General features: G+C 38.8%; 3 protein-coding genes and 1 long non-coding RNA gene across 5 annotated transcripts in view; 3 read left to right on the top strand and 1 right to left on the bottom strand.

Annotated features, from left to right (window-relative positions):
• The window catches only part of Klhdc10 (kelch domain containing 10), a 62,853-nt gene extending 34,896 nt beyond the window's left edge, over positions 1-27,957 (top strand). The window contains exons 3-10 of the mRNA XM_048786650.1: positions 12,345-12,566; positions 13,982-14,136; positions 16,292-16,440; positions 17,883-17,967; positions 19,625-19,691; positions 20,219-20,266; positions 22,234-22,373; positions 23,286-27,957. Coding sequence (XP_048642607.1) covers positions 12,345-12,566; positions 13,982-14,136; positions 16,292-16,440; positions 17,883-17,967; positions 19,625-19,691; positions 20,219-20,266; positions 22,234-22,373; positions 23,286-23,495 — 1,076 coding nt within the window. The 3' untranslated portion in view covers positions 23,496-27,957. The remainder of the gene's footprint in view (positions 1-12,344; positions 12,567-13,981; positions 14,137-16,291; positions 16,441-17,882; positions 17,968-19,624; positions 19,692-20,218; positions 20,267-22,233; positions 22,374-23,285) is intronic.
• Positions 27,958-33,694: 5,737 nt separating this feature from the next.
• On the top strand, positions 33,695-46,321 carry LOC125611651. The gene is made up of 4 exons (XR_007341887.1): positions 33,695-34,160; positions 39,000-39,115; positions 39,968-40,029; positions 43,361-46,321. It is a non-coding gene; the product is annotated as an uncharacterized LOC125611651 (long non-coding RNA).
• Positions 46,322-52,589: 6,268 nt separating this feature from the next.
• On the bottom strand, positions 52,590-85,642 carry Tmem209 (transmembrane protein 209). Of its 2 annotated transcripts, none has more exons than XM_015493828.2 (15): positions 85,527-85,642; positions 84,418-84,554; positions 84,232-84,290; positions 82,705-82,836; positions 81,929-82,170; positions 76,191-76,392; positions 70,395-70,570; positions 69,701-69,772; positions 68,583-68,679; positions 65,124-65,249; positions 62,125-62,222; positions 60,349-60,463; positions 60,162-60,259; positions 58,456-58,529; positions 52,590-53,850 (listed from the first exon to the last, which is right to left on the bottom strand). In XM_015493828.2, exons 1-15 carry the CDS (start codon positions 85,527-85,529, stop codon positions 53,796-53,798), a joined length of 1,686 nt encoding a protein of 561 aa, XP_015349314.1. In that variant the 5' UTR covers positions 85,530-85,642; the 3' UTR covers positions 52,590-53,795. The 2 variants fall into 2 exon arrangements, with proteins under 2 accessions (XP_015349314.1, XP_048642888.1); XM_048786931.1 differs by lacking the exon at positions 85,527-85,642 and adding an exon at positions 85,372-85,508.
• A 2,278-nt stretch (positions 85,643-87,920) lies between these two features.
• On the top strand, positions 87,921-94,765 carry Ssmem1 (serine rich single-pass membrane protein 1). The gene is made up of 3 exons (XM_015493953.2): positions 87,921-88,103; positions 92,131-92,185; positions 93,947-94,765. Exons 1-3 carry the CDS (start codon positions 87,921-87,923, stop codon positions 94,441-94,443), a joined length of 735 nt encoding a protein of 244 aa, XP_015349439.2. The 3' UTR covers positions 94,444-94,765.
• Positions 94,766-102,577: the final 7,812 nt, after the last annotated feature.

Below are 102,577 nucleotides of genomic sequence, written 5' to 3'. Positions count from 1 at the left end.
TATATATATATATATATATATATATATATATATATATATATATATATATATATATATATATATCAACTGCCATAGATAAGAAGTAAAAGCTGGATGCACTGGTATGTGTGCCTGTGGTCCTAACTACTTGGAAGCCTGAGGCAGGAGGATCACTTGAGCCCCAGAGTTCAAGGCCAGACTGGGCAATGTAGTAAGATCCCATCTCAAACAAAATAGAACAGTTCTATTAGTTCTGTATTGAAAAACTGAAATATTTTATTGCTGAAATAAAAATTAGAGGTTAAATAATAGTCATGCTTAAATCCAGTCACTTTCATGAAATTAAAATAAAAGAAATATGCAGACCATGAAGTAAGAAAACCAATAGAAACTACATGAGGAAAATTCATGCTTTAAGGATAGATCTAAATGATAAAAATCCATTTCATAGGAAATTGAAAGTAAAGATCAGACTCTTGAAGGAAGAAAATACAGAAAAAATATTTTCCGATACTAAAGAAAGATTGAGTTTTCAAGTATGAAGGTTGTACCAAGGTCCAAGCTGGAAAATACAAGAACAAACCAACAAAAAGCACCGTTCTGTATGTTACTGAACTGCTTATGATTCCAGAGGTAGAAAACAAGTTACATAGAAAGATAATCAGACTGGCATTGGTTTTCTTACCTACAGTATCAACTGCTAAAAGATAAATATGTTAAGTGTTCTAAGTGGAAATTATTTAGGAGATCAATTTTTTACCTAGCCTCACTAATATTTTAGTGCAGGTCAGATCAAAGTAAATAAGAACTCTGAAAGTTTATGACATATACACATTTTGGGAAAAAAATATTTGAAGAGATACAGTAAAGTGAAAAAAAAAAAGATTTGGATATAAGTAGCACTAGTGGGCATTAAAACAGTACAATTTAGAATTGCATCTGAATAAAGATACCATGAAGCCTAGTACAATAGTTAAAGAGATATCTAAGAATATAGCAGAATAATACGAGTGTGTGTGTGTGTGAGAGAGAGAGAGAGAGAGAGACAGAGAGTGAGTATATATATGATATTTTGTAACTAAAACAGATTTGGAGTATTAATATTAAAGATCTTATACTTGGGGCTGGGGTTGTGGCTCAGCAGTAGAGTGTTTGCCTCACACGTGTAAGGCACTGGGTTCAATCCTCAGCACCACATAAAAATAAATAAGGTAAAAGTATTTTGTCCATCTACAACTAAAAGAATATTTTTTAAAAAAAGATCTTAGACTTTTGGTTTTAAAATATACAAATGGGGATGGGGTTGTAGCTTGGTGGTAAAGCGCTTGCCTAGCACATGTAAGGCACTGGGTTTGATCTTCAGCACTACATAAAAATATATAAATAAAGGAATTGTGTCCATCTATAACTTAAAAAATTTTTAAATAAATAGATAAATATACAAGTGTAATATCTACTTATTAAAATTTCAAATAATATGGAAAGAGGGTAAAAGCAAGCATCCTTATTGCAAGTATGCACACACACACACACACACACAATGAATTTGTACAAATCAGTGAAAAAAACAAAACTATCTTTTTTTTTTTTTTTTAAAGAGAGAGTGGGAGAGAGAGAGAATTTTTTTAATATTTATTTTTTAGTTCTCGGCGGACACAACATCTTTGTTTGTATGTGGTGCTGAGGATCGAACCCGGGCCGCACGTATGCCAGGCGAGCGTGCTACCGCTTGAGCCACATCCCCAGCCCCAAAACTATCTTAATAGAAGAATACCGAAGAGATTTGAGCAGACAGTTGCCCAAAAGGAAAAATCTAAAAGGCCAATAAAAAGACTGCCATGACAATAGCAGGTATTGGCATGGGTGTAGAACAGCAGGAGTAGAACAGCAGGAATTCTCACATGCTACTGGTGGATGTATAAATTCATACAACCATGTTGACCTTATCAAGTAAAATACAGATTTCCATTAAGATTCAATTCTATTTCTAGGTTAATAGGTAAGAGAAATGTGGGCCTATGTACCTGAAAATATGTACAAAAATGTTTATAGCAACATTATAAGCCACAAACTTAAAATTATCCAAATGTCCATTCACAAAACTTAAACTGAAAAAGTAAATTGTAATAGATATTCATATAAAGAAATAATATTTGCAATGGAAAAACATTGATGAATCTCAAAAAATTGTGGACCATGCATAGTGGTGCTCACCTACAATTTCAGCAACTCAGGAGGCTGAGGCAGGAGGATTGAAAATTTCAGGCCAGCCTCAGCAACTTAGTAAGACCCTGTTTCAAAACAAGAAATAAAAGATCTAGGGATATATTCAGTAACGCATCCCTGGGTTCAATCCCTGGTACCCAAATCCCCAAACTCCATAATCACAAATTTAAAAACCCAAAAGAATACATATTCTATCATTCCATTCAAATACACTTCAAAACAAGGCCAAAATAAAAAGTATTATTTAGGGATGCATATCTATGTTGAATAAAGCTATAAGAAGCTTGACACAGTGATATATGCCTGTAATTCCAGCTACTCAGAAGGCTGAGGCACGAAGATAAAGGGCCAGTCATGGCAATTTAGAAAGATCCTGTATCAAAATGAAAGAGAAAAGGGGTTGAGGATGCAGTTCAGTGGTAGAATCACCAGCACCCCCCCACACACACACACACACAAAGTTTTATGATAAAAATCTCCTTTAAAAGTTACCTCTAGGGCTGGGGATGTGGCTCAAGCGGTAATGTGCTCGCCTGGCATGCGCGGGGCACTGGGTTCGATCCTCAGCACCACATAAAATAAAAAATAAAAGATGTTGTGTCCACCGAAAACTGAAAAATAAATATTAAAAAATTCTCTCTCTTCTCTCTCTCTCTTAAAAAAAAAAAAAAGTTACCTTTAGTAGTGAAGGGGGTGAGTCAGTGAGTGTTCATATCAAGAAGGGCAGGCAAGGGGTTCCAGGTGCTGTCAATAGTCTGTTTCTTGATCTCAAGAAACACGTTCCCGTTTTAGTGATTTATTAAACTCGACATTTATGTGTTTTTCTATTTCTTGACCTAAGTGATGATTACATGTTCCTTTTTAAATAATATGTAAAATTCTACGTTTATATATACGTACATTTCTATGCATGTGTTAAATTTCACAGTAAAAAGGAACTAAATAATAAAAGCAAGGTCTTTTTCCTGTGTGCACAACTTACTCCCCTTTTCAGAGGTAACCACCATTAATAGGCCTGTTTCTTTGCAGACATGGTTTATTCTAAACGTTAATAGAAAATAAAACTTTTGTTTTCCAGAATGCATTAAGATACATATAAGATGTCAAGGATACATTTAAATAAAAAATAAATAAATAAAAATCAAATGGAGTTTATCTGTGGATTATATTTAAAGGAAAAAGTGTGATTTTTCTGATATCAAAAAAGCATTTAATTAAGTTTGATATTCTGTGTTCATTGTTGAAATAAAGGTAGGCCCTTATATATGCACTCTTCAAAACAAATTTTATTTTTATTTTATATATATATGTATGTGTATATATATATATGCATACATTATATATGATACAATACCTTTATTTTATTTATTTACTTTTATGTGGTGCTGAGAATCGAACCCAGAGTGTCACATGTGCTAGGCAAGTGCTGTACCACTGAGCTACAACCACAGCACCAAATTTTATTTTATTTATTTTTATTTTTAAATATTTTTTAGTTGTAGATGGACACAATACCTTTCTTTTCTTTTCTTTTCTTTCCTCCTTCCCTCCCTCCCTCCCTCCCTGAGGATGGAACCCTGTGCCTCACACATGCTAGGCAAGTGCTCTACCACTGAGCCACAACCCCAGCAAAATTTTATTTTTTAAATAACCATACCCTTGGTCTGGCATGGTGGCACACACCTATAATCTAGCTACTGGGGAGCCTAAGGGGGGAGGACCACAAGTTTAAGACCAGCCTCAGCAATGTAAGATCCTGTCTCAAAATAAAAAGAACGGGGGATGTAGCTTAGTGGTAAAGTGCCTCTGGATTTAATCCCGTGTATGTGTGTGTGTATAAATTAATTATAAATTGATAATTTAAAATCAGTTTATAGGGCTGGGGATGTGGCTCAAGCGGTAGCGCGCTCGCCTGGCATGCGTGCGGCCTGGGTTCGATCCTCAGCACCACATACAAAGATGTTGTGTCTGCCGAAAACTAAAAAATAAATATTAAAATTCCCCCCCCCTCTATCTTTAAAAATAAATAAATAAATAAAATCAGTTTATACATATATTTGTAAATTGATAAAAATGCTGGGGATGTAGTTCAGTGGTAGACCATTTGCCCTAGCATACGTGAGACCCTGGGTTCAATCCTTAGTTCTGCAGACAATAACAACAACAACAAAACAAACATACCTTTTCTGGTAAGGAAAAAAATTCATAGTCATCTAGGTATTGAAAAAAATTATTGTATTGTTAACATGTTTATAAGAAACCAATAGCCAACATCATATCTAACAGTGAAACATGCAAATATCTATCCTCATTTGAAAAAAGAGACAGAAATGCTCATTGTCATCTCCACTATTCAGCTAGAGGTTTCAGCTAAAATAACAGAAAAAAACCAAAAGGGGAAAAAAAGTAAAAAGGTCCATATATTGGAGAGAAAGGGCTGAAAATCATGATTAATAGTAATCTGATTTGATTTTCTACCTATAAAATTTGAGATAATTAATGATTGCCACTAGAGTTCAGAAAATAAAACATTTTTAATTTAATTTTTATTCCATAAATTGTAATAAAAATTACAATTTCAAAATGGAAGAAATATCAGTGGAGTAGAGAAAAAGGTGGTTGAGGGGGAGGGAGGATGGATGGGATATGGAAGAAGAGTGGAATGAATCTGACCTAACTTGCCTGTGTACATATATGAATATACCACTGTGAATCTCACCATTATGTATATCACTAAATTTTTAAAAAGTAAATAGCAGAAGGATCCGTAGAGTAGAGGGAAGGGGATGGAGTGGGAGGAGGGAAGTAGTACTAAGGACTGAATTAGAGCAAATTATATTCCATGCTTTTATAATTTATGTCAAAATGAATTCTAATGTTATATATAACTAAAAAGAACCAATAAAAAAACTGCAAGAATCATAAAAAAATTTCTGTACCCTTCATCCAGACTTCCCAAATGTTAACATTTTATCTCATTTGCTTTATCCTGTTCCTTCTTTCCCCTTATGCATAACTCATAGGAACATAAACAGGCATATATGTATTGTTTTTCTGCTTAAGCTATTTGGGAGTGAGTTGCAGTTTCTTAGGCTTTGCCTTCGTGTGTGTGTGTTTGTATGTGTGTCTGTGTGTGTATGATTGGGGGTTGAACCCAGGGTCTCAAGCATGCTAGGCAAGCACTCTACCACTGAGCTGTATCTCCAGCCTTTTCTTTCTTCCTTCCTATTTTTTCCTCTCTCCTTCTCTTCCTTCATCTCTCCCTTTTTCTCTCTCTCCCTCTCTCTCTCTCTTCTCTTTTCTTCCTTCCTTCCTCCCTCCCTTCCTCCCACTCTCCCTCTTTCCCTTTCTTTCTTTCTCTTGATAAGTTACCTAGCTGGCCTCAAACTTGCCATAGAACTGCCTCAGCCAATTGAGGAGCTGGGATTACAGATGTGGACAATGCATTGAACTCTGACTTAGTCTTTTTTGACATTGATATTTTTGAACAATTATAGAATAGTCTATATACTGGTTATAGACTGTTCCTTAGTTTGGGCTTGTCTGATGTTTTATCATGATTACATTCTCCTCATGCATTTTGGGCAGGACTACCCCTGAAGTAATGCTGTGCTCATCTTATTGAAGTGATGTTGACTGATTTGTCCCATTACTGGGGATGTTAACTTTGATCACCTGGATAAGATGCTGTCTGCCCAAGGCACTTTTTATAGATTTAACAAACTGAAATTCATTGCAAGAGTAAATGGAAAAAAATAGCCAAGAAGTTTTTGAAAAAAGTAATAGGAAATTTTGTCCTACTCAATATTGAAAGATACTTCAAAGCTATAATAATTAGAACGGTCGTTTAATGCTATAGAAATAGGTGAATGGACAGTGAAACTGAATAGAGCCCAGAAGCCAATGTATATATATATATGCATCATTTTAGTAAAGGTGCACCTAGAGCATGACAGCTATCTCAAGGATGCTTTGCTCAGCACTTGAAACTAATTTATGCTAACACTACAGTTTGTGATAGCAAGTTTCTTTTATTGCTGCTGTCATAGACAATAAGATAACCGTATCCTAAGAAGCTAAGAGCTCTTTGTATATGCATCTCATACTGGATGTGGAGCTCCTGTGGTAGGAGACGCTTACATAACCAATAAGTAATATTGTGGGCTAGCATGAATGGATTGCTTTGGTCTTGAGCTGCCTGGGCTCTGGGAGCAGTAAAAAATTCTGCCCACTGATTGAGGGCAGGAGTCCGCTGAACCAGGCTTCCTTGGCTTTCCTGTCCAGGCTTCCAGGGGCACAACTGAAGACGTGTCTTTTATTGGAGAGATAATGGTGTATTTGGAAATAAGTGACCAATTATATATCTTTAAGCCATTTTGTATTTATTTATTTATTTATTTTTAATTAGTTGTTGATGGACCTTTATTTTATTTACTTGTAGGTGGTGCTGAGAATCGAACCCAGTGCCTCACACATTCTAGGCAAGCGTGCTACACTGAGCCACAACCCCAACCCAATATTTTGTATTTATAATTAGTACTTTTAGCAACAAAAGTTTTTTTATTTTTATTTTTTTAAATGGCCTCAGCACAAACGGTGAATGGCACATTTGGAGGTGGCTATATCTTTTAAGTAACAGACTTATTAAGCAATAAGTGTTATGTGCTACTTTATCTGTAAGCTTCTACATTTAAGATTGTGATGTGGCTTTATACTTATTATATATATATGTGTGTGTATTTATATATAATTTAGATTATATATACATGTACATTCTTTAAGAGCAGTGAATTTTGTGCCCATGCTGATTAGACTTGAATATTAGGAGTTTCCTAATCCTACTTTAGAACCGTGAATTTATATGGAATAGGGATGGCATTTCAAGTGAGTGTAGTAGAGATGGCTATCCTTAAGTGGTTTGAGGACAATAGCCTATCCATTTTTTTGGATAGGGCCCTACCTCATGTAATACTAAAAAAAAGTTTTGAGTGTAAATTTAAATTCTGAATATAAAATCAAAACTATGAAATAACTGGAAATAAATAACTATTTTATAATGGTACATATATAAATAAAATATTAAAGCAAGGGAGCTATAAAAAATTGAGGGATTCAATTACATAAAACCTCTGTATGCTAAAAAATACCATAAACAAAATTAAAAGACAAGAAGTAAGCTGGAAGAAAAAAAATAATTTCTTAAAATCTGTGAGAAGATAACCTAATAAAAAAAGTGGGCGAAAGATATGATAAGGCAATTCCTAAAAGAAAAAATATAAATGGGCCAGTAAACATGTGAACTAGTAAAATCAGGGAAACGCAAATTAACCTGGCATCAATTTGTGCTCATCAGATTGGCACAAATGAAAAGGGTTAAAGAGGGCGTGAATAAATAGATATTTCCATACACATTGCTGGGAGTATAAATTGGTCATCTTTTTGGAGAGCAGTGTAGCTCTATAACAATATTGTGTCTGTAATAATTTCAAATGGGTATTCCCTTAACCCAGAAATTCGACTTCCAGGAACACTCATACATTTGCATATGAATATGTAGAGAAAGCTTTGTAATAATGAAAACATTGAGAACAACCTAATCATCTGTCATATTATCTCAGACAGCTAGTTTCATTCTGCCTCTGGGCTAGAAATTAAAACCTATTTCCCTGGTTACCATAAGTTCCTGCTTACTCCCTGGGGTTAAGAACAGTGCCTGCGAATGGAAAGAGAATGTGACTCAGAGAACCCAGGTACACAACCCTGCAACTGCCTGGTCTCCTCTAGCTAGTGAGTTTACCTCTGACCCTGGTGTGGTGTCACATGCCTGTAATCCCAGCAACTCAGGAGGCTGAGGCAGGAGGATAGATAGTTCCAGGCCAGCTTCAGCAACTTAATGAGACTCTGTTTCAAAATAAAAAAGGCTAGGGATGTAGCTCAGTGGTAAAGCATCCCTATGTTCAATCCCCAGTAATCCTCCCAACTAAAAAAAATGTTTATCTCTGTGTATAGATAATTTTTCTTTTCATTTTGTTGGTGCTGGGTTTGGAACCCAGGGTCTCACACATTCCAGCCAAGTACTCAACCACTAAACCATATCCCGGCACACACATACTCCCCAGCCTCTGATGATTGAACTCAGGGGTGCTCTACTACTGAGCTACTTTCCTATCCTTTTTCCTGTTTTTTTATTTAAAACAGGATCTAAGTTGGTAAGGCTGGCTTTAAACTTGTGATCCTCCTGCCTCAGATTCCTGTGTCACTGGGATTCCTGGTATGTGCCACCATACAGGGCTCTAACCCCATTTTTTTTTTACTTCTGTTTTTTTTTTTTTTTAGGTGTAGTTGTACACAATAACTTTATTTTATTTATTTATTTTTGTGTGGTGCTGAGGATTGAACCCAGGTCCACACATGTGCTAGGTGAGTGCTCTACCGCTAAGCCACAACCCCAGCCCCTACTTCTGCATTTTTTAATAGGCATTCCCAAACCAAGTAACCCAATTCTATGGGTGATTTTATTAACAGCAAGGTAGTTTTTAAGAAAGGGATTTGTACATGGAGAATTTGGGAGAGCATTCGGAGACCTACTTTAGACTCTAAAACCCAGTTTCATTTTTGTCAATGTTGAGGAGCATATGCTGTATTCCATATAATGAAAATTAATGCTTAATATCCATGGTATTCACCCTGACAAATACCTCTGATTTATTAAAAATGAAGTGGCTCTCTAATATGTTAATCACTCTTGGCTATAAATATGAGAAAGAAATCTAGTTTCTGACTAGAAAAAGAGGAATGAGTCACCTGTGTACTCCCAGCTGTGAAACTCCTTGACAGGATGGTTAACATTTATCAAACATAGATCAGATGCTCTTTACTCAGTAGTTTAATTTGCATAGATCATGAAATTATTAACAGAGGCCAATAATAATTGGGTTAGACTTGCACTGTCCAATAGAAATATTATGTGGGCAAAAAGTTTTGTAAGTAGCCACATGAACAGTAAAAAAAAAAAGTGATGTATATTTGAGATATTATTTCAACATGCAATCAACATAAAGACTAGAATTTCATTTTCTTTTTGGAGGTCTTTGAAATCCAGTGGGTTTAACGTAGTCTCAGTTGGACTAGCCACATTTCAAGTGTCTAATAGCCATATGTGGCTAGTGCCTGGCTATGGCATTGACCAACGAAGGGCCAGACTGTAAGCTCTAGAGGACATAGATAGTAATTGGTTTATCATTGTATACCAGGAGCTGGTATACCATAGTACGTAGCTGCTGTCCAATAACATTTTTTAAATTATTTTTTATTTGTAGTTGGACACATACCTTTATTTTATTTATTTTTATGTGGTGCTGAGGATCGAACCCAGGGCTTCACACATGCTAGATAAGTGCTCTACCTCTGAACCACAACCCCAGCCCCCAATAACATTTTTGACTCAATGAGTGGATGAATGAACAAACATAAAATCATTATCTCATTGACTCAACTGTAATCCATGTGACTGAGTCATGTTTGTTACAGAAATAATTGGTAGTAAACGTATAATACCTTTCTTGCTGTATGGTCATTTAGAGAAAAATCTAGAATATGTTGTATTTCTTTTCATATTTGCTCAAAAATAGCTTTAAAAATTATCTACTGGCTGCAGATAATAGAACAAATAACAGAATTCTTTGAGTTCCTTTGAGTGTAATTGTGATTGTCTTGATATTAGTTCTTGGAAGCATTGCTGTCTTTTTTTCCCTGCGAGACTGAGGATTGAACTCGGGGCTTTATACATGTTAGGCAAGCACTTCATCACTGAGCTACATCCCTAGCCCATTATAAAATTTTATTTTGAGACAGGGTCTCACTAAATTGGCAAGACTGGCCTCAAACTTGCCCATTCTCTTGCCCCAGCCTCCCAAGTAGCTGGGATTATGGGCATGAGCTACTACACCTGATTTGCGTTGTGTCTTGAGAAGACCATTTCATAATCTAATACCTATCCCCTAGATCATATCTTTCTCTCCCTTCCCCCTTCTCACCTTCTCTTTCTCCCTCTCTTCTTTTTTGGTTTGGTGGGGGAGATTGACCCTATGGCCTCACACAAACTAAGCACATACTCTACCACTGAGCCCCATCATCTGTCTCTTAAGCGTAATAATATCAAAGTCCACAGAGAGTGGGACACTGTTTTGATGATCCCTGTCACTGTTGACTTTTACCAGAATTGAAGTCAACCAAACTTTGGACCTGTTAATATATCTCCAACTATTTTAGGTGTTGTGGGTGATATAGGATAATTATTACACATGATCTTTGTCTTTGAGCTTATTCTCTATTTGGAGAGGAAAACAAGCTGATTAAATGAGTAGAGTAGAATTAAATGCAAATTAGCTGGTTCCTAACTTTGATCAGTGTTTTTCTTTGTGCCTAGGCTTGGTTATAGGAAGGTGAATACAAATACTTTCCTCTTCCCTCAAATAGTTCACAGCCTTCTGGAAAGATGCATATTTAAACCAATACACATTTTAACATAAATAAATCTGTAAAGTACAGTAATAATATCCCCACATATAGATGAGGAGGCTGAGGCTCAGTAAAGGTCAGTGACTTGCTCAAGGTAGCAGACAGAAAGAACCTGGATTCAGACCTGGATATGAGAAGGGTACTTGGCTCTTTCTTCCATACCACACTCTTCTGTTTTCAGAGCCCTAGAAAGAGAAACTGAATTCTTCATTTAAGGTAAATTGTGGCTCATTGGTAATTACACCAACTGATTTTAGTTTACTGCATGTTATATTCATGTATTTACATGGTTATCTTTTTAATTGTATACATCTACCTTAGAATATGAGGAGTATGGTCCCAAATCAGAAGGGCCCTAGGTCCTTAATGAGAAAGGGCTGCAAGGGATATTTGGAGGCATTTTATCTACTAGGGACTGAAGGGCCAGGCCAAGAATAAGGGAAGGACTCTGGGTTTCCCAAAAAGAGGGGCAAGAGAGAGAAAATAGGCCTTAAAATCCTGGGCCAAGGTCTTGGTCTTTGAGCAGTAAGGAACCATCAAATTTTTAGTTGCTCTAGATCTGTGCAAAATTTCTTTTCAGTTCTTATTTAAAAGCATACCCTAGAAAGTGGGATTTTGATTTTTAAAAAATAATGTAAGGCCTATATTAGGTTGGTGATGTTTATCAAATGTCTAACAGTACCCTACATATTAATTAATATTATACTAGAATCTATTACTAACATGTGAAAGTAGGTTAATCTTTAGGATAATAGACAGCTACAGTAGTGTATTGTTCTATCCCATATATATTTAAGGATCTTTGTTCTATAGTTCTTTAAGGGTTTATGTGGATTAATATAAAAATTTGTAAGGATAATAGAAATAATATAAAGTTTTGGGGTTTTTTTTAACTCTAAAATAAACTTAAAGTATATTTTAGTGAACTAGTTGATATAATTTAAACCTCAGAGGGCTTTCAAATATAAATTATAGAAATATCTTTTCTTAGTCTTACTTTTAATAGAATGAAAAATATTATTTGAGATACATGTAAGGATATTCTTTGTTAAATATCTGGAACTGTATTTAAATTTAAAATTTTTCTTTGACCCCTTGAAAGCCAGTTTTCTTTTAAAGTATATAAGTATATATTGTGGAAAAATCATAGATTTATGTGTGTGTATTTTTATTTATACATGACTCATTCACATTTGTGGTTATATTTATGTAGTTCTCTAATATTCACAGTTTAGTTTGCCTGTGTTTTTTTCTCTAAGGAAATAAGAAATTTATCCTGTTAGTTTTTAGATTACCAAGCCTCATTTCTTTCTTTTCTTGAAAATTCCAAGTTGTCAGCCATTTTCTTGAGTTTATCATGCTATGCAACCTTCCTTGGGAAATATCTTTTTACAGTTACTAAAATTTAAAAGTAGTCATATGAAATAAAAATGGAGACTAGCTCCTTAAATCTTAAGTAGTATGTGCGAATGTATAAAATAACCTAAACAAATGAAAAGTACATCCATGTTATAAATCTTACCTGATTCCCTTTTAAAGCTCAAATGGTTGTTATCCAGTTTTGTTTGTGCTTTCTATCTGGTGGGCCACTTGTGGAAAACGGTCTTCTTCTCTCCTAGGCCACAGACCTCCACCAGCACGCAGTGGACATCGTTGTGTGGCAGATAATACCAATCTGTATGTGTTTGGAGGTTATAACCCAGACTATGATGAATCGGGAGGGCCAGATAATGAAGACTATCCTCTCTTCAGGGAGCTTTGGAGGTATCATTTTGCAACAGGAGTATGGCACCAGATGGGCACAGATGGCTACATGCCCCGGGAATTGGCATCTATGTCACGTGAGTGCAAACAGTTTTGAATTTTTTATTTTATGAAATATCTGAGAGTCCAGGTTCACTATCTACATGTTCCTTGTTAATAATTTATAACATTGTAATATGTTAAACCTTTTAAATATGCATTTTACTCTGGTAATAATATAGCGTGGTGATTTAGAATTAAGTCCTGAGTTTGAATCCATTTATATATCATTTTACTGCCAGATGTTTTAGCTTTAATTTCCTTACCTATAAAGTTGGATTAATAATATCTCAGAGGTTTTAATAAAAAGCATCATAATATGCAAGGCAAAATGTATTCAGAGATCAATAAATGGGGTTATAATGATGAGAGTAAATAGCTATTGAAATACTTAACACACATTATCTGTTTAATCCTTACAGCATCCCTGTGATGCAGTTACTACAGTGATTGCCATTTGTACAAATGAAGAAACTGAGACTTTTAGAGAGTCCCTAAGGTTAATGGTTAAGAGTGAAGGTTCTGGAGCCAAACCGCCTGGGATTAAATCCCAGCTTGGCAAGGTTCTTTTTAGGAAATCCTCAGCAAGTTATTTGAACTGCTCTCCACCTCTGTTTAATCATCTATAAAAATGGGAGAGATAATAATAGTTCCTGCCTCGTAAAGTTGCTGTGAAAATAAAGTTAAGTTAGGGAAGTTAAATATCTTCTGAAGGTCACAGCCAACTCTTGCTGGCTCTAGAGCCCAGCTGTTGACCACTATAGTGTATCAGTTTAAAATATGTTTTTTTAAAAAAGCCACTGAAATAATTCAGTGGTATTATTTTGAGAGATGGAGAAAACAGGCATGAGAGAGAGAAAGAAAAGGGGGAGAGAGAAAGGAGAACGTGTGTGTTGGTGGGGTGGCAGGAACAGAAGAGAGAGTGTTCCCTACAGGATATTAGTATGCAGTATATTAGTATAGTAGTATTTGATAAGGGATTAAGATGTCAGAAACCACAATTTAAATGTGGAGATCATTTCTCTGACACACACTGAATGATCCTGTACTCTCTTCATCCTGAGTCCCCTGGGGTTTATGATATTTTTGGTTTTCCTCTACTTTATCACATACTTGAACTGTCTTGAGCAACAGTGGCATATTATAGTTCATAGAACTCAGCATTGCTGTATACATGGCATTTAATAGATTTCATAGATACATACTGACTGTGTTATCATACTCCTAATGGTGAAACTATATGATATAGTCCACACAGTATGAATTATACCTTTTTCTGCAGAACTTTATAGTAGTTAGATGTTGGGTTGCTAATTAGATAAAATAGCCAATGGTTGGGCTAGCTTACAAGATCACTAGACATTTTTTAGTTTTTCAGCTATTCTGAGTTTGTGTGGGAACACATTCCAGGTAGCCAGCCAATACATAAATGGAATTTGTGCTTCCTTCTCAGTTGTGCTGCATGGAAACAACCTGTTAGTGTTTGGAGGTACGGGCATTCCATTTGGTGAGAGCAACGGCAATGATGTCCATGTCTGTAATGTGAAGTACAAGAGATGGGCTTTACTCAGCTGTCGGGGGAAGAAACCCAGTCGTATATATGGACAGGTAACAGTCTGGCCAGTTATTGTGGTTGTATGTTCATATTTTTCTAGCGGTGTCAGGATATTTATATTGCCACTTTTTTAAGGGGGATGGTTACTGAGGATTGAACCTGGGTTGCTCTACCACTGAGCTACATACATCCCTAGTCCTTTTTTGTTTTGTTTTTAATTTCCAATTTTGAGACAGGATCATGCTAAATTATTGAGGCTGGCCTTGAACTTGCAATCCTTCTGCTCCAGACTCCCGAGTTTATAGGATTACAGGCATGCTACATGCTGCTGGTCTTTTTTAAAAATGGAGAATGAATTCAGTATGATTAATATTTGATTTTTCAGTTCTGATGTGAAACTTTAATTTTGCCATTTCTCTCCTTTTTCCTTCACTCTTTGTTTCTAATCCAGTTTAGGGCCATCATCTAGGCCTGTTTGGAAGTTTCTTTAAATGTTAGAACCTCACCTCATCTCCACACCAAATGAGAGACTGGGCTCTAGGACGGTCTGCAACCTGTCATTTTTAGAATGATGGGCGAGAAGGCTCTTCATAGAATCCTAAGTAGTACAGTAGATGATCCCTATACTTGGTTAAGAGGCTTTTACATGAGCTTAAACATTGTGCAGGTTAGTTTAGGTTCCAGTGCTTCAACCTTAGATTTGCAAAGTTTTATCCAGGAAGATAGGGAGCTGCCCACTCTAGAGATTCTTTGAAAATAATGGACTAAGTCAAAATACCACGGTTTGATTTCTTTATTGACTAACTGGCACTGGTACTGATAAACAGCTTGTGAACTTTAACTTTGAAAGGGGCACATACTGGACCATACTCTCTATCCGACCACAGTGATAACTATAGCTGAATTTATATTGAAGAAGAGATTGATGGACGCTATTGTGTTCCTGAGACTGCCAACTCTAGCCTTCCTATCTACAGAATTCTCATGGCTTATTTTCATCTCTGCTTTTGCTTCTTGAGAACATTTTTCTTCAGATTGCTTAGAAAGAGAAGTAGCTTTCAGTGGAAATGTTCATGTCATGATCTATACATTCTTGACTAGGACTCTAAGAATCATTTCTCCTTGCCTTTCTAGGTAGAATTCACAAAACTTTACCATTCTAAAGGGAATCTCCAGGTTCTAAAAATATTACCTAGATTCCTCAAAATCTTTACTCCTTTGAGAGTCTGATATTTATTTTTTATTATTCTGAGACAAGGTGTCTTGCTGTATTGCCCAGATTGGCCTCTGTTTCTTGGGCTTCAGCAATTGTCCTGCCTCAGCTCTCTAAGTAACTGGGACTACAGGCATGTACCACTGACCCAGCTTTAGGGTCTGTTTTTTTTTTTTTTTTAATATATTTTTGTTGTAGATGAGCACAATACCTTTATTTATTTTTATGTGGTGCTGAGGATCGAACACAGTGCCTCATAACTGTGAGGTAAGTGCTCTACCCCTGAGCCACAATCCCAGCCCTGGGTCTGGTATTTTTAATGGTTAAAAAGTAAAAGAGATCTGGGTGCAGCAGCGCACACCTATAATCCCAGGCGCTCCGGAAGCTGAGGCAGGAGGATTGCAAGTTCAAAACCAGCCTCAGCAACTTAAAGCTGAGCAACTTAGCGAGACCCTGTCTCTAAATAAAAAACAAAACAAACAAACAAACAAAAAAGGGTTGGAGATATAGCTCAGTGGTTGAGTGCCCCTGGGTTCAATCCCCAGTAAACAAACAAACAAAGTTCAAGAGAATTTCATAAAACCTGATTTGGGGCATTTAACAAGTTTACATTTTGTAATCAAATGTTAAGTCATTCTTGGGCTGGGGTTGTGGCTCAGTGGTAGAGCACTTGCCTCACATGCATGAGGCACTGGGTTCCATCCTCAGCACCACATAAAAATAAAAAAAGAGGGGCTGGGGATGTGGCTCAAGCAGTAGCGCGCTCGCCTGGCATGCGTGCGGCCCGGGTTCGATCCTCAGCACCACATACAAACAAAAATGTTGTATCTGCCGAAAACTAAAAAATAAATATTAAAAAATTCTCACTCTCTCTCTCTCACTCTCACTCTCTCTTTAAAAAAAAAAGATATTGTGTCCATCTATAACTAAAAAGATATATATATTTTTAAAAAGTGTTAACAAGTCATTCTTGTCTACTTTTCCTTGTTACCCAGGCAATGGCTATCATCAATGGCTCCCTTTATGTCTTTGGAGGGACAACTGGCTATATTTACAGCACAGACCTGCACAAGTTAGATCTCAATACCAGAGAGTGGACACAACTGAAACCAAACAACCTATCCTGTGACCTGCCGGAAGAGAGGTAAGCTTCTAATATTAAAGCATACTAAGATTGGATCTCTTTAGAATATTGGTAATGTGAAGAAAATCCAATGCCCTGATTACAATAGCTAATTGGCTGTGAGATCTCAGGTCAGCAGTAAAGAAAGGTATTCTAGTGAGAAAATGACATTTTCCCCTGAACTGTAAAGTGTTTTCATGTTATTTCCTTTTACACTTTTTAACTTTCTGTAATACTTTGAAGAAGAAACCAATAGTAGCAAAAGTTCGTATTGGTGATCAATGAATGTTGATTGGATGGGTGGATGGGTGAAAAAGATTATTTGTTTTAAATGCTCTGTTAAACATTCCAGTGTCACATAGTTCTCTCTAGTGGCTTTCTACTAGTAGTCCTAGACCTTTCACTTTCCTTTCCTAATAATAGTTGCCTCTTAGAATTCCTTAAAAAACTTGAAATCATTTCCCCTCAAGTTTAAATTTTTTTTATTCATTGTTTAGACTATCCAGTGTCTCTTCTTTGCCTTTAAACAAAATGGCTATGGATGCTAAGGAAGCACCTATAATATTTATCTTTTGTATGGTATATTAGTGGTCTGATTATCGCAAAACTCCCATGAGAAGACTTGGGAGACAGCCTGATACTGGAATGATTTCAATGAAATTTATTTTATCCGCACTAGATTTTTTAGGGAAAGAAGGAAGTAGATTTCAAAGTAGTTTCACCTGGTTGCCTTCTTTGAATCATTTTATGGACATATTATAAATTATTTCAGCTTTTAGCTAGACTAGACTGCCTGGATAAAAATCCTGGTAGATATTTCATATCACAGTTCTATATAGCATAGTTTTCTGCAAAATAAGGGTTCTAATTTGAAAACTCACAGTATAGGGTCTCTAATTAAGATCACTTTTTAAAACTCCATAAAAAGACTGAGCTCAGGGGTGAGTGCTTGCCTAGCATATATGAGCCCCTGAGTTCAGTCCCCAGCACTGCAAAAATAAAACTGTAACCATTTCCCCCTTATGCAAAGTTATCACAAAAAGATGTTAGAAAATACAAATAAGCAAAAATGAAAAAAATTTAAAAATTAAATTTAGAGATTACTAGGATTAACATTTTAGGTTATATCTTATAGTCATTTTCTATGTGTATTGCATATCTATACATTTTTAATGAGATTATGGCCTGTCTACTTTGATGTAACTGTTTGGTTTTTCAGTAAATATCATGAAAAGAGGTTCTCAATATATTAATCTCCTTGGTGCCTACATTCTCATTGATTGTATATTAACCCATTTATGTGTATTCTGTAATTCATTTAACCAGTTTTCACTGTGGTTAAACACTTAGGTTATTCCCAGTAATTTTTATTATAAATAATGATGAAATAAAAATATTATAGCTAAACCTTAGTTAGATCATTTTTAACTTAATTAAAAATATTTTGGGGGGTATATTTTCAGGTACAGACATGAAATTGCTCATGATGGGCAGAGGATTTACATCTTGGGAGGTGGTACTTCCTGGACAGCTTATTCCTTAAACAAGGTACATTTAAAAAAAAAAGAAAAAGAAAAAGAAAAGGATAGGGAGAAGAATAGACAGAGGCATATATCTTACTAAGTGAAATAATTCTATTGCTTTAGGTATTTTAATTTTCAAGCATCTTCCTCATCAACACCTGCTTTGTGGTAGATGCTTTTTATAATATAAGGCTGAATTCTGCTCCCGATACTCTTCAGTTGACAGTTGCATTTATCACACACTGAGAGTATATTATGAAAATTATCCCTTTATGCTGGATGAGGAAAATGACTAGAAGGGAAGTATAGTAGCTTGAATGGGGCAATGAATTAGAATCAGAATCAGGATCCTCACAATGTCACATCCCTCTCATTGTCGATGCTAAAAAGAATAGACATTTTTAGGAATACACATGACTAATTTTAGAAAGCTGAGTTCTGAAGAGCTTTTATTCACCCATCCTTGTGGCATTTCTGAAATGTCATGGTTACATATCCCAAGGGAAATCTCAATTAGGCAACAGAGTTCTTGGTGTGCTTTGAAACATTATTGAACTTTTCAAGTTTTGTCAAAGCTATATTCCCATATTTCCTTACCAAAGCTTGCTTTAAAATGATACATATTCACTGTAGAAAATGTGGAAGTTACAGAGCAGATAGCACACAGAAGAAAATCAAGTGTCATGTGCACTTCTACTTTTTATTCCATTTTTTTTTTCCTGTGAATTTAAAAAATTGTTTTCATATATGTGCTTAATTTTCAACTGCCCTATTTTATTTAATATGGAAAGATCAGAAGCTGGGTGTGGTGGTACATGCTAGTAATCCTAGCTGCTAGAAAAACTGAGTCAGGAGGATCCCAAGTTCAAGGCTAGTCTGGGCAGTTTATCAAGACGTTATCTTAAAATAAAAAATAAGGGCTGGGGCTGTAGCTCAGTGGTAGAGTGCTTGCCTAGCGTGCATGAGGCACTGGGTTCCATCCTCAGCACCACATAAAAAAAATTAAATAAAGATATTGTGTCCACCTAAAACTAAAAAATAAATATTAAAAAAAAAAAAAAAACGCAAAATAAAAGGTGGTGGGAATGTAGTTCAGTGGTAAAGTAGCCCAGGTTTAATCTTCGGTATTATGGGGTGGGGTGGGGTGAGGAGGGAAAAAAAAAAAAAAAAAAGGAAAGACCAGAGAAAAGCAAAGGAAAAGAATTTTTTTCAACCCAGAATATTTGCGTAGGCTGTTGTTAAAAATTCAGTTTTCTTGGGGCTGGGGATGTGGCTCAAGCGGTAGCGCACTCACCTGGCATGCATGCGGCCCGGGTTCGATCCTCAGCACCACATACAAACAAAGATGTTGTGTCCGCCGAAAACTAAAATAAATAAATAAATAAATATTTAAAAAAAAAAAATTCAGTTTTCTGGGGCTGGAGATTAAATAAAGATATTGTGTCTACCTATTGGTAGAGTGTTTGCCTAGCATGCACAAGGTCCTGGGTTCAATCCTCAGCACCACAAAAAAAAAGAAAAAAAAAATAAGTTATTCTATATGGGAAATCTCTGTTCCTTGTGCTCAGTTTTTTTAAAAACTGCTCTAAAAAATATGTCTATTTAAAAAAAAAAAACATTTTCAGGCTAATTAAAATTGCAAGTTATTTATCTGTATATATGTTCTTTTTTTCCCGCCCAAGATACATGCATACAACCTTGAAACCAATGCATGGGAGGAAATTGCAACAAAACCTCATGAAAAAATAGGTAAATTAAAAGTATTAATTCATTTAACAAATTTATTTTATACTTTTACTTGTGTTTTTTTTTTGGGGGGGGGTAATTTTCTTGAGTTACATGGCAAGTAAAATATCTGTTTAACTGATATTAGAAATCACTTCTTCCTTAGCACAATTATTCTTTCTTAGCAATTGAGCAAAGAATTTTACCAGGGATTATTGAATTCTGTGGCAGAAGTGGGGAAATGTGGGTGGGAAGAGAAATCAAGATCTCCCTAACTCTTCATGAGTAAAAGGGTTGGGGAAAGCCACTAGTAACCCCTGTCCCTGCACCCCACTTTGTTCCCCGGCATCTTAGCATTGTCTGCTATAAAGAGAGAAGTTTTGATGGCTTTTGAAATAAGGAAGGATTGGAAGGACTAGTCAATGTTTGCTTAATACAAAAAAGGGATTGTTTTGAGTTATTTACAAATATGTCTTTCACTGTGTCATATCAACATCATTCCTTATCTTTCTGGGAATAATGGAATTTCTGTTTTTATGTGTGTTTGGCAGGTTTTCCTGCAGCCCGAAGATGTCACAGTTGTGTTCAAATAAAAAATGGTAAGGATTCTAAATAATATTTTGATCCATTTCTGTAATTGTATCTGCTGAGAATGACTTATTTCTTAATGATAATTTCTCAAAAGAGGTTCATAACTTTGGGAAGAATCTATTTCTGATAGTTTAAACTTAAAGGGAAAACTATAGAGTCATGCCTCTCTTAGCAATTGTTATGATGTAAACTAGTGTCTGGATTCCTTCAGTTATCAGAGAACTCAAAAATTGGCAATAAATAAGCTTTTATTGTACACCTAATCTTTCAGCATCTGACCTCAATAGATATCTGTGGTTACGTTTATAACACGGTGATTGCTTATATAGTGGAAACCTTGGTAGATATTGTATTAAAATGATAGTAACTCCTTCAGAGTATTAGTTCATAAAGTTTATCCTGTTCTCTGACTAATGTCAAATAGAACTCAGTTCATTCTTTGGCCATATTATAACAAAGGCATTGTATGGCTTCAGAAAGCAGTAGCAGCTCCTTTATCTGAGTGTGATAATGACTCTTTTTGGGATACTTCCTGTCTTTTCATTTACAGTTTATTTTATTCTTTGATATACTTCCTCAAGTGCTTCCCCCACTCCAGGAAGGTGTATATAAATGAGCCGGATAGACTGTATCTTTTCAACAGCTTAGTTCATATTTAACCAGAATTATTCTACCATTTCTAGTACAGAGGGGCTTTTTGTTATGCTCTGCTTTGGGGATAGGATATATAGATACTGTCATTTTTCAGCTTTGCCTCTCTGAGAATGGAGCTGTTCTTAAAAGGTTTCCTTGAATCCTAACCAAAAAAATTGTGATGTATTTTATAGTTTAATTAATTATTGGCTTAAACTTGATTTAGACCTGAATTAAGATATTTATTCATTTGATTCTTTGAAGCCAAGCACCATACAAATGGAATTCAGCCTTGATTCTGGGCATTTAGTTAGACTGTTCACATAGTCTTTATTACAAGTTGACTAACTAGTTAGAACTAAATGGTTTTACAAAAACAAAATTAAAATTCCACCTTTCCTTTGGGGAAAATTGTGTTTCTGACAAAGAGCTGTACAGATCAAATAGAGCTTCAGAATATCTTCTTTCAACTAAAGAAAGCCTAGAAGAACTTCTTTTGTGTCCCCAAGCTTCACATTGCACTGAGTGCTTCTCAGGTTAAATGTCTACAGGGAAAGTGAGCGCAGCAGTGTACACCTGTAATCCCAGTGATTACAGAAGCTGAGGGAGGAAGATTGCAAGTTCCAGGCCAGACTCAGCAACTTAGAGAGACCCTCAACAACTTTACGAGACCCTGTTTCAAAAAATAAAAAGGACTGGAGATGTGGCTCAGAAGTAAACAGCTCCTGGGTTCAATCCCCAGTATGAGAAAGGGGGAATCCATATGGAGGTCATTAGTCTCTGTGGGCAAATAAATGTATGTACTTTCCAGAACATTATTTAAAAGAAGAACTTGCAACTGGAGATCTATAGATGTGTTTTGTTTGGCTCCTACGTGCATTAAATTTCTTTTGAATTAGTGGCCAATACTTATAATTAAAATACTTCATTAGAAAAAAAAAATCCAGATTTTCATCTTCTCTTGAAAAATGGAAGATCTGGTAGTTACTAATCATAGCCAGCTCTCTTTTAGAACATGAGTACTCCTATATATTGTACTGAGACTTCCTGTCATTTATTTCCCCTCAACCCCTTGCCTGGAACCTAGAGGTATTTGAATTTGAAAGGCTTGATATGAAAACTTCCTAAAAAGCTTTAGCCCCTGCCCCCCAAAGACTCTTCCAACACAGTATCCCAATTCTGTTGAAGGACAAGCCAGTAGCATGATGGACCACACAGCTGAAGTCCTCTCTCTTATGGGGCAATCCCCTTAACTGTCAGCCAGCCTTGTGATCTGTTGTAAATCATGCTGTAGCTTTGGCCCTTTTCCTTTGTGTGATCTTGGCCTTCTCTTTTTTGATAGATGTATTCATTTGTGGGGGCTATAATGGAGAAGTGATCCTGGGAGATATCTGGAAGTTGAATCTGCAGACATTTCAATGGGTGAAGCTTCCTGCTACCATGCCAGAGCCAGTTTATTTTCACTGTGCAGCTGTTACACCAGTAAGTTCTTATTTTTGTATCTTCCTTATGTAGTTGTAGATGATAAGAAAATCTTTTAGAAAAAAAATGCCGATATTGGCAAACCTTGAATTAAGAATTGTTTTTAAAAGTTCCTTTTGAAGCTAGCCTTTCCTCTGAGAAAAGAGGAGGAAAATACCAACATACCCAAGTTTAAACAAACAACATAAATGTAAAAGAAACACTACATATGGCATTTAGGTCCTGGCAGTGATATCAAAGGTGTTTCCTGAAAGGGTAAAATAACTTTATTCTCCTGTACCATATTATTGAATATGTCACTGCAGAGACCTTTATTTTCAATTTTGTATTCCCAACATTTAGCATTTGGGGTACTTAGAATAGTGAAAATTTAATGGTTGGGGTTGTGGCTTAGTGGTAGAGCGCTTGCCTAGCATGTGTGAGGCACTGGGTTCAATTCTCAACACTGCGTGTAAATAAATGAATAAAATAAAGGTCCATCAACATCTAAAAAAAAAAGTTTTTAAAAATTTAATGTTAGTTAATAGTGAAGTTTTTTGTTGTTGAAGTAAAACACACACACACACACACACATACACACACCTATAGTTTTTTTCTTAGTAACCCATTCATTTTTTTAAACTCTGTTGATTTCTGTATATGTTGGGATCAGTGAAAACTTCTTTTCTTTTTTTTAATTTTTTTATTTTTTCTTAGACCTGGGATCCAGCCCAGGGCCTTTTACATGCTAGGCAAGTACTCTACCATTGAGCTAGCTACATGCACAGCCTGAGAAATTCTGTTTCAACTCATTGGATTTAATTTGCTATGGTTTATTTGTTTGGTTAATTTTTTTCTTGCTGAGTCTTCAGCACTGGTGTCTATTTCTCTTCCGTTTGAATTTGTCCTCTTTTGATTGCCATTTGTTCATAGGCTGGTTGCATGTACATTCATGGAGGAGTGGTGAACATCCACGAAAACAAGCGGACTGGGTCTTTGTTTAAGATCTGGCTGGTGGTACCTAGCTTGCTGGAACTGGCATGGGAGAAGCTGCTCGCGGCCTTCCCCAACCTAGCAAACCTCTCCCAAATACAGCTTCTGCACCTTGGACTAACACAGGGACTCATCGAGCGCTTGAAATGAGGATATCTGGACTGTTCATTGATGCTGGAAATGTTAATTTAAAGAGACTCCTTTATTTATGGGCAGTGTAGGATGTGCTACAAAGAGAATTGGTTACCCTGATCAAGGCCTTATTCAGAAAATACATCAGATGCCTTTCTGTAAATTGGTTTTTAAGTTTATGGACATCTCACTTTTCCATGTGCTTTCTTCTTTGCTTCTCTTCCTCCTGCCTCAATACATACCCACATACTCACATACTTTCTCTTTCTTGATGGAGTTGAGGGAAAGTTTAAAAGTACTTTAATAATGTCATTGATCAAGATAAGATAAAGAAATTTTTTTAAAGGAATTCTGGGCATAATGACCATGTCAACCAATGCTCTACAGATTAAAACATCATCAACAAAAACAAAAATAAAAACGTAGTAACAGCTACAAGTAGTTTGGGGGATAGATTGAGAAAACTAACCTTGAGAATCTTGCAGGTTATTCTTAAAAACCAGGATGTTTAACTTGGTATTTTCAAGGTGTGTCTGAGTAGTTGGATTGCATGGCAGCAGTGATTGACATCTTGCTGCATGTATACCTAAGCTTAACCTTTGACTTTGGAGGAAAGTTAAGCAGCGCAGTAACTCCTGGTTAATGATATCTTTTCTCTTCCTTACGGTGCCAGCAGTTGTTAGAGTTGGTTTGTCCAGGAGACTTCTATGTGAGTTGTGGTCTTTGTTGTTGCTCTTAGAAATTATGGCACCAAGAATATTTTAAATTGAGAAATTTAATGTTGTTCAAGTTCTTCTTTCTGGGCAGTTTTGAAATTCTCCTGTGCTTATCTCTCTGACTTCTTCATGGGGAAGAAATGTGTGGTGTAAATGGCCACAGAACAGGAGAGCAGGCAAAGAGCGCCTTCAGATTTGATAACTTGGCTTCTGTTCGGAATGATGGCCTTTGACTGTCACACTGGCCATTTCCTTTTCAAATCTTGCTTCTTTTCTAATCTGTGGACCATGTACCTGCCATTTCCTTAGGCAGTTGGTCCTCAATTTTCCCCGAAGCTTGCTCTGTCTCCTTTTCTGTCTGCATTAATGCGCATGGTGCTGAAATTGTGTAATAATTGGATAAGTGGTCTTGAGGGAAAAGCCACAGGTCATCCTTCCTGAAACCCAAGTATCAGATACTTAGCGCAAGGAAGGAATTTGCTTTCTCGTGTGTGAAATTTTTGTTCTGATTTGTTAGTTTTAAAAAGAAAAATGACATGAGTTTTCACTTGTTTTGCCAGCAGGCTGCTAGAGAGGTTGAGCAGTCGCTTGCCATGAGCATTTAGATGTGCACAGGTGTTCTCAAAGGTGCTGAAGCATGCAAGAAGGCACAGTGCTGACCCTCCCGCCATCCCCTCACAGAGGGAGATTCATGTGAGAGATGTGGGACACATTTTTCTTTAAGTGCCTCTTTTTCACTTAGCTTTTAAAGTGATTCTTTTTTTTTCCCCCCATTACCCCAGAAGGGATCTCTTTAGCTTATGTGTGGATTTAAAAATCACCTTTGACTTATTATGGCTAAAAAGATACCATCTAGTGTTCAGTTCTGGGGAAGAGAAACTGCGGCCTATAGACTTGGACTCTTAACTTCTAGGCCTTATTATATCCCATTCTTGTTGGGTTGTGTCAGAGGAACCTGTATTCTGCAGAGTCTTGTAATAGGCACTTGTCTGTGAATCTGGGTCCTTCCTGGGGAGTGAGGAATGTGAGGGAGAAGCAGGAAAAGGACAGCTCCTCTAGGGGTCCCCTGCCCCCACCTCTTGCCATTCCCAATCAGTGAGGCATTTAACCTCTTACCACCCACTGCTAGGCTTGTTCCTCAGAGGAGCTCTCTCCAGAGCTTTGATGCATGATGTCAGCCTGCCTCTGGGCATTTGTTGGGATTACATCCGAAACCAACCAAGTCATGCTGTCTAGGGTGGCAAAAGGATTTTTTCCATTGATTTTTGCAGGGACCAAAGACTGAATGCTTAGCTTCTATGCCTAGACTTCCCTGGTCCTTGGAACATTAGCAGGTCTCTGGCTCTGCTGCACCAGAAAGCTGGAGAGAGAGGGGATCTGAAACAGTCCACACTTGCCAGCATCCTTTTTAAGCCTTCCGAGGGCAGTTTTCTTTGAGATAGATCTTGGAGGCCTGACATTGAAGACCTTGCATGTGACATTTTCATGAAAGTGCACATCCTTGGTCTACGGTGTCTTCTTTGAATATAACACTTGTGAAAATTATGTAGTATGACCAGCTCTGAGTGCTATTCACATGCACAAGTTCTGAATGCCAAATGAGACTGTGTGTATGGTGATTTAAATGAAGATGACTGGACTTTTATGTAACAGTCACCAGGCATTTTAGTATACCTATAACCAGCACTTGGAATTCCCGACACCATTACTTGATGTGGGAAAGCTTGTGCCTGATGCTCCTCTGCCTCTTTGAGGTATTCCCAGTCATCTTCCTACAGTCTGGAAATTGAAGTGCAATATATAGAAACACATATGGATATATACAGATTATATAGAGGATGTGACTATAAAGCAGCTACACTACTTTTTTGTATCTGTGTTGGTGAAGCCAGCTCATTGCTTTAGAGTAAAATTATGCCTAGAATTTTTGATGTGATCAGCTGGCTTAAGCTAAATCTTGGTAAAGCTGGATTTTCAAGTCCATATTTTCTTACTCCAGGTCATAGAGACTTATTGTTCCCTGGGTTTGTTAGAGTTGAGAATTTTTTCCCCCAGTCACCTCTTTATACTATCTCATGTTTGTGTGTTTTGCCCAGGAACAAGGAAGTGTTTCCTACATGGGGAATCAAAACCTAATATTTGGCACTATCAGTTTTTTCACGTATACACTATTTATCTGGGAATGTAATACCTTATTAAATGATGAAAATGATGCTTTTTTTTCATTTAATAAGGTATTTTCCACACCCTGGAGAAACTACAGACTGATAAAGGTTAGAATAAAATGTTAACTGTTCTTCAGGAGCCAAATAAAATCCTTTCCATTGGCAGATTCTTCTTTTTTCAGGGTCTTAATGACATGATGTAAAAATTTGCTCTATACCATTCCTGTCCATTACATAACTAGATTTAAAAGTATAATAATAAACATATTAACATTTCTAAGCAAAAGGTACATTGACAGTGACCTTTGGTTACCCACAGTAGCAAGAGTAAAGCACAGATAATTGAAATCCATAGATAATAGTCAATGTTTCAACTTTTCTATCAAACAATTAATTCCTTTGTATTTCTTCTCCCTCCCGTCCCTGTGCCAAACGCACCTCCTTTTCAATGGAATGAGTAGTTAGAAAAGGGAAAGGAAGACCCCCAGAGGGGCTGGCAAGCAGCGTACACAAGAGCAGCCTGGTTAGCTACACTTGGTCCACCTGGCACTGCTGAACACTGAGTGGAGGAGCCACAGGTGCAGTCCCGAGTTTAGCTGTCACTCTTCAGCATCATCTCCTGCCCTGAGTTCTAGGCTGTCGCTCTTCAATTACCAAAGAACTCAGCACCTGTGGGAAGAAAAAAGCTGTGTATGACACAGGAAATTCCATCATTTGAACACATTGCTTTGACTCTTGACGAGTCCTTGCTTTTTTTTGTTGTTGTTGTTTTTTGTTTTCCTTTGGAGATACCTTCTCCAGTTATATCTCCCGATTGCCTGGCATATAGGAAAGGTTGGTCTGTCCTTTCCGACTATGTTGGTCTTTATATCCTATAATACCAGTTTATTTTTATGTGGTCTTACAGATGTTTAGAAAGTAGCACAGGTTACCGAATTGTTTATCTGCCAGCATTCTGATGTAGCACAAAAAGCCATTTTTGCTTCCTTTTTTTTTTTTCGTCCCATTTTTCTGGCATTGAGCTCCGGGGTAGATGAGGGTTTATGGTCTTATGACCATAAGTTCCAAAAACTGGTCACCGTTGGTTTAAATTGCTTTGGTTCCTCAAATACCTTGGGACTCTAGGAGCTTTGGCAGGGCCTGAGGTAGGCTCAGTAGAGTTCTGGAACCTCCATATGTCGCCACCAGATTATATCCAGCAATGAAATTTCCCTTCTATCGTCGTGAAATTTGGTGGAAAGTGACCTCTTCCCTTGTCTGGTGTTATAAACAGAAGTTCTGAGTTGTGCTTCAAAAGTGGTACCATCTTTTGGTGTAATTTTTATGTTTTCAATTTTTAATTTTTACTTTTTGAGATGTTTTTTAAAGGCCCTGCTTAGTCAATGTACAGGGTGAGTCAAAGACAGTTTTCAGAGAAATAGCAAGTTCACCAGGTAGTAGTAATTGCTATTTTACTAGTTACACGTATAGAATACAAAGGAAGCGTCAGGAGACACACTGACTCTCTAAAGCCACTTCCTGGTGCAGAGTCTATGCAGGGAGAGCCCAGGCACCTCCCAGTAAAGATACTTGCCAGTGACAAGTCACTGACTGGAAGAATCCAGACAAGAAAGGGAACCCTGTCTCTGAAACTGTCTCTGAGGGGTGAGCCTAGGCTGAGCTCTTCTGCAGGGTATGCTTAGGCCACACACAATGCTTGCCTTACTTTAAAGCTTTTGCCACAGTCTTGTTAAATAGTGTGAAAGTCCTTTTGCAGTCTGGTGTGCATGCCTTATGACCAGGACAGCTTTTCCACCTTCCCTGGTTTCCTACAATCAAGTGGGAAATGTAGTGAATTTACCCTGAAATGTCCAATCTGTATTTATGTACCTTGTCAGTGTTTTGCTGTTGGTTTTCTAAAACAATCTGATCAATAAATCTTATCCAAATCTATTTGGTTCAAGTCCACCTTGATTGTCTGACAGTCATTTGTATGTATATGGACTCACCTGTTTGACATAAGCATCAATCCCACCATCTCCATCAATCCCTTTACCATCTCCCTGTGGGTTAGCTTTTTTCTGTAATATCTGAGAGTCATCTGCCTCCTGGGGGTCCTTCCGTCTGCTCACCATCTGGAACTCCTGGACATGTAGTAGTTCGCTCAGGAGAAAGCTACTCCCTCCACAAGGACCTCAGCAAGGAAGCAGCTGCCCATCCTGTATTCCCCAAACAACTGCTGGGCAAGTTTGTATGGGTACATCAAGAGTTTTTTGAAGGGTTGGGGGAGATTCAGAGAATTTGAAAGGAAAATGGAAATCTCTACATAGAGAGTCATAGGACTTTATAGTCCAAGGGAAAAGCCATCACAGGAGGAGAGCCCCGTGCAGGGGGCTTTTCAGGGGATGAAACCATAGTTCCTGCCTCTGGCCTTAGTCTTCCAGATGCTGCTTCTCCAAAACTTGTCACCCCAAATCCACTAAGTCCAGAGTAGGCAAGGACATTCCAAGTCTGGTCACTTTTAAGGTCTCCCTTCCAGAATTGCAAATATACCTCTTAATTTTCAGTGTTTCTATTTTGGCTAATTATGGATCAAACATACCTTCCAAGGATAAGTAAGCTTAGATACTACAATGTAAATCTACAAGGAAAAAGAAACAATTTCTTCCTATTTACCCACCTTACAGTTAATACTTGACATGTATCACAAGTTGTCTTCTCCCCCACCACCTCTTCAAAAATGTACTCCCTTCAGATCTACCAGAATTAAGAAGTAAGCCCCCCTGTACCTTTAGATTTCAATGAGTCAGAGCTTTGAAATGGACTCTTATTTGCTTCTGACTGGGTTCTTAGACATTTAGCCCCATCTTGGCCTAGAGGAAGAGGTTTCAGTGGGGTGGTTTTTTTCTTCCAGTTACATTTATGATTCTAGTTTGTCAGGCTGCTGTTACTGAGCTATCATGATTGAACAGTACAACACATTCCCTTGCAGGTAATCTTCCTCAGTTGTTGCTTGAAGGGAGAGGACACTGGCAAAACCACCCAGTTTCTGTAGTGCTTTCAGATGAAAGGCCTAGGTTCTGAACCAGTAGTGCTTTCTGCAGTGATGGAAATGTTCAGTATCTGCACCATCCACTGGGGTGGTGGCCACTAGCCATGTGTAACTATTGTGGCTGAGGAACTGAATTTTGAATTTGGTAATTTAAATTTTTTTAAATGTAAATAACCACATGTGGTTACCTATTAGGACAATTCTAGAAAGAGATGACCCAGGGATTGGGACACCAGGGCTCTGCTCTTGGCCCAGTTCATAATAATCCTGTTTTGAATGCAACTCATTTTACTTTGGGCCTTGGTTAACTCATTGGTCAAAGAGGAGGTTTGCTAGATAATCCCCCACATCCCTTTCAGATTCAACATTTTGCCATTAGGATGCTTGGCCAAAGGCCTGGAGCATCCATCTATACAGCGCTAGGCCTGGAATAGAGTTACTTCTGCACCTTGATTTGATACTAAGATAGTTGGTCCCACTGTGGTGCTTGGTGGCCTGCAGCACAGGCCAGGCAGTTCCTTCATGAGTGCCACAGTCTGGATCCCTACTTGTGAGGTGCAGGCTCTGAGTATGAGTGCTGTGGATAGAGTAGGAAATAGAACAAGGCCAGCTGCCAGGCCCACCCGTGACCCACTGTTTCCAAAATGTGGTGCATGGTTGTTAAAAATACAGATTCCTGGTCTGGGGATGTGGCTCAAGCGGTAGCGTGCTCGCCTGGCATGCGTGTGGTCCGGGTTCGATCCTCAGCACCACATACAAACAAAGATGTTGTATCCGCCGAAAACTAAAAAATAAATATTAAAAAAAAATACAGATTCCTGGGTCCAAATCACAGAGATTCAGTATAGTAGATGTGTTGTTTTAACAAACTCAGTTGATTTGGATTTAGCTGGCTTAAGACATTTGGGAATCCTGTCATAATTGTCCAGCATGGAACTCTAGAGCCAAGAGTGAATATCACCAGCCCTTGCCCTGTCAGAACTCAGTGTCAAGATGACACACTGGCCACACATATTTATCTCTTCCCCTTCTTGGAGAGCCAATGAAATGGCTTTAGTTTCCTCCTAAAATGGAACTAATAATAATAATATCCTATCTCTTGACATTCTTGTGGGGCTTAAATGAGTAGCTGTGTACACATTACATGGTTATTGACCTACTGCTGCTCTTGGTAGCTGATGAAAGTGAAATATTTACTATAAAGTAGAAAATTAACCAATAAGGAAACTAAACATAAGATGAGGAGGAGAGGTGGGGATATAAAGGAGTCAAGTCCTCCATTCCACAGCAAAACAGGGGATACCTGGAATGTCTCAAATTGAAGCAATGAGCAGGACATGGTTGTACAAGTCTGTGTTCCTAGAGATTTGGGAGACAAAGGCAGGAGGATAGCAAGTTTGAGATCACTGTAGGCAACTTAGTCCCTGTCTGAAAATTTTTTTAAGAATGTTAAAAGGGGCTGGGAGTGTAGTTTGGTAGAAGAGTGTCTCTAGGTTAAGTCACTGGTACTATGAAAAGGGGGGGGGATTGGGGGCGGGGGTAGAAGGAGAGAGAAAGAATGAAAGAAAGAAATGAGCTGTATGTAATACTATGAATGTGGGTTTCTTCTAAGTGAGACTTTCAGATTGGGTGACTCAAAGAGTATTAGTCTCTCATTATTCAGATTCAGCTCCACTGGCATTTGAAAATTTTTAACTTAATAACCAATCCTAGAGGTTAGTGAGAAGAAAAAACAGAGCAAGGGAGGGGCTTTTTAAAAATACACGGTTAGGGGCACCATGGCACAAGCCTGTAATTCCAGTGCTTGGGAGGCTGAGGCAGGAGAATCACAAGTTTGAGGCCAGCCCCAGCAACTTAGCAAAATCCTGTCTCAAAATAAAAAATAAAATGCCTGGAGATATAGCTCCAATACAGGAAGCCTGGGTTAAATCCCCAGTACCTAACAAAACATAAACAAAAATCACAAACTGGCTGGGTGCCGAGGCAGCTCAGGAGCCTGAGGCAGGAGGATCGTGAGTTGAAAGCCAGCCTCAGCAATTTAGTGAGGCCCTAAGCAACTCAATGAGACTGTCTCTAAATAAAGTATAAAAAGAGTGGGGATGTTGCTCAGTGGTTAAGCACTCTGGATTCAATCCCTGNGCTCTGGCATGGTAGCAGGAAGCTTCACCCATTGAAATGTCTGCAGATTCAACTTCCAGATATCTCCCAGGATCACTTCTCCATTATAGCCCCCACAAATGAATACATCTATCAAAAAAGAGAAAAATCACAATTTGTCAGTTTAAGTGTGGTCCTATCCTGTTGCCCAGTCTGTTCCTTACCATCGTTTATTCAAGAACAAGGGCAGAGTTTTTTTTGTTCTTTGATACACTCCATAGCCAGATAAGAGGAGGACCCTGGGGGTTTCTTAGTGGCATACCAAGCATACCCAGTGATTTGCTCATTTTGCCCAGGGTCCTGCCAATGCAACCTTGAATGCAAAAAGTGAGACAGATCAACTGGAAGGCGCAGGCAGCCTGGCAGGAAGGAACGGCAAGACCTGAGTCAAGGGGCAACAAGCCCTGCAGCCCAGCTCCAATCCCAGGAAAGAGAAGACTAGAGATGACTGGGAGCGCTGGCCATTTACTGTTTGGGGACTCCACACTAGGCGGGGATCTTTAGAACAGTATTTATTGCAAATGGCATCTGTGAGAAGAGAAAACAGCTGTCATTCAGTTTGTCACCTCAGAGGCCCACAGACAGATCAGTTTATCCTTCTTATACTAAAGCTGCTTGGCTTCTGGAGCTGAGGAGGCTCTTACCATGACTGCCAAGGGTGTGTCCCCAAATCTTCTCCACCCCTTGTAAGGAAGCAAACTTACCTAGCGCACAACCCCAAAGAAATCTGCTGCACCTGGAGTTTGTTTTTTGTGTTTGTGTTTTTTGGTACTGGGGATTGATCCCTGGGGCGCTTATCCACTCAATCCCCAAACCTTTTTTACAAAATTTGAGACGGGTCTCAAGCTCAATTGCTCAGGCTGGCCTCGAACTTGCAAATCTCCTGCCTCAGGCTTCTGAGTCGCTGGGATTACAGGTGGTCAGCACCACACCCAGCATGCATCTGGCTCTTATTTATCACCAGAACCAGGTCATCCTGAAGACAACCAAGATCAGAATATGGTTCAGGGTGTCAGCATCTGTCCCTTGCTCATCCTGCGCTACCCACAAAGACATGATCCCTAAGAACGATGACCATGGAGGTTGCTCAGAGCTACTTGCACAATGGGACGTTCAGGCCTAGATCGCCCGCTTTCCATCTGCTTCTGCACCCCACCACACCCGCAAGCTGTGCCTTGGTAGCCCAGCATTCTCTTCTCAGCCAATCTGTAGAGGAACGTATGCCTGGAAATCCTAGCCCCATTTCACTGATTGGTAGGCCAAAGCTAGCCATGGTAAGTGGTTTGCCAAGGGAGTTCCCTGGCCCTCAAAGCCCAGAGAAAGGATGAGCAGCCTCTGATCCTAAGAAGGCACATGCTTAAGAACTCGCATCCTTCCTGCACCCTCCCCGCCCGGTTGCCGATTAACCTGCATCGCCACCAACAGGGCTCTCAAAAAGGGACACTTCCCGGGGTGGGCGGAGCTCACGGCGGAGCAGCCTAGCAGCACCGTGAAGCCCGGGACTGGTCGGTGAAGCTGTGCTGCTAGCGGTGCGCGGGGAGTCCCCAAAGCGCCACCTTGCCCGCAGCCGCCCACCTGCCCCCGATCCCTGCCAGCTGGGGCAGGATGCCCGCCGCACACATAGCTGGAGAGCAAAAGTCGCGGTTTTCAGGTCGCAACAAGATGGCCTCGTGCTCGCGCCAAGTCGTCTCCAAAAAGCCTTGCGGGGTGGCTTCTCTGCCGCCCCCTAGCGAGCAGCGGAGCCCGGCGGTGCTCCGCCAGGAGGTGGCCACCGCTTCGGGGAGGCTAAGCGGTGGCCCTTGGTTGGGCCGCTGCTAACTGAGCACACGATACTGCGGGCGGGGCTGGATGCACCCGGGACACGGCGCTGCCTTCAGGGAGCTTCCATGGGAGGAGGGGAGGAGGCTGACCAGGAGCTGTGCGGAAAGTTCTCGAAAGCCTCCGAGGACCGAGCCAGCGTACTCGAGGGTGCTGGAAAGTGGCACACTCCATCTGTTTCCAGACACAATACCCAGCTCTAGGTGCCTCCAGGTGCCACGTCCCAGGGGAAGCCCAGGAAGGGGCGTGGGAAGTGAGGAAGGAGAGGCAGCGGGCAGCTGTGGCATCGCTGGTCACTTAGCCTAACAGCACGGGAAGCTTTCAGCCCAACAGCCACACCCAAGGGCCCCTCTGGCGCCACAGGGAGCGTGCCAGCAGGAGGCAAGCCCCTGGTCCCGGCCACTTTAGGCCTGGGCACCCGGGGTGCTCAGTCACCCACCCTGAGCACGGACTCTTGCATAGTGACATCCTTCAGGACAAACAGCCCACAACTTGGGGCAGCTCCTGTAGAGGCTACCCAGAGCCAGGCCCTGGCAGGAAGGGAGACAAGGACCCTGTGTGGAACTGGGGGCAGGGGCTTGGCACGGAAGTCTCGGACCCTCCATTAAAGCTGCTCAGGGACCAGAGCTTACGCAGCCCCGGCCACCAGACTGCAGAGGGCGGCTCCCAGTGCGGGAGGGGGAGCCACTCCGAACCGGAATGATCTGGTTTAGGGCGGGCTGGCTCTCCCTCCTCCTCTTTGCCGCCCACCCCTTCTCCCGCGACAGGCTGATTTCTGCCGCAGTCCCTGACCAAGGTAAACAGGGGGGAGGTGGGGAGGAAAGAAGGCTCTGTTTCCATGGCAACCCAGAGGGCGGTCGACACGGCTCTCCGATGTGTGCGTGTAATTTCTGAGGGAAAAAAAAGATTCACTGCAAAAGCCTTTACCGTGGTCGCGGTGGGAGTCATTCTGGAACACTACATGGGCCTGGTGTTGGGGGGAGAGGGGACCTTGGGCACCCTAGTGGAGTGGCAGATGAGCCAGGGCCTGGGGACAGAGACACCCCAGGAGTGGGTTTGCACCAAAAATGCAGTCATCCACCCAAGAAACAGAAAACAGATACCAAAGTCCCAGACCTTCCCACTCCCACCTCACTGCCCTTTTCCAGAAAGCCCTTCCAAGGGGCAGCCACGGAGCTGGGACCAAGAGACCCAGGGACTCAGACCCGAACAAGAGTCTGTGTGAAACAGAGAGATCCCTAGTTCCCCATCTCAGAGAGCGGGCAGGACACTGCTCCCCTGGGAGCACCTGGCTGGCCCCATCTTACTCCTCAAGACCTGTCCTGTTTTTCTGGAGCCTGATCCCTCAGTATGGGATCAATGGCTGCTGGAAGAGGTGAGCCTCAGGGAACAACGGAATAACTCCTGCTTGAAATCGTGGGTGTGGGTCTCAGGGGTTACCCCCTCCCATCCTGAAGGCCAAGACTGTCACCATGTCACTCTCCAGTAGTTGAATGAAGTCTCTACTGACGGAAGCCATATCACCAAAGCCCTTCTCAGGAGCAACCTGAAGGGGGTCAGAAACCTCTCAAGACTTCCTGTCAGATTCCTCAGAAACTCATTCCATTCCTGACCTGTGTGTGGGAGAGGGAGCTGTGGGTGGGTAAGCTTCCTGTCCCAGCAAAGCTGAGTGAACCTGAGTAGCTTCCACCTGCCCCTGACTTAGCAGCAGGGATGCTGGCCAGAAGCTGGATTCTTCTAGCTCAGTTTCCCCTGGCTAGACAACAACCCCCTCTAGCAGTGAGGCTTCTAGGCCCAGGAAATCCAGGCCTCAGGCCTCCTCTCTTAACATAAGACCTCAGATGCTTGTGGTCTTCCTGGGAGATACCTTCAGGAAAGAACCAAGGGCAAAGACAAGAAAAGGCAAATAGGCCTGCTTTTCCCTTGCAAAAATCCAGAAATGCCACATCTCAGATCTTTCCATGGCCCACAGATTCCAAACTTCCCTAACTTGAACACCTACCTCGTCTCTTGGCTCACTCCAGCCAGAGGTCTCCCTGCTGCTCCTTAGTCAGGCACACTCCCTCTTGAGGCCTAGGCACTGGTGGCTGGCTCTGCCTGGAATGCTGTCCTGCATACTTACACCATCAGTTCTTTATTTCCTCAACTTCAGTTCTTTATTCAAATGTCATCTCAGTGAGGCAGAGCCACGGCGAGGGTATCACCATGAGGTCACCAAACCTTGATGCCTTGATTTTAAGTTGTATCTATACCCTCTCCTCCCCTAGCCCTGTCCTCTTCCCATCTCACTTTGTGATCATCTTGTTGTTGTCTGACTCCCTCTGTAAAATGGAAGTGCTGTGAGGACCGGAATCATCTGCCTTGTTCCTGTGCTCTCTGGAGCCTCACTCTTGGATGGATGGATGGTAGGTTAGTCAACTTTTCATCACAGTGACCAAAATCCCTGACAAGAACAACTTGGAAGAGGAAAAGATTATTTTGAGCTGACAATTTCAGAGATTTAGTCCATAGAGGGCCAACTCCGTTGCTCTGGGACCAAGGTAAGAAAGCGCATCATGGTGGAAAGCCTAGCAATGGAGCACTGCTCACCTTGTGGCAGCAGGAAACCAGAGAAAGGAAGGAGTGGCAGGGAAAATGCACCCTTCCGGGGCACACCCCCAGTGACCACCTCCTCCATCCATGCCCTACCTACCTACAGTTACCACCCGGTCAATCCATTCAAACTAGGATGGGCTAATTAGATCACAGCTCTCATCTGATCATTCCACCTCCATTCCTGTAGTAACAGGAGCTTTTGGGGGAACTTCATATCAAAACTATAACAGTAGATAAATGGGACCACAGGTTCAGCAGGTTTTGTCCTCCAGACAAGTGAGACCTGTGCCTTAAGATAGGCATACACAGAGATGTACAAGGGTTACTACTAAATCAAAAAAGCAGCAAACTAGCTTTAACAAAAAGACTAAAAGTAGATACTGCTACTTCTACCAAGCTTGGTAGCTCCAGCCCGGCTTTAAGGTCCTATGCAACAGTATCTCTAGCACCATTGGAGTGCCAGGGTCCTGCCCACTGGGTTCAGCAGGGTGGAAGACAATAGCTCAGGTATGCTCCTGCCCCACACCAAGGAATTTTGGGGATTGCGCAGAGTTAGTGGCAGTGAGAGAGACCCAGCCCTATGCATTGGGCGGAGATGCAGGGGTGAGGGAGAAGGGGAGGGGACCATCTCTCAGACTCATGCTGGCTTTTCTCTCAGGGATATCTGCAACCAGGGGCTGTGCGTGCTCCTCTGCTTCATGAGGCTCCTATCTAACCAGTAACAGCAGGTTCTAACAGTTCCATCAGTCGAAACTTCCACTTGCAGCATGAGTCACCTTCAATTTCCTGCCTGCCTCCTTCTTTTCTGATTGACCTGATAAATTCAGGACAGCTTTTCTTGCTTTTGGCAAAAAAAAAAAAAAAAAAAAACCTGCCATTAAGATTTACAGAGCCCAAAGCTGTTACAATGTAATCTTCAGAGTAATTTACACAGTGAGTTTCAAAAGATGAAAAGTTAGCATTTCAGAGGTAATTTCATAAAAAGGATTATCAGATTAATCACTATGTCAATTTAATAGTGGTGTCTAAAATAATTAATTAGCTTTTCTTGAAGTCAGCAATGCAAAAATGGACTTAGAAGGAATACAAATGGCCATGCCAAACGTAAGTATGTTTTGGGCAATAGATCTTGAGAAAACTCTTGCTGGAATTGCCTGCTTGGCAGAGTGTCGGGCGTGGGTGCACTGGCACAGAGTAAGAAATTGAAAGCTACTGGAGCATCCGGGTCTCCAGGACAGCCTCTGCATTTGACTGCAGGAGGCTTGTCCCTGCTGCTGAGCGAAGGCTGACCTGCCACATGTTGAATGGTCCTGCGACACCTGGAAATTGTGTCTAACCAAGTCGACAGGCGTGTTGACAGGTTGCTGTGATGGAACATGGAGGTGTGAATTGCATCTGACTTGTGAAATTACCTGTGATCGCTCCAAGATGGGATACAGTCAACTCTGCCCAGGCTAGTTATCAACGCTGTCCTCAAGGCTCCATGGCGGCCACGTGTCAGGGCAAGTTAGGTCCTTAGTGGTGTGGTGGGCTGAATGATATCCCTTCCAAAATAGATATGTTCGAGTCCTAAACTACAACACCTTATTTGGAAATAGGGTCTCCGCAAAGATGATCAAATTAAAATGAAGTCATTAGAATGAGCCCTAATCCAACATGAATGTTAACCTTACAAAATGGGTAAATATGGACACACACACACACACACACACACAGGTAGAGCAATATGCAAATGTGAAGGTAGAGTTTGGGGTAATATGTCTACAAGCTGATGAACATCAAAGATTGCCAGCAAACCTCTAGAAGTGAGGAGGGAAGCATGGACCCAACTGCCCCTCACAAGGAACTAACCCTGCTGACACCTCCATTTTAGACTTCAAGCACCTAGAATTATGGGAGAATAAATGTCTCTCATTTGAGTCATCCAGGGGACTATACAATGGGGCATCGTGGAAAGTCAAGACTTGGGTGGTAGTGTTTTTGATGTTTTGGTATTTCTTTAATAAAACTTTCTCATTAAAAAAATTTAAGCACAGATTTTACATAATGGGATGATGTGACAATTCTGGGTGGGAGGTACAAGTGTTGTCTATGCTATTCTCTAGGTTTTCTTTTAAAGAATTAAGTCAAAAAGAGCTGCTTTCTTCTGGGCTTGCTGAACTCATAGGCTCTGAGCCTGAAACTGTGGGGGGCCATGTCCTGAGGAGAACAGCCCAGCAGGCAGAAGGGTTCTGATGACCACCTGGGCCCCACTGAAAAGGTTGTGAAGATCAAGTACAAGAATTATAAAAGGGTGACCAGAAAAGTGTCTGGTAGGAGTCTTGTGAGACACTGCTAGGACCACAAAGCCACATTTAAGAGCTTGTGGAACATGTGGTTCCAGCCACATGAGCTGCCCCACACCCTCACATGCCTTGAGCCAATGCCAACATCAGGAGGGCTCTTCCCAGGATCACTACTCACCTTCAGGGAGATATTTTCCTCACCACTTCACACCTCAGATGGACCTCTCCAACCTGAGTGGGCCAGAGTGCTACCCAGGGTGATAATGGCCAGTTCCTCCAAAAGGGCACCATTGGTCAAGAGGCCTTAGTTACTCAGCAAGTACCAGGGAGTAGTTTCCACAGCTTGTAAAGAGCCCAGGGTGGAGCAGCGAGATGAAAGGGGAGCCAGCCAAGTGGCTCAGTCTGCAAGAGTATCATTTGGTGGGAAGATTGACCTCAAACTGCTTCCTCAACAGCCCTTTTGGGGAAAGCAGATCCCAAGCTGCCTCCTCACAGTGCTTCCAAGGCCGGCTCCAGTTTCCATCCTGCCTCCCAAAGGTTCTCCACTCCCCTTTTTCTCTTTTTCCTGGGGACACAAAAGTTAGGGCACCATTGCCAGAGGAGCATGTGTGGGAATCTTCTACTGTGGGTTGTGCTCCCAGGTCTAGACATTTAGACTCCCTCTCTGTGGCTCCTAGAGAAGGGGCAGGCCAGTTTGTGCCACTAGAGTGCTCCCAGACTGTTGGGCAGTTTGCCTCTTCATCTTTCTTCCACAGATTTAGCGTCGGGTTCTTCCCCTTGAGAGAAAGGTGGCTTCAAGAAGAGCAGTGGCACGTCCTAGATTCAGGCTTGGGGGAAGAATGAGGTGAACTTTCTTGTTTCATCTACCAAGGTAATTTATTTTCTCCTTTTAGACTTTTCCATACTGTTCCTCTGGGGGGCCTTCTTTGAGGGCCTAGAAATGCCAACACTTCCTGACAAGGGCATGTTGGAATTTTTGACCTGGAATAGGAAACTGAAGGGGGCTGGCTTAGGGTGGGGACAGTGGGATGAGGAAAGCCAGTGATGTTTTGGATATAAGTTGTTCAGAGGCATAAATCTTCTGCATTTGGGAAGTCATTTTGGGGTAAATTTGGAACCTGAAATGGTGCCCTTGCTCACTCTTCCCTGGGAGGAAAGGCAGGCCCATGTGGGGCCATTCACTCCCCATCCACTCTGGCAAGGTCACTTTGTAAGGGCCAGCTGGTAGCTTCCTTGTTATTGCAAAGTGATTTAATTCTTTAATGTTCTATGGATTAAAGTCCTTCTTACATTTCAAAAGACCAGATGGGAGCCAAATAATACGGCTTGTTTTGTTTTTCAGTTCTGGGGATGGAACTCAGGGTCTTACACATGCCAGGCAAACGCTCTGCCCCTGAGCTACACGCCCAGCTCCAATATGGCCGTTTTGGTTTTCTTTTAATGAGACCATGAATAGGATAGCACTGAGATGGCAAAGATGGCTGCTGGGTGCCCTGGGACTTGTTGCCCAGAGGGCTTGGTAAGCCCTGAATTACTTTCATCCTCATCCCTGCAGGGAGTGTTGTCAGTCCCTATTTTCCAGAAGATTCTTGTAATGATTTCTGCAAGACTTTGCACTTTACAGGTTTCAGTTAAAATTTGATTCAACATGAGGGTAGGGGGAGGTGAAAGGCTTGAGAAACCTTAGATCATGAAAGCCCTCAAGACCTCTTGCTCCCACCAGGGGCTGCTCGGCTTTGAAGACATGCTGTCCCTTTCCCAGATTCTGCTCTCTGAAGTCTCATGGTGAGTCGCAGCACCAGGGCCTCTCCCTGCAGAAGGGTGCTCTCACTGCTGCTGGACGTGACAGGAAGCAGTGGGGTGAGGCCTGGGAGGGCTGAGCACTGAGGCCAGGCAAAGTGACCAGACTCACAAGCCCCCACCCACCCACCTAGAAGATGAAGACATGGGTGCTACCTGCTGCTGCCTCCGCTGTGTCTTCTTTTGCTCTGGATCTGCCAGAAGGAGCCTGGCCCTCATCTTCACATGGGGAGGGCAGGTGGGCCAGACAAGGCAGGTCACCCCAGGAAGGGGCGGCTGCCTAGCTGAAGGTATGTGGTCCATTGCAAAGAGGGCTTCCTCCACACATGGCTCTGAGGGTCCTCCAGGCCCTCTCTAAGTGACCATTTTGTTTCAGCAAATAGTTTAGCACAGGCTGAGGGCAAAGCTCCCATACCAGGGGCTAGGTGTGGTGTAGTGGTACAGCCTATGCTAAGCACACATGAATCCTGGGCCAGCACGTGCGCGTGCGCACACACACACACAGACACAAGCACACACACACACACACACACACACACACACACTATACCCACATTAGGTACTGGGAAAAGGAAACAAGAAAAAAAACGGGAAATGGGTCTACTCTCAAGGATATAAAATGATTAAGAAACAAATCCACTCACAAAATGGTGCAATGTGATGCAGGCTAATCAGAGGTTCAAGAATGGGCCGGGTGCAGTGGCACATGCCTATAATTCCAGCAGCTTGGGAGACTGAGGCAGGAGGATTGCAAGTTCAAAGCCAGCCTCAGCAAAAGTGAGGTGCTAAGCAACTCAGTGAGACCCTGTCTCTAAATAAAATACAAAATAGGGCTGGGGATGTGGCTCAGTGGTCAAGAGCCCCTGAGTTCAATTCCTGGTTAACCCTCTACCCCACCCCCACCCCCAAAAAAATTCAAGAATGTTAGCACACAAGGATGACAGTAACCCATAGAGGTGACTGCTGCCACCTCTGAAAGTACACACTGGCAAGTGGTGACCCACACAGAGCAGGCAGGGGTTTGTGTGAACCCAACCGACTGCAGCCATGGCGCTCAGGCCTGAGTGTGAGGAAGAGCTATTGGGATCTTGAGGTGCAGGTGGTGAGGCGCCAACCTAGAGGTTCTCAGTCAGTAAACTGAGTCAGGCCTGAACCTGCACTTTACATAAAACCCACAGATGGATTCTGCTCTAAGCCAGTCTGCAAACCACACTTTAAGAACCACAATCAGGAATTCAAACCAAAGCCCCTTCCTAGAGCAGTCCCAGGGGGCAAAATAAATGGGGATATTTCCCATGGTTTGACTCCAGCTACCAGGCAGCACCCTCCGTGGCTCAGTACCACACATATACACTTCGTACTACACACACCACACCCCTCACAACCCACCACACACACCACCAACCACACCCCCCACACACCACAAACCAGAACACACAGACACACCTTACACACCATAAATACCACACACACACTCTCACAAACCTCCATACACCTCACAAACCACACGCATACCACACCCATATATACCCCCCCACCCCCACCAAATATACCAGGAGCCCATTCACTCCTGGCCTCCAGTGAATCTGTGACTTGAACAGGCCAAGTTTGTCACCCACGCCATGAGGCAGCAAGGAGACAAGGGTCCTGACCATGACTCACTCTCTGCACGTCTTTGCCATTAGAGAGAAACTGCGTCAGTGCCTCACACTGGCTCAGGCTGCGCAGAAGAGTGAAGGCCCCTGGCTGTTGTTCCTTTACCAGCTCTGCTGTCAGGGGGCCTCGTACCTCAGCACTGAGATTTATTGATCTCATTTTGCAGACGGAGAAAATGGATACAGGGAAAGAAAGTGATCAGCCAAAGGTGAAGCAGACAGGGCCCTGAGCAGATTAAGTGTTCAATAAATCCGCAGACTGACGCAGAGGGCAGGGGAGGGATGCTGAGTGCCAGAGGCCAGATCCCCTCCTGCAGTGTCTAGCAGCGGGGAAAGATGGGGCGTGCAGCACCCCTGGCTCTTCCCTGTCCTGGGGCTAGCTGAGGAGAGGGGTGGCCTCCAGCTTCCCAACCCCCTCTCCCCACCCTGTTTCTGGCAGGAGAGGGCAAACAGAAGGGATCACCAAAAGGGCATGTAAAACTTCCTGGTCCTTTGGGGCTGTTGGCACAACTTGAAAGGCTACACCTGGCATGTGGCATCTGAGTTACTGCCCACATCCAAAGGGTACCTCAGAAGAGCCAGCAGCACCTTGCCTGAACAGCCACAAGGGTCAGGATGGCACGACCACTGTGGCCCTTCATCCCTCTCCTTGCCCAGGTCCTATGCAGGGGGTAGCATTAGGAGCAGAAGCTCCTAAGAAATGGCAGCTCCAGGGGAGTGCTGGTTCATCCTGGGGCCTCTTGTGGCAGGTTCCCTCACTACAGTTGGGGTCTTCTCTGCCCATGGCCACCCTGTCCCCACTCCTACCCTTTCAGGGACCTCTAACTAGAATTCAGTGAAATGTCAACCTGGGTTTCATGTGGGTGAGGAAGAGAGGTCAGTCAGCTCTGGAAAACACTGGCCAGGAATGCAGCTGCAGGATGAGGGACCTGGCCACCTGAGAACCACTGCAGTTCTCAGCCCATGGTAGGGAATGAAAACCAGCTGTTTCTTTTGCCCACAACTCAACGTATCATGGAAAACTAGTGACCTAAATGTCATCAGAGAGGCAGCATGGCTGTGTTGGGGGGCCATGGCTGCCTTGGGCTTCCCTGGCCAGGGCCACACTTAGAGTACCTCTGTATGAGTTTCCAGAGTGCCTTTTCCCTCCAGGTTGAGGACAACCATGTTCTCTCTGGGTCTCTGTCCTGCCAGATTCTCCCCGTTGCAGTAGGTGGACCTGGGCCTTGCTGTCCTCCTCAAGGCTGGCCCAGGTGAAAGGAGTGCTGTGGGGGGACACTGGCTGCTCCTGCTTCCCTCACAGCTCAAAGAACCTAGAAACCAGAAGCCTTCAGTCTATGGAGGTGGCCAGGGCAGTGGGGAGCAATACTGCCTGTTAGCTCAGGGTCTGCTCAGAGCCATGAAAAGAAAAGCAAGCAAGGCCCAGAGGCAGAGCTGCCATGCGACTCTGAATTCAAGCCAGGAGCAGGTGGCCATTAGAAGCCAGGTTCCAGGCTCATCCTCTAGAGGCCCCATGGGAGCCCTGGCTCCCTTTCTGGTACCAGCTGTGCAGCCTGGCATGGAGCCATACCCAGGAGGGCGCACAGCGTGTGGGGCTGCCAGGGGACTGGATGCAAGACTCACTCCCCACTTGCTAATCACTCCCTTCTCCTCCGCCTCAGTTCTCGCACAACCTGCCTGCCCCTGGAGGAAAGCGTGCCCATCTGACACCTCACCCGCCTGCCCCTGGCTCCCTGTGGCACATTCATCTGTCCTTGTCGCTCTTCTGCTCTATATTAACCCCAGGGCCTAGTCCGTCCCCTCCTCCTCCTGCCTTCCCCAGGATGAAGGTCTGTTGCCTGCCCCCAGCTCCATCCCAGTGAGCCTGCACCCAGGCTAGGTCCAGCCAGGAAGGCCTCCTGCAGCCTCTCCAGCCATCTTGGGGTAGACTCTGAGTGGTTCAAAGGGAGCTAGAATCAGCACCGTGATCAACTCTCCTTTCTCAGCCACCATGAGGTCGTCCCATCACTTCCACTCAAGGGAGGCAAGGACTGGGCAGCCTCTTGTCTCTTTGACCAGAAGCTGAAAGAACAGTCTGACCCAAGGAGGCAATGGGAGGTCCCAGGAGTGTCAGACCAGACTGGTGACCCGGCACCAGAGAGCCAGCATGATGGGGAAGGGAAAGGAGAGGAGAAAAGAGCACAGCAGCCTGGTTCCTCAGATGCCAGGACCAAGCAGGGCGGGGGCACTCCAGGCCTTCTGTGGGCTTTCAGGCCTTTTGTAAAACGACAGTCCAACTGCTTGATCTCTAAAACCACTTCTAAGTTTTCCTGAGCCATGACAAGAAGAAAAAACATCTTAACTAAAAGCTGAAGCAGCCAGAAAAGCCAACACTACCTGCTTGTGGTACTCCTGCCTCAGCCTTCTGAACTGCTGGGACTGCAGGTGTTTGCCACTGTGCCCAGGTGGGTTGTAATTTTGACCTATACCATAGCAGGAAAAATATAAACCCTTGAACTAAAGGGGTCAGAAAAACATGCTGTTTGTTGCATAAATTCACAGCAGAAATTTGTGGAGTTGCTTTTTGTGTGTACGTGCGTGTGTTTGTGTGTGTGTGTGTGGGTGTGTGTATGTGTTTCTGGGGATTGAATCCAGAGGCACTCTAACACTGTGCTATATTCCCAACCCTTTTAGTTTTGAGACAAAATTGGTTGATCACGGTGGCTTTGAATTTGTGATCCTCCTGCCTCAGCCTCCTGAATTAGTGGGATTACAAGCATCCATCATGGTGTCTGGCTACATAGTTAGTGTTCAGTTCCTCTGACAGGAGGATGAAGTCAGGGTTCCATTCTACAGGGGTTGTTAGTTGGGGCACAGATAGTAAGTTGAATTTTAGGTATGTGCAATGAAGGGTTGGAAAGGTGAGGTGATGGCATGTCACATGCCATGAAAATGAATGCAGAAGTGATATTTTGACAGAGATCTTTTTTGCCCCAGTGCTGGGGATGGAACCCAGGGCCTTCTGCTGGCTAGGCAAGTACTCTACCACACTCCCAGCCCAGAGATTTTTTTTTTTTTTTTTTTTGGATAGAGATCTTAATGAAGACAGGAAGGAATTGGTAAAGACAGCCAAGGGAAGAACTTTCTGAGGATGATTACATCCAAGGTGTTCTGCCTAAGGTAAGCATCTCCTACTTAAGATTCAGATTTCTAACAATCCATTGTCATCTTCACGTGGATGTTCCAATAGCAGCTCAAGGGTGACATGGTTAAAATTTCTCTTCTGCTCCACTCCTTTTCCTTCCTCACTGCTGTTATTTGTGCCACCATCTTTTCAACCACTGAGACTGAAACCTCGAGTTGTGTGCACTGGTTGTGGTCATCCTTCAACTAATGCTCTCTCTTCGTTGCCACCTCAGGAAGCCAGGCCCTGGGTTACTACAGTAGCCTCCTCAAAGAAAGCCCCTCTCTCATCAGCTGTTCTAGCTGTGGTCCACCTGCAGGACTGTGGGCAGAGCCACCCTCCTTCAGCACTGCTTTGAGTTTCTGCTCCACAAGCTTCAGGGTATCTCCTAATAACATTTGTGATCCTTCCTATAGTACTTCAGACCCCGTTTTCCATTCAGTCCCATCATCCCATGTGCCCCTAAACCCAGCTCAGGTTGGCTTCTCTATAGTTTTCTAGAGACATCTTTTCCTGTTTTCATGTCTTGACTCCTACTTCTTCCTTCTACTAAAATCCAGATGCCACCTCTTGCATGAATCCTCTCCCATTAGATTCTCACTTACAAGAACTTTCCCTTCTCTTAATCTATAAAATTTTATTTGTACCCCTTTTCTTCTTATCTAGATTTTTTTTTTCAATTTTAAAGGCAATTATAACATTGAAAAGTACTTTAGGGGGGGAAAAAAACCCCTGAAAACAGAAAAACAATCTTCTATATTCCCACTTCAACAAGTGAGTTCACATTTGGATATTTTCTTCTAGTTCTTGGTGATATGCGTGCATTTTAAAAAAATATTTTATTTTTTTATTTATAGGTGGACACAACGTCTTTATTTTACTTTATGTGGTGCTGAGGATTGAACTCAGTGCCTCACGCATGCTAGGTGCGCACTCTACTTCTGAGTCACAACGCCAGCCCTGCATGAATATTTTTACATAATTGTTATCATGGTAGACACACAACTTTGATTTTTCATTTCTTTTTAATATTTATTTTTTAGTTTTAGTGGACACAATACCTTTTTTATTTTTGTGTGGTCCTGAGGATCGAACCCAGTGCCTCATGCATGCCAAGGCAAGCGTCCTACCACTGAGCTACAACCCCAGCCCCCCGTTTTCATTTCTATCCAACATTTCTACCATCATTCTACATAGTCTTTCAAAGCTATTTTTTTAAAAGATCAAAATAAAAGTCTACTAATGTTTCATTATGTTGTCTCAAGCTTGTATCTCATAGAATTGTGTACTGTGATTTATTAAATAATTTTATCACTGGGCATTAGGATGGGTCGTATTAAGCTATTACACACTAGAAGCTATTTGAGAGGAAGAAGGCTACCTTATGTTCTCTTTGTATTCCTAGCACCTAGCAAAGTACTTCAATCAGTATTTACTGGATAGATGGATAAATAATAAATACTTACAATAAATACCTTAGGCATAACTATTTTTTTTTCTGTTGAATAGAAGAAAATTTCCTAGGATCAATGAATTAAAGAATACAAATACACATTTTTTGCATTTCACATTGACACTGTATTTTCTAAAAATGGGCATGTATACATATGTGTATATATCCCATGTTACCTTCACACTGTGTGTTGGGGCATTTCTCCATTGAGTAGTGGTGGTGGTGGGAGTCTATGTTTCCTCTACTTAAGATTGGGCAGTTCTTAGGCTGGGACCGTGACTCAGCAGTAGAGTACTCGCCTAGCATGTGTAAGACCCTGGGTTTGATCCTTAGCACCACATACAAATAAATAACATAAAGGTATTATGTCCAACTACAACTAAAAAATAAATATTAAAAAAAATTGGGCAGTTCTTGAGCTTGGGCTGTATGTAGCTCAGTGGTAGAATGCCTGCCTTGCATGTGTGAGGCACTGGGTTTGATCCTGAGCACCAGATAAAAATAAAAATCTACAACTAAAAAGAAAATATTTTTTAAAAGTATGTTTAAAAAAAAAAAAGATTGGGCAGCTCTTTGTAGCTGCCTTGATTGACAGAAGCAGAAGAAACACTGTGGAACTTCTAAGGATGTTTGTTATTAGCTCCTTCCCTCTTCTTGTTTTCTCTCACTTAGGACATTTGCTCTGGGAACCCAGCCACCATGTTATGAGGAAGCCCATATCACACATGGAGGCCAAAGTGCTCTGTTTATATCCTGTTAGGACCCCCATAAACAGAGTATAAATAGGTCTTAAGATGATTCAGTCTTCCAGCCAAAGACATTGTGGAGCAGAAAGGGGCCAACCCCTTTTGAGGCCTGTCTGAATTCCTGATCCATAGGAAAATACTAAATGGCTATTTTATTGTTGTTTTGTGATAATTTGTTATGGAGCTGGAGTGACTGGAATACACATGTAGTTTCACTTTACCCTGATGGTTGTACTAGTTTGCACTGCCTACAGAAGAGGGATATGGCAGATTCACCACAACCTCAGGCACTGGCTTGGTTTCTTTGGGGATACCTCTCTCACAAGATCTCATCTTTACTTCTAAACTGTCAGTTCCTTGAGGAGGATATATCATTGCATTCTTGCTTACAGTCCTTGGTGGAGTTCATGGTTGGCAGTTGGTACATGCATGTACATTTGTTCAAAATACAGGTAAACGAGAGCAAGCATTTGTGAGATTATCCTGACCAGGGGACTCAGCCTATGACTAGATTGGACTGCAGATGGCAGATAAATAGCTCACAACAAACAAACAAAAAACCCACTAGTCCAATTAGAAATGTACTTGGAGGTAATTCTCCAGTGTTTCAAGAAAAAGAATCAGGGTATCCTGTGACTAGGTCAGAATATTTCCAGCCATCAGGACTACATCTCAACCTGATCCAGTTCTCAGAGGGCTTGTAAGATGTCACCAATTTTGCACATTGCACAGAAACTACCAGTAGATATCTTAAGATGCCTTTTTCTTTCTAGTCAATTATACATCTTTTTTAAAAAAATATTTTTTTAGTTGTTGATGGACACAATATGTTTTTTATTTATTTGTTTTTATGTGGTGCTGAGGATCGAACCCAGGGCCTCATGCGTATGAGACAAGCGCTCTACCACTGAGCCACAACCCCAACCGTAGATCCTTTTTTTTTTTTAAATTATTTACTTTTATGTGGTGCTAAGGATGGAACCCAGTGCCTCACACATGCCAGGCAAGTGCTCTACCACTGAGCTACAACCACAGCCCCATTTATAGATCCTTTACTACGGAATCAATTTCCATATAGCCTCATCAACAGGAGGGCATGGAACTGGAGTGGACCCTTTGGTCTTCTTTTCAGAGTTTAGCTCCTACTGCCAATTATCAGTTCCTTGCTTCTTTTCTCTTCACCCTTCTACCTACTAGGCAGAGAACTCTTCATGGTCTTCAACAGAGAAGACACATTCATCCAAATTCCAGTTCAAGAAAAGGAAAGGTCTGCTTTTCAAGTGAATTGTTTACTTAGCCAAATTATTAACTCAACAAATACTTACTGAGCACCTTGCATGCACTTTCCCTCAAAGACCTCCAGTTTTCTTCAGAGATTTGTTTTTGCAGTGCTCTAACACTGCACTTGCCAGGGGAGGGGCAGGAGGAGCACATCAGAAATGTCTGTATGTTCTCACCAACACAAACTACTAGGAGTGGGGAAGTGGGGAAATAAAGATGGGGTAGGGGGAAGAAGCAATTTTTTCAGATACGGCAAGCAAGCAGTTTAAATTAAAGATAATTTTTCTAACCACACAGAAAATATCTAGTGTCTTACTTAAGAGACATCATATTGTAGGATGTAGATTTGCCTCCAAGTTTTTTTTTAATTTTATTTATTCTAATTTATTATATATGACAGCAGAATGCAATTCAATTCATATTACATGAATAGAGCACAATTTTTCACATCTCTTGTTGTACACAAAGTAGAGTCACACAATTTGTGTTTTCATGTATGTACTTAGGGTAATGATGTCTGTCTCATTCCATTGTCTTTTCTATCCCCCGTCCCCTCCCTTTCCTATGCTTCCCTTTGCCCTATCTAAAGTTCCTCTATTTCTCCCCCACACACACCCCCACCCCCATCCTCATTATGAATCAGCATCCTTATATCAGAGACGATGTTTGGTTTTCTGGGATTTGCCTCAGAGTTTGATCAAAGCCACTTGGCCTAAGCAGAGTGTAACCACTACTTTAAGGTCCTTAACTTCTGGAATTTCCAAGACGGGCATAAGAAGAACATGAAGAACTCATGCAGAACACTGAACTGACAGCAGAACATTGTACTTGAATTTATTTTTAAGGGTTGTCAGCTAATTTGCGATGGAAGCCTTGTAACACCTCCAGCCACCAGGTTTCAGGGCTGATGATTTCAGTATCTCTTACAGGAGGCAGCAGGACCCCTCCAGCCGCAGGCTGTCCCGCCACGACACCCCTCCCTGTCAGAAACACAGGGGCCTTTCTTCAGAGCTGGAGTTCAGTAAACTGGTGCCTGTATTCTGGGCCAAAACCATCACAGGGCTGCCTGATTCCAGTCTACATGCCATGTGTTTGAGGAAGAGTCACGCCCTGCTGCTGCTCCTGGAAAAACAAGTTTTGCCCCCACTAGAGTAGATTGTCACCTTCTGACTTTCCTCCTATGGGATGCAGTTCATGAAAGCAGAGTCTGATTCTGAGTTGTTATTTTTTCCTTCTAGTTTAGAAGTGGAATAGGAAGGAGGCATTTCTTGGTATACCATAAAGCCCAGCCTTCAGGACACAAGGGTGGTTTTGTCTGTGTGGGGCCAAGTCTGAGGTGGGGAGGCAGAGAGGGAGCAGAAGGTAGACACAGCTGGGCTGAGCCAGCTGGGGTGGGGTGTAAGTTTTAAAGTCATGAATATCTCCATCTCTGCATGATCCAAGAATGAGAGTTACTTTCCAATGCCAAAGGGGCCATTCCCTAGATTTACATTAACTTGTTATTTTGAAAAACTTTTCAAAGTAATTTTCTTTACCTGCTTTTAGGCACTGTCATTCATTATTATGCCTGTATGTTCTCACCAACACTTCCTGATTATCTCTGAGGTATAAAGAGTATTTGTATCTCTCTCAGAAATTCCTAACGTGAAAGTTTAGTTCCCTGCCCCAATTAGTGACAGAGCTCAGTCCCTACCTGTCCATTCAGGCCAGCATCTCTTCTAGGCAGAATAATTTAAGGATATTGACTTTGGCCTGGGGTGGGGGCAGGAATTTCATCCATATCAGTGTCTGGTATAGTCTGGATGTGAACTGTTAAGAAATACCTTTGGGTATTTCTGTCCCTCTGTGGTACACCTGGGCCATCTCCATCCTGCTGTTGGGCTGCTTCTTCCTAACCCTGTCAGAGTGCCCCTTCTGTGGAAGCCATAATCTGTCCCACCCCAGGTCACTGAAGTTCATTCAATGTGGAAATTAAATTACTGATGACTGTCCAGGGATCAAATGAGGGAGGTGGCAAAGAGCTGATGCCTAATAATCCTGCAGACATGACAGAAAGTGCTGGCAGACCCAGTGACTTAGGCAGTGTTGCAGGGGCCAAAGAACAGCAGGTGCTGGCTGTGCAAACTGCTCATATTCTACTGGGCAGACAAGGCCCTATATGGATCCTTCCCAGAAGCCTTCCTGCCAGAGCCTGCTTATGTTCCAACACTTTTGCCCCAACTCTTAGTCCAGGGGCAGCGATGATTAGAGATATCTAGAGGGATGGGTAGGCTCTCCTGGAACCTCACAGCAATCCCTGTAGTATCTGGAACAATATACTGCTGTGAATAGGTGCAGGGACTTCACCCCCATCACTGAGGAAGACATGGCTCAGCTGCATCAATTACCTAATGCTTTACTTTTCAAGCAGTGCTGCTGCTTTTCCTTGCCAGGCCGGGAATGCTTCCTCCTCCTCAGGCCTTGCCTCACCACAAAAGGAAAGCTAGCATGCTTGGCTGGCTCACAGGTGTACTTCAGAAAGGAGGATGCACACCTTTTCCAAAAGGTAGCTTTACCCATCAAGTATTCTCGAACAGCAGCGTTTATAGCTCCAACTAGTAAAAACTCAGTTCTGTGTGAAGAGGAGATGTGATCTGATACCTACTGTTGTACTAAAAGTCATTTTTGAGTCCATTTGTATGGCTGCTGAGTGCCAAAAAAGGAGCACAGATTCTGCCCTTGGGGAGAATGCGTGCCAGCTGGTGTAGTTAGGATGAGGTCCAAACAGCAGGTTTAATCAGAGAGAGTCTCAAGGCAGGGGGAGAGTGTGCGATGGGAGGGGAATCCCCAGAGAGTTGATGAGGATGAGCAGGAGGGAGCAGGCAGAGAACCCAGCAAGCAGGGAGCAGCCTGCACTGGCTGAAGCCAAGGATTTGGTTGCTGAAGGCCAGGTTGGGGCCAGATTGTGGAGGGCTTTAAATGTCAAGCTAAGGAATTTATCAGGGGAATGAAATGATCAAACAGGTGTTTCAGGAAGATAAATTTGAAGAGAATGTGTAGGATGAATTGGAAAATCTGGAAGCATGGCAACAATTAGGAGGCTGTGAGATTAATTAGGCTGTTGCAGTAGTCCTGTGTGAGTTGATAAGTGTGTAAATGAGCAGAGTGGTGGCAGAAATGGAAGGGGACAGCTGCAAGAGACATTGTTAAGAAAGAATGGATGAGGTTTGCTGCCTGATTAGATTGGGGACCCAGGGAGCTCAAGGAATCAAAGATGACACCAGAGTTTTGAGGATGGGCAACTGGTAGTACAAAGAACAGAGAAAGGGATGATAGAAGAGGGAGTGAGTTTTGGCAGATGTGAATTCAGTTCCAGATGTAGACAGTCTACACAATCCCCAACTGGAAATGTCTGACAGGTAACCGGAAATGTAACACCAGAGCTCAGGAGAGATGTGATGCCTGGTGATGATCTCAGGAATCAGGCAGAGAAGTGATAAATGAAGCTGTGGAATGAATGAGATCGCTAAGGAAAAGCATATATAGTGAAACAGTACCAAAGACTGCCCTTTGAGCAATGTTCACATGTAAATAATTTATATTACAAGGCTAAGTTTAGAAAATGTCCCCTTCCATGTTACACGTTTTCACCATCAAAATATCAGTTTAAAGTATGCATGAGCTTGAGAAAGCAAAGCAACAAAGTATTGTTATGTCTCAGGAGGAATTGAATTATAAATGAAGTATGCTCAAGAACAAATGTGGTTTAAGTAAAGGCTGGTACTGACAGAGGAAGAAAAGACAAATGACATAGTGCACATAATCTAAATTAGTGGATCTGACCTCACAAGGATTCAAGCAATTAAAAAAACTTGTGACATATATCCTAGAAATAACATTTACTTAGAGATATTAGTAGATACTGACTCATTTTAACACAAGGACCAAAACATTTGCTATCTTTGGGGCTGGGGTTATAGTTCAGGAAGAGAGTGTGTGTTTAGCATGCATGAGGCTCTGGATTCAATCCTCAGTAGCAGCAGCAGCAGCAGCAGCAGCAACAACAACCCCCACCCACCCACCCAAAAAGAGGAAGGAAAGAAGACAAATACAAACTGGCTAAAACATTTGCAAAGAAAAGTTAATGTAAGAAAGCTATACCTAGAGTCTAGCCACATTGCAGACAAAACACTTTTTTTTTAACATAGTCTTATGTATTATTAAAAATTTTCTTTGGACTGCTTTTAATAAAGTATACACAACAGCACTGTAGATTAACAGCATAGCAGTTGCTATTCCATGACATCCGGATAACTTTTGAAAACATATTTAAATGTTAACATGTTCTTATATTTAACATAATTAAATATTATTTTCCTTTAAAATGTCATACTAAATATACTGAACATATTGAAAACAGTTAAAAGTTCCTTTCTTTTTGACATCAACTTTTAAAAACAGAAACAGCTTTTTTGAAAGACAATTTACAAATTATACAAAAGGGGACGCATATATAATACTTTAGAAGATATTGGTTTAAGCCACTTTCAGGTTTACAGAAAGGTCATGGAAGCAGCAGTCTCTAATAAAATGTCAATCAAGAAAAGCATATGCCACTGCTGGCAACGTCATATACACATAGAAAATTAAGATGGAGAGTCAAGCAAAACTTAAAACTCGGTATCTTCTCATTCTAGATATTCTAAAATACTGTATCTAAAAACTTTAAATGAATAGGATATCACTATAATCTTAAAGAACGGAACTAACAGCAAAATACTATGGAACAGTGAAACTGAGTTGCTAAAACCAAAGCAGTCAACAGTTTTCTTAATGTCTCAAACTCTTAACTAAAATCCAAATAGTTAGTTCTACCAACTAAATTTAATCTTAGTGCTGACATTTTAAAATGCCTACACTGTCGAGCCTCTTTTAATAATATTTTGAAAACACACATGGACTAATTAAAACATAACTTAGAAACTAATTTCATTTCTTTGAATACGAGCTTTAGACTGATTTGCAGAACACTGGGAAAACAGATAAAACAAACTAAATTAGCAATTTTCTTTTTTAAGTACTTATACTACTGAATAACATAACTAAAAACCATATTTGTGGTGGAAGAATGAGGTAGATCATTCTTATTACAAAGAAAAAGGGTTCTTAAATTTATTTAATTAAAGGAACTGCTCTACTTTGTGTCAACAAAAATCCAAAGGGTTACAGTTTTATAGTCAATTCAAATTTCTGAAATGCAACATAAAATCAAAGATAATGTTTTTAAAGTAGAAGATATAGAGTATATTTTCACAAGAAAGTTTCACAATAGCTATTTTTTTTGGTTAAATCTAAGGAATCTATAACATATACACATATGTATCTTATTTCAGAAGAGGGAGTGACTCAAAGATGCTTAGATTCAGCTTGGTTCAATAAAATAAAAGTCCAAATGTTTGGAATTAAATAACCAACTACTCGCCAAAAATCCATAAGATATTCACACCAGATAGACCAAGATTAACTCTCCTATAAAGAGAAAAAAACAAAACAAGTTTTAGCAGAACTGCTTACCAAGCATTTAAGGTCTTTAACTAACAACAAAAACAAGAATCCTTATAAGGAATATATGTTTAATTGATGACATTTAATGCTACTTGGCAATGAACCATGTCACACATGGCTTATCAGGTAAATTCTAGTAACAGTAATTACTTTCTTAACTGTGCTTAATACCCAAGTTTACAATAAATAGATTTATGGAGCGTTGAAAATTATTTTTTTCAGTGGACTTTGAGAACTATTATACCAGATAATAAAGAGAGCTAACAGAATAACTTCAGTAAATAAGATTAAAGAGTCAATTAAATTTTAAAAAGTGGAGTCTATAGAGATGAGGCCTCTTAGAGACTTTTATTTGCTTGACTTGAATTAGGAATTTACTAATTATTAGGGAGAAATGCTTTGGTAAGTTTGCATGTTTATTATTAATAGACTTTTTAAATTTTTTTTTTAGATATTGATGAACCTTTATTTTATCCATTTATTTATACATAGTGCTGAGAATTGAACCCATTGCCTCACACATGCTAGGCAAGCACTCCACCACTGAGCCACAACGCCAGCTCCTATTAATTGATCTTAAACTAAACCATATTTCATATTATACAAATACAAATCTATGCTAGAGAGTGATATAAATATATTGGAAGTACAAGGGGAATAGAAAATAGAAGGACTACAAAAGAGATAAATCACTCATCTAACAAAACAAGAAATCAACAGAGAATGTCTAAAAGTGAAGACTGAAGAAAGTGCTGTATACCTTTATTGTCTGGAACTATGAGAGTCATAAACTTTTAGCACTATATGACTTTAGAAATTATGAGAATGTATTAAGTGATAAAAATTAAAAACATAGCTATATTACCAAAAATACCTTCAAGCTGGGCATAGTGGTGCAAACCTGTAATCCAAACTACAGGAGACTGAGGTAGAAGGATTGCAAGTTTGAGGTCAGTCTGGGCAACTCAATAAGACTCTGTCCCAAAATAAAAATTAAAAGTGGAGATGTAGCTCAGTGGTAGAGCAACACTGAGTTCAAGCCCTAGTACCAAAAAGTAAATAAATACAAAATCAAAATTAAAAATTGGCTTAGAAATGTAGCTCAGTGGTAAAGCACTCCTGGGTTCAATCCCTGGTCTCCCCAGCCCTACTTCACTGCCCACCAACTCCTGGCCAAAAAAAAAAGGAGGATTGAGGATGTAGTTTACTAGCAGAACATCCCTGGCCTCAATCTCCACTACAGCAAAACAAAACAAAACAATGCTTCAAAATAGGTAATTTGTCAAATGTGATGCCCTATTTTTTCATAACCTGCTAATGCAAACAATTAAATTTCATTTGCTAGGAAGAAATATTCTAATTTAGGCTTGATTGTTTATGAAGTTAAGCATCTTTTGGTAGTTATTAGGCATGTGCACAATACTTTTCTGCAAAAAAAGTCTTTGATATTGTTGCTATTTTTCTATATTTTAATTTTCTACTTAATTATATGCATTCTTTATATGGGATGGATATTAACTTGAGTTTGCTGTATGTAATGCAGTATGTAATGCCTTGTCTCAGGTTGTCATTTATCACTAAATTTTATTTATGATGTCTTCTGCTAAACAGAACATTTAAGTTACTGTGCAATTTTTTCCCCCTCTTTTGGAAGTAAAACATTTATCTATTTCCAGGAACTGCACAAATGTCTGGCATTGAACTGATAATATATTTGGATTATCTGAAGCTTTAAGGTCATGATTCCAAATAGACTTTATTTGAGCTATTCAACTGCCTTTAAGTTATAGGATGGTAGTTTTTAACTACTCAAATGATTTAGAAAGCATAATAAAAGATATGTCAATCACATTAAAAAGTTTTTTTTTTAATATTTATTTTTTTAGGTGTAGATGGACACAACATAATACCTTTATTTTTATGTGGTGCTGAGGATGGAACCCGGGCCTCTCCTGTGCTAGGCAAGCGTTCTACTGCTGAGCTACAATCCCAGCCCATAAAAAGGTTTTTAATTTCAAAGTTTTTCCCCCTTTGTTAAAAATAAATAAACAAACAAACAAATTAAAACAAACAGCTAGGCATGGTGGCATATGCCTGTAATCCCAGCAGCTGGAAAAGCTGAGGCAGGAGTACGGTGAGTTCAAAGCTAGCCTTGGCAACTCAGCAAGATCCTGTCTCAAAATAATATAAAAAGGGCTGGGGATATGGCTCAGTGGTTAAGTGCCCTATAATCCCTGGTACCCTCCCAATATAATAATAATAGTAGTAGTAATAATAATAATAATAAATAAATAAATAAGAATGAAGAAGGTTGGGGTTGTGGCTCAGGGGTACAGTGCTCGCCTAGCATGTGTGAAGCACTGGGTTCGATCCTCAGCACCAGATAAAAATAAATAAATAAAGTTATTGTATCCATCTACAACTAAAAATAATAAAGAAGAATGAAGAGCTGTGTTAGTTTACATGCCCTGCAAAAGTTATTTTCCTGTCTTATACTAAAAATACGTATTATAAAAAAAGATAATAAATGTTTATATTGGTTTATAAATTTACATTCATATCTATTTATATTTTTTTTGTTGTTGTTGTAATTGTAGATAGACAGAACACTTTTATTTTATTGGTTCATTTTTATGTGGTGCTGAAGATAGAAAGTGCCTCACACATGCCAGGCGAGTGCTCTACCACTGGGCCACAACCCCAGCCCTCATATCTGTCTTAATCTTTTGCATCTAATATATTTAAGGACAGGAGCTTTGCTTCTCTAGAGTATTGTTGTTCAACAGAAATGCAATATGATGTACGCCTCAAATGCAGGCCATAAATAATTTGAAATTCTTGGGCTGGGGATGTGGCTCAAGTGGTAGCGCGCTCGCCTGGCATGTGTGCGGCCGGGGTTCGATCCTCAGCACCACATACAGACAAAGATGTTGTGTCTGCCGAAAACTAAAAAATAAATATTAAAAAATTAAAAAAAAAATTGAAATTCTCTAGTAGAAACCTAAGTAAAAAGAAATTATCATTACTGTGGTAGTGGGAATTGAACCCAGGCCTCGTGCATGCTACGGAAGGGCTCTACCACTGAGCTGTATCCCCAGCCCTTTTTACTTTGAGTTAGGGTACTGCTAAGTTGTCCAGGATGGCCCCAAACTTTGATCCTTTTGCCTCAGCCTCCGAACTAGAATTACAGGCATGTACCTCTGTACCTGGCATAATTTTAAGAGTATATTTTATTTAACTCAATACATCCAAAGTTGTATTTCATATAACTACTATACAAAATTACCAAGATGATACTCTCTTTGGTAGTCTTTGAAATCTGGTATACATTTTACACTAGCATCTCAATTTACACCAGCTATGTTCTGAGTGCTCAATGCAGTTTAGTTCTGGAACATGAGTAACCTCTAAATTATGAACAGGATGCTTAAACAAAATCTTTTTAAACAAAGGCATGCCTATCAGAAGCAGAGCTGGCCAGATACCTTTCGGTTGAAGCCCTTCCCTTTACATTTCATCAGCCTTCGATGGCAGAACTAGGCTCAGAATCCAGGTCTTCAGGCTTAATCTTTCAATTCCCAGATCAGCAGGGGTCAACTTATTTCAAATATTGTTTGATATACTAAAATTCTGAATCATTAAAATGACAATACCACAATGTAATACTATGTGAGCTCCATTACCAAGCTAAAAACTTTAATGCAGTGGCGGGGAGCCGCGGCACATGCTTATAATCCCAATGGCTTGTGAGGCTGAGTCAGGAGGTTCACAAGTTCAAAGCCAGCCTCAGCAAAAGCAATACGCTAAGCAACTCAGTGAGACCCTGTCTCTAAATAAAATACCAAACAGGGCTGGGGATGTGGCTCACTGGTTGAGAGTCCCTGAATTCAATCCCCAGTACCCTCCCAAAAAACCCAAAAAAACTTCAATGGACTAGTTTGTCTATCCCAGTTAACAATACTTTGGAGTGGGTACCAACTTAGTTCTCTGCAAGTACAAACATTTTACGGAATACTTTGTGTCTGAGAGGAAATAGCTTGGAAATAATGGACTACCAAGGTTTTTTTTCACCCTAGTTTTCAAGTGGCAAAAGCCTGATTCCACCTCCTATCCCCTGTACTGGGGAAGAACCCCTGGGGTGCTTTACGATAGAACTACATCCCTCAGCCCTTTAAATTTTTATTTTTTAATTTTTAAAATTCCAAGACAGGGTTTCACTAAGTTGCCCACTTTGGCCTTGAAACTGTGAGCCTCCTGCCTCTGTCTCCTTAATAGCCACTGTGCTGGCTATAAGCCCAATTTTTATCTATCTCAGAGCTATTCCTCCAGGAGACACAAGTGTAAAGCCAATGATGTGGTCTAGTTGCCTTTCACCAATTAACAAATGGAGGTTCTGAGGAGTTAACTGACTTGCCCAAGATGGGATAGTCTGTGAATGACAGGGCTGAGCTAGTAATAGAAACTACACTGAAGGTTCAGTTCACTAATCAGGTGATGTTGCCGCCTACAGAATCTTAATATGAGAAGAAAAACAGTAAATAAATTAAGTACTTATGTTTAAATACCTACCCAAGCATTCCTGACTCTTTGGTCTTTATGATGTAGAGGAACATTAACAAAGTATGAAACATATTATTTCTGCCCTAGAACCAAGACAAAAAAGAAAATTTAAATTAATCTAAAAAAATTCAGTCTGGCAGATAAATGCAGATCTTATCAATTCATATCCTACCACTCAGAATTCCACATAATTCAGATTTTCCTTCCTTCATTAAACAAAACATCTACACTTTGTGTGAGGAAATGGGAATATTTGTGGCAAGTTAAGACAGAAAGGGTACACATAATTCAGGAGCTTTAATATCAAGTAGGAAAAGCAGGCAGAAAATGAAGAGATACAACAGAGTGCGAGGAAATATTATGAGGGTTGTAGGATACTATGGGAACACTAGAAGGCATCTACCCTAGACCAGCAAGGCAGAGACCTCCTCAAGGGAAAGATTTAAAAGCCGAGACCCAAAACATAAACAAAAAGTTGACATTTTGAGAGTTCCATGCATAGTAACAGCACTGAGAGAGGCCTGGAGAGTTACTCTGAAACGGGTGCCCCTGTATGCTACACACAAAAAGTGCTCTATGCCCTAAACTCATACATGAACAAGTGTGAGAATTTAAAAAGCTTTTAGTCATTCTTCAAAACACATTACATCATGCCTTAATATGCAAATAACAGGTTAAATATAAATTTATTTTTTCTACAAGGGACTACTAGGCAATTTTGCTAGCTCTAAAAACAAACTATTATTTTGTAATTGTTGGTCTATAAAAATAGCAAATTTACATTTTCAATTTACAGATTAACTTTTTTTATTTACTTTTTATTTTTTAGTTGTAGTTGGACACAATACCTTTATTTCACTCATTTATTTTTTATGTGGTGCTGAGGATCGAACCCAGGGTCTCACGCATGCGAGATGAGCACTCTACCGCTGAGCCACAACCCCTGCCCCTTACAGATTAACTTTTATCTACTTATCCTGATTTAGGTTGTTTTTACTCAAGAAACTGAAGATGTGTAATCACATCTTTTTTTTTTGTACTGAGGATTTAACCCACAGGTGTTTTAACATTGAGTCACATCCCAAGCTATTTTTTTTTTTTTTTTTTGAGACAGGGTTTCACTAAGCTGCTGTAGGTAGCCTCAAACTTGGATCCTCCTGACTCAGTCTCCCAAGTTGCTGGGATTACACATGTGCACCACCATGCTTGGCTAATGTTTTTTTATAGCTATTAAGTAGTATTTCTATGGAATAGGAAATTATAATATAAAGTTAATTTTAAAAGCAGAACAATGATTTTTAACCCACAAAAAATACACAAAAAGATCAAAATGAAAGTTTCTAAAAGGTAATACACTAAAATGTTAACTATAGCTGCCTCTGAATGAGTAGTTTTTCTTACTTTTATAGTCAAAAGAAAAGAATAATATAAAGAAACACATTTCCCCTAATTTAAAACTCTTACTGGGGCTGGGGATGTGGCTCAAGCGGTAGTGTGCTTGCCTGGCATGCGCAGGGTGCTGGGTTCAATCCTCAGCACCACATAAAAATAAAATAAAGATGTTGTGTCTACTGAAAACTAAAAAATAAATATAAAAATAATAATAATAAAAAAAAACTCTTACTATTCTCCAAACAGATACTAATTTTAAAACATTATCAAAATAAGTCACCCATGACCTTCTGTAACAATGACTTCTCTATATGTAGAAATACCTTTGGAAGATTGTAAACATGACGCTGGTAGATTAGCTCATAATGTGGAGGATTGATAGCACTCTGATAAATGCAAAAAACATTCTCATTTGTAACATCTGTAAAGAAAAATGTTACATTAAAAAACTAAACACCAGACATATTTCATGCAAAAATCTCAACACATTCTTTTAGGAGAGGTCTATACCTGGTTTATTTGGTGTCTGAACAAAGTGCTGAGAAGTAAATGTTTTTCCATCAGGGTACTTGGGATGTGGAGGTAATCTGGAATCAAGGTAGGTGCAAAATACATGCATGATGATCTGAAGATGAGAAAACAATTGTTCAAAGTTAACATGAAATCTAGTATGCATGTATCCCTTACAAAGTTTTCCCTCAAGAGAGAATTAGCAAAATTGCTTTGAAGAAGTTATGCTTAAGATACAATTTATAAAATGAAAAGATAAAAAAGTCATAATTCAGGTAGCATATCTACTCTTTTAAAAGTATTATTTCAAAAGTATTATTTTCAATAAAGATAAGGATTTTACTAATAGAATCATTTCCTCTTTAATCGTACACTATGTTTAAGAAGGGAGGCTAGGCTTAGTTCAAATAATCCACTAAAAATTTAAAATAAAAAAATGTATTTACCATCATTAAGTGTAAATTTTGATGTAAAGGTTTCCTTTTCAAATTAAAAAAACATGAAATATTCTAGCCTACAAAGGTACCATTATCTCATTATCTGTGTGTTAGGGAGTGGGGGTCATATAAGGTAGGGACAGTTTAAACACCAAACTTCTCTACCCTAAATATTTAATGGTTTTTTTTTTTTAATATTTTTTTTAGCTGTAGGTGGACACATTACTTTTTTATTTTATTTATGTGGTACCCAGGGCCTCACACATGCGAGATGAATGCTCTACCGCTGACCCACAGCCCTAGCCCCTTTTTTTGTTTTTTCATAAACCAAAAGCATCCAGAAAACAAAACAAAATGAAATAAAGCCACCTAGAAAAGCAGGATATTTCTTGGTTTTTTTGTTCAGTGGATCATTCATACTCATTAACTCAGCAAAACCAAGATAAAATGCAAATATATCCAATTCTCAACTTGAATATCAACATTTAAAACTTAATTTTCACACATAATTATTAGATAAAAAGAAAAGGAAAAAGGATTTTGAAAAACTCTTTTAAGTGTAACAAAAACTTATATGCTCTTTAATCTGGTAAATTTGATGCTAGAAATCTTTCTTAAAGTGTTGATCTCAGATAAGAAAAAAATAAGCACGATAATATTCCTTGCAACATCAAGATAGAAAAACAAAAATTCTTTCCCCACCACAAGTTTCCTATGACCAATATAGAACAGTTAAATGACAGTGTGTAAAAACAAAAAAATTCTTACATATTGCAAAAAATGAAAAAAAAATCAGGCTACATAATTTTATGTACAGGAATGATTACAGTATGATAAAAACATTAAAAAATAGGACCACCTAAGTACACGGGAAAAAAATGTACAAAAGTATTAACCAGTTGGGTTGAGACACTGGGCCTACCATAATTCATTAAGTTTCAAAATTCTTCTTTTTTTAAATATTTTTTTCAGTTGTTTATGGACTTTTATTTTATTCATTTATTTATATGTGATGCTGAGAATCAAACCCAGTGCCTCACACATGCTAGGCGAGTGTTCTACCACTGAGCCACAACCCCAGCCCTCAAAATTCTTTTTTTTTTTTAATATTTATTTTTTAGTTTTAGGTGGACACAATATCTTTATTTTTTTTTTTTTTAATGTGGTGCTGAGGATCGAACCCAGTGCCACGCATGCCATGCGAGTGCGCTACCACTTGAGCCACATCCTGCGCCCTCAAAATTCTTTTTAAATACCTATTTTTACAATGGAAAAACAAAACCACCAGTCTAGTATCCAAAATATTAAACTGAAAAAAAAAATTCAATTAAGATCTTACAGCAGAATCAGTGGGCAGATCTGTATCCCATTTTCGTCCTTTGAAGTCTCCACCTCTATTCCATCTAAACGAGCTCATACAGCCTCCCTGAGAAAGTTCTGTGTAAACAAAGACGACATTAAAAAAGTTAAAGAGTTCAATTCACAATAGCTAAACTGTGGAACCAACCTAGATGACCTTCAATAGATGAATGGATAGAGAAACTGTGATATATATACACAACGGAATATTCAGCCTTAAAGAAGAATGAAATTACGGCATTTGCAAATAAATGAATGGAATTGGAGAATATCACGCTAAGCGAAAATAATAAACCAATCCCCCCAAAACAAAGGCCAAATGTTTTCTCTGGTAAGTGGACTGGGGTCAAGGGAAGAATGGAGGAACTTTGGATTGGGCAGAGGGGAGAGAAAGGAGAGGAGGGGATGTGTGTGTGGTTTCTCATGGTGGAATGAGACCGACATTATTACTCTATGTATGGGTATGATCACACGAATGGTGTGATTCTACATCACATACAACCAGAGAAATGAAAAGCTGTGCTCCATTTGTGTAAAAAAAAAAAAAAAAAGCTAGAGGATGGAGATATAGCTTAGTGGTATGGTGCTTCCCTAGCATGTCCAACACTTAAAAACAAAAGATAAAATTAAAAAGCTAAAGACATGCCAAAAAAAAAAAAAAAAAGGCTAAAGGATTACAATAAGCACATCATCTTAAAAACCTGAACAAAACATCCAAAATAAACACAGAATATGAAAGATCAAATTAAACATCACTATGAAAAAAGTATTAGACAAATCTAAAATGTGGGATAAGAACCCTGGATTCTTCAAAAGTCATTGAACAACTGGGAAATCTGAATATGGACTTTAGATTAGATGGTATTATAGAAAGGTTAGTTTTTAAAGTGTGATAACTATTATCATGACTACATAAAAGTTATATTCTTTTATCTATGTAGGTTTTGTGGTGCTGGGGAATGACCCAAGGGCCTTACACTGGAGAGGCAAGTGCTCTTACCACCAAGCTGCACCCACAGCCCTAAAAGCTTATTTTTAGCAAGATGCATGCTGAAAAAGTAAATGTAATGATATCTGCAATGTTACTTCTAAATGGTACAGGAAAAAAAAAAAAAAAAGTATATGCACCAGAGAAAGACAATAAGACAATCAAAAGTGGCAAAATGTTTCTAAATGTTCAATCCTGGTGGTACAGTGTTCATCACATTCTTTTAAAATTCTTTGTATATTTGATATGTCATATTGTATATATACACATATATTTACCTTATATGTATATATATGTGTGTCTGTATGAATATATTTACACATTGTTTTTGGATATACAAACACCCTGCCATCTATGAGGCAATCTTGCCAAAAACTCTGAACCCAAGTTGACAGGAACCACAGAAAACGGAGGGAGGGTCATGTAAAATTATACCATGGATATGCTCAATAAAACCCAGACCAAGGGCAATTCTATAGGGCAAACAATCTAGTCTTTCAACAAATACACTGCAAGGGGTTTGAGGGGAGAATGAACAGGAACCCTAAAGCCTAAAAGAAATTTTATTTGGGGCTGGGGTTGTGACTTAGCAGTAGAGCACTCACCTAACACATGCATGGCCCTGAGTCTGATCCTCAGCACCATATCAAAATAAATAAAATAAAGGTATTGTGTCCAACCAACTACAACTAAAAAATAATATTACAGAAATTTTATTTGAACTTATATAGACTGGACAGTTCATGAAATAAAGGAAACGTTAAAAATATTAGGTGTGATAACTATGTTGTACTTAGGTGTAGCTGAGTGGTTTTTGGTTTTGGTTTTAAATTTTTATAATACTGGGGATTGAACTCAGGGGTACTTTACACTGAACTACACCCCCATCCCTTCTTATATTTTACTTTGAGATAGGATTTTGCTAATCAGTTGCCTAGGCTGGCATTGAACTTGTGATCCTTCTGCCTTAGCTTCTGGAGTAACTGGGATTAAGGCTGTGTCACCATGCCTCCCTGAATGATGGTATTTTAAAGTCTTCATCTTTTAGAGATACATTAGGAAATACTTATAGGTAACTGGTAAGGATATATAGAATTTGCTTTAAAGGCAGAAAGTAGGTGGGGGGATATGTATGGACGGGGTAAGGGTTGCCCAGAGATTTGTGGATGGTGTTAAGGCGGGGTGATGTGTACAAAAGGGTTGTGCAGACTATTCTTCCTAGATTTGTATGACTGAAATTCTCCATATGTGAAAAGTTCTTAAAATGCTTATTCCTGAACCCCAAATTCAAACATTTTCAAATTAAGATTTATGATAAATATGAATAATAAAATACTATTTTTAATACTTACTTTAGGGATGAGAACATTTTACAATGTTTATCCAAATTACAAAGAATTCATAAGAATACAACAGAAACATAAGGTAGCAAAATATTAAATAGGAATGATAAAAATTAAGAAAGATTGGGCTGGGGATGTGGCTGAAGCGGTAGCGCGCTCTCCTGGCATGCGTGCGGCCCGGGTTCGATCCTCAGCACCACATACCAACAAAGATGTTGTGTCTGCCGAAAACTAATAAATAAATATTAAAAAAAAAAAAAAAAAAAATTAAGAAAGATAAAGGTCAGCATGTTGATACTATATAAAGAATGTTGTAATGGCACCCATTCTTGATATCTAAGAGTAGAAAATAAGTGAAATATTAACTTGACCCCATTTGGCTCATATTTAAGGTTCCTATTCAAAATAAAATTATTATTAACACATTCAAGGCTTTTATTTTGACAATTCTTAGCACATAAGATAAAGGATCCAAGAGTTTTTCAGGCATAAGCCTTCATTTAGCCTTAATTAAATATATGTTCAAAACATAAGATCATGGTTACACTTAATTTTTTCTAAAAAATGTTTCTCTTTATTTTTCTTCATTTATAAAATCCCAATGTCATGAAGAAGCTCTCATTTTTTCCCATTCAAGTTAATAGTTACCTTTGATTCTCTCAAACAAGTATTCCTGATTTGGTGTTAGGTCTAGATACTGCACAATTGTATTCAGAGTTGGAATGAGAGGGGCTTTGACCAGGGCAGCCTGTTTCAAGCTGGTAATACTGGCCTCTGTTAAAAACAAAATACAGAGAACACAGATTATTCTTCAGGGGCTCTCAAAATGCTCTTCTTCCTGTGTTCAAAACAGCTGATTCCTCACTACTTTCAGGTCTTCACACAAGTCAATAACGTCTTCTATGACATTCTATTGCAGATTTTTGACTGTCCTCTGTAAATAATAACAACAGTAATATCCTCCTGTGTGGTTTTTCCTTTTTAGCACTAATCTTTTTATTTTTATTGCCTGTCTCACCTAATAAAGAAAGTTTAAAGAGGGAAGGGATTTGGGCTGCTTTTTGGGCAATTGTATTCCCAATGCATATGAGTATCGATTACTCAAGTACTCAAAAGATGTTGAAGGATAAATAAAAGCAATAATAATTTATCTTAATTTGTGTTATGCACTTTACCTACAATTTATCATTTCAGGCAAGAAGGCCTGGTTAAGGACCCCCCTGCCCCAGGAAAGAAGCAAACAAAATCCATTTTGACAAATTATAAACAAGTAATATGTAGAAGATTTTCATGGTATATGTATAAATAGACACATGACAGCTTTCAAAATAAACTGCATTAGAAGTTGGCTGTTATGCCAGGATCAGCAGACTTTATGATAATCATTTCTCTTATATAATAAAAGACAACTAAGAAAAGAAATTAAAAAAGCCAAAAAAATTCGAAAATGTCCAACCTTACTAGTAATACCTGATGTTGGGAAAAGGCATTCTTATATATATAACACATAAACTGGTATATGCTTTTTGAAAGGAATACTCATTTTGTTAAACAACTCTAAAGAAATTATCTTAAGGAAATGATTTTAAATGTATACCAAAATTTAGGTAAAAGGAAATTCACTACAGTATTACTAATAATAGTAAAACTCTCCTAAATTTTAGATAACAGAGATTTGCTAAATACAATAGATAACAAATGTAAATAAGAAATACAGTCTAGCCATAAAAATAATGCTGGAGAATATTTAACAAAATGGAAAAATATGACAAAACAACATAATCTCTATTTAATTAAAAATATGTTCATATGTATTATATACACATATTTCTCAGTTTCTAAATATGTGCTTTTCACATTTCTTAAATTATAATACAAATTACAATTGTTATATACAGGTAATATAGTTCCTTCAAACATAATAATTGGTTGTGACATAAAAAAACAATTTTTTATTTTTTGTAGTTATAGATGGACAGAATGTCTTTACTTTGTTTATTTTTATGTGGTGCTGAGGATCGAACCCAGTGCCTCACACATGTTAGGCAAGTGCTCTGCCACTGAGCTACAGCCCCAGGTCCCATATATATCTTTTGTAGTCATCAACCAAAGTAATTTTATTTTTATTTTTTTAATATTTTTTTTTAGAGAGAGAGAGAGAGAGAGAGAGAGAGAGAGAGAGAGATTTTTTAATATTTATTTTTTAGTTTTCAGCGGACACAACATCTTTGTTTGTATGTGGTGCTGAGGATCAAACCCAGGCCGCCAGGCGAGCGTGCTACCGTTTGAGCCACATCTCCAGCCCCGTAATTTTATTTTTTAACAAGCCCATCACAGTAGTAACATATTGTGATACATATCTATCTTTATAACTCATAAAGAAAGCTCCAGTGGGGCCTGGAGGCAAATATCTGTAATCCTAGCAGCTTAGGAGGCTGAGACAGGAGGATGGCAAGTTCAAAGACAGCCTCAGCAACTTAGTGAGACTCTGATCAACTCAGCAAGACCCTGTCTCTAAATAAAATATAAAAAAGAGCTGAGGATGTGGCTCAGTGGTTAAGTGCCCCTGGTTTAATCCCCAATACCTATGCCCACCCCCAAAAAAGGATTAAGCATAGATTTACTAACATTACCAAGACCAAGAAATTATTCATTCTGGCCTTGGAGCCAGAGAGGTCTGACCCCAAATCACTGCTCTGTGTGCTGCGTAATTTATTTAACCTCTCTGGGTGTCAGTAGCCTCATCCAGAAAATGGAGCAATACCAGCTTCCAAGGAATAAGAACATGTGTTAATTACATATGAAATATCTGGATACTGAATAAATACTTCAGGAATGCACATTTCTATTTTTAGTCAAAGAATAAAGATTGAATAAAAGATGTTCAGTGTAAATGAGTGCTAATTCATAATCCTAAATACTGTATTTCAAGGAGAAATTTAATCTATAGAAGGAGCTGGCTAAAATATTCATTTTTCATTTTGAAATCTAGTTGCTTAATGGTAAATAAGTGTAATATATATTTTTCAGGCAAATTATATCACAAAGTACCTTAGTTTGTTATCTATTTATTTATTTAGGTACTGGGGATTGGACCCAGGGATGTTTTACCCCTGAGCTACATCCCCAGCCCTTTTTATTTTTTATTTTCAGACAGGGTCTTTCTAAATTGCTGAGGCTGTCCTCAAACTTGTGATCCTCTTGACTAAGCCCTCTGAGTCACTGGGATTACAGGTGTGTGCTATAATACCCAGAGAGTTTTATTTTTTTGGAACTGGGAATCAAACCCAGATGCTTTACCACTGAGCTACATTCCCAGTCACTTTTTATTTTGAGACAGTGTCTCACTAAATTGCTTAGGACCTTACTAAGTTGTTGAGGTTGGTCTTGAATTTGCCACCCTCCTGCCTTAGCCTTCCTAGCTGCTGGGATTACCAGTATGCACCATAGCACTCAGCCTACTTTTAAGTAGTGACTTATGTCCACATAAACACTTGCACAGGGCTGTTCACAACAGCGTTATTCATAGTAGGCAAAATGGAAACAATCCAAATACCTATCAACTAATAAATGAATAAATAAAATATAGAAGATGCATTTTGAATACCACTTGGCCACATTAAGAAATGAAGTACTGATAAATACAACCACATATATAAACATTGAGAACATAAGAACATATGTGAAAGAAACCAGTCACAAAGAACCACACATTGTATGACACCATTTAAATGAAATATCCCAAACAGGCCTACCCATAGACAGAAAATAGACTGATACTTGCAAAGGGCTGGAGAAAATTTACAAAATAGGGGTGACTGCTATTGGGGTGTGGAATTTCTTTTTTGGGTAATAAAATGTTCTAAAATTGATAGTGGAGATAGTTGTATAACCCAAACTGCTGGACTGCACATTTAAAATGTGCTAACTATATGGTAGTCAAATTATATAAAGCTGTTACATTTTTTAAAAAATCATATTATAGTAATTTGGTTTTCTTCACCTGAAGATAACAAAGGAAGTTTTTAATAGGCCATTATAAGAAGGTAGTTTCTACTTGGCTGATTTATTGAAAGTAAATGAAATGCTGAATTCTACTGCACATACCTCCTATTTGTAGCTCCGGACAACCCATTCGTCTCATCTGGGTGCTGACAGACTCAATCTCTTGTACAAGTGGCACCAATATTGTCTCATTGATCCACTAAGAAGAAATAAGGTATACATTTTTTATACATAATTCAAAAATATTTCTCCAATAATTATTTTCATTTTTATAAGCAACTCTTTAAGAATTTTTTACTGGCTTGAATATTAACAGAACCATAAAGTACAGTGAAAAAGAATAAAAGTAGCTGCTACCTGAAGTCTAGAGTTAAATATGCAAATGGATGGGGTTGTGGCTCAGTGGGAGAGTGCTCGCCTAGCATGTGCGAGGCCCTGGGTTCGATCCTCAGCACCCCATAAAAATAAATCCATAAAATAAAGGTATTGTGTCCAACTGCAACTAAAAAATAAATATTTAAAAAAAATTATAGTAAGTGAATAAAAACTGAGTACAAGTTATTTTGATATAGTTCGAGAAGATGGAGAGAAGCTGGATGATTGTTTAAAGATGCAGCAGCAGCCGCCACTACTATAAAATATAGTAAAGCTACCTGTAATGAAGGAGGGGTTACGGCACCCATAGAACCTGGAACACACAAGTGCTACAGAGAGTGGGGCAAAAGGACAAGGTTGAAAACAGAAACTAATCCCCTCTGGATATAGGAGAATTGACCTACAGGCCAAAATTAGAGGGCTCTTCTGTACAGAAATCAATGAAATTATATATTCTGAAGTATCTTCAAGGATATGTCATCTAAATATTAAATTTTCTGAGGACAAGGTTCCTCTTAATTGTTTCCCTCACAATTCTAGGTACATAATAGAATGACAGAAAAGTTTTCTGGAAAATACAACTGAAAAATTGGAAAAGGAAAGAGGATCCTCGTGGTTAAATATACTATTTATCTTCTCTAAATGCACTGATTTACTAAATACGGAAGGAAAAACAATCTCATGAAAACCAACAGCATAAGGTGAACGTCATATTTATTCTTATGTATGTACCATTCATATTATACTTTTAATAACAATTAATGTTAACATTCTAATAATTGACTCTGATAGACACTTTGCATATGAAGTGACAAATATGTCCTAACAGTAATGTCAGAACTTACATTTCTAAACTTAGCTGTCCAAGAATCCATGTGATCAAGAAGTTGTCTATTCATAGTCACTCTTGCCCAAACCTATTAAAAATACGTTTAAGATAAACAGTAAGGAAAAATCTTGCCAAAAATCATTCTTCTTTCCTGCACCTTCAAAAATATTTGAAGTTTGAAAAAAATCTCCCAAAACATCAATATTCATTTAATTAATATTCCATAATTTAAAACTTATTCTCTCATGGCTATTATTCACACACAAATATATCTTTTAAAGTTCCTTATGTTGGTAAGTTTAAAGAACACTTTTCTTGCTTTTAAGAACAAAATAAAAATACCATGTTTGGTACTAAACTGATAAAGTTACAGAATGCCAAATGTTCTAATCCAAATGTATTTTGAAACCAAGAGTCTGGTATATGTTAAGTACAACTAGATACCTGAGAGGCTTTCTATAATGTAAGTAAAAAAAAATTTTAGGCAGAGCCTTAATGTCAACTATGTGTCATAGAGAGTAAAAATGTACAACATAATTTAGTTTTTGGTACACAAAGTAAAACAGGAGCCTTTCCACTGTTTAATGAGTGCCAGATTTATAGTTCTATCTGGCAAAAGTGGAGATTATAGAAAAAAAAATGATCCAGGAGTAGACAACCTTCTAGCGATCTAGAAATCATAAATACTGTCATTTTACTTTTCCATTTACCTCTTCTGCAGCTTGTTTAGAACTGAGATCAGCTTCATCTTTGTTAGCACATGGGGCCTGAGACCTACAGGCAAGTTGATACTGAAATTTCTTTAAAGTTTGTGCATAATCCCCCATAGAACGACTATAGTTCCAGAAAGTAGGACTAGTAGAAGGAGACGTAGAATCTGGGCTTCCTACAATAAGAAATTGAAATAATTTAAGTCTGTTGTAATTTTTACATCTGACTGTTATCCTCAAACACTGGGCAGTCATGTAGCTAGGCAATGACAAAGAATTAGAAGACAGACAATCATAAAGCATTTCTTCTTCCCTGCTCCCCAACATTATCTTCTCTTTAGAGAGCATGCATTTCTTATGCTAAAAATTAAAAAGAACATTTTCTGAGCATTATCAACTTAAGAACCATAATAATTATAAGTGATTGAAAGTGTTTATATTTGTTGTAAAATTAAGCTTGTTTCATTCTGTAAGACTTTTAAATGATTCAGTGAGAAACAAACAAATTTCTCCAGCAAATAAACAGGTTAAGCAAGTTCTTCACCTGATTTTTAGAAGCCCCTGCTAAATGGAATGACTACAACCTCCTATTAATAGACTACTCTCTGGGCTATGGGCTAAACTTACTCATCCCTGCCCTAACTGTGTTTTATTTACTAGCCTATTTTACTTACCATTCCTGTGTTGATTAAAAGACTATCTGCAGATTACACTTCTATATTTATAACAAAATTCATAAATTTACTTTTAGGAAGTGTCAAAAAATTTACGTTTAGGGGCTGGGGTTGTGGCTCAGTGATAGAGCACTTGCCTCCACACATGAGCCACTGGGTTCGATCCTCAGCACCACATAAAAATAAATAAATAAAATAAAGATATTGTGCCCATCTACAACTAAAAAAATATTTTAAAAAACCTACATTTAGGAATCTACTCCTTCAGAGGCTTAATTATACAGAGTACTCATCACACTTGAGAGTTATAATCAGTCTGATTTCTCAAAGAGAATCTGAGTTCCCTGAGGGCAGGGAATATTTTTTCTCCTAGCACCTAGCACCTAGCACAGTGACTGAATAAATAAGCAAGTTTCCAGTGACAAATATACTAGGGCTTTTTTTTTAGTTCAACAGATATCAGTAACATCAACTAAGAATTTATACTCATACATAAAAATCACAAATAGAAACTTTTTTTGCCTTAAAAAAGTTTTAAGATGAGTGACTACAAAACGTTAAAATTGGTTTTCCTGTGATGTTTATACACACAAATGATGAGAAATCATGAAAGAGAAATGTGGCAACATTTCAATTCACCGTAAAGGCTGGCCAGTTTTGTGCCATGATGAATGTAATGTTTCATGCTGGCATAAAAATTTAGTTATGTGAAGAAACATCATACTTCATGTGAAACTAATTTCCAAGTAGGAAATAGAATAGGAAGGTAAGAAATATGGTCATGATGCAGCATAAAAGGTTATCCTGTTTTGATTAATCATTTTGAGTATTAACTTTAAAAATGATAATCAAGCTTTCTGTGAAAAACTTGAACTTGAAGGGCTAGGGATGTAATTCAGTGGTTGAGCACTTGCCTAGCATGTGTAAGATCCTGGCCTCAATGCCTAATACCACACAAATATATACATACACACATCTGAATTTCCATCTAGCCTTCTATTAGGCAAAGCACTAATAAAACTACTGAAAATTAAGGTTTTTCTTACCAAAACAAACAAAAACCACACAAATCACTAGGGAACAAGCCTCCAAGCAAAATAGGCAAAAAGACAAAAGTGTCAGTAGTTAACTTTCAAGAACTTTTGAAATAGAGAAACTAAAGACAAGACACTCTATAAAAATCAGACATATTTGAAAAGAACCAAATAAGACTAAAAAATGAAAAACAAAACAAAACAAAAACACACCTAACTAAACTTTAAAAATTTTATGACACACGCCTGTAATCCCAGGAGGGAGGCTGAGGCAGGAGGACCTCGAGCTCAAAGCCAGTCTCAGGAACTTCGTGAGACCTTGTCTCAAAACAAAAAATAAAAAGGGCTAGGGATGTGGCTCAGTAGTTAAGTGCCCCTAGATTCAATCTACAGTATGTTTAAAAAAAAAAAAAAAGATTCAATGAGTTAAAAAACACACAACCAAAGTAACTAAAATAAGTAAAGTAAGCTCAGAGGCAAAACAGAGTTGTTCTTTAGAGAATGCCAAAACTAGTCAACATAAAAGAAAGGAAAATACAGAAATTCTAGTATTTCATTTTGCAACCATCATTGTATTAACCCACTAAGGGAAGCTACAGTCACTAGATGAACAGGAGATAAAAGGATCCAATTTTATATTACCAACGAAGGGACAAAATGCTATCTTGTATCTTCTGATGGGAAACACTGAAAACATGTCACCACCTAAGCTGTATGCCCACCAGAAAATATTTAACCTGAATCTAACAACGAGAAAATGATTATACAAACCCAAATTTGCAAAACAACAGCACAATCTCTTCAAAATGCTAATGTCATAGAAGACAAACATATAATTCCAAAGCAAACATGCAAATTTCTAGATTAAAGAAGACAAAAGGGCCAGGCATAGTGGTGCATGCCTGTAATACCAGGGACTGAGGAAGCTGAGGCAGGAGGATTACACGTTTAAAGCAACTTAGTGAGAACTGTCTCAAAATTTTTTTTTAAAAAAGGGGACTGGGGATGTGGCTCAGTGGTTAAGCCCCTCTGGTTTCAATCTGTGTACCAAAAAAAAGGACAAAAGAATCATGATAACTAAATGTAATGTGATCCTTCATCAGTAAAAGAAAAAGTTACAAAAGTCATTATTAAGACAACTGGATTAATGTGTCTATGAGTAAAGAAGTATTTCAAGTATGATAATCATATTGTAGTTATAAAGGAAAATATCCATGTTCTTAGAAGATGCATGTGATATATTCAAGAATGAAGTGGCAGGGGGCTCACAACTTTTTTTCAAATGCTTTAGCAGAAAAGTGTATGTGTGTGGGCACATATGAGTGAGAGACACTGAGCACCTAGTTTCTCACTAATGGAGAAAGGAGTTATGGATAGGGAAAGGGAGGGACTAGGAGAAACCCTTTGTAGGTGAATTGGAATTAAGGTATAAATATAAGCTATTTTCTAGCTGTATGTTCTAAGGACCTAGAGTACTGATACTCAGTAACAACAGTGGTCACACCAAGAACCTAGCTATTCACTTCTAAATACCATTCTTCACTAAAGAAATTTGGATTTCTGAGGTAAAGAGAATAATCCCAGAACTAGCCAGGGAAAGTAAAGGATGAGTCTGGAATATTTTGTGATACTAGAAACTATCTGAGGGGAAAAAGTACTCAAAGAATGCCATGTCAAAAGATACATAAATGCGGGGCTGGGGAAGTGGCTCAAGTGGTAACGCGCTCGCCTGGCAAGCGCGGGGCACTGGGTTCGATCCTCAGCACCACATAAAAATAAAAATAAAAATAAAAATAAAAATAAAAATAAAGATGTTGTGTCCACTGAAAACTAAAAAATAAATATTAAAAAAAAAAAAAAGATACATAAATGGGCTGTGGCTGTGGCTCAGTGGTATAGCACTTACCTAGCATGTGTGAGGCACTAGGTTTGATCCTCAGCACCATGTTAAAAATAAACAAAATAAGGTATTTAAGAAAAAAAAAAAAAAAAAAGAATACAGAAACTAGTTTAAGAGGACCTCACTAGCCAACCTGGGACAATGCAACTATCAAAATAAATGACCTAATTGATGAGAATAAAAAGCATTATCTTTTATTTTGAAGTAAAATGCTATTTAGTAACTAGAATGACACAAATAAATTTAAAGGTCATAACATAATAGTGTGACTGTACTTACTATCACTGAATTGCACACTTAAAATAGTTAAGTCTTATGTAAATTTTATCACAGTAAAAAACATGAGAGGGATGGAATGATGCCATCAGAAAGTCTCTGTAACATTTAACATAGTAATAATTCATTTAGGAAAGAATATTTAAAGAATAGGTATAGACCTAGATATACCAGGAAAATATTTACCAAAAAAAATAATGTTAATTTGTTAATATCAGACAAAACAGATTTTAAGGCAAAGATAAAAATAAAAGACACAATTCACCAGAAAATTAACTGTTCTGAATTTGTAGGTACTTAACATAATCTCATACATTTAGCAACCTGACAGAATTATGAATATTTTATTGAAGAATATCAGTGGGAGGTTTTGATATACTTTCTTAACAAATGATAGATCAAGCAGAAAAAAATTAGTAAGATAAAGAGTTTTAAGAATATTATCAAGAACCTTAACCAATAAACACGTATCGGGACCAAAATTAAGAGACTATGCATTCTTTTGAATACACCCAAAAACCATTTACAAAAAATGGCCACGCTACCACATAGCAACCTAAAAGCAAGTCTAAAAGAAAGAGGAAAAGAAAGAAAAAAAGAAAACTCCCAGACATTAATAGATATAGATCAGAATCTCTAGTCACACAGTACAATTAACTTAGGGGGAAATGAAGATAATCAGGTCTCTTCAGGCTTGAAAATTAAAAGTGACACCAATAACACTTGCAAACAACAATAGCACTTCTAAATAAACTTCTACGGGTTGAGGAAAAAGATAAAATGAAGTCTGAAAATCACAAACATGTGTAGAGGTTGTTTTGTGTTATACCCTATATCATTTTCAGTAGACTTGAAATACCTCAAAATCTAAAGATGAAAAAAGCATGTATCAAAAGTAATAAGATAATATTGATTTGTTTCTTTGACATTTGTGGCATTCTCAGGCAGAATTAAATTAAAACTCCCTAGAGAGATTTCAAGCGACACAAAGAGCCATGGTCCAATAACTTGGCTTCCTCACCATGGCTGCGCTTTAGCACCTAATGTGCTTTCTGTGAAAGTTCCTGAGGGGGAAAAATCATTACTCAGTTCAATAATCTAATTTGGTTTCAAATAATTGACTTTGTAATAATCAAATCCTCTACAAATAGATTAAGATTTGCTAACTTTCCTTCCCTAGGTAAACTACATAGGCTTTAAGAAAATAATAAAAGACAAATTTTTAAACGTTCTGAAAAATAGCAGCATTTTTAGGGTAAATACATACTTCTTCCTCAACCTGCCCTGCCACATCAGCATTCCAAAGGATTACCTCAAAAGAGACAAATATTATTTGAATAAACTTTGCCATGCACTACTTCAAAACGTTATTTTATAGCCTCAACTTTTAATTTTTTTTTTGCAGTACTGGGGATTAAACTCAGGACCTTGCACAAGCTAGTCAAGTTCTCTATTGCTAAGTGTCCCCCACCCCAGGGTCTTTTGTTTTCTTTTAATTTTGAGATAAGTTCTAAGATGCCCAGGCTGGCCTCAAACTTGTGAGCCTCCCGCCTCAGCCTCCTGGGAATTCGGATTATAGGTGTGTGCCAATAAACCCTGGCCTAGCCTCGGCTTGAAACAGAAATTTTAACTTGCATTATACAAAAAGGCTTTCAACCTTACTGTAGATAAAAGGCTCAAGGCATCTCAAGCTATTGTATCTTAACTTCTTAAAATTTGATGGGTGCTAATTCCAAATGCATAAAATTATTACATATAAAGCAATACAAAATGTGTCTGTCTCTTAAACTACACAAATTATATTAGTAAAAGAGACAAAAATACATAGAGGTATCAAAATAATGAAAACAACACATTAAGGATTATGTACAATGACAACAAAAAATATTTGCATTAGAAATAAATTGTGTACCCAGCTTAACTCTATGCTGCTTCTCTTCTTCACTTCTAAGAAAAGTGTCCAAAGTCCGCAGGTCTGTCATGTAGTCCTCTTTGTCAGTAGGTGAGTTATAGACAGTGGGTGAAGAACGGTATCGAGATCTCAAGCCGCTGCTCTCCACTGGGCCAACAGTGGTAGGGTACGGAGAAGAAGGAGAAGGACTAAAGCCTGCCAACTATACAAAATAAAAAAAAACTTTAGTTTATTTTTCCTTAACTGAAATTTATTTATTTTTTATTTATTTATACTGTGGTTTCAACCTAGGGGTTCTTTATCAGTGAGCTATATCCCAATCCCTTTTGGTTTTCCACAGGGTCTCCACAAAATTGCCAAGGTTGGCCTTATAGACTCCCAAGTCACTGAGTTATAGGCATGCACCACAATACATGGCTTATTTTTAACTTAAAAGTAACACACCTATTCAATGGTCAAAATCTAGAACATTCACAACACCAAATGCTGGTGAGGTTGTAGAACAAAAGGGACTCTCATTCATTGCTGATGGGAATGTAAAATGGTATAGCCACTTTGCAACAGTTGGGTGGTTTCTTACAAAAGTTAAACATCCTCTTACCATACCATCTAGTAATTGTACTCTTTCGTATTTACACAAAACTTATGTCCATACAAAAAACCTGTATATGGATGTTCATAGCAGCTTTATTCATAATTGCCAAAATTTGGAATCAACCAAGATGTCTTTCAGAAGGTAAATGAGTATATTACTCAAGAAACAAGCTATCAGGTTATGAAGATATGGAGGAACCTTAAATGCATATTCCTAAGTGAAAGAAGCCAATCTGAAAGGCTACATACGTGTAAGTTCAAATATATAACATTTCAGAAAAGGCAAAATATGGAGGAAATAAAAAGATCAGTGGTTATAAGAAATCTGGAGGGAAAGAGGGATGAATTAAGTGAACTATAGGGGACTTTCTTCTGTATGATGCTATACTGGTGGATATATATGTTATTATGTATTTGTCCAAACCCATAGAATGTGTCAATTAATGTAGGTTCCTCAATTGTAATAAATATGCCACTCTGATATTGGTGAAGGGTATTTTTACAAGAGGAGTTATGGGACATCTCTGTACCTTCCTACCAATTTTGCTGCAAACACAAACTAAAAAAAGTAATAGGTATTTCAAAAAGTTTAATGAAGAAAATAGGTAATATTTATAACCTCACTATCCAGAGATAATTTAATCCTTTCTCACGTTTCTTTTCTATTTTGAAATCTTTAAAATGTACATAGCTATTTCAATGTATTTGTATTTACATAATTAAGACAATACTATTTGGCTTTATATACTTTCTAAAAAAGTTACCCAAGTGTTTCCTGTATCTCTTAAAAATATTATTTGCATTACCATACATTTTAATACACAAATATAACAATTTATTATTATATGCTTATTCTGTATATTTGGATTGTCTGCAAGTTTTGGCTACTGTAAATAGTGTTAATATTGAACACTGTTATACATACATCTTTGCTTGAATTTGTGATCATTTTCTTTAGGATAGATTTCTGAAACTAAATTTATTTGGCTAAAGCGTATGAACTTTTTAAAATACATATTCCCACCTATTAAATGAAATGTTACCCTAAATCATGTTCCTATCAGAGAATAATAGATAGGAATACCATATAACTATATGTCTATCAGAAGTACTACTTTAGTTTACTTGATATACAAGAATATTTTGTTATAAATGTACATTTAATTATCATTTCCTTATCCTCACAAAATTAAACACTATAAATACAATTACTAGTCACCTATATTACCTGTTAACTGTTTGCTTAAGTACTGACAATTTTTTCTATTGCATTTCATGATCAATTCGTATTAGTTTATAATAAATTTATTACAGGTCTTATAATTATTTAATGCTGTTCAAAAATAAAAGTGTTAATCCCCTTTCACACTGATATCTCTTTTTTTAAGTTAACATCAATTCCTTTTATATACTATGATTATATCTGGGGTACTATTTTTCTTTTTTTAGATATACATGACAGTCAAGTATATTTTGACATATTATACATACATGTAGTATAACTTCCCATTCTTAAGGTTGTACCTGATGTGGAGTTACACTGGTCACTTATTCACATACGAACACAGGAAAGTTATATCTGATTCATTCTACTGTCTTTCCTATTCCTATCCCCCATCCCTTCCCTTCATTTCCCTTTGTCTAATCCAATGAACTTCTATTCCCCTTCACCCAATTTACTGGATACTGTTGTATTTAATTGGTCTATTTTTGGTTAAGGGCCATATACTTAAAAAAGTAAAACAGATGTTATAGCTTTAACATCTATAGGGATATACCCTAACTCTTAGTAAAAACTTTCCTGGCTCCCAGAAGAGCAGAGTAACACATGCCCACAATCCTTGTGACTCAGGAGGACTGCAAATTCCAGGCCAGCCTCCGCAACTTAGTGAGACCCTCAACCACTTATGGAGACCCTGTCTTAAAATAAAAGTAAAAAAATAAAAGGTACAGGGATATAGCTAAGGGGTGAAGCACTGAGTTCCATCCCCAATACAAAATTTTAAAAAAACCCAAACAAAATCTTTCCTGGCTTCCCCCCCCGCCCCCATATTAATGTTCTCTCTTCATTTAGCATCTTTTATATTTCATAGTAATATACATATATTTTCATATAGGACCTATATACTTCTATAGCTCAATCTTGGAATGTTTATATTTTTACACAATTATAGGAATTTTGAAATCCCCTTGGATCTAACTGAATAATGCTTTATATGATTATAAGCTACTGATTTTGGATATTTACCTTATATCCAGCTACTTAATGAAAGGGTTTTTTGTTGTTTTAGTACTGAGCATTGTCTAACACTAGTCACATCCCTAGTTCTTTTTATTTTGTATTTTGAGACAGAGTTTCACTAAGATGCTGAGGCTGGCCTTGAATTTGCAATCATCCTGTCTCAGCCTCCTGAGTTGCTGGGATTACAGGTGTTCACCACCACACGTGGTTTATAACCAAAGTATTTAATATTAAAATGGATGCTTTTAGAAAATAGTTTTTAAAAATTTAGTTTTGGGTTGGTAGAAGTGCTTGTCTATAAGGTGCAAAATCCTGGGTTTAAACCCCAGCACTACAAAAATAAAGAAATAAAGAAAAGAAAAATTTAGTTTTTATACAGATTCTTGAATAGAATATGCTAATAGATTTCTTGCTCTGATAGAATAAACCACCTGGTCATCGATTATCCTTTATTTTAGAAAAAAAATCAGCATCTTAATATTCTATGAATTTAAAGGTTATTTATGATTTTCACAAATAAATTTGTCCTGTTGTATTTTTTGAGCTTTTAAAGTATTATTTCTGTCCCTAAAGTTAACAGAAAATATAGTTTTGCTAATTCCATGGACTTTGCAAAAAGAAAGGTGCAGTATTCGATGTATTTATCAAGGTGGTCTTTTTAAACATTGTTCAAATCTTTTGTGTCTTTATTTGTTGCCTACTTTATTGGACATAGGATGATAATACTAAAGTCTTCTACAATAATTCTGTTTATTAATCTCTTCATATTTCTGCTTTATATATATTATATACATACATTTTAGTATCTTTATATTTATTTATTTTTATGTGGTGCTGAGGATTGAACCTAGGGCTTCGTACGTGCTAGGCAAGAGCTGTACCACTAAGCCAAAACCTCAGCCCCTCTGCTTTATATTTTATAATGCTATATTATTCAACATATAAAGATTGTGACTATTGTATCTTCCCAATGTATCATTTCCTTCATCAATTTAAAATGACATTTTGTCCAATATAATGCGTTCTCCCTTAAAGTTATACTTTGATAACATTGCCACCTTATTGTTTTTCTGATAAGTCATCATAAAAGTGTAACTTTGTCACTTTTACTATGACATTTTCCTGATATACTTTTTAAGATTTTAAAACAAGAAAGATAATAAGGTGAAAAATCTTAATTTATAATTTTTTTCTATCTAATTTGTATATGGTAAAATGTACAGGGCAGAAAAGATGACTGCAAAAGATTGTGTAGCAAAAGTGAGCAAGAAAAGACTGCTTCATTAAAAATAAACATTATATTGATGTTTTGGTAGGAGGCATCTCTACTACTTTTTTTGTACAGACAGAATATAAGCTGTAATGTACCTGATTTTGTAGCAAAAAAGCAACATTTGACATTTTTGGTCTACTCTCTTAATATAGACTATCCACAGTGAAATTGCTACATAAAGAACCAAAAAGAGGGGCTGGGATTATGGCTCAGTGGTAGAGCGCTTGCCCACCACGTGCAGGGGCCTGGGTTCGATCCTCAGCACCATACAAAAATAAATAAATAAAATAAAGATATTGTGTCCAGCTACAACCTAAAAATAGATATATATATAAAAAATAGAACCAAAGAGACATATGGAAACAGGATGGCCCAGATTACATACAATATAAATGAGAAATCACAAGTCAGTGATAATGAAAATAATGTATGAAAATTGGAGCAACATAAATTTCAGCAAAAACAAAAATAAAGGGCTGGGGATGTGGCTCAAGTGGTAGTGTGCTCGCCTGGCATGCGTGAGGTGCTGGGTTTGATCCTCAACACCTCATAAAAATAAAATAAAATAAAGATATTGTGTGCACCTAAAACTAAAAAATAAATATTTAAAAAATAAAATAAAATCCTCACCTGTGTGTTTGTGTGTGTATACATGTTTGTGTTTATGTGTGGGGTACTGGGGACTGAACCTTGTAGCAGCGTGCATTACCATTGAACTACATCTTAGATCTTTATTTTGAAATGGGTCTTGCTAAGTTGCAAAAGCTGCCCTCAAACTTCTGATCTAACTGCCTCAGTCTCCTCCAGTTACTGGGTTTACATATACACCACCATACCCAGCAAAAACCCTTAATTACACCACTGAAAGGGAGAAAATCAACTGGCAAAGTAAGGGAAATTTCTAAATTTAGGAAAGAAAAAAACCACAAGAGGACAAACAGAATTGACTATTATAAATTTTAAAATCTCTATATGTATATTTTCGAAAATCCCATAATTAAAATACCAACTTAGGAGGAAAAAATTAGAGGGTACAGATCCAAAGACACGTGGGTAAAGAATGAGAACCTTGCAAAAAATATACATTAAGCTACAATAGACTATTTTCATTTTTCTTATCAGCAGAAATTTATAAAAAATTGATTAACTTGATAATCAAAGGTATGATAAAATGAATACTCTTAAACATTTCTGTGACAATATAACCTGGTACAATTCTTTTGAGTAGCCACCTATTCCCTTTAAATTATCAGGAACTTTATAAACATTTAGTGCAAATTAATAACAGCATTTGTGATAGTGGGGATACAATCCAGGGTCTTGTGTATGCAAGATAAGCACTCTACCACTGATCTATACCACTAGTTCTCTTTCATATTAAGAGGTTGTTTAAAAATCTTTTGATTAGGTATCAGGATTAAACCTAGGGGTGCTTTACCACTGAGCTACATCCCCAGTCCTTTTTATTTTGAGACAAGCTTGAAACTCAACCTTGCAATCCTCCTGCCTCAACTTCCCAAGCAGTTGAGATTACACACATGTATCACCATGCTTGCTGGGACTACATTATTTTCAATGTACCTCCCAATTCTAAAATAAAGTGACTGGCCAAGAGAAAAGTGTCATTACCTTATTGTAAGTGCTGACAGGTGAGTAGGTCACTCCAGGGCTGTAAGAACCACTGCCACCTGAGGACAGACCTTGCAGTTGAGGGCTATATCCAGTCATACAGCTGGTGGTGAACTTGGGACTGGTACTAGGTGAACGAGATGGACTATAACTCAATACACTCTGACCCTGAATTGGAGGGGAAGGTGGAGAGGGGGGGATTTGGGGAGATGCCAGATCATGTGGAGGAGTAGTCTGTACAACTAGAAGGAGAAGAAAAAAAAAATTTTTATACACATGCATGTGCACACGTGCGTGCACGCGCACACACACACACAAACACATACGTGTATGTATTTAAAAATTTTTTTTTGTTTTTAATGAAACAGATTTTAAGAAACTCAAACCTCTCTTTCAGGAAAGAAAGACAGCAACAGAAGAATCTGGTTGTTAAATTATATAAAATATTATTACTAAAGGGCACAGATTAGTTGTTTACCCTTTCCAGAGTTCAAAATAAGAAATTGATTTCAATGCAAGATTTAGTCATTTAATTGTAATTGAACAATGGAACAAACTTCCATGACGTTGCTGAATGCTAGTTCCATTCAATTTATAGAAACGGTAATAATAATCATTGGTCTGAAAACAGTTTACTGTAGATCTGCTCAATATAGTTGAACCAGAAGGATTTCTAAGTCCCTTCTAGTTCTGAGTCTATGAAAAGGAAAAATTAACTTATAAAAGATTTATTTCTAACCTTATCCTCACCTCTGCAAGAGATATAACATACTCACCAGTTGTTTTTAGCCCTAAAAGTGTTTGTTGTCCAGGGCTAACTACAAGACTTGTTGGGGCCACAGTATATTTGAAGTATCTCCAAAAATCAAATAAGGCATTAAGGCTGAAGAGAGATGCAAGGGCAAGCTCTGGAAAAGAACAATAATTTATTTTAAAAAGGAGGGGGTATATGTTGATGGGTGGGGTGGACAAAAACCCTCCATATTTTAGCACATTAACAACAAAATTGAAAACTACCTGACAACAGCTACCATTTAAGGAATATCTATTAGGTATACAGAATTTATCAATGAGTTTCAAACTATCACTAATCCTTACAACCTTGTATAAGAGATAGCTTTACCCTCCTTCTAATCATTAATCAATAGTCAGAGGCCAAATTCTTTTTTTTGGGGGGGNGAATTCATGGGCACTCGACCACTGAGCCACATTCCCAGCCCTATTTTGTATTTTATTTAGAGACAGTGTAACAGGGGTTCACTTGATGCTTTGACTATATCCCTCTGGCTTTGAAACTTACAAGTTTTTTCTTTCCCCCCATCTTCTTTTCCCTAAACCTCTTCTCTCTGATCTTTTTTCCCCTAAACTTCTCCTTGCTGATCTCTCCTCCCTAATCTCATTTTTTTCTGAATCACCTCTATAAAAGCCCTCTGTTCCTGTGGATGGGAAGAATCACAGCCTTTGGGACAGGAGTTCCCTGTGTTTCTCCTTTGCTGGCAAAGAAATAAACCTTCTTTTTTCTTTTTCTCAAAACCATGTTCTCTTTATTAGAATGGCATCAGGGATAAGGACTGAGCTTTTGGCAAAAACAGGGTCCTACCGAGTTGCTTAGCACTTTACTTTTGCTGAGGCTGGCTTTGAACTTGTGATCCTCCTGCTTCAGCCTCGAGCATTTACAAGACAGGTAATATTTGTTTGTTTGGGGATTAGGGATTGAACCCAGGGGTGTTTTACCACTGAGCCATATCCCCAGCCCTTTTTTTATATTTTATTTTGAGTCAGCATCTAACTACGTTGCTTAGAACCTTGCTAAATTGCTGAGGGTGGCTTTGAACTTGTGATTCTCCTGCTTCAGCCACCAGAAGTGCTGCGATTATAGGCATGTGCTACCATGCCCAGCCCAAATGACTTTTATAAGACTATACATCTAGTTAATGAGCCGTGATTCTAATTTAGGTCTGCACATTCCAAATCCTTTGCTCTTTCACTTTGCATACCAGCTCTCATGGCAGATTGTAGACTAATGAGTCCAGACTATGAACTTTACTTTAACATCTATAAGGGACCCTTTATACTCAAGGATTATGGAAAAGCAGACAAAAGAAGAGGAAAGGGTGAGGAAATTAAGGAAAGCATCCAGTGGAGTAGAAATCTGAACTAATTCTTGAAAATGTGGAGACAGCATTTCAGGAGACCAACAAATATAAATTTCAACTTCCCCAAACTTAATATTTTTTCACAGACTCATAATTACCTGGAATTGTATTGTTTATTAGTTTGATTGTTTACTAGAAATTACTTACCAATATACCAGAGGGGCCAGTAAGTCACATTATAATATGAACTAATCAATTTTCCAGTCCTGAAAAAATTAGAAAGTGTTTTCAATTAAAAAAAAAAAAAACTCCGAAAATCAAAACACATACAAAAAACTATGGAACCAACCATTGGCTGCTTAAATCTTCACCTTTTTTGGCTGATTAACTTACATTTCAGTATATATCATTCCAGCCACTGATACATTTAGGAGTCCCCAGGCTAAAACCACTTTTCTGGCTTCTGTTTCTTTTCTCATCTTGATGGTTCTGTCAATAAGGGAAGCACTAGGGCTTGCCTCTCCTTGCATCTATTCAAAGTAAAATCACAGGAATGAAGTCAAAAGAAACTACTTTTCCATGTAAGAAATAAAAACTTTTGTGTCCTTCATGAAGTAAAAATTGTTCTTTCCTTCATCTTTAAAAATACCTAACCAAAAATGTATCAAGTATCACAGTATGTAAAGAGAACCCTAAATTACATCTTCTTTGGCACCACAGGGAAATCAAGAGAGAACTGGCTTGTTCTTTCAGAGAATAATTCAATACTTTAGTTAATAAAAATGTCTTTTTTTTTTTTTTCTAATTTAGGGGTTGGTTATTATGTCTGCAAATATTCCACCTTTTGTTTTTGGGGTATGTCACAAGTACAGCAAGGGTATAGTTTTTTAAAAATTATTAAAACTCAATATACCCCAAATTTGGGAGAAAATATTCCGTACGCCATATAAATCATGAAGACTCTTTCTCCATCCTAACGCAGAAGCTCTCATTACGTCCCACCTTAAATAACCCTGCACTGGGACTTATATAAGCCAGGGATCTCCATTTTGTGTACTGATAAAGTTGAAGGTTTTACATTAGACGGCGGGTACCTATGGTGTGAAAGGAACCAGAGGAAGAGAGGACAGTGTATTCGGTTTTGTTTCACATGGGGATTTATGTTTCCTTTTTTTGTTTTTTCCTGCTAAACTCAAACTTAACAGGCAAGTGGAAAACGTGTTCCAGTTACAGGAATCGTATCCCATAGAGAATATTACAGTACCCTTCCCGCCCTTCAGTCCGCTTCACAACTCCCCAGTGCAAAGTGCTTCCCTCCCAGGATCCCTCAGTACAAACTTTAGTCACCCCTAATGTTTCTTTCCTCCCTTTCACTAAAAGTGATGGGACGCCTAGCAGTATCTTCCCTTGGCTGAAACCCGTGCAGATCAGTAGGCGCGGAACTCCCAAAGCCAGCGTGGACTCCACGTCCAGGAAGCACAAAGACTACCCCGAGAACGCACCATGTTCTTCGCCCGGAAGTCGCGGACTCGCGCCACTCCTAATTGCACATGCGCGAAACCAAGCGCTAAGGCCAAACCGGGAGTCTGGCTGGTCTACAGTTACCGGAAGAACTGGGCCGTCTCTTCTCGCGAGAAGCGGCGGGGGGGGGGGGAGGTGCGGAGGGACCGGGCTCCTGCGTTACCAGGGAAACAGCTCGGATTGGTAGTTACCACTAAGCTGCAGGGAGAAAGCTGAACAGCAAAATTCAGACCAGGTTCTGAACTCGCAGTAAAAAGTAATAACTATAACAAGATGAATTTTGTATATATTAATATGATTTTAGCTTCCTTAGGGCTTTTATGTACTTACATTTGTAAGCAGATTTTATTTAGTAGGGTGGCTAATTTTCTGGATAGAGTGTGCATGATGGGTCTGGGCATGATGGGTCTGGACACGATGAGCAAAGACAAAGCAATTCTGTTCCTTGTGATATATATATTTTATCTCCATATCCATCCCAGTTCTGGCCCCATTTAAATTCTTTTTTTATAATATTTTTTAGTTGTAGTTGGACACAATACCTTTTATTTTATTTACTTATTTTTATGTGGTGCTGAGGCTTGAACCCAGTGCCTCATATGTGCTAGGCAGCGTTCTACCGCTGAGCCACAACCCAGCCCATCCCCCCACATAATTCTTAAATATTTATATAATGAGAATGCAACAGTAACAAGAAACCCCAAAATTTGTTTGATTGAAGTTGTTAAAGATTTTCAATGTTTAAAAAAACAAACACCTATTTCCCTGAAAATTCTTTTGAAGGAACTTATAATTATGAGGGAAAGGTTCATCAAGGAGTAGTTGAGTTTGGTTCTATTCCAAATACATATACTGTGCCACTGAGCTAGGCGAGAAATATAAAAAATGAGAACTTCCTGGTTACTGTCTCAGGAGCTCAGTCTGTAGGCCCAGAGGTGCAGTGAAGGCCAAATGAGATGAGTGTAGTGAGCCCTAAGATGGCACATGTAGCTCAGCCTTGGCCCAGGTCTTAGTCTGGCTCCCAGATCTCTTGGAGATCTTGACACTGGCCTGAGGCCCAGAGAACCAGTGGCCGGGGTGCTTGAAGTCTGGGGACTCATTCGACATAGGGAGAAATGTGTCCCACAATGAAAACATTAATCCATGGTCATAATAAACCATCATGTTCGTCTAGTAACTAAAATTTTTCCTAAATCGATCCTAAGGTTAAATAGAAGAATATGAAGTTCATTGTATTGCATATGAAAATCTGTGGGTTTGCTATGCTTAAAGATCTAACAGATTTTAAGTGAGATTTTAAAATCATTTTTATATTATCTTTGCAGTAATATTGTTTGGCCCTAGTTGTGGATTTAAAAATGAAGTAACATGAAAATTGTTCAAAGAAAAAAAGTTTGATTCAATGTACCGTCAAAATTAGAATGTCAGGATTCTACCTCTTCCATGTCCAACTCTTTGCTAAAAAAAATAGTATACATTTGATATAATTTTTAACAGACACATATGTATTTCTCCATCTTAATATAATCTATAAGCTATTGAGCATTTATTCCAGGCTTAAAAAAGAACACTGCCAATCAAGTTTGATAGATGTTTGCCATTGTATTTGGGCTTCCATAACAAAATATCACAAACCACAGGGTGCCCCTGCAAACAAACAAAAATCACAGACAGGGTAGCTTAAACAATAGACATTTATTTCTTCCAGTTGGGAGGCTAGAAGTCCAAGACCAAGGTGTCAGCAGGATTGGTTTCTCTTGAGGCCTGAGTGGCTCATAGATAGTCTCCTTGTCATATGTCCTCATGTGTGCTTTTTCTGTGCCGGGTAAATCCTTAGTGTTTCCTTTTTTTATAAGAACACTAGTAGTATTAGATTAGGGTTCCACTTTTATGACTCTCTTAATCTTTGCTACCTCTTTAAAAGTCTTCTCTCCAAATATAATCAAATGTGGGGGGATGAGGGCTTCAACATTTGAATTTGGGGGAACACAACTCAATCTTTGATAAATTAGAATTGTGTATATTAATTTATAATGGTATGAAACATATAAAAGAGATTGATAAAAATGAGTGGTACCTTAGACACTTAGATCTAAAGATATGAAAAATATATACAATTTTAAGGGAAAAAAGATTAGGGCCAAAAAAACCATATTGAAGTATGGGGGAAAATACCATAAAATTTTGTGGAAGTAATTTAGATAAATCTTCCAAAAACTTAGAACTACAAAAAGCACTTGTCAATCCCTGTAATAGATCCTTAAATGTATGTCATAATGGGTTGCCAAGGAAATTGTCATACGTCATGGAGTGAAATAGTTCCCAGTCACCTTCATCCCTTTGAGCATGTTTTATTTTCTAAGCAAGAATCCATCATGGGAGACCTTTTTTCCTTATTTTGGGAGGTAGATCCTCCCCCCATACCTTTAAGTTTTACCATTCCTAATCAGGATTATGAATGCCGGAAGGATGACTCTTGTGGGGCAATAGGGAACTTCCTGCTTTGGTATTTTGCCATTATATCTGTCCTGATGTTCTTGTCTCGGGCTTCTGTCTGGGTAAGATATCCTTTTTTAATTTTAAATAATATTTTTAGTATATACTAGGGGATTTTTATAAATTTCTTTGCTGAAACTATTTAAAAATTTATTTTTTAGTTATAAAAATAATTCAAAAGTCATTTTAGAGAATCCAAGAATATTGAAAAGAATGGAGGAAAAAAATTTAAAACTATTTCACAGAGATAATCACTGTTAACATTTTTTAGTATCATTCTAGGTTATTTTTCTTCTTCTTTTTTTTTTTTCCTGACCCAGTATATCTTTCCTCTTACATGGCTGACATTATATTGTTTGTATTTTCATATCCTGTTTTTTTAAACTTAATAACATACCGTAAACACTTGCAAAAGTTATATTCACTCATCAGCACTTCTAATGATTGCTTGATTTTCTATCTTGTGGTTGCATCATAAAAATTCTTCAGTTTTAGGATATTTAGGTTATTTATCATTTATCCATAAGTTAGGTAATGCTTGGATAAACTTCTGTCCTGGTTAATTCTTTTTGTAGCCATGTCATTCTAGTTGAAGATAAAAAAGTTAGTCATATTGATAAAAACTCATGGAGGATTTGGGAGATTTTAGAATGAAGCAGTATACTTTCTGCATAGGATAAGACGCAGAACTAAACTAAACTAAAGTCACCACCCTTGATCATTTATCAGCAGAAGAAAATCCCATGCTCATAGGAATGACATAGCCCACTTTATCAGGACTGTGATGCCCCAAAATATTATGAGCAACCAAGCTCTTGAAAATTGCTGACATGGAATCCTTGCTGGCCATTAATGCCAGGTTGATGATTAATCAAGCTACCATCATTTAGCATTACAGCCAGAGCCCTGGTCTGGCAGTGGTCAGCTAGACTGAGTGCTATATCAGCTCTGGATGCAGAGGAGGTTTGCTATGTCTATGCCAGCCAGATTCCATTATATAATCAAAGTTTCTCCCCCACCAAATCCCAGCCAAGAAGAAGTTTCATCTAAAGTCTAAATGCTTCTTTAAGGTAAATACTTTGCCAAAAGGAGATTTAGAATAGTGATAGCTTATATGTGTCTTAGACTCCTTAGCTAAGTATATTGAATTTGTCTGGCCTGGCAAGAAAAGCTACTTTAGAAAATTAACAAAAAATTGAAATTGATCACTGGCAATTTCATCATGAAGACCACTTAAGAGAGGTCTCAGCTATTCCTCTGCTCTCTTGCTTGCATCAGCTCTTTGGAGACTCAGAATCCTGAGCTTCAAGGACTCAAGAGAGTATGTAGTCCAGGCTCTGTTTACAGGCAAACAAGGTATCATTATCCACCTCTTTCTTTAGTTGATAAGGCCCACAGAAATTAAGGGACTTGTCCAATGTCACACAAGTGATTAGTGACAGAGGGGACTAGACCTAGATTTCCTGCCATATTATTTGTTTACTTCAAAGCATAGTTTGAAATGTTGAATTAAATCTATTCAGTGCTGATTAAAACCTTAATTATCTTAGAGGTTTCATCTTTCATTCTGTGTCCTTGTGGCAGCTACAATTGGCGGGACTGCTTCTCCTGAAGGGTCCCAGATTGGAAATCTGAGAACCATATGAGAGCTAGTCAAGGAGGATGGAATTTTTCCTTCACTTTGAACTTCTTCATTTTCTCTGTGAAACTATGAGACTTTATTTACAAACCTTGAAGTAATGGTAATAGTGCAATGGAAATGTGGTGGTAATTATCCTCCAACGTGAAGCATGCTGATTTCCTCTGGATTTCCCACTTTTTAGGATGCACTTACCCTTTTGCTTTCAGAGACTATAAATACTCTATTTAGCTTATATAGTTGTTTAGGATTTATTCAGATTGCTAGTGCTGGTATTTTTCTGGAAATATTACTCTGAAATCCTCATTCTGCCTATGTGAAACTGAGCTTAGGGAGGTGTTAAGTGACTTGGTAAGATCACAGAGTTGGTTAGTGGCAGAAAGAAAGAGCACAGCCCACATTTTCTACTCTGCCCTCAGGGCAGGCACTGCTGCTGTTTTTACTCACTAAGTCACACACAAAGACAGTTAATAAAATGCTTTTTGTAACCACAGTCCGTATGATTCCACTTAGCTTAACACAAAATCTTTCTTTTGATTTTATGGTTTTATTTTTATTTGGCATCAAATGTGGAAGCTTTCTTTAGAAATGATAGAAAACCAATAAGTGTTTTCAAATACCTTCCTCCCTCTGTTACACAAGTACATGTTATAGACAATGTGGAGATTATAGGAAAATAGACAAACTAAAATAAAAATCACTTCAGATTATGTAGAAATATCCAACAACTATTAACTTTGAGGGTTATAGATTTCCAATTTTTAAATAATTTTCTCTATACATATTACATTTAAAATATTTATGGAGCTCTAAAACATTTTTTTTAAAAGGTGTCTTCAGAAAGGATTCCACTGTCAAGATTTTCAGAGAATGGTTATTGTAACCCAAAAAGCAAGGAAGTACCTTGTTAGATATTGAGAAAGCAATGGGTCAGGATCTTAGATTGCAGTTATAAATATCCAAGTATTGCATTTTTTCAACCCAAAGGAAGTTTGACTTTCTGCATAAATTTGTTTTTCCCCTAATTGTAGAAAATTTGAAAAAAAAAAAGAAACAAAAAGTCACTGTCTTAACCACTTAAAAGCCAACCATTGCTACTCCTTATACACATATTCCTTAAAGTCTCTTTTCATATTTTTAGCAAACTTGTGCTCATACTATTATATACAGTTTTGCATCTTGAATTTTAGCTCAACATTGAAATATTTATTTCCTCTTGCTATGACATACTTTTATTATAAGTTTTACAACTATATCTTACATGATCATACCATAATTTAATTAGCCATTATTTACTTTTGAATTTTGAATTTTATATTATCCTAATTATACGATGATGAATATTTCCATGGAAAAAGCTCTCTCTTTTGGGAGGCTTATTTCCTGATGACAGAATCCTTGAGAAAAAAATTATAGGTCAAGACATTAATGAATATTTCTAAAGTTTTTGATACATTCTGAAAGTTGTTTTGTATTTGCGTCTTTTGGTAAAATCATCTTCAGCATCAGAAAGTGGGACGCTACTCTGAAATATGGGACAAATATTTATAGTCTTGGGACAGAATATTTGGAATTGGACTATTCAAAGAAATCCATTTCTTCTGAATGTCGTATTAAAAGATAATAAATTATGGTTGCATCTTGGAGGAAACTATCTGAAAGATTAAGGACGTATTAAGTCTGTGAATTCAGGTAAAGATATTTGTGTATATAAATGCCTCATATCAGATATTTTATTTAAAAAATAACTTAACCGGATCGATTCTTTAAAAAATAATTTTGAATGAATTGTAGTATTATCCAATGTGTTTTTAAATGAAATTTCTGTGTTATGTAAATGGGTATAAGGAAAACTTTATAACCTGCAGCTCCTCCTCAGCATTATTTTCTCTCCTGTCTCTATTTCATTTTGCTTAGTTTAAAACATTTTGGTGGATTCTGCTGCTGAATGGGCAGCAGAAGTAGAAACATAGTAACAGGAACTTAACAAGTACTTATGTAATTGCTGAATGTTTAAAATTAGACATGAGGGCTGGGGTTGTTGCTCAGAGGTAGAGCACTTGCCTAGTGTGGGTGAGGCCCTGGGTTAGATCCTCAGCACCACATAGAAATAAAATAAAGATATTGTGTCCAGCTATAACTAAAAAGGAAATATTAAAAAAAGGTTACTAAAAACTTTTAAAAAATTAGACATCAACACTATTACCTTGGGCAATAGCATTTCTTTTTTTTTTTTTTTTAATTTTAATATTTATTTTTTAGTTATCGGCGGATACAACATCTTCGTTTTCTTGTATGTGGTGCTGGAGGATCGAACCCGGGCCGCACGCATGCCAGGCGAGCACGCTACCGCTTGAGCCACATCCCCAGCCCCAATAGCATTTCTTAACAAGTAAATATTAGTGAAAAACAACCGAGATCACTCTTACTAATAAATATTTCTGAAACAGATGTCTGAGACTAAAAAGGATGAAGACGGTGGAACAAGTGCTTCAGTAAGTAAAGGTGAGAGCTGGTGTGTGCTTGGTATTGGACTGTGATGAGAGAGGCATGTGCTGAGTGTGGAAAGCAAGCAACAGAGGTGAACGGCCAAAACCATTGCAGGGCTTCTCCACCCAACAAAGGGTGAGCTCCTTGCTTTTCTACTCCCTAGTTCAGGACAGCTCCGCTGCTTGAGCCAAGCCATCAGAAGCAATGAGTTACTGGTAGGTAGAACACAAGCTCTCTTTTCTTTCCTTAGCACTCTCCCTTCACATTAACTTGCCTTTTGTACACTTTGTTGTGAGCTGAAGTGACATCTTTTTCAATAACCTATAAGCAGTGATGTGCTGGTAACAATTAACAACTGGTTCTCCCAAAATGTGCATGTTTTTATAATTTAATTTACACAATTTGTAAATAATAAAATATATAATGCCCTTTATGGTAAATTCTGTATAGACCACTGATTCACAAAAATGCTCTCCTTGTTGTTGTTGTTGTTTTTTTTTTAGGTGGTACTAGGGATTGAACTCAGGGGAGGTCTACCTCTGAGCTATACCCCCCCACACTTTTTTTTTGCATACCAGGGATTGAACTCAGGGGCACTGAATCATTGAGCTACATCCCCAGCCTATTTTGTGTTTTATTTAGAGACAGGGTCTCACTGCGTTGCTTAATGCCTTGCTGTTGCTGAGGCTGGCTTTGAACTCATGATCCTCTTGCCTCAGCTTCCCCAGCCTCTGAGATTACAAGGTGTGCTACTACCCCCAGCCCTCTTCTTGACTTTTGCCAGACCCTTGCATCCTGAGCATGGCTGCAGTTGATGAACAGGTATAGTTCCAGCATGAATGTTGTTTTCCTCAAATGAAAGTGAAAAAGATATTATGTTGGAACTTGGTTGTATATGATGTGAGTGGGTTTCTTTGCTGAAATGGCTAATAGCTTTACAATACTGGAAGAATGTTTCATTTTAGGGAGTTAGTCACAATGTAGTGGCTGCCAGCATGGCACTGCAGTCTGCATTAGTAACATGTTCTCTGTCACTTTCTTAGTCTTAGACATTCAACAAAACCATACATCAAATCCTGGTCTTTTGTGTTTGCTGATTTTCAGGGTAACCCCTCAAAGCTGGTTTCAAGCTACCAGCATGGTATTTCCAACACCCAGACACAACAGACATAAATCAATAGTTTCAAGAACACACAGCATAATAAACTGCAGTACGATAATTTGGAAATGATGGTTATTAAGTAATTATTACTATTTTTAGTGGATTGACTTAATTGTAAGTTTGTACGATTTTTAGTGATGACTATGTGTAACCATCTCATGAAATTCCTGAAAATTTATCAGCTCTAGTGAGTTGGGTCTGAGCTAATGCCAGCATACCACTGCACAAAGAAAAGAGCCTTAGTTCTTGCTACCCAAATCACCCTCATATACATACACATTCTTGAATGTTTGAGACTTTGAGACAAAGGGAGAAAAAGTCCTTCTCTGACAAAGTTTGGAGACTTTCTCCCTTTTGTTCTTAATATTCTGGGGTCTGCAAAACTTCAAAAGTGACATATCAAGCATCTGTCTATTACTGTCTGGTCTTGGGAACATAGGGTATGGCACTGTTAAGTGCAGCCAGCTGCCAGCAGCGCAGTTGATTGGGTGAAAGCAGTGACCTGACATTTGACCCTTACGAGTGAGCCCACACATGCAGTAGGCTTCCTTGGATGATGTGAAGTTAAAGTAAACAACAGTGTTTCTAACTTGTCCATTTGTTTTCTTGGTTAGCAAGCAAAGAAAATTCTTATAAGCGACAAAACAAAGACGGTTCCTGGGCCTTTTCTCAAACAATGAAAAAAACAAAACAGGGTCAACTTTCCCCAGTAACGGACTCAGAAGTGGCCTTGGTCAATGCCTATCTAGAACAAAGACGAGCCAGGCACCAGTCTCAACTCCATCAGGTGAATCAGACCCAACATGACAGTGACACTACTGAGTGTGACAGTGAAGAATCTAACTCAGGAGCCTCCTCATGGAAGGAGAGTGAAAGTGAGCAGCATCTATCCCCAACCATTGTTAAGAAGAGAAAAATAGCTCAAAGGCAAGGAAATCTGGGAAATTACCAAATCAGGGAAAGGCCCTGCCTCCACTGCAAAGCCATGAGAACCAATGAGTGGTTGACACGCCATTTCCTACAGAACACTTCAGTATCAGTCCCCATGAAGGGAGATACTCCAGAGGAAAATGCTATGCCTGACATTAATCCAAAATTCAACAAATTTTGAATTTCATCTTACCTTACTTGAAGCCAAGTGAAAGAGATTAATAAAAATGAGAACTCACCAGAGCCCTAGGTGAGGAGACTTTTATAATAAAGTTTCTCTACTATCAACAAAAACGTACTTGGAACCCAAGAGGTAAAATTTCAGACAATTCTTTTTTTTTTTTTCTAAAAAAAAAAAAAAAAAAAAAAGCCAGTGAATTTGTTTCTGGCACCATTGGAACACTGAAGATCTGCATTCACTGTGATATTTTTCTTTTATTCACAAGAGCACAGGACAGATACTTCATGCCTTGAGTGTGTGTATTTTGCTTATATCTAAAATGCAAATAAGGAAGCTCTTTGGAAATAAATTTATGTTGAGAAACCATTTACATTTATTCACATATTTTGGTTATCTGACTGATGGAATGAACTAGAGGAAGTTGATTGGAATAGAATTGGCCCATCCTTTCTATGTTTCTATTTTCAAACAACTCTACCACAGCTGTGCTTCTACATGTATCTACTAGGGGCTGTTGACGAAGAGGAGCTCAGGGGCCTGAAAAAAATAACTGATTCCTGGAGTAGACCAGGGAGGGGAGGCAGCATGACTCAGAAGGGTAGATGGACTATGGGCTGTCCACAGCTGTTGTACCAAGGGCATGATAGGTGCTAAAGAAAACATTTTTCTGATACTTGTTAAAACTGTAAGGAAGACTTTATACAAGGTTATGGCAATAGAGGTCAATAGGGAGATAAATGAAGTTCAATTCCTAATATAACAAGGACAAACAGAGATTTATAGCCCAAGGGCAGATGGAGGGGGTCAGTTGATATAAAAAGGATATCTCAAAGATTCCTGCTAAATTGACCTAAACAAGGTTCTTGGCAAAGGCAGACAAAGGACTATACACCAAAGGTAGAAGCTGAAGAACTGATCAGATAGGAAATGTGATTTGATATTGGGGGATTCTCACTAAACTGACTTAGCAAGATTCTTGCTAAACTGGGCTGGACCATGTGTGAGGTCCTGAGTTCAATCTCCAGTACTGCAAAAGAAAACAAACAAAAAAAAAAAACGTGGGCTGGACAGGCCAAAGAGACCAGGACCAAAATTGAGGCCTAGTTAAGAATAGGACTCAGAGGAGCCTGACCAAAGTTTAGCCTTTGTCACAAATTAGCTGAAATTCAGCCATGGTTCCAGTGAAGTGGGGTTGCCAGGCCTTGGTAGATGGGTGGCAGTTCTGGTGCTCATTCTTTGACTGGGTGGTAGGACTGCAGCTGGGATATAAAATAAGGCCCATATCTGAGAGAAGGCTGATGAAGACAAGATAAGCCAGTAGGGACTGGTGATGGGGCTAGAGTTCAAAGAAGGACTTAAGTCTTGGGGAAAAACTTGGGTATTATATGTGGTCAAGACTGCATGCAGCCCTTATAACTAAGGGGTGAGCCTTTAATGGGGGTGGAGACAGGGAAGGGACAGGTCAGAAACCAAAGAGCAGATTCCTTAACCCATTACAACCACTGGGACTAGGGTACTAGAAATCAGGACATGGGATGACATTTCTAAGGCAAGTTGTAGAGTCTAAGTCAGACTGCCTCGTTTTGGAGTGGGTTTGAAGGCACAGGTGGGAAGCAGGAAGCATCAGGGTTTGACTTAGCTGGGTGTGGTGATACACACTTGTAATTGCAGTCACCCCAGAGGCTGAGGCAGGAGAATTGCAAGTTTGAGGCCAGTCTCAGCAACTTAGTGAGACCTTCTGTAGAAGTTAGTTTAAAAAAAAGGCGGGGGGGGGGCTGGGGTTGTGGATCAGTGGTAGAGTGCTTGCTTAGCATGTGCTAGGGTTCGATCCTCAGCACCACATAAAAATAAATAAAAGGTATTGTGTCCAACTACAACTAAAATATATATATTTATAATTTATATATATATTTTTTAGTTGTAGTTGGACACAATATCTTATATATATTAAAAAAAAAGTGGGGGCTGGGAATATAGCTCAATGGTAGAATATCCTTGGGTTCAACCTCAAGTACCACCAAAAAAAAAAAAAAAGAAAACCAAGAGTGTAAGCCCTGGCCTTTTTCATAAAGACCTTTGTTACCTATTTAGCTCTGTTCCCTAGGCAGAACTCACTGTTCTCCCCTGTGTGCCAGTGTGCCTTAGAAAGTTCTCTTAACTCAGCACCCTTAACATTTTGATGAATATGTATGTTAGCACATATCTGTGCCCTGTGTATGTGTGAATATTTATCCACCCTTAAGAATAGAATTTGGGATTTGTCACCTTTGCATCTCTGTAGCCTAGCACAGTGCCAGACAACATGGCACATAAATAATACAGTTCAGTCAGTGCACAAAGGAATTCACGAATACAAAAGGTAAGACCTGGGGAAACAGAAGCAACAGAATCAGAGCAGGGGCAAGTATCCACAATTGAGTGAATAATTCCAGTATTTCCAGCTTAATATGATCAAGATGCTTAAGTTGCTTATGAAAGTAGGACCCCAATAAACCTCAAATTAACAAAATAACCAAGTTTAAAATATCGTAGTAAGTTGCAGAGGCAGAATTTGGACCCAAGTCATCTGGCTTCAGAATCCAGACTCTTAATTACTATGATATTAATCATTCTTCTCTGAAGATGGCATAGTACTGATTTCCAGGTAAGTTAATCAGCACTTTGTACAGTCATAAATAATGCCCATACATATACAGCCTTACCAGGGCCTGTCCAAAAAGGAGGACCATAGTTATTTTCAAAATAATAAAATAAGGACTCATTCCCTGGATATTCTACTAGAGACCTAGAACATAAATCAGTGACACTATTACCAAGTCATTTATGCCAAAAGCTAATATTTTCCCTGGTTTCATAGATAGACCCACGACAGGCCATTGTTGAGGGATAAGAGATGGCTGCCTACAGGAAGAAGGAATAGAGGTTGGTTCAGTATGGCAGGATTATAAATTCTATAAATATGAGAAAATTATCCAAGATAATCTGTAAGAACATTAGACCAAAAATAGAAGCTAACTTGGGTGGGAGGACATCAAAACCAGAGAGAGTGGTACTAAATCAAAAGAGAGACAATTCACAATAGCTATGCTATGGAAACAACCTAGGTACCCTTCAACAGATGAACAGATAAAATGTAATATATATACACAATGTAGTACTACTCAGCTTTAAAGAAGAATGAAATTATGGTATTTGCTGGTAAATTGATAGAATTGGAGACTATCATGCTAATGAAATAAGCCAGTCCCCCAAATCAAAGGTCAAATGTTCTCTCTGATATGTGGATGCTAACATTAAATAAATGAGGCGGAGGGAAGAATAGAAGTTCACTGGATTAGACAAAGGGGAATGAAGGAAAGGAAGGGGGATGGGAATAGGAGACAGTAGAAAGAATTGAACATAACTTTGCTATGTTCATATATGACTATATAACCAGTGTAACTCCACATCATGTATAACTATAGGAATGAGAACTTATACTCCATGTATGTATAATATGTCAAAATACACTCAACTTTGATATATACCTAAAAAGAACAACAACAACAACAATTGAAAAAAAAAAAAAAGGATGAGATATGGTAGGATGAGGAGCAAAAGCATGGCCAAGTGGGTTGGGACGGGATTAATGAATGAGATACACAACTGGAGAGAAGGAGCTGACTCATGAAACCCAGGCTGCAGACACTGGCCATGGCTGGATGTTGCCTTGTATGGCCTCTCAGCATGGGGCCTCTGGGCTGTATGACAGTGTCCTTGTAAGTCTCTCCTTGCTTGATGGGATAAACTAAGTCTTCTCTGGTTTTAAAGGCTGAAACCAGTCACCTGATTGGATGGCTGCCTTGGGAGGCATGAGATTCCTGGGCCTGCCTTCATCTTTGGCCTATCCACTCAGGTAAGTATCAGAATTGAGCTCTATGACAATGCCCATCTACGTCAAGGTATCAGGAACTGGGATGCAGGGAACTGTGGGAATGCGGGGAAGGGGGTTCAACTAAGATGGATGCAGTAAAGAAAGAGAGTATACCCATAGGAGGTATTTGTAGAGGAGGAGGGGAATGGGGAGGCTGGGGACATAGGCTCCATGGGTAGATCCTTCAAACTCTGAACAAGTTTGGGTGGTGTTGGGTGCAGTAGCAGGCTGAACTGTGTGTCTGCAGGGCAGGCTGAACAGATGTTGGCTCGCAAGATAGCCCACCGCACTCAAACCCCCTCTATCTGGTCCTTATCACCTGTTTGCCTCAAGTCTGAAATTCAACCCTGCTTCAAGGCTGAACACTTAACCCCCCCTTGGGCCAACAAGGCAGCTTGCAGTCTCAGAGGCCCCATTAGATTTGGGCTATAAAAACTCCCTCCTGCCAGGCCCCCTCCTCTCTTGCCCCCCTTGCTCCCTCTCTCTCTTGCTCCCTCTCTCTCTTGCTCTCTCTCTCTTGCTCTTTATCTTTCTTACGCACGCTCTCTGTCTCTCTCTTGCTCTTGCTCTCTCCCTGTTCATCTCTTCTCTTTTCTCTCTCTCTCTTTCCTTCTTTCCTTTCTCTTTGTTGCACTGCTGCAATAAAGATCTTTTGGTTGCTCTGAGTGTTGTGGTCACTTTCCTTTCAGGTGGGATAGTTTTGGCAGGAGGAGAGATGAGCTTACAGTAGGTTAAACCTTAATAATAGCAACAATAACAACATTGATACTAGGTAGCACTTAGAGAATGCTAGCCTTATGCCAGACACAGGCAAGCTTTTTAATAAGATTATTTACCCTTCACAAGCCTGCAAGATAGGTATTATCCCAAAGGGATGGGTGATGAAACTGAGGTATGGGAAAATTAATACCATAGCCAGGGTTATACAGCTGGTAAATGTGTGGGGAACTGGGTGGACCACAGACATGTTTTCCTCTATTATGCTATATTATTTATGTTCTTAATGAAAAGCAATTAAATTAAAAACTTGAGACACCAAATACCAAACCCAATTCAGATAGACCAGAAAAGGACTGTCAGTGGAAAATACAGCCAAGAGAAACTGAACAGAGATGGGAGCAGTTTGAAAGTGAGCTAGGGGGTGTTCACCCCATTTGGTAGAGAGGCCTTGTAGCATCCACTTGTCTCACCTGCATTGGTGAAGCCTGACAGAGAAGGGGGAAATGGAGACTGAGCTGGAAGGGTTGGCATGTGGAGAAATGAACTTTGTATGGAACATTGAGAAACTAGAGGCAGCAGAGGCTAGAGTAGTGAGGTCAACAGCCTTCCTTGAGAGAAGGAGAATGAGGACAGGATCTGGGTTCAGAAAGGGCAGTGAGCCGGCTTCCCTGTGGCACCCCAGGCAGGTGTTTACTGCAGGCTCTGCACCAACCTGCATACAATAAAGAAAAGTAGATAGCAGTTATGGCCCTCCCTCCTCTACACCTTCTGTCATGAAGAACCTATTGCCCAACACATTCTGGAGTGGTATTTTCAAAATGGCAACCCATTACAGTGGTCCCCCTTATCCCTGGTTCTCTGGTCATTGGTCTGAGTTACTCCTGGTCAACCTCAGATACCAAACCCTGTATATATAGTATGATATTTTGAAAGAGACCACACCCACATAACTTTCATTATATTATATTGTTATAATTCTTATATTTTATTGTTGTTAATTTCTTACAGTGCCTAATTTTTTAATTAAATTTTACTATAGGTATAGGAAAATTCATAATATGTGCTTGGTACTATCTGTGATTTCAGGTATTCTTAGAGGGTCTTAGAACATATATATCTCCTGTGGATAAAGGGGTCTACTATAAATAGATCACGAAATCAATTTAGTATGTTATGACTAGCACTTATAAAAATTTTTTCTACTTAGAAAATAATAGCATTGTACAAATAAGGGAATTGTTTTGTTTTGGAATAGGGACTTACACGAGGGGCGCTTTACCACTGAGTCACATCCCAGTCCTTTTTTTCCTTTTTGTTTATTTTGAGACGGGGTCTCACTAAGTTGCTCAGGGCCTTGGTAATTTGCTGAAGCAAGCCTTGAACTTGCGATACCCCTGCCTCAGTCTCCCAAGCCATTGGGATTACAAATATGTGCCAGCACACCCAGCAAGGGAATTGTTTTTGCTTCAGTGTGCCCTGAGTTGCAGTACAAACTGTGTTTCTTACACTGATAAGCTAAAACATAAAAGTCACTGGGGTAGAGTCGTTTTCTTTGGAGATTTTCACCTCTTATCCAGCTACACCATTAAATTAGTGAAAGTAATTGTTTCCACGAATTCCTGATTGTCTAGCATTCAGTAAATCCTTACCCATTCTCCAGGATGGACCAGCTTTCTAGGATAGTGAAAAGCTTGAATTAAATTATATTACTTTAAAAGAACTTTGGGTTTATTATTTTCAAATATAGTAAGTGGAAGCAAGCTAACCAACTGTGGCCTGGTACACAGGGGTCGGTTTTGCCTTGGTGAATAGACAAGAGTAATTTGTAATTGACATTTCAAAGAAGCCTAAGAAACAGGCCAGCCTTTGTTTAAATCATAATTACCCTGTTTGTATGTAAAAGGATACTTCTAAAGCTTTTCAAAACAACTGGTTCTTTCAAGTAGATAATTATTCCCCTTCCAATCTTGTTTATACTATTCAGAACTTCAGTGAACTCTTTTTTTTTCCATAGATAGTACAAAGGTTAACTTCAGCCAGCCCTTCCTCAAATTATCACAAATTCCCAATTAGTGAATTCTAAACAGGGTTTCCCTGTAACAATACGCCAAAGACTGGTATGATGTGTTCTTTATTGCATTGAATAGCATCTGACAGGTTTCCAAGTACCGGGCCACCTGGATATTCTCTGTCAGGAACATGTGGTCTCAGAAGAGGATGGGAGGGTAAGGGGGAAACTGGAATCAGGCACCCACATTCAGGGAGGTGAAGGAAGACAAAAGGGGGAAAATACCTTTTTTTTAAAGTATCTATTACATATCAACTGAATATTAAATTATAGTCTTTTTTGTGTAAAGAAGAGCTGCATTTAATATCTAAAATTAACAAAGCTACAGATGAAAATAGAAACCTGAGCTTTTTAAATAATAGACTGGAAGTTATTAGAGAAGCCCAGGGAAGTTGACAAGAGAAAGCTGAATTGCATATAAAACCATGCTTGTCCTTTTTTGAACAACTTATTCCATTTCTTTCCTTCCCTCCTTGCCTCCTCCCTTCCTTCTTTCTTCTCTCTCTTGCTCTTTCCTTCTGTGCTGGGGATCTATCCCAGGGCCATGTGCATGCTAAGTACATGTTCTTCCACTGAGCTACGGCTTCATCTCTGAAAAATTTATTCATAAAAAGAAATGCATGAAATACTTTGTTTAAGCAAAAATTTTGTGAACCTGGCCAATGCCATTTTCCAGTTCTTATCTCTTATCTTCTAAGGTTGGCCTCTTTCACAGGCAGTTCCTTACACTCCTTATTATGGTGGCCTGCTGTCTATAATCATCTTTGTTTATTAGGGTCCTCTGTCACCATAAAGTTTCATGTGTTCAAACTCTTGATCTAGCAGTGAGAACACCAGGCTGGGAGCCAACTCTGCTACTAATTAGCATAAATCAAAAAGGGAAAGCAGGGAGATGAAAACCAGTCTCCAGGGGAAGGGTCTACAGCCAGGGTTAGTAAGACTGACTGGCAGGTCCGAGAGTTGAGCAAGAGACAAACGGCCTTCAAGAAAAGCTACTTAGGGCCAGAGTACTTGTCTCTTTTCTCTGATTGCACCCTTCAGATTCAGATAGAGACTGCATNATATATATATATATATATATATATATATATATATATATATATAACATGCACAGAGAAGAAATAGTCTGTCTCTTTTTGCTAACTAAGTAACTCCAATTCTGCACACAATGGCTGCAACTGTGACAGCTAGCTTGTATCTTTGAGGGCATTGGTCTGAGTGTGACAGAGTGGTGCTATGAAAAAGACTAGGTCCTGAGCTGCTGAATAACAACTTCTGGAATAATTATATTTTTGAACTTCTTGTAGGCAAGGTCAAGTCATTTTTCTATTGTTGAAACATTATCTGTTGGTTTCCTTGTTATCTGCAGCTGGCGCAGGGTCTTGTGATCTTGTCCACTATGATTTCTAGAGCAGGGCTCTATAGCACCAAAG

This window comes from Marmota marmota, unplaced genomic scaffold (assembly GCF_001458135.2).
Source record: "Marmota marmota marmota unplaced genomic scaffold, marMar, whole genome shotgun sequence".
NCBI classification, from domain to species: Eukaryota; Metazoa; Chordata; class Mammalia; order Rodentia; family Sciuridae; genus Marmota; species Marmota marmota.
Note: the sequence above shows the minus strand (reverse complement) of the source record. Positions and strands in the feature narration are given on the sequence as shown.

What these genes read in the sequence shown, in the direction of transcription:
- Tmem209 (XM_015493828.2), bottom strand. An exon ending in CTGTCAGCACTTACAATAAG is followed by an intron (nt 76,393 to 81,928) that starts GTAATGACACTT and finishes TATTTTGTATAG; the next exon opens with TTGGCAGGCTTTAGTCCTTC. An exon ending in AAAGAGTCAGGAATGCTTGG is followed by an intron (nt 53,851 to 58,455) that starts GTAGGTATTTAA and finishes TTCTCTTTATAG; the next exon opens with GAGAGTTAATCTTGGTCTAT.
- Ssmem1 (XM_015493953.2), top strand. Translation starts at nt 87,921, where the DNA reads ATGGGAGACCTTTTTTCCTTATTTTGGGAGGTAGATCCTCCCCCCATA. An exon ending in TGTCTCGGGCTTCTGTCTGG is followed by an intron (nt 88,104 to 92,130) that starts GTAAGATATCCT and finishes TTTCTGAAACAG; the next exon opens with ATGTCTGAGACTAAAAAGGA. An exon ending in AAGTGCTTCAGTAAGTAAAG is followed by an intron (nt 92,186 to 93,946) that starts GTGAGAGCTGGT and finishes TTTCTTGGTTAG; the next exon opens with CAAGCAAAGAAAATTCTTAT.